General features: G+C 43.9%; 2 protein-coding genes and 2 long non-coding RNA genes across 13 annotated transcripts; 2 read left to right on the top strand and 2 right to left on the bottom strand.

The window, feature by feature from the left end:
- Positions 1-234: 234 nt before the first annotated feature.
- On the bottom strand, positions 235-5,103 carry LOC132658029 (uncharacterized). The gene is made up of 2 exons (XR_009596978.1): positions 4,317-5,103; positions 235-2,347 (listed from the first exon to the last, which is right to left on the bottom strand). It is a non-coding gene; the product is annotated as an uncharacterized LOC132658029 (long non-coding RNA).
- A 185-nt stretch (positions 5,104-5,288) lies between these two features.
- TLR2 (toll like receptor 2) lies at positions 5,289-27,667 on the top strand. 8 transcript variants are annotated; one of them, XM_060400596.1, is made up of 4 exons: positions 16,258-16,327; positions 21,907-22,015; positions 22,300-22,373; positions 23,834-27,667. In XM_060400596.1, the coding sequence occupies exons 3-4, from the start codon at positions 22,366-22,368 to the stop codon at positions 26,202-26,204; spliced, it is 2,379 nt and encodes a 792-aa protein (XP_060256579.1). In that variant the 5' UTR covers positions 16,258-16,327; positions 21,907-22,015; positions 22,300-22,365; the 3' UTR covers positions 26,205-27,667.
- Positions 27,668-29,638: 1,971 nt separating this feature from the next.
- RNF175 (ring finger protein 175) lies at positions 29,639-94,503 on the bottom strand. Of its 2 annotated transcripts, XM_042234249.2 has the most exons (9): positions 94,434-94,503; positions 85,403-85,440; positions 82,120-82,261; positions 59,039-59,193; positions 45,547-45,654; positions 41,992-42,112; positions 37,212-37,345; positions 33,417-33,518; positions 29,639-31,216 (listed from the first exon to the last, which is right to left on the bottom strand). In XM_042234249.2, the coding sequence occupies exons 1-9, from the start codon at positions 94,482-94,484 to the stop codon at positions 31,096-31,098; spliced, it is 972 nt and encodes a 323-aa protein (XP_042090183.1). In that variant the 5' UTR covers positions 94,485-94,503; the 3' UTR covers positions 29,639-31,095. The 2 variants fall into 2 exon arrangements, with proteins under 2 accessions (XP_042090183.1, XP_027812025.2); XM_027956224.3 differs by lacking the exon at positions 33,417-33,518.
- Positions 82,224-93,780, top strand: LOC121816907 (uncharacterized). 2 transcript variants are annotated; one of them, XR_009596977.1, is made up of 4 exons: positions 82,224-84,602; positions 89,883-90,012; positions 91,256-92,399; positions 93,625-93,780. It is a non-coding gene; the product is annotated as an uncharacterized LOC121816907 (long non-coding RNA). The 2 variants fall into 2 exon arrangements; XR_006056618.2 differs by having other exon boundaries at positions 91,256-93,780.
- Positions 94,504-121,896: the final 27,393 nt, after the last annotated feature.

Raw genomic sequence — 121,896 nt, 5'->3', positions numbered from 1 at the left:
TGCTGCCCAAGAGCTGTGACACCACAGATCCTGCTGGACCTGTCTGCCACCTCCTCATCTCCTACCCCGGCTCTCCTCACCACCCAGGGCACTCACTCCCTCGATGGCCCCACGGTACTCCTTCTCTCTGTCGAGGTTTTTGTCCCAATATCACCTGATCGCTCTCGTGGAGATTGTACTTCCTTGCCCATCAATACTGCTTCTGTTAAAATCAAACACAGATAGAGACCAGACTTGAACATTTCCCGAGGGGTCACACAAACAAAGCTTAGTTTAATTTATTTTACGCAGCAAGTGAAGTTACTAATTTCTATTTCAGTGTTGCACTGGTTTTACTTCCATATTTTCTGAACTTTGGAAGCTTCAGACGATGACTTTGAGCACGGACTTTGAGTCACTCCCGGGTTGAAGCACTTCAGAGTCAATGAATAACATTGATGTCTGCCCTCTTCTGGAGTCACAGGGCAGACCACATGTTCCAGATGATTTGACCACAGGGTGGTGCAACCCACATCGGCTAAATTGCTGAGTCACTACCAGGACCAAGGTTTCCCTGGAGACTTGTCTGGACCCAGTGGGGACCCTACACTTGTCACAGCAGCATAGCCTAAGCTTTCCTGATTGATGCCCGTTCTCACAAGCCGTCAGTCGCTCTCCCATACACTGCTCTATTTTTTCCATAGTGTCTATCATCACGCGACACATTGTATGTTTACGCGTTTCCTTGTGTAGGTCACTGTTTTTTGCTATTGTTGCTTACTTGCTCAGCCGTGTCCAGCTCTCTTGTGACCCCAGGGACTGTAGCCCACCAGGCTCCTCTGTCCATGGGATTTCCCAGGCAAAAATACTGGAGTAGGTTGCCATTTCCTTCTCCAGGGGGTCTTCCTGATCCTGGGCTCAAACTCGAGTCTCCTGCACTGCAGGCGGATTCTTTACTGCTGAGCCACTGGGGAAGCGTAGGTCATTAGTGCTGCTCGCCAAATATTTCCATCTTTCCGACTTCTGGGCATGTAGGCGGGTTACATGGGGCCGCATTCCGGAGTCTCCATTGTGCCGACATTCTGGGTCCCAGGATGGCAGACAGAGCCGAGGCTGGTGCCCAGGATCCCTGAATCCTGGTGCTTATGCCCATTATAAGATCCTTCTCTTGAGAATGGACGAGATCAGTGACTGACTTCTCAACAACAGCATGTGCTGAAGGTGATGGGGGGTCAGTCTCTAATCATGCCACATTGTGTAAGACCCCTGTCTCGCTAGTGACTCTGTCTCTACCGCCAGCTTTGAAGAAGCAGTTGTCGTAAAACAGGTGGTCGTACTGGCGACACTCACGTGCACCCTAGGAGACAACAGTGAACCTGAGCAGAAACTGAAGTCCTCAGCCCACAGCTTCAGGAAAGGCATTCAGCCAAAACCCGAGAAGTGCTAGAAGTGACCCGTCCTGGTTTAGGCAGTGATGAGAGCCCCTGTCAGCCTCTGGGTTTCAGTCTAATGAGGCTCAACACAGGACGCAGTGAGGCTGCCATGTTGGCCTCCTCCCTCACCTGAGAAGAATTAAGCTCCATGAGGGCAGACATGCAGAAGGCGCTGGCTCCCACTCCAGCACTCTTGCCTGGGAAATCCCATGGACGGAGGAGCCTGGTAGGCTGCAGTCCATGGGGTCGCTGAGGGTCGGACACGACTGAGCAACTTCACTTTCACTTTTCACTTTCATGCATTGGAGAAGGAAATGGCAACCCACTCCAGTGTTCTTGTCTGGAGAATCCCAGGAACAGAGGAGCCTGGTGGGCTGCCAGGCTATGGGGTCGCACAGAGTCGGACACGACTGAAGCGACTTAGCAGCAGCAGAGGGCAGACATTTGTTTTTTCATTGGTTTCTCCAGCATTGCTTGGCACATAGGGCACTCAATAAATATTTATGGATGAATGAATAAATGGAAAAAAACATGTTTTCTTTAACTTAGGAGAGATACTTGCCCATAATAAATTCGTTTAAATACAATGTTAAATACGTTTTGAAAAGTCTAAAGCAATTAAAGCTCTGTCGTAGATTACTTGCTGTTGTTATTGTTTAGTTGCTGAATCACGTCTGACTCTTTATGATCCCATGAACTGTAGCCCACCAGGCCCCTCTGTCCATGAGACTCTAGGCAAGAATACTGGAGTATGTTGCCAGTTCCTTCTCCAGGGGGTCTTCCTAACCCAGGGATTGAACCTGTGTCTCCGGCATTGGCAGGTAGATTCTTTAAAACTGAGTTGCCTGGGAGGCCCCATAAAATTATTGCTGAGTTCCAGTTTTCATTATGGCTGAAGATGATACGATTTGATCCATGGTAGAACTAAATTTATGCTAAAACAAAAAATTGGATAATATAAATGAGTATTTCTCAACAGATAAATACAACAAAACTTCCATTGGTCTTAACTGTGTCATGAGAAAATGGCTGTATTTTTGCAAACTTTGAGAATATGGCTCGAATAGTCTGGTTTACAACATAGGCTACATAATGAACGTGAAGCCACATAGTCCCACTGGTTGTCAAGTAAGAGCCTCGAAATGGAAGCCACGAGGACGGGCCTCAGTTTACAGTAGAGCCGTTTCTCACACAGGGAACTCCATGACTCCATTATACGGGTTTATTCCATAGTGACGGTTATAATTCTCCTGAGCAATGCAGGAGACTGAGACAGCCTGAGCCAGATGTGTGGGTATTTTGTGGCATTGTTATATTGCAAAGTGGCTTCCCTTTGCCAACTGTCACACTTCTGGATTCCTCTCCTACCATAACTCGTAATAGGCAAGGTACTGGCCTCCCAAAGATGTCCACGTTTTAATCTCCAGGCCCTGTGAATGTATTGTTACATGGCAAGGAGAAATTAAGGCTTCAGGTGAAATTAAGGATGCTGTGTGCTGTGTTTAATCACTCAGTTGGGTCTGACTCTTTGCAACCCCATGGACTGTAGCCCACCAGGCTCCTCTGTCCATAGGGATTCTCTAGGCAAGAATACTAGAGTGGGTAACCTATCCCTACCCCAGGGAAATTTCCCAACCCAGGAATCGAACCTGGGGTCTCCTGCGTTGCAGGCAGATTCTTTACCAGCTGAGCTACCAGGGAAGCCTTTAAAGATGCTAATCAGCTGGTTTTGAAACGGGGAGATTATTCCGGATTTTCTGGGTGGGCCCAGTGTAAGTGTCCCTTTAAGTGAAAGCAGGAGGCCAGGGCATCAGAATCGAGTTCAGAGGAAGGACTTGAAGATGTGGGACGGAGGCAGAGCTTAGGGATGCAGCTGGCCCTTTGGAAGGTCAGAAAAGGAAATGGACACTTCTCTGCAAAGGATTTTAGCTCAGAGCGACCCATTTTGAGTGTCTGACCTCCAAAACTGTAAGATGAAAAAAAAATTGTTGTTTTAAGACACTAAGGGTTCAGTAATTTGTTAAAGCAGCAATAGGAATCTAACACAGCACGGTCCAGAAGTGATCGTGTCCGAAGTTTCTCCCAACGGCAAGCTAACCAGTTGGCTTGTCACAGTCCCACGGATACTGACAGAACATAGGAGACCAACTGCTCTCTCTCAGCCATGGCAGCAGCTAGAGCAGCAGCATTTTGCATGGTTCACTGAGCCCAGCTTTCCACAGGGCAGGGTGAGGAGGCCGCACACACAGTGGGGTGTGTAATGAAGGAGCCTGAACTTGGGGAACACACTGCTTTCCAGTTGGGTAGTCAGCATGCCTGCTCTTTGCTTCCAAGGCAGGTACTATCTCTTGCAAGGCTGAAAAGTAGTAGTAAGAATATTAAGCATGAAAACAGTGGTTTTAACTTACAAACTACTTTTCACCTCTACCATCTAAGTTTATCTTAACAACCCTGCAAAAAGGTAACTTTCTGAAGAAACTGAGGCCCAGAAACGCTGACTGACCTGCATAAAACTGCTGACCCTGAGGGGTCTTATAAGAGAGGGGCCACCATTTCCTGTCACTTTCCATTCCACTGCCCTTGGCAAATCCATCTATTGTGTGTGCAGCTCTTCACCCACGTAAACAGGTATTCAAGTGCTCACCCTGGTGCCGTGCATGTTGTAGAGACCAAATCAGCTAACAGAAAGAATTAGGTGTCTGGGAGTCAGACCCTGACTGTGTTTCTAGATCCTCTGACCTCTATGAGCCTCCATTTGCCCATCGGCAAAATGGGGTTCACAGTTCTCTCACGGGCATGCGGAGAGACTGCCGCCTCCCTTGTAATGTTCATGGTGTTCCTCCTGGAATTCCTTGCAGCCCTGAGACTGAATTTTTGCTCTCGATTGAAGCATATTTGACTTACGGTATTGAATTAGCTTCCGGTGTCGACCACAGTGATGACACTCTTATAGAGCATACTCCATGCAAAGTTGGTAGAGAGCGTTGCTGTGACATCTGTGCTGCACGTCACATCCTCGCATCTTCGTCACGTTGCTCCGAGGGGTGTGTGCCCCTGAGTCCCCCTCGCTCATTTTGACCCCCTCCCCGCTCCCCTTTGGCAACCATGAGACCGGTGTCTGTGTCTGCGAGTCTGTTTTCTTCTGTCCGTTCTTTTTTTTAAACTGTGAGCTTCTCAAGGGCAGGGGCCGTGACTTTGTGCTGTTCACCCTGGCCACAAACTCCCTGCCTGATAAAAGGACACGCTGAACAAATCTGGCTGACAGAAAGCAAAGGCCCAGATGCCTGTAGGGGCCTGACGTCCCGCTCTCTTGCCAGCCTCCCTTTTCAGGTCCCCGCTTTCTGGGCTGGCTTCCTGCACCATGACTTGTGCCAGCCTGGGGCAGTTTCAACACCGTAGGAAGCTCAGGTTCTCCGGAGCAGTCACTTTCGTTTCCTAAAACTGAAATTTCTGGAAACGTGAGGCAAGAGCGGAATTTTGGCGCAGTCACTCCCTGGGTGGCCCGCGGCAGGACAGAGCTTCCTGGCCAAGCTGGGGCGGGCTCCGTTGCCCAACCTTCTGTGATTTCAGGCACAGTCGCTCTTCCTGTGCGTCACGACGCCAGGGGAAGTGTCCCCAGCAGAGCTGGGCACAGCCTTGAGAATGAGAGTCCCTCCCCTCCCAGAGCCCGGGACTTCTCTCCTCGGACAGGAACAACAAGTTATTGTTGGGCCTGCGGGTTTGGCCTGGAGCCCTCCCTTGACAAAGACACACGCACTTCCTCAAATGAGGTTTTCATGGCGTGGGTTCCCCCCCACACCTTTCTCGGCCCCTTCCCTCTTCCTGGACTCTGTTCTCTGCTGCTGCGGGGGTCCCCCTGCTCCCCAGCGCTTGGCCTTCATCATCCCCTCTGAGCTGCCTGAGGCCACACCCTCTGCTCACAAACTGCACCTCCACCGGTGTCCCCAACACCCTCATTTCCTGAGAGAAACCGAGCTCATGACATTGGTAAGAAGGAAACAGGATCCATCCGTAATATCTTTATTCCTTGGTGCATTTACTTTCACCAAGGGCCTTATTCATCCAAGTGAGTACTTTCTATGGCACCACTTTCATGGAGACTTTCTGCCCAGTTAGTCCTTCTCAGGTCCCTCAAGGAATAATTCATTCTCGACAACTTTCTGCCTTTCAGAGTGAAACAAGGGGAGGGTCAGTGATTTGGTATTTGGTCGACTTTGGATAAGGGTTTTCTTTGCCTATTGGGTCTTCTGCCCTCACTGGACCAGAAAGATAGGTTTGGGATCTGATTATTTGAGTGGCAGCTGTTACGTGGTTATTTTCCTGGCAATCAGCTTAAGAACAGAAGCAGAGGGTTTTTTGGAAAGAGTGGGGGGAAAAATCTACCGACAGCCGTCCACATCATCTGAATTTTTATTCTCTGCCAGCACAGCTTTGCACTCTGCGGTTTCACGTGTCTAGCTAAGAGTTCTTTAGTCAATTGATCCACAATCCGATTTCTCTTCTCATTCACCCTATCAGTGCATACTTTTGTAGCTATTATTATTATTCACGTGCTGAATGTGCATGTACATATACAGACAGGTAGCTTCATTTCTCCAGTTGATTTTCCACGAAATAAGTACATTTATTCATTTGGCTTTACTGACAAACAGCTCATAGCACTCTCAAAGGTCAGGCACTGCTTGTGCTTTGCAGAAGGCCCTGTGCCTAATCTTCATAACAATCCTATGAAGTTCCTTTCACAGAGATAACTGGTGAGGATCACACACCCTTTCTACTGCACTTTCACAGCAGACATACTTTTAAATCACTTTTAAATATTGTTTCTCATAACAAGAGTCACGGCATCCTAACTTTCTAAAAGTCAATCTGGATTGTCCAATATTGGGAGGCCAGACCCCACTGGACACAGAGCAGGTCCATGATAGGTGAGTGATGTTCCTGCTGGGCGTGCCCTGCTCTCCCAGATTCGGGGGTGGAGATTACAGGTGGTGGCCCCTCGAATCGGAAATAGAAAAGCGGCTGTGGGCAGAGCAAGTGACTATGTGAGATTCCTTTCCCCCAGGACAGATGTTCTCATTATTTATTTCCGGATCCATCAATAACTTCATTAGACTGACTGACCTCCAGCAAACTAGAGCAGGAAGTAAGTCCCCACAGTTTAAATGCTGCTGGTGATGATGGTTTAGTCTTGCAAGCCCATGCACTGTATCCCTCCAGGCTCCTCTGTTCATGGGATTTCCCAGGCAAGAATCCTGGAGTGCACTGACATTTCGTTCTTCAGGAGATCTACTGGACCCAGAGATAAAATCTGGGTCTCCTACGCTGCAGGCAGACCACCAGTGGAGCCACAGGGAAGCCCCCTCAACACTGGGGCCTTTGTTAAAAGCAGCAGCTAACACTGAGTGCTTACCAGGTTTGGGGCCTTGTAACAGACATAAAAACTGAGTCTCGTGACCTTCTCAGTCGTAAAGCTAGCACGCAGAAGAGGCAAGGTTTGAGCCCACGCCTCTCAGGCAAAGCTGTTGCCCTCCCAAGCCGTGCTGCACTGTCCCCGCGAGGCTGCAGAGGAGGCGTGTGACCGGTTGTGCTGAGTCCTGGAAACCAGTCCATTCGGCTTTGGATCTGTGTTTGTGCTGTGTGTGGGTCATGGTTGATGTCCGCCCTAAGTCCGTCCAGAAGCTGACTTATGGCAGTGATTCATGTAAGTGCTTTAGAGCCAGAATAACATCTTTTTATAAACCTGTATTTTAGTATGTCTGCGGAAAATAAGTGAAACGCTGTTGTAAGCCAGGAATGAATATTGATTCATAAAAATCAGTTAACTTCCTTCTCGAAATAGTAAATGATATCATTTCAGGCACGGTTTGTTTTGCTTAAGAGCCTCATATGAGGCAGTCACACTTGAATTGTGCAGTTCGTATGGACAATATTTGTATGAAGAAATCCTGCAACAAAATAGGGGCGTTTACACACACACATACTATAAAAACTCTAGCCTTTTCTATGACTTGAGTGTTCATTCACCTTCTCACTGAATAATATTATTCTTACTAAGACAAGCGAGATTATGAAGCCTAGGAAGTTGTTTATTCAGATCTCGTGACAGGCGTGGCATAGGGACTTTGAAATCACGCAGACTGAGGCTCCAGTGCTAACTGTGCCACTTGGCAAGTCCCGAACCCTTCTGAGCCGCTTCATATTTAAAGTGCAGGTCACGTTTGCCTCAGACTTGTTAAGGCATTAGACACAAGCACATTAGACTGCAAGCAGAGACATTAACACAAAATGAGGTCTCAACAGAAGGAACGACCTCCCACTCCTCCATTTTTCGTTTGGAACCTACCTGCCAAATCTGATAGTGTTTCCTGACTTCTCCTCCGTTCTTCAGTTCCTCAAGCTTCTTTCTGAGCTCCATTTTGTAGCTTTATCTCCTGAGTATCTTGATTTATTCAAAAGTTTTGATTGAACACGTACCATATACAAGTTACTGGGTAAGCATTAAGATTACAATAGTGAGCTAAACAAACAATTCTTTTTATGGCTTCATGAGAGAGATGGGCATTAATCACACACGTGGGAGCATCTAGTTGCAATCTAAGCTAAATTCTATGAAGGAAGGGAACACATATCTAGGTTGAAGAGTAAGGGAAGTGAAGGTGAGCGGAGACCTGAAGGAGAAGTGAGAGTCTCTATGGCAGGTGGAGATGGTGCCGGGGACGCCATGACGATGGAGACGGTGGGGATGGTGCTGGCAGAGGTGGTGGTCACAGTGCTTCCAGCCCTTCATATGGAAGGGCAGGGAAAATGTTAGTCACTCAGTTGTGTCCAACTCTTTGCGACCCCATGGACCGTAGACTGCCAGGCTCCTCTGTTCATGAGATTCTCCAGGCAGGAATACTGGAGTGGGGTGCCATTCCCTTCTCCAGGGGATCTTCCCGACCCAGGGATCGAACCTGGTGGTGGCGATGGTGCTTCCAATTGTTCACATGGAAGGACAGGGTAGATTCTGGAGATTGGGGGGAAGGAAAACCCTCTCCTTCAACCCTGTGTTTGGTGACATGATTGACAAAAGAGCCTGCCTGTGTGGGAGGTAAGTGTGACTCACAGATTCTGAAGTCAGAAAATCTGCATCATCCCAACTTCCCCCAGGCTTCCTGCTGGCTACCCTGGTGCCCCTGTGCAGCGGGCATGCATATTCAGACCATCTGGAGGCCGCACTCAGGCTACTATTTTCCCTTCAAAAAGGGGGAAGAACCTAGTAAGCCAGAAATTTGGAGTCAAGTATGACTCTCCATAGAATGCTTAGAGAATAGGAACCCCAGGGTCTGCTAGCCCTTCCACTGTGAGTGAGCTCCAGCTTGTGCCAAGTGTGGGCCTGAATCTAAAGAAGGAAGAAAGAGAAGGCAAGAAATGACAAATGAGTTGGAGGAAGAGGCAGGACAAGTGGACCCTGAGAAAGATGCAGGAGGCCAAGTGAGTCTCATTTTGAACTTGGACAACTGTTGGTGATGTCCAGGTTCAGGGAGTGAAGGAGGTAGTGCCGGAGAGGAGGTCTGGAGGAGGAGCTGGCATAGGAACTGAGAGGTGATGAGGAGGTCATCTCCATGAACAGTGAATCTGGGCTCCTGGTAGATCTTAAGAAGTCTAAGAGCAAGTGCCAAAGTCTTTGACAAATGAACGGAAAGGAATAGGAGGTCTGCAGGTGGTGATACGGAAGAGGCTGTGAGGTCAAATGGTGTGTGTGAGCCTGGAACTTCAGAGGAACTGGTTTTCTTACAAGTTGGGGAGATAAGAGTCAGTGGCTCTCACATCTCAGGAAGTGGAGTTCCTGGGTCTGATGATGCCTTTTAGGGGACACTGCGGATTTAACCCTATAGATTTAATCCCATCGTATAAACCAAGATTTAGCACGAATCATCTCCTAGTAATCTAAGAGGCCTGGCACTGTTAATAGTAGGTGGTATGTAATGGATACGCAGTTGAATCTGTCCCAGTGACTGACAGTTCGGGGAAGCCACAGCTGAGGGCCGCCTGGAAGGACACCGGCAGGACACATAGGAGCAGAGCAGAAGACGAGATCTGAGGCCAGAGGAGCTGACTCAGCTCAGAGGAAGCCTGGGGACAGGCAGCAGGAAAGGAAGGAAGACAACAAGCTTTAGTTAGTGACTTGAATTTAATTCTGTCAGCGTTGGCTTTTTAAAAAAAAAAGTCTTCAGAATTTCTTTGTCTGCAGACGCAAGAATTTGGAAATTTGCTTTGGCTGTGTGGTTTAATATCTAAATGACTAACTTTGCCAAGTTGAAAACTTTGTCCTTCCTTAAGTGTTCAGGTTCCACTATTCATAAATCTACCAAATTTAAACATCACTTTAAAAGGGACTTTAGCTTTTATCTGATCCTGTTTACAAATTTTGCTAATGAAGCCTAAATAATTTTAGCAACATTGATAAGTGTAATGTATTTGATATTCTCTTTAAGTGTATTAGTTTGGCTTAGTAAAACTTCCTGAGTTCTTAAACAATGCTTATATAACTAATACACTTATAAGAATGATAAACTGTAAACTCTTAAATGTTTCAATGTATGACAAGTACTTCGATACATGTTTATACAAACAATGAAAAATTTCAGCTTAAAATAACAATAAATGAAGTAAACATTTAAGTTGGAATTACAAGCCTGACCTTGACTCTAATAGGCCAAATTAAAAAAAAAATGTGACAAGTCTTTAAAAAACAAATACTCACAGATTCCTTAACACAAAATATTAATGTAAACACTAATTAAAGTCTTCCAGAGTTTGCATCCAGAAACTTTCTGGGTCAAGCATGACCATCCATACAGTGTCCAAGAAGACAGCAACCTCCAGGCTTTGAAAGATACACATAAGAAATCATTATATCATCATACATAATTTATGAATTGCTTCATAGAGAGGTGGCCAATGATATGGACTATGAAGCTGGCGCTATTCTTGTCTGTGGCCATGGTTGGTACACTCTGAGCCCTGTTTGTCCTTTGTGTTAGGACTGAAGCTAGAGAAGGCAGTGGTCACACAGCAATGTCCCTGGGTTTGAGTCATTATCATGAGCTCATTTTTTCCATCCACACGGAAGGCAGCGACTTCTACGAAGGTTGCCACATCACATGGTTGGATTTAGCAGCTATCTGATTCTTAAAATATTTCAACATATTTCCCCAGGCACTCCAAAGAACTGGGAAATTGATAAAAATTCTGCCTTCTTTCCATATTCTTCCTGATGGATGAGGCCATGCAGAATTAAAATAATACCAGCTGCTCACTGGTGGTTCCGTCTGACTCTGTGGTTGGAAAGAACACACCAACATTTCTTCATTCTTGTTTTTAAACAAGGTCAGCTATCGTGTGGCAAGGATGGGAAGTTGGGGCAAGAAGTCAGGTCACACCTCTGTCCCGTGCAGTCTCACTGTGTCTGTAATGTCCACACGCCATTCCTCCAGACCCAACTAACGCTCCGAAAAGGCTCATCAACCCATTACTCAACAAGTAATAGTTGATTAGTGCCCCTGCATTCTCAGGGCAGGTGAGGCGTCGCTGTAAAGAGGAGCACAAAGGCCATGCCCTCATGAAATATACATCCAGCCACAACCAGCTGCTGGATGTGAGTTTGAAATCTCCTTGTCTAAAGTCTAGTACATGCCTTGCAACAGGTGAAGATTATTGCCTTGTCTGGATTCTTGTATATTTGAATCTAACTCATAACAACTGACCTCATATGTCATCTTCGTGGTTCGGCCCTTTGCATCTGGGATAGTGCATCAGAGAACTTGGAGAAAAATCTCTTTCCCTCTTTTTCCATCTTCCCAAGTTGTAGATTCCTGAAATACTTCCAAATTCTTTAAACTAAAAAAGAAACAAACTTTTGTGGGCTTTATGTTCTGAATTTTAAGACTGATGCTTCTGATCCTTAGAAATAGGTACCAACAAGTGTGAAATCAATGTAGACCAGTCTCTTGGACTAACAGATGAAATAGTCAATTTTACTCTGAGAACTTTTGTCTTTCCTTCTTCCCTCCTTTATTTTTTTTCAAAGAATGAACATTTAGGCCGTTAGGAATGGTCTAGGAATCTGTTAATTTCTGGAATCATTGTAGCCCAATGAGTCTAGTCCTGGAATGGATTTTGTAAAATTTGGGTGATGAATTGCTCCGACTATGCATGGAGTAGTATTGGCAAAACAGAAAGCTGAAAATGAGCATTCCAAAAGGGATAAAGCCATCTGAATATGACATTAGATGATTTATGATTTATACTTCTATGTAGTTTAGACTTCCTGAGCTACTTAAGAAATAATTTTCTTTCCGTCAAGAAATACCTTAGTCAGATCTCTTGCAGGTGAGAAATTAATGTCAACTTATTAAGGTAAAAGTAGATGTTTTATAAGCAAGGCAGAATGACCTGTTGGAGAAATTAGGTGTTTTCTCCTTCCTTCTATAAAAAGCAGACAAATGGTCCTCTATCTTGGAGGCCTGATATACCCATTCTTTGCTCTTGGAGAGAAGAGGATTATTTAAACTCAGTTTTATTGAGATAATTTATATCAAATAAAATTTATCAATCTAAAAAGTACAGTTTGATGAGCTTGACAAGGACATACAGTCATGTAACCACTGTCACAATCATGATACAGAACATTTCCATTACATCCCAAAGTCCCTTTGTGACCCCTATAGTCAGCCCTCTTCCCCATCTGGCTTCCTGATATCTCTGCTCTCTGTCATGATTTTGCTTTGTGTAGAATTTCATATAAATGGATTCTATACTACGTATTTGCCCATGTCTGATTCCTTTCACTTAGTATCATTCTTTCAGATCAGCCAGTTCTTGTATATTTCAGGACCTCTGTCTTTTTATTGTTGAGTGCTGCTGCTGCTGCTAAGTCGCGTCAGTTGTGTCTGACTCTGTGCGACCCCATAGACGGCAGCCCAACAGGCTCCTCTGTCCCTGTGATTCTCTAGGCAAGAACACTGGAGTGGGTTGCCATTTCCTTCTCCAATGCATGAAGATGAAAAGTCAAATTGAAGTTGCTCAGTCGTGTCTGACTCTTAGCGACCCCACGGACTGTAGCCTACCAGGCTCCTCCGTCCATGGGGTTCTCCAGGCAAGAGTACTGGAGTGGGGTGCAATTGCCTTCTCCATTATTGTTGAGTAGTAGAAGGCAATGGGTTGTTACTTGGGTTGTTTCTAGCTCTGAATAAAGTACGTGCTTTTTTGTGGACTTATTTTTCATTTCTGGTGGGTAAATACCCAGGATTGAGATTACTGAATCATTGATAAGGTGTTAATATAATTTTACAAGAAACTGTCAGACTTTCTCGGAGTATCATTTTGCACTGCCAGCAGCAATGTATGAACATGTTTGTTCTATATCCTAACCAACACTTGGTATTGTCAGTATTTTTTTTTTTAGCCATTCTAGTGAGCACGTGGCCTTCCCTTGTGGCTCAGTGGTAAAGAATCTGCCTGTCAATGCAGGAGATGCAGGTTTGATATCTGGGTCGGGAAGATCTCTTGGAGAAGGAGATGGCAACCCTCTCCAGTATTCTTGCCTGGAGAATCCCATGGACAGAGGAGCCTGGGGGCTACAGTCCACGGGGTCGCAAAGTGTCGGGCACGACCGACAACAGCGCAGTGAGCAAATAGTAGCATCTCAATGTGTCCCACCTCCCAGTTTTATTGAGATATGATTGACATGTAACATTGTATTAGTTTAATAATACAACAACAATAATAATTTTGATATTATTATTAATAATTTGATATATGCATGTATTGTGAAGTAATTATTACAACCTTTTTACATAATATCAGGCATGTTAATAACATCCATCACTTCAGTTACCATTTTTTCTTGTGCTGAGAACTTTTAAGACTTATTCTCTCAGCAACTTTCAGTTATAATAACAGTATTACTAATTATAGTCACCTTGCTGAACATTACATTCCCAGAATTTATGTATCTGATAACTGAGAATTTGTACCTTTTGACCACATATGAACAGGTCAATTTTATTCTGAAGGTTTTGGTAAATCTTCCAAGTTTCCAAAATGTTTAAAAGTGAAAAATATTGCTCTTTGTATGAGATCATAGGCAACAGAAGAGAATCTCACATTCAGGCTCATGAAAAAACTAATAGTTAAAGAAGCTGTAGTTATTAAACAAGATGATTTGAAAGTCTGTTTAGAGGATGTAGAAATGGAAGACTGTACTTCAAGAAAATGGAAAATGGATAATCAGATATCTGAAATTCCATGATCAGACCAGGCTGAATAGAAACGATGTTATTGACATTGTTCAAAGTAGAAAAATTTTGAAGAATGATTGTTTGTGTACAAAGATCTGTATATTAATTAGTGCAAGGATTACAGCAGACTTTCATTAAGCAACTTTTGATGGATGCTATTTTTTATTATTTTCTTTAACTAGTACAAAATAGTTTATGTGAGTAAGACACAGACTGTGTTTTTTGATAACTTCGTTTTAGAATTTCAGTCAGATTCTCAAAAAATATGGATACCATGAAAGTTATATTTAAGTGAATACATTTTCATATTGTGTTCATTTTCTTTTTTAAAAAAATAAGTTTTGTGGTTAAATAAATTTTGAGTTAGGGAAGGTCTGATATCCTACCAAAAAGAAGCTGAGGTATTTTGGACTCTAACCTGGGTTTTGCCACTTGGCTGTGAGCCATATGACTTGAGTCAAATTCTTTAATCACTTGAACTGAAAAGTGTTATAATATCAAAACTATTTATTTCACCTGCTATTGGGAGACTCAAGTGAAAAGATTCATATGAAAATGCTTTGAAAACGTGAAGAGCTGAACACGTATAAAGGTGTGCCAGAGTAGAAGGTGCGGAGTTTTGAGGAGACTGTAGGAGAAATCTTGCAAGGAGATGACACTGAAAATACGTTGTGGGTAAATACATGATTTTAACCTAATTTTGTCAGAATATTCTAATCAACTTTGGAATTACAAAGCAATAACATCAATCAATCTAGGCAGCTCTACTAGAAAAGATTCACAGAGAAAGAACAGAGGTTTAATTTCAGGGCAAAAAAATTGGAAAGAAGTTTTCCCAAGGATCCACTTGAGAAATCATGAGGAAGGGGAGGTGGCCAGGGGCACGGTGATTTTGAAGTAATAAGAAAGAAGCCTTTCCAACAACTGGAGAGCCAGGATGGTCAGGAATGCAGAGAAAAGTCCACAGGCAATCAGTAAACTGTACAGAAAACCAGATTCCACCCTCTCATGTTCACATCCCTGCCTGTAGATTAAGTTAGCCTGAGATTGGAGCCTTTAAGGAGGATGAGGCATATAGAATAGGGTAACAGAAAGAAACCTTGGTTTCGGGTAAAATTCTGGTTTCAAATCTCATTTCTGCCACTTAGAATTTGCATGGCATTTCCTCCTGTGTCAAAGAGGAACAAGAATGCTTCTTCAGCCTCTGATCTCAATTTAGGAAGGGCAAATGTAATTATGAAAATAAAATGTAGTTTATGACTATTAAGGTAGTTCGTTTCCCTTATAGACATGCTTTACTAGTTTCTGTGGCAAAGAAGAAAGCCAAACTAGGCTGTTTGTTTTGGGAATTACCCACTTTGAGAAACAAGGATGGAAATGCTTAGGTTCAAAATCGCAAACGCAAGTGGGAGTCCACATCTTTTCACAATCAGAGCAGGGGTGGCAGGTGGCAGGCGGCTGCGGACGGACAGTCAGCGCGCCACAAAGGGACCACCGCAGGATGGAAATGTTTAAACCCCGTGTCGTCCTTATCTGCTCTTCAGGCAACATCTTGTTGCGCTGGTTTGGATAGTGATCGATGAGTTATTCTAATGCAGGAGAGCGTAAACTTGCGAGTGGAGATGTAGATATGCTGACGGGGAAATAGTGTTGAAAAGGGCCTAGGGGCAGGGGTGAGCCTGAATTTGGGTATCCAAGGGTGCAGAAGAATGGAGAGGTCGAGCTTAAAGACCGAGTGTTTCAGGGTGAGAAGAGGCTTTGTGTGCTCGAGGCTTCAGGAAAATACTGGTTGGGTAATAAGCCTTCTCGTTGGTTTCGAAATCTAAGTGTGTGGTGGGGGAATCCCACACGGAGGCTTGAAGCATCTCCCCGCAACCCGGGCCCCAGCGCCCTCCTCCGACCCGGGCAGCACCCGGCAGCTGTGCGGGCAGCACCTGGGTCACGGTCCCCGCCCGAGCCCGCGGGGAAGCGCGGCGGCGCGCTGGGCCGCAGGGCTCCCGCACCCGCGAGGAGGGGGCGCCGGCGGCGCGCCCCGCCCCGCGCGCTCTTCCCGGGCCGCTCCCGGCCGGAGGCCGTGGAAGGCGCTGCAAGGCCGCGCAAGTCCCAGGTACGTCGGGCGGGAATTAGGGTCCGCGGGCATCTCCGCTCCGCAGCCGTCTCCGGACCGGGCGGGTGGCCCGGCAGGCAGGGCCCAGGGTGGCCGAGCGCGGACGCGGGCGCTGGGCATCCCCGCTTCCCGGTCGGCGGCACCCGGGACCCCCGTCGGGCCGCGCGGGGCCCGGGGAGAGTGGGGCACCGCGCCCCGAGGCCGCGACGCTGCCGCCACCCGGCCCGCGCAGTCCCGGGGAGGAGCGGGGGCCGCCCGGAAAGGGACGGGGGCGCGGCCGGGGTTCGCCCAGCCCTCGGCGTCCGGGTGTCCGCGGGCCGCGGCGGAGCGCAGCGCCCTCCAGCCGCCCAGCGGGGCTCCGCGCTGCGGGCGGCCGCGTTCCCGGAGGCGAGGGGCGGGTGGCTGCGGTGCCCCGAAGGGCCGCCCTCTCGCCGGCCGCTGCGCCTGCCCCGGCCGCTCCCGCCTCCTTCACTCGGAGCGGCTGTGGCGGGGCTCAGGTGGAAGCTTTCCAGGGTGCACAGGTACGTCTGCGCTCACGGCTTACCGCAGGGACCCAGCTTCCAGGGCTGGGATTTCCCACCAGGGCTCAGGAGTGGGACAGGGTCAGGACTTGGATCTGCCCAGGACTCTCGCTCCCCGCACCCCGAGCCTGGCCTCTGTCCCCGGGGCGGGCGTCACGCCCTTTCAGCTTCTGTAAATGAGAACTTGTGTTTAGAACTTCGATGCCAGGCAGGAAATTTTTTTCCTGTTTGGCGGGGAAAAATCTGGGAGAAGAGAGAGAAATTGTTCCGGGTGTGAGCAGTTCAGGTGGGTGAGATGCGTGTCGTCTTGTAGAAGGTCTCGTCTGCACTGCCTGCAATGTTGCTAACTCAGATCTTTGGCAAAAAGCGAGTAGGATGACCTGACTTGAAAGTACGCACCAAAAAAAAAAAAAAAGGGCAAATTTCCTTATTCACCAGTATTTTGTTTCTTCCTGTTCTGAGCAGAAAACGTTTGTATCTTTAAACTTTTTTGTAGTGCACGCATTTTACAAACATTGCCTAAAGTTGACAACTTGTTTTGGAAGTTTCTAAGCCGTCAGTTAATTTTTTTTTTCATTGTGTTACTTAAGAATTTGACTTGATTGGTTAAATATCTTGTTTTGATTTTGGTGATTGAGCATAATTAATTATATGCGGCATCTTGGTGTAACCTCTTCATAAATATCTTTAAGTAAATTGCTTGTCAAAAAATTTTTTTATCTCCACAATATCATTTAAAATTTACATCACTGTGTCCTCATACAGCAGAGACATGTCTGAGTTTCTGAGTGCCGTCTTCTTCCTTATCTATCATTATGTTAAAAAAAATCCAGTTGCTTCTTGTTGCCTATTACCAGGTTTATTTTCCATGTTGCTAAAGACCATATGTATTTGGGTACTTCTTTCAACAACGGTCTATGCATAAAATTCTCTTTTAGGTCTTTAATGTCTGGAAATGTCTTAGTTTTACTCGGATGATTATTTAAATGGATATAAATGTCTAGACTAACACGTATGTTTTCTCACCCCTTTGGGGCTATTATTCCATTGTTTTGAGGTTAGATGAGAAATTTCTATTCTTTTTTTTGCTTGGGATTTAATATACATTTTTGATTTGTGAACTTATGTTTTTCTTTAGTTCTGAAAAATTCTTAGTTATTTGAAAAGACCCTGATGCTGGGAAAGATTGAAGGCAGGAGGAAAAGGGGACGACAGAGGATGAGATAGTTGGATGGCATCACCAACGCAATGGACATAAGTTTGAGTAAACTCTGGGAGTTGGCGATGGACAGGGAGGCCTAGTGTGCTGCAGCCCATGGGGTCGCAAAGCGTCAGACACGACTGAGCGACTGAACTGAACTGATATCTTTTAATATTTGGATCCATACCAGCATTTGTGGCAGACCTTATGGGAGATTTCTAGGAGGCTAGCTTCTAGCCAGGTGGAGACCGAGGGTCAGAGGGCAGAGGTTTGTGAGGGCCCTGTTCACAGAAGGTGTAGCCTCTTCTCTGCGCCTGGCTTTATGGAGAGCCCGCTTGCACTTCTCTGGCCACGAGCCTGTCCCTCTCCAGTCTGGCTTCACCTCTGCATCCCAGCCCTTGCCCTGGAGCAGAAGTCGGGTCCTGCTTTCACTCTGAGCCACAGGGCTTCAGCTTCCTCTCAGCTAGGTCGCCTCTAATGCCAGGCTTACTCCTCAGACTCCTATCCTACCCTAAGTCTGGGACCAGTGACTCCTCACCACTCCGGCAACTTTCTGAATTCTTTAAGCACATGATTTTATACTTTGTACTGATCCACAGCCTTCATTAGATGTGACTCCACTCCATCTAACTTGAGCATCCCTTCCCTTTCCTGGTGTCTTACACTGAAGGGTTCTCTGCCCACTGCTATAATGTCCTAAGGAAATGTGAGGAGAGACAAGTAATTCTGACCTTAAGTATTGAGTTGTTAACCATAGTTTTAGCATCATCAATAATTATTATTTGTTGAAAACTGGTCATGCAATTATGAAATAGCCCACGATTTCACCTTTTAAAGAGAAAGAGCGGCTAGGAAAAATTTTAAAATGGGCGTATTTGACTTTAAATCTTAGTATAATAATAAAAAAAATTGGTATAGATTCCTTAAGATTTGTGCACTGTCTTACAAAGCAGACAAAAATCAAGTAAATTTTGGTTGTTCAAATTATACCTAAAATTATACTAAGAGAATTTTTCTTCCAACAACTGATTAAGCAGGAAGACAATGGGATAGACATAGGCGCAAACAGTAATAGTCATCTCATCTTAACTCTGTTAGTTTCAGAGGTGGGCACGAGGCTGGATCCGTGGCCTCTGTGGGTTCGTGTCTGTTGTCTGCTGTTTCTGCTCTTCTTGTGCTTATTACCTTGCTCCCGTTAGTGCCTGGTTGTGTTCTGTTTTATACTGGACATTGTATCTGAAAAACTGTTTCAGATTTTCAGAACGGCATCTGAGGCCTAGGATGAAGCTGTCTTCTTCTGAAGCAAATTTTCCTTCGCTACCTAGTGCTAGGTACCCATGAGCACTAGCACTCCAGAAATGATCTTGGTCCTCATTCAGAGACTGAGGCTGCCTGAGCCATCCGGATGAATCAGAGCTGTGATGGAACCTCTGTGAGGACTTATCTTGCTCTAATTTGGCCTTTCCTATCCAATCCATGACTGCCCCAGACCTTAACACTTAATTCTCTGTCTTCTAAGGCTGTCAAAAGTGCTCTGCAGCTTGTCAGACTGTGATACTGTGTTCAAAGTGATAAAAATCAAGGCTGAAAATTTTGGAAGAGAATTTGAAACTATGACAATGACATAGCAGATGTGAAAAGGAACCAAATAGAACTTATATAGCTTAAAACTGTAATAATAAAAAAAAATTTAAAATAAGTGGATAGATTTAACAGTAAATTAAACATAGTTGAAGAAAGAAAAAATAAACTAGAAAATAGATCAGAAGAAAATGTTTAGACTGAAGCTTGAAGAGACCAAAGTATGGAAAGAACAGAGTGGAGAGAGACATGGCTGATACAGCTACGCTAGTGCCCAGAGGAAAATCTATGTTCTGAAGTGGGTATGTCAGCAGTGAAGAATGGCTGAAAATGAATGAGGAAACATCTGTCCAAGGAAACTCAAATGAGGACATTAAAATAAATCCAGAGAAAGCAGAAAGAGGAAATAGTAATATAAGAATAGAAATTAATGAAGTAGAAAATTGAGACTCTGTCAACTGAAAAGTTGGTTTTTTGAAAATGCTAGTAAAGATGATAAACCTCTGGCAAGACAATCGAGAGAGAAAGCAGGCATGAATAACTCATCTAAGGAATAGAATAGAGGTCCTGTAGACATTAAAATGGAGAAGGCAGTGGCAACCCACTCCAGTACTCTTGCCTGGAAAATCCCATGGATGGAGGAGCCTGGTAGGCTGCAGTCCATGGGGTCACTAAGAGTCGGACACGACTAAGCGACTTCACTTTCTTTTTTCACTTTCATGCACTGGAGAAGGCAATGGCGACCCACTCCAGTACTCTTGCCTGGAGAATCCCAGGGACGGCAGAGCCTGGTGGGCTGCCGTCTATGAGTTCGCACAGAGTCAGACACGACTGAAGTGACTTAGCAGCAGTAGCAGCAGACATTAAAATAATAAGAGGATGTAAGTAACTATGTCAGTAAGCTTGACAAATTAGGAGAAAATTTGATAAATTCCTTGAAAAACATAACTGACAAAAGAATAAAAAGAAAATCTGAATCATTTTGTAACTGGTAAATTAATGTATTTAATGTATTTAACAACACCAACAGCATTAGGAGGAAGGAAATTTAAAGGGCAATTTTATTTCTGAGTATAGACTCAGAAATTCTAAACAAAATATTATAAACAAAATCCAGCAATATATAAAAAGGATAATCAGTTCAGTTCGGTTGCTCAGTCATGTCCGACTCTGTGACCCCATGAACTCCAGCACGCCAGGCCTCCCTGTCCATCACCAACTCCCAGAGTTCACTCAGACTCACATCCATTGAGTCGATGATGACATCCAGCCATCTCATCCTCTGTTGTCCCCTTCTCCTCCTGCCCCCAACCCCTCCCAGCATCAGAGTCTTTTCCAATGAGTCAACTCTTTGCATGAGGTGGCCAAAGTACTGGAGTTTCAGCTTTAGCTTCATTCCTTCCAAAGAACACCCAGGACTGAGCTCCTTTAGAATGGACTGGTTGGATCTCCTTGCAGTCCAAGGGACTCTCAAGAGTCTTCTCCAACACCACAGTTCAAAAGCATCAATTCTTTGGTGCTCAGCTTTCTTCACAGTCCAACTCTCACATCCATACATGACTACTGGAAAAACCATAGCCTGGGCTAGACGGACCTTAGTCGGCAAAGTAATGTCTCTGCTTTTGAATATGCTATCTAGGTTGGTCATAACTTTCCTTCCAAGGAGTAAGCGTCTTTTAATTTCATGGCTGCAGTCACCATCTGCAGTGATTTTGGAGCCCCCAAAATTAAGTCTGATACTGTTTCCACTGTTTCCCCATCTCTTTCCCATGAAGTGATGGGACTGGATGCCATGATCTTCGTTTTCTAATGTTGAGCTTTAAGCCAACTTTTTCACTCTCCTCTTTCACTTTCATCAAGAGGCTTTTTAGTTCCTCTTCACTTCTGCCATAAGGGTGGTGTCATCTGCATGTCTGAGGTTATTGATATTTCTCCTGGCAATCTTGATTCCAGCTTGTGCTTCATCCAGCCCAGCGTTTCTCATGATGTTCTCTGCATACAAGTTAAATAAGCAGGGTGACAATATACAGCCTTGACGTACTCCTTTTCCTATTTGGAACCAGTCTGTTGTTCCATGTCCAGTTCTAACTGTTGCTTCCTGATCTGCATATAGGTTTCTCAAGAGGCAGGTCAAGTGGTCTGATATTCCCATCTCTTTCAGAATTTTCCACAGTTTATTGTGATCCACAGAGTCAAAGGCTTTGGTATAGTCAATAAAGCAGAAGTAGATGTTTTTCTGGAACTCTCTTGCTTTTTCCATGATCCAGCGGATGTTGGCAATTTGATCTCTGGTTCCTCTGTCTTTTCTAAAACTAGCTTGAACATCTGGAAGTTCATGGTTCACGTCCTGCTGAAGCCTGGCTTGGAGAATTTTGGGCATTACTTTACTAGTGTGTGAGATGAGTGCAATTGTGCAGTAGTTTGAGCATTCTTAAGGATAATACATCCATAGAAATGTGGGTTTATTTAAAAAATGCGAGGTTGTCTTACCACTAAAGTTTATCCGTGTAGTCACCAATATTTATTAACAAAGTAAAGAAGGAAATGTTATTATCTCAATAGTTATAGGAAGAAAAAAAGAATTTGATAAAATTCAGCGTTTACTAATAAACAGAATAAAGTATAAGGATTGAAAAAAGGAAATCAAATGATCATTATACCTGGATGATATGACTGTGTATGCAGCAAATAAACAGGAATTTATAAACTGTGTAGATTGCTGAATTAGTTTTGCAAGGTTGCTCAATGCATGGTAAATATGTAAAATTTAATTGAATTTCTCTATATATATCTATAGGCATATGCCACATGTAAGGAACACTATTTTCAAAACTTCAAAAGTATCAAATGCCTAGGAATGAATATCACAAAAATATGCTCACGACCTCCGTATGGAAAATCATAAGGTATTATTGCGATTAAGAAGACCAAAATAAATAGAAATATATCATGCTCATGAACTGAGAACTTCAATATTGTAACGATGTCAGTAATTCCCAAATTATCTATAGATTCATGGCATTGCCAATTAAAAATCAATGGATTTTGTTTTTGAAACTGCTAAGCTAATTCTGTAGTTTATAAGAATATACAGAGGGCCAAGACTAACCAAGGCTCACTTAAAGAAGAACAAGGAGGAAGGCCTTGCTCTTCTGGATGTGAAGATGCGTCATATATTTAATGTTACCAGAACAAAGACAGATGCGTAGACATCGGATCCCAAGAGAGAGCCCTGAGGAGGCACACTCACCCTTAGATGGATGTGTGAGTATTGGCAATGGTAGTATTGTTGTTTCCCCAAAATGATCTTTTGAAAAAGGTACTGAGTCAAACAGCTTCCTCAGTGATTCAGCAGGTAAAGAATCCTCCCGCAGTGCAGGAGACATAGGAGACATGGGTTTGATCCCTGGGTCAGAAAGATCCCCTGGAGGAGGAAATGCCAACTCACTCCAGTATTCTTGCCTGGAGAATTTCGTGGACAGAGGAGCCTGGTGAACTACAGTCCATGGAGTTGCAAAGAGTCAGACATGACTGAACCACTGAGCGTGCGCTTGCACACACACACACACACACACACACACACGTGCAAAACAGATTGACAAGCAAGGAACCTTTCTCTTTTGGTTAAAGAGCACACTCTTCCTGGAGCTGCTTCTAGTGAAAGGTGGTCAGAGAGAGCTGTGGTTTGGCTTTGTGAGACCTCTAACTCTTGGGGGCATTAGGTCAGACAAGAGGTGTGTTCTAGTGGAAGATCTGAAGGGTACAAATAGGAGGTTGTAAATCCACTTGGTTAAGCTTAGCCCTTTTCTTAAACTGCTTGCTTTTTCATCCTCTATAATTCATTTACTCATTTTTCAATTCATGATTGGTCTTGCTCCATATTCCCAGGTGGTACTGTGCTTTTTATGTCATTGTTCATTGGTGGTCTATCTGTGTTAGTGTAGTTGGAGGTGTTAGGAAGTTCATTTTTTGTCCTATTCATACATTCCATTTCCCTCTTGGTTATTTGTTGGTATATGTGTGTGTGTGTGTGTGTGTGTGTGTGAAAAATTGATGCTTTTGAATGGTGGTGTTGGAGAAGACTCTTGAAAGTCCCTTGGACAACAAGGAGATCCAACCAGTCCATCCTGAAGTAAATCAGTCCTGAATATTCCTTGGAGGACTGATGCTGAAGCTGAAACTCCAATACTTTGGCCACCTGATGCGAAGAACTGACTCGCTTGAAAAGACCCTGGTGCTGGGAAAGACTGACGGCAGGAGGAGAAGGGGACGACAGAGGATGAGATGGTTGGAATGCATCACTGACTCAGTGGACATGAGTTTGAGTAAACTCTGGGAGTTGGTGATGGACAGGGAGGCCTGGCATGTTCCAGTCCATGGGGTCACAAAGAGTCGGACACGACTGAGCGACTGAACTGAGCTGATGTGTGTGCTACGTCGCATTCATTTACGGCTGGTTCGGTCTTTGTTGCTGCTTGCAGGCTTCTCATTGAGGTGGCTTCTCTTGTTGTGGAGCAAGATTCTAGGTGCATGGGCTTCAGTACTTGCAGCCCACGGGCTCAGTAGCTGTGTTGCAGCTGAGTCCCCTACGTTGGCAGGTGGCTTCTTAACCCCTGGACCTCAGGGAAGTCCCATGTTTTATATCTTACAGAACGTTTCTCAAGAACTGGAATTAAGCCATGATGTCAAACACAGTCATTCATTTGAACCTCTTTTCTTTGTAGGTCAAATCACTGGACAATGCCACGTGCTTTGTGGACAGCGTGGGTCTGGGCTGTAATCAGCGTGTTCACGGAAGGAGCCTCTGATCAGGCTTCTTCTCTGTCTTGTGACCCAACTGGTGTCTGCGATGGCCATTCCAGATCTTTAAACTCCATCCCCTCTGGTCTCACGGCAAGTGTGAAAAGCCTTGACCTGTCCGACAACGAGATCACCTATGTCGGCAACAGAGACCTGCAGAGGTGTGTGAATCTGAAGACTCTGAGGCTGGGGGCCAATGAAATTCACACGGTGGAGGAAGATTCTTTTTTTCACCTGAGGAATCTTGAATATTTGGACTTATCCTATAATCGCTTATCTAACTTATCATCTTCCTGGTTCAGGTCCCTTTATGTCTTGAAATTCTTAAACTTACTGGGAAATTTATACAAAACACTTGGGGAAACATCTCTTTTTTCTCATCTCCCAAATCTGCGGACCCTGAAAGTAGGAAATAGTAACAGCTTCACTCAGATTCATGAAAAGGATTTCACTGGACTGACTTTTCTTGAGGAGCTTGAGATCAGTGCTCAAAATCTGCAGTTGTATGTGCCAAAGAGTTTAAAGTCGATCCAGAACATTAGCCATCTGATTCTGCATCTGAGGCAGCCTGTTTTACTCCTGGACATTCTTATAGATATTGTAAGTTCCTTAGATTATTTAGAACTGAGAGATACTAATTTGCACACTTTCTATTTTTCAGAAGCATCCATCAGTGAAATTAATACATCAGTTAAAAAGCTTACATTTAGAAATGTGCAATTCACCGATGACAGTTTTGTTGAAGTTGTCAAACTGTTTAACTATGTTTCTGGGATCTTAGAAGTAGAGTTTGATGACTGTACCCATGATGGAGTTGGCGATTTTACAGCACTGACTTTGAACAGAATTAGATACCTAGGTAACGTGGAGACGTTAACAATACGGAAGTTGCATATCCCACAGTTTTTCTTATTTTATGATCTGAGTAGTATATATCCACTCACAGGCAAAGTTAAAAGAGTCACAATAGAGAACAGTAAGGTTTTCCTGGTTCCTTGTTTACTTTCACAACATTTAAAATCGCTAGAATATTTGGATCTCAGTGAAAACTTAATGTCTGAAGAAACCTTGAAAAACTCAGCCTGTGAGCATGCCTGGCCCGTCCTTCAAACCCTGGTTTTAAGGCAGAATCGTTTGAAATCACTAGAAAAAACTGGAGAACTTTTGCTTACTCTGAAAAATCTGAATAACCTTGATATCAGTAAGAATAATTTTCTTTCAATGCCTGAAACTTGTCAGTGGCCAGGAAAAATGAAACAGTTGAACTTATCCAGCACGAGGATACACAGTTTAACCCAGTGCCTTCCCCAGACCCTGGAAATTTTAGATGTTAGCAATAATAATCTCGATTCATTTTCTTTGATTTTGCCGCAACTCAAAGAACTGTATATTTCCAGAAATAAGTTGAAGACTCTACCAGATGCCTCCTTCTTACCCGTGTTATCAGTTATGAGAATTAGCGGAAATATAATAAATACTTTCTCGAAGGAACAACTTGATTCTTTTCCACAACTGAAGGCTTTGGAGGCCGGTGGCAACAACTTCATTTGCTCCTGTGACTTCCTGTCCTTCGCACAGGGACAGCAGGCACTGGCCCGTGTCCTGGTCGACTGGCCAGATGGCTACCGCTGTGACGCTCCCTCGCACGTGCGGGGCCAGCGGGTGCAGGATGCCCGCCTCTCCCTTTCTGAATGCCACCGGGCGGCCGTGGTGTCCGCCGTGTGCTGTGCCCTCTTCCTGTTGCTCCTGCTCACGGGGGTGCTGTGTCACCGTTTCCACGGGCTGTGGTACATGAAGATGATGTGGGCCTGGCTCCAGGCCAAGAGGAAGCCCAGGAAGGCTCCCCGCAGGGACCTCTGCTACGACGCCTTTGTGTCCTACAGCGAGCGGGATTCCTACTGGGTGGAGAACCTCATGGTCCAGGAGCTGGAGCACTTCAACCCTCCCTTTAAGCTGTGTCTTCATAAGCGAGACTTTGTCCCTGGCAAATGGATTATCGACAACATCATCGACTCCATTGAAAAGAGCCGCAAAACCATCTTTGTGCTTTCGGAGAGCTTTGTGAGGAGCGAGTGGTGCAAGTATGAGCTGGACTTCTCCCACTTCCGTCTCTTTGATGAGAACAACGATGCTGCCATTCTGATTCTGCTGGAGCCCATTGACAAGAAGGCTGTCCCTCAGCGCTTCTGTAAGCTGCGGAAGATCATGAACACCAGGACCTACCTGGAGTGGCCCACGGATGAGACTCAGCAGGAAGCATTCTGGTTGAATTTGAGAGCTGCAATAAGGTCCTAGGATCCTTCATTAAGGGTCAGTCTTGGTCTGGTGGTGGTCCTTCTAGCACTAGTTGTAACTGAGTCCATTCTGACTCAGTTCCATCCAGTGAATATTCATCGGAAGAACTGATGCTGAAGCTGAAGCTCCAATACTTTGGCCACCTGGTGCGAAGAACTGACTCACTGGAAAAGACCCTGATGCTGGGAAAGATTGAGGGCAGGAGGAGGAGAAGGGGATGACAGAGGATGAGATGGTTGGATGGCATCACTGACTCAGTGGACATGAATTTGAGCAAACTCCAGGAAACAGTGAAGGACAGGGAAGCCTAGTGTGCTGCAGTCCATGAGGTTGCAAAGAGTTAGACGGAATTTAGTGACAGAACAGCAACGACATATAAACTATATGAATGAGGACCTGCTTACTAAAATGACTAAAACTGTTCAAATTTTGTCTAGAGTGCTGTTTTATAAAAACTGCTACCAAATTGGAAAAGCATGGTTCTAGGCTTTTATTTATCCTCTGAGACAGTCATGATCATAAGATAGATAAATGTGAATTATCTGTAGCAATTGGCTTAGGAAGCAGCAGAAATGAATAGATTTTAAGTGACTTTCCATCAGCTTTCTGCCAGGGGACTCATCCATGTCTGGAGAGGGTGTTCTTTGTCCCCCAGCTGTCCCTTCTGTGTGTGACTGCCCTCAGGAGCAACAAGACAAATGTTAAAGTCCTTCAGCCAAATATATTGTTCTCAGGAAAAAAAAAAAAGTGCTGTTTTGTGTCCCCATTAAGCTTTACAGGATACTAAAATACCTAGAGGGTGTATTTTAAAATGAACTGTGTGTGTCTTTCTCAGTATTTGGTAAGTTTCTCCAGCCATAGTTACTCGAGAGAGGGTATATAACCCAAGATGCAGTAAGTTATATATTTCTATGGAAATGAAACTAACGAAATAAATACTCAGTTTTGAAGAATTTTAAAGAAGTCTCCTATATCCCTGATGCTGATATTCAGCCTTTAGTTATGTGTGAAGTTCTCGTTGCTTCTGCTGCTAAGTCGCTTCAGTTGTGTCCGACTCTATGCGACCCCATAGATGGCAGCCCACCAGGCTCCCCCGTCCCTGGGATTTTCCAGGCAAGAACACTGGAGTGGGTTGCTATTTCTTTCTCCAATGCATGAAAGTGAAAAGTGAACGTGAAGTCGCTCAGTCGTGTCCGACTCTTAGCGACCCCATAGACTGCAGCCCACCAGGCTCCTCCATCCATGGGATTTTCCAGGCAAGAGTACTGGAGTGGGGTGCCATTGCCTTCTCTGAAGTTCTCGTTAGTTCTCATTAGTGTCTGGTTACGCTGCTCCCTGAGTCATATTGCTTTTTCCTTCTTTTTAAGAGTCTTGTTTCTAATTGTAAAAAGGGCTCTCTTTTTCTCTTTCTGAAATGTTATAGAAGTATGTGTGAGCTAAATAAAATTTTAAGCAAGCATCAACCTAGAGGTTCCTCACAATGACTCAAAAATATCTGATACACAATGATTTAAAAGAAAGATACTACTTTCATATGATAATTTTTAGAATCTAGATAATAAGGCATTAAATGAATGCATTAAATTTAAAAGCAAGGAGCTGTTTATGGATTCTGTGCAACTCTCTTGGTAAGCTGGGAACCATGTGTGAAGGAAGTGACCTTGCTTCATCTTCAGCCAGAACTGGGTCGCTGTGGTTTACTGGGGTCTGAAGTCAGAAAGCCCTGGGTTAGGACAAGTGCATCTTTGGGTAAGTCAGTCTGACTGCAGCTATTTCCCTGTCACAAAGACAGGGTAGTAATGAATCCATCAGAGGGTCCTGTGTCGAGACGGATGTGCAGCAGAGTCAGCGAAGCAGTGGGTGTGTACCCCGGGGTGCTGTTCAGGCTGAGAAGGCAAGAGGACCACGCCCGCAAGAGTGGAGACCCGGATGCCCACACAGGCCGACAGGTGCCTGTGGCAGATGTTAGCGATTATTATTTTCCAAGGAGTGATTCATCTTGTTATATACTATGGTTTGTAAATGAACATTTTGGTGTTATGGGTCCTAGCAGGGATCTCGGGTATATTTTCTGTTGTTTGCAGAAAGTCATACCGAAGAAATAAGTTCATAAACTGCATAATAGGTTTTAGTCCTTGGGAAACCCACAGGGTGGGTTCTTCTCTCTTACAAACTCCTGGGAGCATGAAACGGAGGAGACAGTAGCCAGCCTAATAAAAAACAGACAAGTTCAGGAAGAGGAAACTAGAGATGCCACAGAAACCAAACACAAAATGGACTTTTTGCTTTACTTCTCTATTTCCTACCTAAGTATAACGTTGTCATGAGAACCAGACAAATTTAACATGGACATGATCTGTAGATTTAATTTCAATAATTTAAACAGCAACAGAAACAGCTTCATAGTTAATTGATAGATTTAAAATAATTTTTTGAAAAGAATCTTTACTTTTCTCATTACAAATGTTAAACTGTAGAAATTTAGGAAAAGAAACTACAGCATAAAAAAGAAAGAGTCAAAAAAAAAAAAAAAGAAAAAGAAAGAGTCAGCTCTTATCCCTTCACCTTGAGCTAACCGCTGGTAACTGGATAGGTTAGTGCTCTCCATAATTTTTTCAATGTGTATATACATATTACTTCATAAAACTGAGATTAGATTTTAATGCTTAAACTGTATAAAGAAAATAGCACCTTTTTTTTTTCTTCATATTGTTTGGTAATTATCTAACATTTCTAAGCTCTGAAGTTCAGTCACAATTCCATGCAGACATCTATTGGTTTGCTTGCTCAGAGTTCTAAAGGGTCATCATGCAGCGCTCCATAAAAAATAAGTGGCCAATACCCCAGAGGTCGAATACATCAGAGGTCAAATACAACAGAGGTCATTTAAGGACTCTTGTACAGAAGAGAAACTAAGTTTTCATTGGTGTTTATCCAACTGCAAGGTGGTTTGTCAATACCCAGTTCAAGAATCTTGTTTTATCTCTTTAACCTTGCACATGGCTGGTATGTAATATATATGGAATTGTTGAAATGTCTGCTGAGTAGGGAGATAAACTAGAGTTAAATCTTCTAATGATCTGGAAGATGAGCCGGTTGTGATACTGAAGCATTGAGTAGTTTCAAGAAGGAAAATTACCAACAGGTAGAAATCTTAATCTGCTAATCCCAGACTCCCAATCCAGCAGTTACCTGGTCCCCCTCCCCACTGGGAGGGGGGCTCCTGTGGTGTAGAATCCACCTTCCAACGCAAGGGATGTAGGTTTGATTCCTGGTGGGGGAATTAAGATCCCATATGCCTTGGAGCAACTAAGCTTCTGCCCTGCAACTAGAGAAAGCCTATGCATTGCAATGAAGACCTGGCACAGCCAAAAAACCATCTTAATGTGAGATCTCATCATTATAACTATGAAGGAATTTTGTATAAAGCACACTGCCAAAATTGTTTAAAATTTTATTAAGTATAATTGATTTATAGTGTTAATTTCTGCTGCACAGCAAAGTAATTCAGTTATACATATATGTATCTTTTTCATATTCTTTTCCATTATGGTTTATCACAGAATATTGAATATAGTTCCCTGTGCTATACAGTAGGACCTTGCTGTTTATCCTTTCTATATATAATAGTCTGCATCTGCTAATCCCAAACTCCCAATCCGACAGGTACCTGGCCCCCCTCCCCACTGGCAACTCCAAGTCTGTTCTCTGTGTCTGCAAGTCTGTTTCACAGATCAGTTCACTTGTGTCGTATTTTAGATTCCACATATGAGTGACATCATAGGATATTTGTCTTTCTGATTTCCTTCACTCAGTAGGATAACTCGGTCACCTATGTTGCAGCAATGTGTTGCCAGTGTTTTGGCAATAGCTGTGTTTCCTTTTTACTTCATTCAAGTGTAATATCTTCAACTGTTGCAGATGTCTGGTGTGACGTATAGTGGTGACTCTTTAGTAAATGACCAGTAATTTAAAATGAATTAATTTGACGGAGTTCAACATGGTAGTGCCGTTCTTAGGTTAGTTTGTTCTGACTTGTCTTCTCAGTTCTGTTAATTTTTTCTTTCTTGTTGGATTGGTTCATTTGTTCAGCAGGTATTTATTGGTGCCTCTTACGTGTCCGGTGCTGCCCAAGCACTCCAAAGATAGTAGGGAGCAAACATACAGTCCTCTGTCTTCATGGAGAGGAAGACAGACAGAAGACAAATGAGTCTAGGATGTGACTTCAGGTGTTGAAAAGGGCTGGGACGGAAACGGAAACAGCATGGCCGTGGAAAGAGTGTGTGTGTGTGTAAGTGTGAACAGAGCGGCCCAGAAGGAGAGAGGGATGCGCTCCCCAGTCACCCGTGGGTGGGCTGAGTGCGCGGCAGCCCCAGGGGCCCCCGTGTGGCTCTGGCCCATCGTGTGGACGGCAGCAGCCGGTGCTAGAGGTTTTGAGAGTGATCGCTGATGGAAGGGCTCTGTGGTACCAAAGCTGCTGTGGGATAACGAGCACAGAGAACAGAAAAGACCGTGTTCTTAAACCATAGATTTAATGAGTCTACTTCTTTGAAGATGTTGAACTGATAAGACGGCATTTGTTATAACTCAGTAAAATTGTATGTGAGAAGCACTCTGCAGACCTCTGAAACCCATCCCAGGTGAGACCACTGTAAGCCAGACTCGGGATGGGATGTCCACGGTGAGTGGTACCAAATGTGCCACAAGCACGGATGAGAAAATGGTTGTAATCAGAAAGAGGCATTGCTCAGCTTCTGTTTAAATTCTTTCCACACAGACCCAGGGCCAGTTTTTATTCAGTTCTCTAAATTCTTGGGATCTCTAAAAATTAAAAGAGTATTAGAAAATATTTCAACATGCAGTACATTGCTTCTGGGGTAGGCGTGCCATGCTATTCCAGCCCTAGTGAATAGTTAATGCCTTGGACGATTCCGATTACCACAGGTTGCCAGGCCACCAGATAACGAAGCCAGTCCAGGATCTGTCCGTATAAAAAGTGTGTGCGCTCCCAGCTGAATCTCAGTTAAGGAGGTTGCTTTATATCTAGCCACGTAGCAGAAATAGTCATTGTTATTTATACCACATCTAATTTCTAAAAGTAAAATGGTCTGCAATAAAATCCCCAAATATAATCCCAAACAAGAATAAAAGGTAAGGGTCACATCCTGAAAGAAAGGAAGCGGAATGACGAACTTGGAAAACCAAGGACAATGAAAACTACCGCTAAGTTAAGCAAGCAAAAACAGCTCTGGGCTATTCTGCCGTGGTTCATCAGAGGGAACTCATTGCATGTTAAAAAGGAAGACATTAGTTCACTGATAATACATATCCTATCCTGGTCCCTCGGCTAGACTGTGCTGAGGGAACTTCATACGTAGTATCTCTATCAGCCGTGTTATACACGGAAAGGCAGGCCTTCATACGTATCGTTTATCTTACACTGAATCTCAGTGAGGAGCGCCTGTGTTTCTTTAGCTGCCTTAGAAGAATGATGCTTGTTGCTAGGATGTTCCATTCAGAAACACAGTGCTGTATTTCACAGAAAAAAAAAGTACATGTAATATTCAAAAGTTTACTCTCTCAAGACCATTTCGTTCTCTCAAAGAAACCAATTGTCTTTTATTATTTAAATGATCGTTAAGGTGACATTTACGATCACATTATCACCCATTTTATAACAAAGACGCATATACTGAGGTTTCACAAGAGAGCTATTAACCAAAAGCTGTTCCGGCCTCAGCCTAGTGAGGAGAGAAGGTGCATGACAGCCTTCTGCCGTCGCTATTCTTGGCTGGCTCCGGAAAGAAAGGCCAGCTGGGAGGGGAGCTGGCGGCCTGAGCGGGTTCTCTGTGCTGGGGTGTGGCTCTGAGACCCAGGGCCCACCTGCGCTGCCGCCCCTGCGGCTCTACTGGCAAGTCTTCCCTTGACTTGCAGTTCTCAGCCACGGGGGCGTTTCTGCAGATAGCCATTGGTGAACCTGCACAGTTAGGGTTGGTGAAGAGTCAAGGGGGCAGGGATGGGAGGATCTCCTTTAGCACTGTGAAATTCAGGTGACTGGAACTCAGAAGGAATACAGTAAGTCCCCTACGTATGAGTGAGTTCTGTTCAGAGAGGGCTTTCATAAGTCCAACAAAGTTATCTAGGTACCCAACTAACATCATTGTCTATATACTGTACTTTTCACGCAAATAACATAAAAATCAGGCAAACAAAACAATGACATGTTTTTAATCTTATAGTACAGTACCATGAAAAGTCTGTAGCACAGCACGGTAGCTGAACAGACACACGAGCTAACTTACATGACCGGACATGCGGATGCGTGTTCCCATCTCTGGAAGGTCACGACCTGGAGGTTCTTACGTAGGGGACTGACTGTAGGACGGCGGCTGCTGAGGAGCTAAGAGGGAGTTCCGGCAGGCTGTGGCCATCCCCTCAGGGTCCTTCCACTTAAGGGGGATGTGTTTTAGATCTGTTTACCCCCCTGGGTGGGTTGGGTAGAGGGCCAAGGCTTGCAGTCAGCGCTGGAGGGGGACACTCCCTTCCTGTGACCTTAATGAGATGTGAGTTTATTTGGTCGGGGGTCCCTGCTGTCTATAAAAATCCTGTTGTTGCCATTCACTGACCAAATCTGTAATAGGTCTTCACTCCTTTCAATATTATTATTACTTCAGTTAGCCTAAGAAAAGATGAGATATAGCAAGGAATTAAAGAAGCCCAAATTCAGGGAGAAAAACCCTACTCATTTCTGGAAATAATAGTTTGGTACACCTTAAAAATACTTTTCTATATTCTAGTTCACAGTTGGGGCTTTTAAGTTTTCTATTCTATTTTCCTCCCCATCCACTCATCTTATCCACCCGTTATTTATCATCTGTCTGTCTGCCTATCTATCATCCATCTATCTGCCTACCTACTTATCTTATCCTTCCATATATTCACATTATCCATATTTGCAATGTCCCATCACATTTTCACTAAAGCCCTTATAGTGGAATAAGTAGAATACAAAGAGTAGAATGTATCTTTTTTGGCATTTAACTTAGCTAGAATAGTAACATAGACATGGGCAAGGAAAGCGACAAGTCACTTTGAAATAGGTAGTTAGGGAAAACAGTGTTTTCTGCAGTACCTGTAGTGAGGATAAAGAAAGTTTAGATTAAAGAATGTATCGTCAGAAAATAATATTTCACAACTTCATAAAAAGGATACGGGTTATTGATCATCCTCTTCAAATCGACCTTCTCTTTGCAGTAAGGGCATGTCTGCTTTTTACCAACAATACACCAACCTCGGATGCAGAATTCATGAAAGCTTCGGGATCTTGTTAGGGAAGCTTCTGGATATTGAAGGGCAAGGTCTACTTCATGACGATGTGATGGAAGTGACCCCACCTGTTGGGTGGAGTGGTGGAGGCAGAAATGGCTCTCGGTCATGACTTGGGTGTGCCCATTGCTTTCCTAGAGCCTCTGCAGGACAATGGAGCCTCCAAGGACCGTGAGCTTGAAGTCAAAGCTTATGACCCTGAGGAGTTTACTGATCTTCTTAGCCTTACATGTTCTGACCTCAGATTCTGTGATTAAATTAGACAAAGAATGTGGATGTGCTTTTTTTACAGGATGTCTTATGTAAAATATCCTCACTTTTTGTGCATTTCTCATAGCAACTCCCCATTTGGCTTTTTGGGCACCTACCCATTACCATCTATGTAATGAGATTCCTCCTCCTAAGTCACTTCAGTCGTGTCCGATTCTGTGCAACCCTATAGACAGCAGCCCACCAGGCTCCCCCGTCCCTGGGATTCTCAAGGCAATCACACTGGAGTGGGTTGCCATTTCCTTCTCCAATGCATGAAAATGAAAAGTAAAAGTGAAATCGCTCAGTTGTGTCCAACCCTCAGCAACCCCATGGACTGCAGCCCACCAGGCTCCTCCATCCATGGGATTCTCCAGGCAAGAGTGCTGGAGTGGGGTTCCATTGCCTTCTCCAATGTAATGAGATTAGACAAGTTCAAATTATTTGTGGTCAAATATTTGTGCAGATATTTCTATTAGCTTCATAAGTTTTTTCTCAAGTTTTTATTACTGATAAGGAGCCAGTTATTTTGAAATAGAATATATAGAATCTAGGCACTTACAGATTCATTTGTATACAATCCCTTGTACAGAAAGATCGATGCTTTGTCCCCAAAGTTGACAATGAACCATATGTTTTCTCTCAGCACCAGGGACTGAATCCTACAGAGCCTGAGTCAAGTCAGTCTGTGGCACGACTTTCTGGGTACTTACATATCTCTCCTGGGCAGTGTGCTACCTGTGGGAGAGTGACTCATTCGCCTCTGTGCTCAGCACCTTAAGCAGTGCCTAAGTGCCTGTCTGGGGGCTTCCCAGGGGGCACTAATGGCGAAGAATCCCCCTGCCAGTGCAGGAGACGCAAGACTCAAGCTGGATCCCTGGGACAGGAGGACCTCCTGGAGAAGGAAATGTCAGCCCCCTCCAGTATTCTTGCCTGGAGAACTGCATGGACAGAGGAGCCACACTCCATGGGGCCTCAGACAGTTGGGCATGACTGAGCAACTAAGCACACACTCACACACACACACACACGCCTCTTTATTGAATGAATATTTGAATGTATCATTCAAAACCAATTACTATTGCAAACTTACTTTCCTCAGGTTCCACAGCTTATAGATTTGAGTAGCGTCATTAACTGGGGCTTTCCTGGTGGCTCTGTGGTGAAGAATCTGCCTGCCAATGTAGGAGAGGCAGGTACAAACCCTGGGCTGGGAAGATCCCCTGGAGAAGGAAATGGCAACCCACTCCAGTATTCTTGCCGGGGAAATCCCATGGATGGAGGAGCCTGGCGGGCTACAGTCCTTGGGGTCACAAAAAGAGCTGGATGTGACTTAATGACTAAACAACAGACACCGTGATTAACTGTGAGATTCATCGTGTTGATTCATTTCTACAGTCATCGGTCCCAGCGTGGCTTTCCCTGATCTGCTTCAGCACCTTGTAGATGTTCCCTCACTAACGGAGGGCGTGGAGGTGGAGACAGTCAAGGCCACGCAGATGATTCCTCGGTGTTAGATAGGTGTGCGACCAAGAGTTCCCGTTCTTTTATGTTCTTGGAACTGGGGTCACTTTTGCATGTTTGGGTTAACATAAAGTGTATTATAACAAAGATATTGAGTCAAAACCTGTACAGTCCTCCATTCAAAAGAGCTGGAGTATAGCCCCATATCCCCCAGGTATGGCATTCAGGGCTCATTGAGCAAGCATTGAGATGTTCATCTCCTCTTTTATCTTCAAAATCTCATATGAAAAGCCTTCACCCCAGCAGAATTTCTGCAGAGCAGGACTCAGATTCCCACCCCTTGTTAATATGATTCATGTTTGCCCACTCCTTGCTCATATGACTCATGCTAAAATGGGCCATTAATAATACTCCCTGCAAAGCAAATTTGCAGGTGACTACATTTTCGATTACGTATGCACACATGTACAACAATCCCTAAGGGCTTTTAAAGGTGGAGAGAGAAAAGATTTCCACTTGCAAATGGCAGAAGGGGCTCTGTTCCAACATTTGAAAACTAAATCACATTTAAAACTAGGACCAGACTTGGAAAATTTCTACTAAGAATGATAGGTTTTTGGGAAATGTATCACACTGAAAAACCACATAGAATCCCACATGGGATATCTTTGTGTTTCTTACCTTAAAATGTTAAGACTTAAATGTTGGAGTAAAGGCTCCTATTACATTTCAGATGCATTTGGTCCAGTTTTTTACTCTCAGGATTGAATAAATGGAATCTGTCCAGATTAAACAGAATCAAATCATGAGTGCTGCATGTCTGCGGTATTACTGACTGGGTTCGGTGGGCTTCAGAGGCAAGAGGCAGATGGTTTGATCACCTTATAATGCCAGAGCTTTGAACTGAGTGTACAGCAATATTATAAAATTGATATTGTACTATAAAATAAAGATAAATGATGCCTTCTTTTCCCTGTATTAAGAGAAGAATTAAAATACTGATTGTTGGGCAATGCAAACACAACTGTGGTATCCAGAGTTACATGCTCAGGCAGTGCAGCCTGCTTGGCCCAGGGCTCTTGATGCCAGCATCTTTCAGCGCATGGAGCCCTTCCTCACTGTTGCTGGAGTCCCAGAGGGTGCTGGTTTCCAGGGCCAGGCTGGCCTGGCCCCTAAAGATCCCTCCGCTGGTGGATAGTGCTTTGGGGCACAACCCATAGGCCAGGGAATGAAATGGTCCAAGAACCATGTGCTCCTATTTTGGTCTCTTCCTGTGTAATTTAAGGTGTCCTCTTTTCAAGGCCAAAGCTGATGCTTGGCTTTCCCCGTCACCACTGTTGACACAAGCAGGTTCCTGAGAATTATTTCCAGGCAAAACACACCACCATTAATACCGCAGATGTGCAGCACTCATGATTGGATTCTGTTTAATCTGGACAGATTCCATCTATTCAATCCTAAGAGTGAAAAACTGGACATTGTCGTTCTTGTTCTTGTGAGATTCAGACGAGGGGTCCGCCAGGCAAGTCCTGAGCTCTGCCCGGCAGCTGAAACTACACTCTGTTCCTCACTCCCCACCCTCTCTTCCCCGGTCCTCACTGGCTACCTGTGTGCTTAAGGCTTCACCGGCTCTCCCAGCCAGCCTCTGCTCCGGTGCTGCAGCCCTCCTGTCTGTGTGGCCTGAAGATTCCTTTTAAAAAAGAAATTACTGGGGGGAGGAGGCGGGAAAGAGGTTTACCGCCTACTAAGAGCAGTTCATTATTCATCAGGGATCGGAGAGAGTCTCAATAAGAAAATGGACAGGAGCATAAAGGCTTGGGTTTTGGGGAAGGGAGCTAAGCAAGGCAGAAGGAAGTGGGGAGAAGGAGGAGACAAAGGAGGAGGGGGGTGATGGGACAGTCTTCCCTGATTTTCCATCTCCCAGCACTGGCTTGAGGAAGGCCAAATGGCCTTCCATGAAAAGGATACACATGCTTGCATGAAAGCTGGTAGGTGTTTTCAATGAGCCCTTCTTCATCAAGTTCCACAATGATCTTCTGCCCACACACGGCGCAGATGTCGTCCGACAGACTCCTGGTGGGCATCCCACTGACGCTGTAGAACTATTGGGGGACAGGCCCAGAGCACACAACATTCTGTGAACACAGGGAAGCCACTGCCAGCTTGAAGACAGAGAGGCTTTACTGTTTCTCTGGTGGTTTAGAACTTGAAACGTTTTTTTCCCATAAGAACAATGCTACCGTGGGGTAGAGGTTTCCCAGGAAAAACCCCACTGAACCCCAAAGCACATTGCTAATTATAACCATCTAACTTCTCCACTAAGGAATCCTTTAAGAGGAACAATTTTATCAAGGGCTATAGTTCAGAATGACATGGCAAGCTTTTTAAATTCACCCAGAACCTGACCTTCCCCTTATTCTCCCGAGACTCTGATTCCCAGATCTCAAGTAACCCCAGACATCTATGTATCTTTTAATTAACTTTAATATAATTAAAATTTTAATCAATTTAAAAAAATCCCATCTGACTATAGGGAGTACAAAGACTGATCCCACTAGAAAGCAGTGCATTTAGAATTCTAACTTGGGACATTGCATCTCCCCAGGGGTGTGGATGAGGAGCAATTCTCAACATTGGCAGCACATTATAATGTCTAAGAAGCTTTTTAAAAGATAAAATATTTATTTTATTTTTTAAATGTAAAATAAAAAACGGTAGCATTGTATTTTAGATGTAAAAGATACAAATATAGAATAGAGTTCCCATACCAAGTTTCCCCTGTGATTAACACTTTACATTTAGGGTGGTACATTTGTTACAATTAATGAACCAACACTGATGCATTATTATGAAATAAAGTCTATACTTTGTTCAGATTGCTTGGTTTTTCTCAAATGTCCTTATTTTGTTCTAGAATCCCATCCAGGATACCATTAATTGTCTTATCTGTTTAGGCTTCTCTTTTTTAAAAAAATTTTTTAGGCTTCTCTTGGCTTTGGCAGTTTCTCAGACTTTGTTTTTCTTCCCTATGACTGACAGTTTGGGGGTGGGGGCGGTGCTTGAAGAATGTCCTTCACTTGGATTTTAGCTAATGATTTTTTCTCTTGATGATGCTGGGCTTATGAGTTTAGGGAAGAAGAGAACAGAGGTGAAATGCCACCCTTACCACATTGTGGCAAGGGTGCGTGCTGTCAACATGACTCATCATTGATGATGTTGACCTTGATCACTTAGTTTGAGATAGTGTTTGTCAAGTTTCTCCACTCTAAAACTACCTTTTACTTCTTTCTACACTGTACTCTTTGGAAGGAAATCACCATCACCACGAGCAGTTCACACTTAGGGAGTGGGGAGTTAGGAGTTATGGTCCACATCTGTATCAGTCAGGGTTCTCCAGGGAAATGGAACAGAGGATATGTATGCGTGTGGGTCGGGGGAGAGTGGGTGGAGAGGGAGAAAGGGGGAAGGGAGAGAGAGACTCATTTTCAAGACCTGAGGCTGGCAAGTCTGGAACCTGGAGGGCAGGCTAGCAGGCCAAACTCTGGAAAGAGTTTTCAGACTTGAGGCAGAACTTCTTCTCTGAAAAACTTCAGTTTTTGCCCTTAACGTCTTTGACTGATTAGCTAAGACCCATCTATATTTTCAAGGGTATTGGCTTTCCCTTAAAGTTAATGCTAAAGCTGAAACTCCAGTACTTTGGCCACCTCATGCGAAGAGTTGACTCATTGGAAAAGACTCTGATGCTGGGAGGGATTGGGGGCAGGAGGGGAAGGGGACGACAGAGGATGAGATGGCTGGATGGCATCACGGACTCAATGGACATGAGTCTAAGTGTACTCCGGGAGTTGGTGATGGACACGGAGGCCTGGCGTGCTACAATTCATGGGGTCACAAAGAGTCAGACACGACTGAGCGACTGAACTGAACTGAAAGTTAATTACAGCTACAAAGTACATTCAAAGCAACATGTAGACTCATCTTTGGTCAAACAGCTGGATACGAGAGCCTAATCAAGTTGACATATAAAAGCCAACCATGCAACCTTCTTAAAGGTGGAATATCTCCATAAATTATGTGGAATTTGTCTGAATAGGAGATCTGTCTATTCTCATTTATTTATATATCTATCTATTCAATCATTCACTTATTTCACTGTGGACTCAGGGATATTTATTCTATACTTCGAGTTATAACCCAGTACTATTTACTATGAATACTACTGCTACTACTGTGTTGCTCAAATTGTTTCAGCCTTGGCTACTGTGTCTCTTTGACATACCCTCATCACTGTGGGTTTTTTCTTGTGTGGGCTCTTTCTGAGAACTTCCTTACTTTCTGGCCCTACAAAATACTCTAGGGTCATATTATATGTTCCCTGCCAAGACCCAGAATCAGCCGTTTTCCCAAGGAACACTGTTTCCTTTTATTATAGACTGGTATTAGAAAACAAGTTCAGAGCACTTTGTGTGCTCACTGCTACTAAGCTGTCATTGCTTCTAGGCCTTCTTAGTTGACAAAGCAAGGAGATATGTCTGTATACTCTAACCCATGTGTATACACAAGGGTTATAAATATATAAAATATATAAAATATAAAATATTTCTATATATATCATCTACCTTAAGATACATATAATCTATGTTAAGCTAAACACGAGTTCGGACTGATGTCTTTGATCCGCTCACAGATCATTCTAGCCTTCTCTCCTTGCTTATATGTAGCCTTCTGAGAGTAAGAAACATAGCTTCCATGACCAGTCTTCCATTCACTTGGAGTCCAGTTCCAGAATACATGCACAGTGGTATCAGGGTATCCCCATAGCCCTGAGGGAAACTTACTTAATGGAGTACAGTGCTTACATACAGTTCCTTTTGCTTTTAATCTTGGATCTCCACTCATTTCAAAGAGACTTAGGTCAGCACTTCCCCCCCCCCCCCCCCCCCACTTCAGAGAGGTTATTTCACACATTTGTAGTACAGCTGAATTCTCTGGTCACAGTCCACGTTCTATCCTGGCATTCCCTGACATCCTACATGACTTGTTTTACATTTGCACACTTAAGGTTTAACCTTTCTGCTATAAAGTACTGTTGATTTTGACAGATAACTAATGTCATGCATTCACCATTAGAGTATCACACAGAATAATTTCACCACTCTAACAAATTCCCTGTGCTTCACACATTCAGCCCTGCTCCCTCCCTAACCCTCTTGGCAACCACTGCTTTCTCTAGCATCTCCATAGCTGTACCTTTTCCAAATTGTCATATAAATGGAATCATATAGTACAGACTGGCTTCTTTCACTTAGCACTATATATTTACGATTCATCCAACTTTTTGCATGGCTTAATAGCTTATTCCTTTTCCTAGGGAGCTTTTAAAGCAGAGCAGATGCATTGGCTCCACTCCCAGAGTCTGACTTAATTAGTGTGGGGCGCAGGCACTGGTGTGGTGCTTCCTCTTTACCTCTGTCACAAGCACGTGAATAAGTGCATACACACATGTACACACACACACCATCAGCTGAAGTCACTGGTGGTTGTGCCAATGGCTTGAGACAGTACTTGGTGGCTGGAATGAGGATGGTAGGAGATGACAAGATGTCATAGACTGGTGGGATGGAATCAGGTGAGGAATTTCCATAAAGCTGGGGCTTAAAGACTTGGTTCTTTTGCCAGGTTAAATCTTTTCTTCCTGGTCCACTGGAGAACAGAGGACATTCAACTCTTCCTCTCCTGTCCACAAGCAGGCACAAGAGGCTTTGGGAATTTGTAGAAGGGGGATGGCTCTGGTTTCTGTTGGAGGAACTGGGAGTGAAAATGCTCCCTTCTGTGCTTGCCTTAGAGTTCACTAGAAAGGCAGCTGTCTTAGAGATGACACAAGGCTGGCCATTCCAGCATTCCACCACAGAAGCTGGACTCCAGGCTCTAGAGAAAGAGTAAGATGGAGTCTACAGAGATGGGGAAGGGGAGGTGGGGGATGAAACAAAGGCCTTGTCGACTCAGTCCTGAGCCGTAACCGGAGGGGAGAACAGCAGTCCAGAAGGCCAGTCTTTCCTCGCTGCTCACAGCGGTTTCTCCATTTCATATCTGGCTGTGTGCCAAGAGGCTGGTAGAGGACAGAGAAGTGGAATTTCTGAAACCACTGGGTCACACCTGGGACCTTTGGGATTAAGCTTTTAAGAGATGTGCGTATGTTAGACACAGATGGTTACTCCTAATATCTGCATCTGGAATCCATCTAGCCAGAAAGTGTGTCCATTCTGAGTTTTAATTTTAAGAGCGTTAAAAAGCTATTAGCGATTTTTTTAATTCCAGGGAACAACATACAGTCAGAATACATTTAGCACACTTTTAATCTCTTCTATTTCTTCAATTGCAATATAATGATAGCTGATCTTTATGATGATTATTACCCTGAGGTGTTGATTGATTCTAAAGTGCTTTATGTGCATCAAATATGACTTTTATTTGCATCAACAGATAAAGGGTTTTTGTTATTGCTGAATTTTTACTAATCCTTTATTTTTATTTTTTAGATTAATTTTTACTAAACCTTTAAATGTTGGCAATTCGAGTATGCTAGATATGGTTACTTCCAGATAATTTGACACCCGGAGAATCCAAGGAGCAGTTGGGGCTGACAGAACCAAAAAACCCCTATTTCTGAAAATGGGCACAAATGTGTAAGATGAGACCATTTTTCTACATACCAAAAATGATTTCAAAGAATGAAAGCAACGCTTACCCCTAGAGTAGAAGCCATGTAGTCCGAACAGATCTCTGCGAAGTCTCTCCCCATTACCCCATAGTAGAGGCCGTAAAACAAGGACACGATGCCCAAATCCATGGAATCTCTAGCTTTGATTCTATTGAAAACAACAGCCAAGGGAAGTAAGAGTGGGCATCTTGCGGGGTGGGAGGTGGGGGCGGGGATGGTCTTGGGAAGGACTGCAGCTTGGAAAGTATTTCTTGCCATGGTATCTAACAGAACCTTGAGTGTATTTTCCCTCATTTATTTGTTTAGTGTTTCTTTTTTTTTAAAAGTGAATTTAAAATTCTCTCCATTCCTTTAAATTTTACCACTCAAGGCTAAGTGGACAAAATAATTCTTGAAAGAGTGTTTAACGTCTTCTTTGGACTGCAGTGCTGAGACAAGCCAAATCTAACCAGAGGTTCTCAAGCTTGGCTGTCGGTGGGAAAACCTGGGCATCTTGTAAAAAACCTCCATCTGCAGGCTACACCCTGGGCCAATTACATCAGCTCTCTGGAGGTGGGGCCCATGCAGCAATATTTTTGGAGGCTCTCCAGACAAGGATGATTGCAGTGGGGAGCTAACATTAGGAACCTCTTTAATAGTTCAATGGTTCTCAGCCCTAACTGTATGTTAGGATTACCTGGGGGGAGATTTAAAGTATATACTAATACACAAGCCTATCTTCTAGGGCTCTAATTTAAGTGGCTTGGGGTGGGGTCTGAACAGTAGCTAGGGCTGAGAAGTTTAATCCCTGTGATCAAACTTAGATTTTATAGAATACTTTCAAATACTTAATCTTACCTAAAAATATTGGAGATAGGTATCATTAGCCCTACTTTGGTTTGAAAAATGGAGACTTAGGAAAAATGATTGCTTAACCTGACAGTTGGTACCAGGAATCAAGCTCACATTTTGAGGTCATTTGTTACTATGCCATAGTTGCTATGTGTTAATAAAAAAATTTTTATTTTGCAAGTTGGATATTTCAAATACACTAGGATTCTCTACAACAACTGCTATTTCTTTATTTTTAAATTTATTTTTAATTGGAGGATAATTGCTTTACAATGTTGCGTTGGTTTCTGCCATATAACAAATGTGAATCAGCCCCTTCCCCACCCCCGCCCACCACCTTCTTTTCTTAAAGGTAAGTGACCAAGTGAAGTTGCTCAGTTGTGTCCGACTCTTTGTGACCCCATGGACTTTAGCCTTCCACACTCCTCCATCCATGGGATTTTCCAGGCAAGAGTACTGGAGTGGGTTGCCATTGCCTTCTCCAGAGGATCTTCCCAACCCAGGGATTGAACTCAGGTCTCCTGCATTGTAGGCAGACGCTTTGCCGTCTGAGCCACAAGGGAAATCCATAAGGTTTCTTTAAAAAGTGAATGATTAGCTCCTGATGTAGTAGCTGGATCTTAATGATCACACTTTCGATTTGCTCCCTCTGCAAGAGTCTCTAATACTAGCAATGAGAGTCGGTGGGTCTGCCAGAGGCAGGAAGGACATGGAAAGAGGAGGGGAGGTGGGAGTCCCTCTCTCCGGAACCCTCTACTGGCTGTTTCTGTGCTCTGTTCACTTGAGGAGGAAACGGTACAAGCTGTGCAGACCTGGAGGGCAGAGGTCTTTTGGTCTTGTGAACTGGGCGTTCCAACACAGTGGGCAGCTTCATCCTTCCAAGATCTGAAAACTGGGGCAGTGGCGAAGAATGAAGATGACCTTCCCTCTCTGCCCAGGGGAGCATGGATTTATAATCTAATCGATAAAAAGTGTAGCGACGAACTTGTAGTTCCACAGAAAAGAATCTCAATACAATTGTGCTCAACGACAATTAGTAGTGAAAAAAAATAGCTCCTTCCCATCTGAGGGCTTCCCTGGTGGTTCAGCTGGTAAAGAATTTGCCTGCAATGTGGGAGACCTGGGTTCCCTAATCCCTGGATTGGGAAGGTCCCCTGGAGAGGCTACCCACTCCAGTATTCTGGCCTGGAGAATTCCATGGATAGAGGAGTCTGGCAGGCTACATATAGTCCACGGGTTTGTAAAGTTAGACACGACTGAACGATTCTCACTTCATTTCCCATCTGAAGGGTTAGGTTCTTCATATACCTCATTATAAGAGAATTCCTGGATAAGGATCTTAAAATCATACAGATAATAATTTGGGGGTAACTACAGTCCCAAGTGACTTCATAAAAGTAAAAAAATATTTTACATACATTAAAGTAATATAGACAGTATGCTGAAAGAATAATTCAGTGTCTTTCTATGTGTAAACAAATAATAATAGATCGGGACAGTTGTATTCTATCCCTTTCCTCCTAGGGAATGGTGGGAGTTCCCTCTCTGAAAATTGCATGAAATATTTATGAAATCAGATTGCTGTGTTGCCATAGGAAGAGCCCTTCCCCCCAGGGATGGGTCTCCATCCAGTTTTCTTCCTTATTTTATGACTTATGGGTAGCTAACTTCTGCCTTTCAAATTTCTAAGGTTCCAGAGATTTAGATTAAGTGTTTTTGGTCACGTGGCCTGTGGGATCTTGGGTCACTGACCAGAGATCGAACCTGCACCCCCAGTTGGAGTTCCAAGCACAGGACCACCGAGGAAGTTCCAGAGTTAGAGGAATTTTGACGTGAGAGATGTTCCAGGGATTTTGAGTGGTTTTCCACAGCTAGTATGTCCACCATCCACAGTGGTATGTCTCACACTTCCTTTCCAACACACAGCTCTGCCCCTGAGAACCTCACTCACAGCGCGGTCTCAGCAGCCATCTTCCCAGTGGAAACAGGATTCTGAGTCATGGATATTATTATCCCAATTTCCTTTATTTCTCCCTAGACTTTGCTGCCCTGCTACCTCTTCACTTCTCTTTCGATGTCTAAGAACTCAGTTTCTTCTTTGACTAAATGCCTCCAGCAGAAGAGATTTAGAGCAGAAACAAAATTCTAGAGCAGGGCTGTCCAACGGAAATACAGATTGGACATAATTAAAAAAAATTCTTATAGCCACAAATAAAAGGTAAAAAGAAACAGATCAAATAATTTCACTAAAACATCCAGAGTACTGTCATCTCATGTAATCATAAAATGATTTTCTTATACGGTCTTTGAAACTCAATGTGTATTTTAGACTTACAGCACCTCTTACTTGATATTTTAAGTGCTCAGCAGTTACATGGGTTGGCAGCTACTGTATTGGATAGCATAGTTCTAGGGGCTTAAAGAAGAAAGGTCTATAGAGGGATATGACAGTTAAGAATTTTGTGGAAGGGAACTTCTTAGCTCAATAAGAATTGCTCCAACAAATATAGGCCAGCTTTGAATGATGATGTCTTTAAAGCTTATAATTTTTAAAACCTTTGAAATCTGAGTGTTCTCTTCCTTTTACTAGTTTCCCCCAGTGGCATCTATGATACCAGTGATAGTACTATAAACAGTGTGTCCCTGGAAAATTGCAGGGCCAAATGTGGCTTCCAGACACTGAGAACTTGACCAGGTTAATGCTACAAGTAAGTGCTTAGAGACATCAGTATCTTAATTGGAGATACTTACCTGAAAAATAAATGGAATCCACACATTGTAAATATGATAGCCAAATAACCCACAACACCAAATGCATAGCTGAGTTTGTAGATTAGAAGAAACCATTTGTAAACCAATCTGTGGAGTGAAAAATGGGGAGATGCACCAAACATGATATATTAGAAAATATTTTCTCTTTTTCAAACATTGTTATAAGTCAGTTTTTAGTTTCTAAAATTCTGTTCAATTTACAATACACAGAACATGAATATATCATATCAGCTAAACTCCATGATAATCTAGAGTTTTAATATACTATCAGCAAGCAATATATAGACAGCACTATCAAGCACGTGTGTTTCTATGTATATACGCCTGGAGAATCCCAGGGATGGGGGAGCCTGGGTGGGCTGCCATCTATGGGGTCGCACAGAGTCGGACACGACTGAAGTGACTTAGCGTAGCATAGCATGCGTATATAAATTCATTGCGACTTATGTCCTCATGGAAAGGTGACCTTCGGGACCAGTTATTCTACACGAGGCCCTGTCGACCTCCCTCTCTGATTGGCTTACAGTGGCTTTGGCAGGAGTCCTTGGAGGCGAGCGAGCGATGGGAGCTGTCCTCCCCGGAGCCTCTCGCTTCCCGCCCGCGCTGCCCCGGCCCTCGCGCGGCCTCACTCACGCGGCCCCGCAGCCCTGGAGCAGGAGCCGGCGCACTTGTTTCCTGCGCTGCGTGGCCGGGCCCTGTGTCTGTCCCACGCTCACCACGTGGCTTTCAGGGCTTCCGCCTTCCCGCAGGGTCCACATGGGGAAGTGAGAGGGTGGGGATGCAGGGCAAGGACGGAGCCCATGTGCAAGGAGCCGTGGGTCCTTTCTGCTCCCCCTGCTCCAGGCAGGAAAAGCTCTTAGGAAAACCGCCTGCTGCTTCCTGCCTGAGAGAGCCTGGGCTGGGGCTGCGGCGCGGCTCCATTCCTGGTTCCGAACACGCAGGGGCTGGAAGGAGGGGGTGCTGGGGGCCCGGAGGAGCGAAGGGGGTGCTGGCACACTGCACACGAGGGGAGGGCTCCCCGTTTGCCCTCAGCCCCTTCCCGCCTCCTTCTCTGGAACCCCTCTCCTGCATTTCTCCCCAAACTTCATTCAGAATCTCCCTCTGGAGACAGGGCCTCACGCTTTCGCCTCTGACCCCTGGAGCCCTGTCCCCAAATCTCACCTTCCCTGGCTTCCTCCCTGTTGGAGCCATCGCACCAAATGCTTATGTTCTATATTATTACTGATCCAATGTTTCAGCGTTATTTTATTTATGTATTAAAATTTTTATTAAAGTATAGCTGACTTATGGCTTTATATTACTTTCAGGCGTACAGCATAGTGATTTGATGTTTCTATGTATTACAAAACCACCACCACTAGGAATCTAGTTACCGTCTATTGCCATAGTTATCATGATTTTACCAACTATACAGGCAGACCTAGCTTTATTACACTTTGCAAACACTGCATTATTATCATTAAACAGAAGGTCTGTGTTAACCCTTTGTTGAGGAGGTCTGTAGGGACCACTTTTCCAACAGCACTTCCTCACTTTGTGTCTCTGTGCCCCATTTTGCTAATTCTTACAAGATTCCAAACTTTTACATGATTATCATATTTGTTTTGGTGATCTGTGATCAGTGAGCTTTGGTGTCACTGTTATAATTGTTTTGGGGCACCACAAACCACGCACATGTAACATGGCAACCTCAACTGATAAAAGTAGTGTGTTTTGACTTTACCACTGCTTGGCTTTTCCCTTTCTCCTTCTTCTCAGGCCTCCCTATTCCCTGGGACACAACAACATCGAAATCAGGCCAATTAACAATCCCACAGTGGCCCCATTGTTCAAGTGAAAGGAAGAGCTGCATACCTCTCACTTAAAATCAAAAGCTAGAAACGATTAAGCTTAGTGAGGAAGGCATGTCAAAAGTAGAAACTGGCCGAAAACTTAGGCCTCTTGCATCAGTGAGCCAAGTTATGTATGCAGAGGAAAATGCTTGAAGGAAATGAAAAGTGCTGCTCCAGTGAATATACAAACGAAAGTGACACAGCTTTACTGCTGATATGGAGAAAGCGGCAGTGGTCTGGAAAGAAGGTCAAACCAGCCGCAACATTGATTCTCTCTCTTAAGCCAAGGCCTAATCCAGAGCAAGGCCCTCACTCTCTTCAGTTTCCTGAAGGCCGAGAGGTGAGGAAGCTGCAGAGGAAAAGTCTGAAGCCAGCAGAGGTTGGGTCATGAGACGTGTCAGGAAAGAGCCTGTCTCCACAGCAGAGGCGCGAGGTGAGGCAGCCAGGGCTGGTGCAGCAGCAGAGAGCTTCCCAGAAGATGTAGCTAAGATAATTAGCGATGGTGGCAACAGTAAATAGGGGCTTCTCTAGTGGCTCCGTGGCAAAGAGTCCACCTGCCAAGCAGGGGACATGGGTTCCCTCCCTGGGTTGGGAACATCCCCTGGAGAAGGAAATGGGATCCACTCCAGTATTCTTGTCTGGGAAATCCCATGGACAGAGGAGCCTGGTGGGCTATAGTCCATGGGGTCGCAAAAAGTCAGAAATGACTTAGTGACTTAACAACAGATTTTCATCACAGACAAAACAGCCTTCTATGGGAAGATGCCATCTAGGACTTTCGTACTTAGAGAGGAGAAGACAATGCCTGGCTTCAAAGCTTCGAATGACAGGCTGACTCTCTTGTTAGGGTCTTATGTAGCTGGTGACTCTCAGTAGAAGCCTAAGATTTGAAAATCTTAGGGTCCTGAAGAATTATGCTTGGTCTACTCTGCTTTGGGCTTCCCTTGTAGCTCAGTCGGTAAAGAATCTGCCTGCAGTGCAGGAGACCTGGGTTCGATCCCTGGGTTGGGAAGATGCCCTGGAGAAGGAAATGGCAACTCACTCCGGTATCCTTGCCTGGAAAATCTCATGGACAGAGGAGCCTGGTGGACTGCAGTCCATGGGGTCACAAAGAGTCGGGCACGACTGAGCGACTAACACACTACTCTGCTTTTGCTATATAAATGGAACAGCAAAGCCTCGATGGCAGCACATCTGTTTGCAACATGGTTTGCTGACTACTTACTAACCCCCAGGGAAAAAGATTCATAATATTCCTGCTCATTGACAATGCACCCGGTCATTCAAGAGCTCTGATTGAGATGTACAATGAGATTAATGCTTTTATGCCTGTAACACATCCATTCTTTGGCCCATGAATCAAGGACCGATTTTGAATTTCAATTCTTATTAGTTAAGAAGTACATTTCATAAGGCTACAGCTGTCATAAATGGTGATTCCTCTGATGGATCTGGGCAAAGTAAATAAAAAGCCTTCCGGGAAGGATTCACCATTCTAGATGCCATTAAGAACACTTGTGGTTCACGGGAAGAGGTCAGAATATCAACACTGACAGGAGTTTGGAAGAAGTTGATTCTATCCCTCACGAGTGACTTGGAGGAATTTAAGCCTTTAGTGGAGGAAGGAGCTGCAGATGTGGTGGAAATAGCAAGGCAGCTAGAATGCAAAGTGGAGCCTGAAGAGCTGCTGCAGCCTCATGATGAAACAAATGAGGAGTTGCTTCTTATGGAGAAGTGAAGGAAGTCGTTTCTTGGGATGGAATCTACTCCTGGTGAAGATGCTGTGAAGACTGCTGAAATAACAAAGGGTTTAGAATGTGACATAAACTTAGTTGCTAAAGAAGCAGCAGGGTGTGAGAAGACTGACTCCAGTTTTGAAAGGAGTTCTATGTGGGTAAAATGCTATCAAACAGCACCACGTGCTACAGAGAAATCGTTCAGGAAAGAGTCAATCAATGCAGCAGACATCACTGTCTTACTAGAAGAAATTGCCGCAGCTAACCCGACCTTCAGCGACCACCAATCCGGTCAGCAGCCGCCAACTTGGAGGCGAGACCTTCCACTAGGAACAAGATTACAACTCCTTGAAGGCTCAGGTGATGGTTAGCATTTTTTAACAATAGAGATTTTAAAATAAAGAAATGTACATCATTTTTTTGGATATAATTCTGTCACACACTTAATAGGCTACAGTGTAGTATCAACATACATAGCATAAACTTTTATATGTACAGGGAAACCAAAAAACTTGTGACTTGCTCGGGTGTGATAGCCACTTTATTGCAGTGCTCTGGAACCTGACCCAAAAGGTATGCCTATATATTACGTCCCTGAAACTTCCTTTTTTGGTAACTTGATGTTTGTGCTTCTTAATCCCTTTCACCCATTTCATTCCCCCACTCCCTCCCCCTGTGGCAACATCTATTTTGTTCTCTGTATCTATGACTGTTTCTGTTTTATGTTTGTTCATTTTTTTTTATATTCCACATGTAAGTGGTATATGATATTTGTCTTTGTCTGACTTCTAAACTTAGCATAGCTTTCTAGGTCCATCCATGTTCTCAAAATATGCAAACTTTGGTCTTTCTAATGGCTGAGTACTATTCCATTTTACGTGTACACTTCCTCTTCCTTATCTATTAATCTATCAAGGAACACCTAGGCTGCTTCCATATTTTGGCTATTGTAAATAATATTGCAATGAACAGGGGGGCTGAGCACATGTTTTTAAGTTGGTGCTTTTACCCAAGCCATACTCCAGAGAAAAACTGCCAGATGGTAAGGTAATTGTTTTAAACATTGGTTTTGTTGTTGTTGTTGTTGTTGCTGTTTTTTAGGAATCTCCATACTGTTTTCCAACAAACAGTGGAAAGCCACAAATAGTGGCTCCAACAATTTACAGTCCCGTCCAAAGGGCACAAGGGGCTCCCTTTTCTTCACAATCTTGCCAGCACTAATTATTTCTTGTCTTTTTGATAATCACGATTCTGACAGATGTGAGATAATATTTCATTGTGGTTTTGATTTCCACGTGATTTGATTTCCCCAGATGACTGATGAGCATCTTTTCATGTGCCTGTTGGCCACTTGTATGCCTTCTTTGGGAAGATGTCTATTCAGGCCCTTGGCCCATTTTTAAAATGAATTGTTTGGTTTTTTAATATAGAGTTGTATGAGTTCTTCATATATTTGGAGATAAACCCCTTATTGAACATATCATTTTCAAGTATCTTCTCCCATTCAGTCGGTTACCTTTTCATTTTTGTTGATGGCTTCTACTGCCACGTAAAAACTTCTTAGCTTGATGTGGTCCCATTTGTTTACTTTTGCTTTCGTTGCCCTTGCCTGAGAAGACAGATCAAAAAACATGGCAAAGACTGATGCCAAAGTGTGTCCTGACTATGTTTTCTTCTAGGATTTTTATGGTTTCAGATCTTACACTTAAGCCTTCAATCCATTTTATTTTTGTATATAGTATAAGAAAATGGTGTCGTTTCTTTCTTTAACATGTAGCTGTCTGGTTTTCCCAACACCATTTACTAAAGAGACTGTCTTTTCTTCATTGTATTTTCTTGCCTCCTTTATTGTAGATTAATTGATCACATTAGTGTGGGTTTATTTCTGCACTCTCTACTCTATTTCATTGATCTAAATGTCTGTTTCTGCCAGTACCATACTGTTTTGATTACTATAGCTTTGTAGTTTGGTTTGAAATCAGCGAGTGTGATACCTCCAGCCCTGTTCTTCTTTCTCAAGATTGTTTTAGCTATCTGGAGTCTTTTGTGGTTCCATACAAATTTTAGGACTATTTGTGAAAAATGCCATTGGTATTTTAATAAGGATTGCATTGAATCTGTGGATTGCCTTGGGTAGTGTGGATTTTTAACAATATAAATTCTCCCAGTTCATAAGATGGGTATATCTTTCTATTTACTTGTGTCATCTTCAATTTATTTTATCATTGTCTTAGAATTTTCCAAGTACAGGTCTTTTACTTCCTTAGGTAGGTTATTCCTAGATATTTTATTCTTTTTGATGCTGTGATAAATGGGACTGTTTCCTTACTTTCTATGTTTCATAGTTCATTGCTAGTATATAGAAATGCAACACGTTTCTTTGTATTCATTTTATATCCTGAAACTTCACCAAATTCATTAATGCGTTCTAGCAGTTTTCCAGCGGCATCTTTAGGATTTTCTGTGTGTAGTACTATGTCATCTGCCAACAGCGGCAGTTTCACTTCTTCCTTTCCCATTTAGATTTCTTTTATTTCTTTTTCTTCTCTGATTGCTACGGCTAGGACTGCCAAAACTGAATTGAATAAAAGTGATGACAGTGTGTACCCTTGCTTTGTTCCTGATCTTAGAAGATCAGGTTTTCACTGTTTGAATATGAGGTTAACTGTGGGTTTGTCATAGTATTTATTATGTTGAGGCATGTTCCCCCTATACCCACTTTGTTGAGAATTTTTATAAATGGATGTTAAATTTTGTCAAGTGCTTTTTCTGAACCCATTGAGGTGACCATGTGATTTTTTATCATTTGTTTATTTAATGCTCTTTATCGTGTTGATTGATTTGTGGATGTTGAACTGTCCCTGCATCCTTGGAGTAAATCCCACTTGATCATGTTGTATGATTCTTTTCAATGTACTGTTGAATTTGAATTCCTAACATTTTTTGAGGATATTTGCATCTATGATCATCAGGGATACTGACCTGTAATTTTCTTTTTTGGTAGTGTTTTTGTTTGGTTTTGGTATCAGGGTAATACTGGCCTTATAGATTGAGTTTGAGAGTGTTCCCTTCTGTCTCTCTCTCTTTTTTTTTTTTGAATAATTTGAGAAGTTTAGCTCTTCTTTAAATGTTTGGTAGAATTCCCTGTGAAACCATCTTGTCCTGGATTTTTGTTTGTTGGAAGCTTTTTGATTACTGATTCAATTTTATTACCAGTAATTGGTCTATTCAGATTCTCTATTTTATGTTGATTCAGTCTTGGAAGACTATATGTTTCTAGCTATTTATCCATTTCTTCTAGGTTGTCTAATTTGCTGGCATATGGTTGTTTGTAGTAGTCTCTTATGATTGTATGTTTATGGTTGTAATTTCTCCTGTTTCATTTCTGATTTTATTTGGGCCCTCTCTTTTTCTTGATGAGACTGGCTAAAGATTCATCAATTTCGTCTCTTTTCAAAGAAACATCTCTTGGTTTTGTTGATCTCTTTTATCTTTAAAAGTCCCTATTGCATTCATTTTCACTTTGCTTTTTATTATTTTCACTCTTTTACTAACTGTGGGCTTTGCCTGTTCTTCTTTTTTCTGGTTCCTTTAGACTTCAAGTTGTTTATTTGAGATTCTTCTTGTTTCTTGAGGTACACCTGTATTCTTATAAACTTTCCTCTTAAACCTGATTTGCTGCATCCCATAAGTTTTGGACCTTTGTGATTCCATTTTCATCCATTGGTTGTTTAGTAGCACATTGTTGAGTATCTATATGTTTGCATTTTTTTCCAGATTTCTTCCTGGAGTTGATTTCTATTTTTATATTATTATGATTAGAAAAGATACTTGATATGATGTTGATCTTCTTAGTTTATTGACACTTGTTTGACATATGGCCTAGCACGTTATCTATCCTGGAGAATGTTCCATGTGCCCTTGAAAAGAATTTGTATTCTGCAGTTTTTGGATGCAATGTTGTATACACATCTATTAAGTTCATCTGATCTAATCATTTAAGGCCCATATTTCCTGACTGATTTTCTATCTGGGTGATCTATTGATATAAATGAAATATTAAAGTCCTGCTAATACAGTATTGCTGTCAATCTCTCCCTTTATGTCTGTTAATATGTGCTATATGTATTTAGGTGCTCCTATCTTAGGTGCATGATGCTAAGTCACCTCAGTCGTGTCTGACTCTGTGCGACCCCATAGACAGCAGCCCACCAGGCTCCCCCATCCCTGGGACTCTCCAGGCAAGAACACTGGAGTGGGTTGCCATTTCCTTCTCCAATGCACGAAAGTGAAAAGTAAAAGGGAAGTCACTCAGTCATGTCCGACTCTTCTCGACCCCATGGACCATAGCCCACCAGGCTCCTCTGTCCATGGGATTTTCCAGGCAAGAGTACTGGAGTGGGGTGCCATCGCCTTCTCCGAACTTAGGTGCATAAATATTCCCAAATGTTAGATTCTTTTCTTGGACTGACCCCTTTATCATTTTGTAGTCTTTGTCTTTTGTTTTGGTCTTTGTTTTAGAGTCTATCATTTCTGATGTAAATATTGGTATCCTAGCTTTCTTTCACTTTCCATTTAGAAGGAATGTATTTTCCATCTTTTCACTTTCAGTCCCTGTGTGTTTTTAGATCTGATGTGTATCTCTTGAAGCTAGCATATAGATGGGTCTGAGTTTTTAATCCATTCAATCACCCTATGTCCTGTAATTGAGTATTTAGTCTATTTACATTTAAAGTTCTCATATATATATTTACTGCCATTTTGTGAATTGTTTTTTGGTCATTTTTATAGTTCCTTTCTCCTTCTTTTATTCTCTTCCCTTACAGTTTAGTGATTTTCTTTAGTGTTTGCTTAGAGTTCTTTTCACTTCATTTCTTTGGTATATCTACTGTGGGTTTTTGGTTTGTGGTTCATGAGCTTCATATATTATGGGCCTGTGTATAAATATATATATAGGGATTTGTTTTGAACTGATGGTCACTTATTTGAATGCATTCTAAAAGTGTTACATTTCTACTCCTCTCCAGCCCATGTTTTATGGGTTTGACATCATATTTTATACCTTTTTGCTTTGTGTATCCCTTAACTACTCATTGTAGTTGTAATTTATTTTACAGATTTTGTCCTTTCATCTTCATATTGGTGCCTTCACCAGTGGATTTACCTTTATCAGTGAGTTTTTTCCTTCAAATATTTTCTTACTTCTAGTTACGGCTAGTTGTTCTCCACTTAAAGAAAACCCTTCAACATTTCTTGTGAGGCTAGTTTAGTGGTGATGAACTCTTAGTTTTAGCTTATCTGGGAACCTCTTTATTTCTCCTTTGATTCTGAAGGAGAAATTACCTTGTTGGGAAGAGTATTCTTGTTTGCAACTAAAAAAAAAATCCTTTTAGCCCTTTAAATATATCCTGACACTCTCTTTTGGCTTGTAAAGTTTCTGCTGAAAAATCAATTTATAGCTTTAGGAGGGTTCCAGGGATTGGGGGCAGGAGGAGAAGGGGACGACAGAGGATGAGATGGCTGGATGGCATCATGGACTCGATGGGCGTGAGTCTGAGTGAACTCCGGGAGTTGGTGATGGACAGGGAGGCCTGGCGTGCTGCGATTCATGGGGTCACAAAGAGTCGGACACGACTGAGCGACTGAACTGAACTGCACCGGTATGTCACTCATTTTCTTTGTCTTCCAAATTTTCTCATTATCTTTAACTTTTGCCATTTCAACTGTGGTTTGTGTTGATGTGGATCGCTTTGGGTTCAGCACGCTTTGGATTCTCTGTGCTTCCTGGACCTGTATATGTTCCCTTTCCCCGGCTTAGGGAGTTTTTCTTCAAAGACGTTTTCTGTCATTTTCTTTCTTCTCCTTCTCAGACTCCCATAGTGTGAATGTTAGTATACTTGAGGTTGTCTCAGAGGCCCCTTAATGTATCCTCACTGTAAAAAATTCTTTTTGTTGTTGTTGTTCTGACTCAAGGACTTCTACTGTCTTCCAGTCACGGATCCATTCCGCTGCACCATCTAGTCTGCTATTGATGCCCTCTAGGGTACTTTTTGTTTCAGTTATTATATCCTTCAGCTCTGATTGGTGCTTTTATATTTTCTAACTATTTGTTGAAGTTCTCCCTGTGTTACTCCATTCTTCTGAGATTTGTGAGCATTTTTATGACCATCACTGAACTCTTTATCAGACAAATTGCTTATCTCTGTTTCATTATTTTTTTTTTCCTGGAGTTTTATCTTGTTTTGTTCTTTTGGAAAAAAAAAAAAATCCTTTGTCTCTATTTGACTTTTTGTGTTTGTTTCTATGAATTAGGAGGCATGGCTTTGGCACCAGCATTGCTGTGGACTATGCTTCCAGGCAGCTTGGTAAGCTGGTTTGGACTAGAGTGGGCGTGGGTTGGGAATTTCCCAGGGTGTGCCTGGAGCCAGTGTTATTTTAAAAAATGCTGTGCTTCACTGTGAGTCCCAGTTAAAAGGGATCTTATGAAACATTATGATTTAAATGAGGATTTGTGACCTTATCTGAGAAATGACTTGTCATTTACGTTATTTCTATGGTGAAATGCTTTCTCTGCTTCAAGCGATTGACATACCACCATTATCTAGACAGCATTTGCCTATAGGTGTAGTCCTGTCCCATCGAGGGGGTCAGCAATCGGAGTTACCTGGAGCAGGAAACTCCCAGGGGCTGCAGAAGGTGTCTCAAGCGACTGTGAGGTTGTGTCACCTATAAAAGGGGCCAGAGAGGACTTTGGGGGTCTTTCTGCCACAGTGGCTCCTTGGGCTACTGGCCCTTATTACTTGGTGCTGAGCACTGTGGAGCACTGCTCAGTGCATGAGATAAAGGCAGAAGTTAATGCTGCCAAAAATGGCGATGTGGGAAAAGTGGCTGCTCTAAGAGGATCTTCCCTCCACCCTCACAACACCTGTTAGCACCAGAGTGGGCTTCCTTCAACTCCACACATATTCTCTGCCGTGAGGGTCCCTGCTCAAGGCTGTGCCAGCATTAGAGGTGTGTCTGCTTACTAATGGTTTGAACTACAGGCTTTCTCTATGCAAAGCAGCTGGTTTCCATAACTAAGCCGCAACATGCTCCTGGGGCAGGGGCTTTGCACTCCAGTAGTCTGTGGCTTCGGAGAAGGCAATGGCACCCCACTCCAGTACTCTTGCCTGGAAAATCCCATGGATGGAGGAGCCTGGTGGGCTGCAGTCCATGGGGTCACTAAGAGTCGGGCATGACTGAGTGACTTCCCTTTGGCTTTTCATGCATTGGAGAAGGAAATGGCAACCCACTCCAGTATTCTTGCCTGGAGAATCCCAGGGACAGGGGAGCCTGGTGGGCTGCTGTCTATGGGGTCGCACAGAGTCGGACACAACTGAAGCGACGGAGCAGCAGCAGCAGCAGCAGTCTGTGGCTTGATTCTGGGCTCCCTGACTTACTGCCTGTGGGACTGTGGCCCCCTGCTTAGCTTTTCTTCCTACAATTTCTTCATTTATGAAGTGGGGGAGGGGGGCAGGTAACACCAGCTCCTAAAGCTGTCCTAAAGATTATGTGAAAAAAATGTAGTCATATTTAAAAGAACTGACGTGTTAAATGTTCAGTATGTCATATTGTAATAGATGTGTTATGTTTTCCAAACCTACGCTTCCCTTCACCCACTCAAACCTTCCTGTTTATTGGCAGTATGCGTTTGTAGAGCCCAGAACTCCCTTGCTATGCAAATTACACTGGAAATAGATATGCCAGATTAGAAACTGCATTCGTGTCAGAGCAGCCTCCACAAAGGGAAGCTTGGCTGTGAGCTGGAATTGATGTGATCGGTCCCAGCTCTTTGTGGCTGGCCTGTGGCCTGTGTTTGAGCCTGAATATTGCTTGACCGAAATCTGACTGTAGTAGAGAGGAAACCCACTTCCCTTCCTCTGTCCTCTCTCCCACAGCAGGGCCTTGGTATACTCTGGGAGAGGAATAACCAGTTTTTAAACTGCATTGGTACTAGAGATGCCTCCTGGGTTTGCCCTCTGCACCATGCGAATCTGCTCTGACCAGCTTTCCTCACTTGTCATGAAGTCCTCCACTTCCAAATGGAACACAGTGAGACTCACCTATCATGTGATGAGGAAGCAAGCATCCATAAAGACCCTTAGGGCATACTATTTCTCATCACCCGGAGCTTCTTTATCCAGACTGCTTTTCTGGAAGGAATGGAGCCCTAATATGATACTCCCATTGTTAGTGGGAGCATCTTGGCTCTCAGACTGTGCCAAAGCTAGGAGCTGAGGGGCAGGAAGGAGCTGGAGGAGGAGCAGCGGAGGGCATGGGGCTCTGGCCATCTGAGATACAGGAGCAATGAAGCGTCAGGAGGTGTTTTAGGTATTGGAGTTCCTCTTCACGGGCAGAGAAATAGCTCAGTGTTTAGCCCAGGCAAGTCATTAAACAGTAGAAAAATGAAGCATTCTCACTGAAACAGAATGTTAATTGCATTCAGGAGATGAAAACAAGTACATTTCAATTCATTCAAAATGTAGATCTCTTTCACAAGTCTTAAACAATTTATAAAGTGTATAGCATTTTGTAAGAAGGAGAAAGGGTACTGTATGCTCATTTGCTGATGGGTAAGCCAGGCCCGACAAAGGCTGTGTAAAGCCCTAAACTGGCCAGCTTAGAAGATTTTTTAATATCACCCTAAAGCTGTTCCCTAGGTGGGATTAAACTAAAACACTCATAAACCTGAAATTCATTTACTTGAACGTCAGCTTTCATCATTACATTTATTTATCTGGTTTCTCTCACTGAATATATTCTCCTTCTCTAGAGCAGAAGTAAAAGTTGATATCTGCCTCTCCCACTTCTCTAGAGGATTACAAACAAGCATGCAAATGGCTAAATAATCACAAAAATATTTCATGGACACTTCTGATTTATTCTCCAACACAGATCAAAACCTGACATTGTCTTATTACCACTGAACACTACACATTTTCTCTTTATCGCATCAGTTTTATCTGAATTGGATTCAGATCTTGTCTATAGAACACAGAGAGCAAGAACAAATTTGTGGACACATTATGAGATTATAAACCCTTTGTAAGATTAGTGAATGATCTGATGGAATTATATACATTTCAAGAGGTTGGCTGCTGCTGCTGCTGCTGCTAAGTCACTTCAGTCGTGTTCAACTCTGTGCGACCCCATAGATGGCAGCCCACCAGGCTCCCCCGTCCCTGGGATTCTCCAGGCAAGAACACTGGAGTGGGTTGCCATTTCCTTCTCCAAAGCATGAAAGTGAAAAGTGAAAGTGAAGTCACTCAGTCGTGTCCAACTCTTAGCGACCTCATGGACTGTAGCCCACCAGGCTCCTCAATCCATGGGATTTTCCAGGCAAGAGTACTGGAGTGGGCGCCACTGCCTTCTCCAAGAGGTTGGCAGTGGTAACTAAAGTGAGCGTTGGAATAGTAAAGCCTCATTTGTTATGTGAGTAATAGCTTGTCTGTTGCTTATGATTTATCGATGTGAAATATGTATGTAGTTGTTAGAAGTACAAACTTCTAACTCTTACGTTATGATAAAATGTCTGTGACCTGACTTAGCATAGAACCCTATAAAATGCTGAGCTAAAGATCAACATGCAAATAGTGCTCTAGAAAATTTAAACAATGGTTTCACTTCTCTTCCTCCTGGCCTTTACTAGCTATTGTCTAAAACTATAAAATTTACAGGCATGTCTGAATCCCCATTAAATATGAACGTGAATGCACAGCAGTAGAGCAAGTCTCCAAACAGTTTTGCAACAAAGGGTCAAAGAGGTGTAATACCCTACCCCCCATCAGGAAAAAGGAAATTAAATATACTTTCTAATGGTTGAAATGAAGGGTGTGCTGAGGAAGGAATGAATGAAATACATACCGTGGTGTTCTCCCTGAAAGGGGTTTTCGGGTAGCTCTGAAGAGGATGTAGCTGGTAATAACTGAGAACATCCCCCACATAGAGAGAAATCGCCACCAGTAAAGTTTTATCGTGAAATACAGAGGGACAACCCACATCTGCAACAGGGTCACCAGCTGTCAGAAAGATGAACAGAAAGTCTCCTTCAATAACTGAGGGCCAGGCGGCATGTCTACTATTGATGATTTGGAAGCTACTCTGGGTTAGGGGGTCGGGGAGCCACCTTCACCACCCTGTCTGGGACATGGCGTCTGGTTCACCAGCCCACTGCAAGCTGTTCTGTGCATGCAAGGCTCTGAAGTGCCGGGAACAGCACTGGAGATCCCACCCATGACAAAGGTCATGAGGAAGAGGCCTGACAGGCAAAGGTGAGTCAGGTCTCAAGGGGTCCTCTGCCCGAGCATCTACCCTGAAACCAAAATCTGTCTGTTTACTGTCTGCTATACTACACTCTTCTGACATTAACAGGGGGCTATCCCTGACCACCTTTCTCTGGAAAAAGTTAACTTAGAGCTCCAGTTAGTCTCCTGCATATAAAAGGAGTGTCTCAGCTCAAACCCCTCTGATGGCTCTCTAACTTGCCTGACAGGTTTACCCAGACTTTTACAACTACGCATGTGATTGTTTACAGCCTCCCAACTGGGAGAGGCATGGGAAGCTTAAAACATCTTAAAGATAGAGAGTCTTTTAAAGAGCTAAGAATTATATTGGTGAAGAGTTTCATTGTTGAGTTAATGATTGCCACCAGACCTCCATATCCTTTATCTTTTAGGCACCTGGGAGGATATTAATCAATGTAATTGGGATGCAGAAATAGGAATATAGTAGTTTTGATGTTAGCAATACTAGACTTTTGAGTTAATGAATTTTCTCTTTGTTATAAATCACTGTACTCTTCTTTCTTTGTTATAAATTGTTGTGTCCTTGTTATGTAAGAATGTAACTTTATTTAGTGCTTTCTGAGAGTGGCACCAGACTTTGGAAAGAACAACACTTTTAGGGCAAATAAGTTTTCTGGTTGACGGACCCTTATCAGAAAAGGGTCATAAAATGCTAATAGGCCTCCTGGCCAGAAGATGATGTAAATCACCTAAGACCTGTGTATACAGATAGGTATGCAGAGAGAAAGCCTGGTCTTGATAAGGGTCAGGGCTGCTGACCCTGCATGACTTTGTATTTTCCATTATTCTCTATGTAGAGCTTAAGGTATATAAGCTCCCTGGAAAAATAAAGTTTTGGGCCTCGCCTCATCATTGCTTGGCTCCCCCGTGTCAATTCTCTTTCTTTCTCTCTCTTTTTCAGGCTGATCCCCTAGAGCACAGGGGATCGCTGTGTTCACTTCTCTGCCTGGGCTTCTAAGACCCACGTGAGAGGGAGCCCAAGGCGGGGCACCCTCTGCTATTCAAGTGGGCACCTGTGGCCTACATGAATGGTGTAAGTCCCTTGTCTTGGGACTTTATTGGCTTTCTGTGTAAACCAAGGAATATCAGCCTCTTTCTCTCCTCTGTTTTCTTAACTGCAACATTCTTTCCTTATCTCTCTATATATTTCTAAATAAATAAATAAATCTCAGTTGCCAACACTGTCTATGCTTCGGATACCCTGGATCCAACTGGGGCTGGACCCCAGTATTGAAGGGCACAGTTATTTGAACATTCAGATGGGAAATAATCCAAAATATCCATCTTCCATTACCTCCTGCAGATATTTCAGATGGAATGAACTTTAGGCCGCAACAGCTCTGTGCTGTTTGACAAAAGATTGCACTTTGGTTGTAAAGTTGGGGACCACAATGCCTGCTTCCCTGCTGATTCAAAGTCAAAGTGTTAGTCGCTTTGTCGTATCTGACTCTTCGTGACTCCATGGACTGTAGTCCAGCAGGCTCCTCTGTCCATGGGGTTTTCCAAGCAAAAATACTGGAGTGGGTTGCCATTCCCTACTCCAGCGGATCTTCCCAACCCAGGGATCGAACCTGGGGCTCCTGCATTGCAGGAAGATTCTCTACTTTCTGAGCCACCAGGGTGGGAAACAAATGACATCACAGCTGTAAGGGATCTGGAAGCATCCTGGGCTGCAGGGAGCAGGGCCTATAGTTACTCTCATAGCACATATACACACGCACAGCGATGGCCAAGGAGGAGGTGGTATCAGGGCATGTCAAGTCAGGGACCCTCCTGCCTTCTGTCCCAGCACACTGTGTGGGGCTAACCCTTGCATCCTGACTGTGGGGTGACATTGCCCCTGATGACTGGATCTGTAAATCACCATTTGCTTCTTGTCTTTTCTCTTCAGTTACTGGTGCCCTTTCCAGTGGTTCCAGATGGGAATCAAACTCTTTCCTGTCCCTTCTATGTGTCAGTGGCCTATGCCACTGACCTGAGTCCCAGCAGCCTTCAGAAGGTCCCTTAAGTTGGCTGGCTTCAGTTCTGCATGGCAGGAAACAGGACAGACTGAACTGATGGGCTGTGGGTCAATGACATGGTACAGTTACCACAGTGATACTTTTACTCTACAGATCAGGCCTAATGCCAGCTACTCACCTCCTGGTAAAAAGCAGATTGGTTGGAGAAGGGAAAGGCTACCCACTTCAGTATTCTGGCCTGGAGAATTCCATGGACGAAGTCCCTGGGGTTGCAAACAGTCAGACACGACTGAGCGACTTTCACTTTCACTTTTTTCACTGGAAGAGTAGCAAGAACCCTTGGTCTTTTATGTTGTAGAACATTCAACTAACTGCCTATATTTGCTCAGCATTAATATATAAGGTGGACGGCAAAGACGGTTGTCTCATGTGTGGAGTTAAATTGGTAATACTCTGTTCAGGAAGATTCTGAGCCTGGGTCCTGTCTGAGCAGTGAAGAGTATCATGATCAATTAATTATGTCTGCCAGTGATGTGGAAAGAGTTGTCAGAGCATGCATGTCACACGCCTACCATCTGAGTATAAAAAAGACTAATGTTGTTTGCTTAGTTTCTTCATCTTTGTGATTAAAAATAGGCGGCTTAGAAAAAAAGTTTATGGGTATACTTTTGGGTCCTTTAATAAGAATTTTGTTACAGTAGTCTCAAGGTCAATAATCAGAATTATTTGATAGAACTTCAAGATGTAAATGAAATGCAGCCTTTGTCAAATAAGAAGACATTTTCCAGGCTTTTTATTCTTTTTAATTCTTGAGTGGGCTGGATCTGAAGTCTTCTTAGAGTTGCTCTAAGTTTTCTTTCAAATTACATGCAAGATGGTGGAGGAGAAGGAAGTGTGCCCGTCTTCTCCCGTGAGAACTCGAAAATCGCAACTCGCTGCTAAACAGCCATTGACAGGAAAATTTTGGATCCTTTTTTTTGGATCCTACCAAAAAAAGATATACCACATCCAATGATAAAGAAGAAATCCCAGCAAGATGGTTAGGATTGGCAAAATCGTGTTTAGAATCAAAACCCCATACCTGCCAGAGATGCTCAGAGGGCCCAGACAAAACCTGCTGCACACCAGGACCCAGAGACCCCACAGAGACTGATCTGCTCAGCCTCTGGCTGAGGAGGCCTTACCAATAGCTGAGAAAAGAAGAGAAGCAAAAGGCAAAGGAGAAAAGGAAAGATATATCCATCTGAATGCAGAGTTCCAAAGAATAGCAAGGAGAGATAAGAAACCTTTCCTAAGTAATCAATGCAAAGAAATAGAGGAAAACAATAGGATGGGAAAGACTAGAGATCTCTTCAAGAAAATTAGAGATACCAAGGGAACATTTCATGCAAAGATGGGCTCAATAAAGGACAGAAATGGTATGGACCTAACAGAAGCAGAAGATATTAATTAAGAAGAGGTGGCAAGAATACACAGAAGATCTTCATGACCAGATACCCATGATGGTGCGATCACCCACCTAGAGCCAGACATCCTGGAGTGCAAAGTCAAGTGGGCCTTGGAAAGTATCACTACAAACAAAGCTAATGGAGGTGATGGAATTTCAGCAGAACTATTTCAAATCCTAAAAGATGATGCTGTTAAAGTGCTGCACTCAATATGCCAGCAAATTTGGAAAACTCAGTAGTGGCCACAGGACTGGAAAATGTCAGTTTTCATTCCAATCTCAAAGAAAAGCAATACCAAAGAATGTTCAAACTACTGCACAATCGCACTCATTTCACATGCTAGTAAACTAATGCTCAAAATTCTTCAAGCTAGGCTTCAACAGTACAGGAACCAAGAACTTCCAGATGTTCAAGCTGGATTTAGAAAAAGCAGAGGAACCAGAGATCAAATTGCCAACATTTGTTGGCAATAGAAAAACCAAGAGAATTTCAGAAAAACATCTACTTCTGCTTTATTGACTATGCCAAAGCCTTTGACTGTGTGGATCACAGTAAACTGTGGAAAATTCTTCATGAGATGGGAATACCAGACTGCCTTACCTGCCTCCTGAGAAATGTGTATGCAGGTCAAGAAGCAACAGTTAGAACCAGAGATGGAACAACAGACCGGTTCCAAATTGGGAAGGGAGTACAACAGGAATGTATATTGTCACCCTGCTTATTTAACTTATATACAGAGTACATCATGCGAAACGCTGGGCTGGATGAAGCACAAGCTGGAGTCAAGATTCCTAGGAGAAATATCGATGACCTCAGATATGCAGATGACACCACCCCTGTGGCAGAAAGTGAAGAGGAACTCAAGAGCCTCTTGGTGACAGTGTAAGAGGAGAGTGAAAAAGCTGGCTTAAAATTCAACATTCAAAAAACTAAGATCATGGCATCCAGTCCCATCACTTCATAGCAAATAGATGGGGAAACAATGGAAACAGCGACAAACTTTATTTTCTTGGGCTCCAAAGTCACTGCAGATGGTGACTGCAGCCGTAAAATTAAAAGACGCTTGCTCCTTGGAAGACAAGCACGGCATATTAAAAAGCAGAGACATTACTTTGCCAACAAAGGTCTGTCTAGTTAAAGCTATGTTTTTTCCAGTAGTCATGTATGGATGTGAGAGTTGGACCATAAAGAAAGATTCAGTTCAGTTCAGTCGCTCAGTCATGTCCGACTCTTTGCGACCCCATGAACTGCAGCACGCCAGGCCTCCCTGTCCATCACCAACTCCCGTCCATTGAGTCGGTGATGCCATCCAACCATCTCATCCTCTGTCGTCCCCTTCACCTCCTGCCCTCAATCTTTCCCAGCATCAGGGTCTTTTCAAATGAGTCAGCTGTTTGCATCAGGTGGCCAAAGTATTGGAGTTTCAGCTTCAACATCAGTGTTTTCAATGAACACCCAGGACTGATCTCCTTTAGGATGGACAGGTTAGTGCTGAAGAATTGATGCTTTTGAACTGTGGTGTTGGAGAAAACTCTTGAGAGTCCCTTGGACTGCAAGGAGATCCATCCAGTCAATCCTAAAGGAAATCAGTCCTGAATATTCATTGGAAGGATTGATGCTGAAGCTGAAACTCCAATACTTTGGCCACCTGATGCGAAGACCTGATTCCTTAGAAAAGACCCTGATGCTAGGAAGGATTGAAGGTAGAAGGAGAAGGGAACAACAGAGGATGAGATGGTTGGATGGCATCACCAACTGGATGAGTTTGAGCAAGCTCTGGGAGTTAGGGATGGACAGGGTAGCCTGGTGGGCTGCAGTCCGTGGAGTTGCAAAGAATCAGACATGACTGAGCGACTGAACTGAACTGAAATCTTCTCTCAGAGAACAATACAATTGTTATCATATATATAAATTTGAGGGGAAGGAATGGCAACCCACTCCAGCATTCTTGCATGGAGAATCCCCATGGACAGCGGGAGCTCAGTGGGCTACAATCCATGGGATTGCAGGGTCAGACACAACTTCGTGAGTAAGCACAGCACAACATAGCATATGCATTTGAACAAAAATATACATGGTGAAGGGCTCTCCTGGTGGCTCAGATGGTAAAGCGTCTGCCTGTAACGCAGAAGACCTGGGTTTGATCCCTGGGTTGGGAAGATCCCCTGGAGAAGGAAGTGGCAACCCACTCTAGTACTCTTGTCTGGAAAATCCTATGGATGTAGGAGCCTGGTAGGCTACAGTCCATGGGGTCGCACAGAGTTGGACACGACTAGGCGACTTCACTTTACGTTGCTTTTTTTATATATGGAGAAAATCTGAAGTAACTGTTTGGAGAGTTCAGGAAAAGATACCTTACAACATCCTTTTTTTGTTTATAAATTTCAGGCAGTACTTTCAGGGAAGAGTAAATATTCAGTGCTTCCGCCTGCATTAATCAGATCATTGCTTTCATTTTCCATCCTATTTTGTAGGTATGGCCAAAGCTAATGAATGAGTTTGCACCTTTATTTCTGAAACTGAAATAAATATGTATATGTGTATCCAAACAGGTAAACCAAGTTTTACTGAAGGAAGCAGAATAGTTTTCATGAGGGCCCCAAACCACATGCTAGGGAACCAGGACTGAAGAGATGTTTCCTTTGGCACTCAGCAGCAACCACTTTTAAGATTTTTATGTGGACCATTTTAAAAGTCTTTCTTGTATTTGCTACAATATTGCTTCTGTTTTATATTTTGGGTTTTTTTTAGTGAGGCCTGTGGGATCTTAGCTTCCAACCAAGGATTGAACCCACACCTACTGCAAAGGGAACTCAGCCACTGGATTGCCAGGGAAGTCTGACTCTACTATTGATAATGACAGTGTGCAGTCCCTCAAAAAAGTCTCCTCAGTATTTAGGTCATTCATTTCTCAGAAGTGATCACCAAGATTGTTATCTATGATGAATTATAGATTTTGGCTTTTTAAAGTTTATTATTCTGGCATTAAAGAAGGAAATGGACATGAACCCCATCTTTCAAAATCTGATCATCGGTCATTTGCATTTTTCATCTTTTTTGCTTTAAGTTATGATTCACCTTTACATTTACCCTGTAAAATGCTGAATTTTTTAAAAAAGGAATAACTAAGATTCAGTTCATTTTAATTTAGAGAAACTATCATGTTCTATATTTTATACTTTAGATTATAAGTCAAAATTTATAAAACTAATCCATTTCCTCCAATCAGTGGTGCTATGCTCTAACTATAGTTTGAAGCAATGAGTGGATTATATTTTTATAAAGCTAATTCTTTCCCTGTAGAGCTGTAAGTCTGACCCATTTCTAGAAGATGCCAAACTTCTTTTACTTGATGCCTGGATTTAATTAACAATAAATAACAATGTTGAATTTATAGACATGCTACTTTTTAAAAATAGGCCTTGGAGATGAGAAATAAAAGGAAAGTAAAAAATCATTATGATGTATTATGTATGCAAATATTAATTTCTTGACTATCTTTAAAGTGGAATACGCAGAGCCCTGTTTTCTCAACATGCAAGGGGAAAGGTCAGAAGTTTGCATTATGAATTCAATAACTGCATGTGAAGTCATTTTGAAATGATGGCCACATTTCAAAGCAATTTAAAAGATTCTTTATCAATTTCCAGAAGAATTAGAACTGCTCGTTTTTAATAGTAACTGCCACATGTGAAATGTAGGAATGTCGTGCCTCATAAGTAAGCACGTGACATACGTGAAACCGAGGCGCGTACATGCAGAGGAGGAAGCCTGGCAGCTGGGACGCATTAGTGACGCCAGAGGGGTCAGCATCTGGGCATGTGTGGATGAAGCACATCTGCATTCCTGGCGAAGGGCAGCCCGTGCCTCTGGCTCACATCACCCTGCCCTCCCCACCCACACGTCACGGCAGGAGGCACTTCCCGACTAAGACGCTGCTGAAAGGTACCATGTTCGTTACTGTAGCCAGGCACACAATGCAAATGAAAAGCGCTGCTAATTATGTCAAAACAAAGGAATCTCTTCATTTGTCTAGTTGTACAGAATGTTGAATGAGTCACACAGTATGAAAGGAGAGAAAAAAAGGAAAGAAAGTTGTGTGATGCTCTTTGCACTGCAAATCCCAAACTATCTGCAACCTTTCGTGGGTGTGTCTGTGTGTGTGTATGGGCGGGGCTGGATGCGGAGCAGAGGTGTGCTCAGAGGGAAGCTGAAAATTATCATGAGAATACCTGGTGCCGGGAAATACTGCTGCTACCAGTTCAAACAAGTATGGAATCCTGGCATATGAAGGGCTCTCAGAAATTTACGCGCTCCATATTTCTATCTTCAAGTCAATTGACTTGATTTTGCTACTTAAATTCTTAAAGGGGATTCTGCAGATGCATATGTATATATATATGTATATATAGTGCATGCGTGCGCGCGCGCGCACGCACACACACACACACACACACACACACACATATATATAGCACTAGTGGTAAAGAACTCGCCTGCCAGTGCAGGAAACAGAGGAGACACAGGTTCAATCCCTGGGTCGGGAAGATCCCCTGGAGGAGGGCACAGCACCCCACTTCAGTATTCTTGCCTGGAGAATCCCATGGACAGAGGAGCCTGGCTGGCTACAGTCCATGGGGTCTCAGAGAGTCGGACACGACTGAGTGAGTTAGCACACCTGCAAACGCAGCTATGGATATATTAGTGTCTTGTCTCATTTTCAAAAGATTGGAACAGATAATCCTTTATTGGTACAATAATATGTTCTAGTGTTTCACAGCTGTTATTAATAGGAGTAAGTCTGATTTAAATAGAGCAAATTTTCAGAGTGTGGCAAAGTATTTGCCTGTGTATTGTGTATTGCCTGTAAGTTAACAGCGGGATGAGATGGCTGGATGGCATCACCGACTCGATGGACATGAGTTTGGGTAAACTTTGGGAGTTGGTGATGGACAGGGAGGCCTGGCGTGGTGCGATTCACGAGGTCGCAAAGAGTTGGACACGACTGAACGACTGAAGTGAACTGAACTGAACAGTATGTTTGAAGACAAAATTCTGTGTATTTCATCATCAGGCTTTCTACTGATTTGAAGAGCGTAGAAAAATTCTTTTTTGGTGCCCCACCCCCATTTCTTACAAATATGAAAAATAGGATACATAAAAGAAAGTAGAGAGGGTGCTATTGAATGAAAGTTTGTTTTTAATTAAATGCTGCTAAAAGCATTTGGAAGTAATTTAATGTTGAGGCTTTGCCTATGTTCTACCATATCAACACTAGCAGCTGCAAAGAGAAAAATTCAAATATCCAGATGCTCAGTCGACACTGTGCTAAAATGTGTCTGAAACTTTCAGATATTAAGCAGTATCTCAAACAAAACATCAAACCTTTCCTACCTCCTACTCACATATTTTGGCATCACCTAGGAGCAGCTAATGGCATATTTTCTTTTTTAAAAATTTATTTGTTTTAGTTGGAGGACAACAACTTTACAGTATTGTGGTGGTTTCTGCCACACCTCAGTATGGATTGGCCGTAGGCATACCTGTCCCCCTATCCTGAGCACCCCCGCCTCCCTCCCCGCCGCAACCCTCCAGGTCGTCACAGAGCACCAGCTCTGGGTGCCCTGAGTCACACACCAAACCCACACTGCTTCCTGCTTTATACATGGGAATGTGTATGTTTCAATGCTATTCTTTCAAATCTACCCACTCTCTCCCTCTCCCACTGAGTCCAAAAGAATGTTCTGTACATCTGTGTCTCCTTTGGCTGCCTTGCAGGTAGGATCGTTGGTACCATCTTTCTAGATTCTGTATATATGCATTAATATATGGTATTTGTCCTTCTCTTTCTGTGGATAGACATTACCTATTCACTCTGTGTAACAGGCTCAAGGTTCATTCACCTTATTAGAACTGACCCAGACGTGTTCCCTTTTATGGCTGAGCAATATTCCACTGTGTATATGTACCACAATTTCCGCGTCCATTCCATCTGTCAAGGTTGCTGCCATGTCCTGGCTGTTGTAAATAGTATTGCAATGAATATTGGGGTACATGTGTCTTTTTCAATTCTGGATTCCTCAGGGCATATGCCCAGTAGTGGGATTGCTGGGTCATATGGTAGTTTTATTTCTAATTTTTAAAGGACTCTCCACACTGTTCTCTATAGTGGCTGTATCAATTTGTGTTCCTACTAACAGTGTAAGAGGGTTCCCTTTTCTCCACACTCTCTCCAGCATTTATTGTTTGTAGACTTTTTGATGATGGTCAGCTAAAGAATGAAAGTAGAACACTTTCTAACACCATACACAAAAATAAACTCAAATGGATTAAAGACTTAGATCTCAGACCAAAAACTGTAAAACTCTTAGAGGAAAACATCAGCAGGACACTCTCTGACATAAATCACAGCAAGATCCTCTGTGACCTACCTCCTAGAGTAATGGAAATAAAAACAAAAATAAACAAATGGGACCTAATTAAACTTAAAAGCTTTTGCACAATAAAGGAAACTATAAGCAAGGTGAAAATACAACCCCCAGAATGGGAGAAAATAATAGCAAACAATCAACTGATGAAGAATGAATCTCTAAAAGATACAAGCAGCTCATACAACTCAATACCAGAAAAATGAACAATCCAATCAAAAAGTGGGCCGAAGACCTAAACAGACATTTCTGCAAAGAAGACATACAGATGGGTAATCAACTTTATTTTCTTAATAACCTATTTCCTTTGCTTTAGGTATTTATGATAAGCTGCTCTGATGTACACAGCTCCTACAGAAATACAACTGAACCAGTCTAGAGAAATTAAAGGAGCATTTCAGAAGACAGACAAATTTGTTAAAAACTGTATCTGAAAAAGTTCTGAGCTTTTGGATTTATCTCTTGCTGCTGAAGAACACGGTTCAAATTATGCAGGAAATATGTGAAAGTAATAATACTTTATGCATAACAAATAATACTGTCAGGGCATACGTTTATGTAAAATAATAATACCTTCTGGGTACAAAGGTGTTTACACATATTGTGTGTACTTCCTACTTTTTTCCTAGCTTCCTCTGCTTTAAAAAAAAATCTGTAAACTCCCACCCCTGCCATTTTTCATTTACAGAGTTGTCCATCCCAGTACCATCAGAATAGGACCATCAGAATTTTTTAGCCCATAGTCCGTGGGAAACAACCTTGTCAACAAGTGATCCTGTGCAGTTCCTATTGCCTTCATCTTACGGACTCCTCTAGTTTCCAAAGGTAGGGTGATCTCAGTTTGTTTCCAAGACAAACCATTCAATATCACAGTGGTCCAAGTCTATGCCCCAGCCACTGATGCCGAAGAAGCTGAAGAGAATGATTCTGTGAAGACCTACAAGACCTTCTAGAACTAACACACACACACACACACACACACACACAAAGATGCCCTTTCATCACAGGTTATTGGAATACAAAAGTGGGAAGTCAGGAGATACTTGGAGTAACAGGCAAGTTTGGCCTTGGAATACAGAATGAAGCAGGGCAAAGGCTAACAGAGTTTTGCCAAGAGAACATGCTGGTCATAACAAACACCCTCTTCCAACAACACAAGAGAAGCCTCTACACATGGACATCACCAGATGGTCAATACTGAATTCAGATTGATTATATTCTTTGCAGCCAAAGATAGAGAAGCTCCACAGTCAGCAAAACAAGACCTGGAGCTGACTGTGGCTCACATCATCAGCTCCTTACTGCAAAATTTAAGCATAAATTGAAGAAAGTAGGGAAAAACACTAGACAATTCAGGTATGACCAAAATAAAATCACTTACGATCACACGTTGCAAGTAACAAGTCAATTCAAAGCATTAAATCTGGTGGACAGAATGCCTGAAGAACTATGGATGGAGGTTTGTCGCACTGTACAGGAGGTGGTGACCAAACCCATTCCCAAGAAAACGAAATGCAAGAAGGCAAAGTGATTGTCCAAGGAGGCCTAACAAATAACTGAGAAAAGAAGAGGAGCAAGAGTCAAAGGAGAATGGAGAGTTCAAGAGAACAGCAAGAAGATATTAGAAAGCCTTCTTAAGTGAACAATGCAAAGAAATAGAGGAAAACAATAGAATGGGAAAGACTAGAGATCTCTTCAAGAAAATTAGAGATACAAGGGAACATTTCGTACAAAGATTGGACAATAAAGGACAGAAATGGTATGGACCTAACAGAAGCAGAAGATATTAAGAAGAGGTAGTAAGAATACACAGAAGAACTGTACAAGAAAGATCTCCATGACCCAGATAAGCATGATGGTATGGTCAGCTCACCTAGGGACAGACATCCTGGAGTGTGAAGTCAAGTGGGCCTTAGGAGGCATTATTAAGAACAAAACTAGTGGAGGTGACGGAATTTCGGCTGAGCTATTTCAAATCCTAAAAGATGATGCTGTTGAATTGCAGCACTTAATATGCCAGCAAATTTGGAAAACTCAGCAGTGGCTACAGGACTGGAAAGGGTCAGTTTTCATTCCAATCTCAGAAAGGCAATACCAAAGAATATTCAAATTACTGCACAATCGCACTCATTTCACATGCTAGCAAACTAATGCTCAAAATTCTCCAAGCCCGGCTTCAACAGTATGTGAACTGAGACCTTCCAGATGTGTACAAGATGGTATCTTGTAAGCTGACTTTAGAAAAGGCAGATAAACCAGAGATCAAATTGCCAGCATCCGATGGATCATAGAAAAGGCAAGGGGATTCCAGAAAAATATCTACTTCAGCTTCATTGACTATGCTAAAGCCTTTGATTTTGTGGATCACTACAAACTATGGAAAATTCTTCATGAGATGGGAATACCAGACCACCTTACTTGCCTACTGAGAAACCTGTATGCAGGTCAAGAAGCAACAGTTAAGAACTGGAACAATGGACTGGTTCAAAAGTGGGAAATGAGTACATCAAGGCTGTCACCCTGCTCATTTAACTTATATGCAGAGTACATCATGAGAAACGCTGGGCTGGGATGCATCACAAGCTGGAATCAAGATTGCTGGGAGAAATATCATCAAACTCTGATATGCAGATGATACCACTTTAATGGCAGAAAGTGAAGAGGAACTAAAAGCCTCTTGATGAGGGTGTAGGAGGACAGTGAAAAAGCTGGCTTAAAATTTAACATTCAAAAAACTAAGATCATGGCATCCACTCCCATCACTTCATGGCTAATACTTGGGTAAAAAGTAGAAAGAGTGGCAGATTTTGTCTTTGGTGGTCCAAAATCACTGTGGACAGTGATTGCAGGAATGAAATTAAGATGCTTGTTCCTTGGAAGGAAAGCTATAACAAAACTAGACAGTATATTAAAAAGCAGAGACATTACTTTACTAACAAAGTTCAGTATAGTCAAAGCTATGGTTTTTTCAGTAGTCATGTATGGATGTGAGAGATGGACCAAATGTGAGAGCTGGATCATAAGAAGGCTGAGCACCAAAGAATTGATGCTTTTGAAATTTGGTGCTGGAGAAGGCTCTTGAGAGTCCCTTGCACAACAAGGAGATCAAACCTGTCAATCCTAAAGGAAATCAACCCTGAATATTCACTGGAAGGACTGATGCTAAAGCTGAAGCTCTAATACTTTGGCCACCTGATGGGAAGAGCCGACTCATTGGAAAAGACTCTGATCCAGGAGAAGGGGGTGACAGAGGATGGGATGGTTGGATGGCATCACCAACTCAATGGACATGAGTTTGAGCTAATTCTGGGAGATAGTGAAGGACAGGGAAGCCTGGCATGCTACAGTCCATGGGGTCACAAAGAATCTGACATGACTTAGCGACTGAACAAACAAGCAAATGTTTCCAAAGGTACCTAGATCAGCACATTTTCCCCTAATTTCCTCCAATGAGGTTGTTTCATAAACTTGTGATGCACTTTCTCTTTACCATCTGCATTTCTCCCTGGGATTCCCCAACCTCCAAAATGATTTTTTAAAATTTGCATACTTTTAGGTCTGCTTTTTGTGTTACACAGTTGAATGCTGCTGCTGCTGCTGCTAAGTCACTTCAGTCGTGTCCGACTCTGTGTGACCCCATAGATGACAGCCCACCAGGCTCCCCCATCCCTGGGATTCTCCAGGCAGGAATACTGGAGTGGGTTGCCATTGCCTTCTCCAAAGCATGAAAGTGAAAAGTCAAAGCGAAGTTGTTCAGTCGTGTCAGAGTCTTAGCGACCCCATGGACTGCAGCCCACCAGGCTCTTCCGTCCATGGGATTTTCCAGGCAAGAGTACTGGAGTGGGGTGCCATTGCCTTCTCTGGACACAGCTGAATAGGATTTGACAAAAGCATAATGTCTTGAATCCAAAATTACAGTACCACACAGATCAATTCTATGGCCTTAAAATTCCCATTTCATTTGCTTAGACTTATTCTTTTCCTTCCCTGAGCAGCTTATTTTCTTTGCTTTTGCATTTGGATGTCATGTAACTGGAATCAGTATGTAGCCTTTTCATGTTGGCTTGTTCCTCAGTGTCTTTCTGGGACTTGATAGCTTAAATCTTTTTCTGCTGACCAACATTCCCTCGTACGGAGGTGCCACAGTTGGCTCATTTAGCCATATTTTAAAGCAGCAGTACCCAGGATTTTTGGTACCAGGGACTGGTTTTGTGTAAGACAGTTTTTCCATGGACAGAAGGTGGGATGGGGTGGGGATGATCTCAGGATGATTCAAGCGCATTCCATTTATTGTGCACTTTCTTCCACCTCAGATCTTCAGACACTAGATTGTGGGAGTTGAGGATCCCTGTTTTAAAGGACATCTGGATTGTTTCCAGTTTGGGGTGATTATGAATAAAGGTGCTGTAAATATTTTCATGCAGCTTTTTGTGTGAGGGTAGGTTTTCAGTTCAATCGGGTAAATACCTAGTAGTTCGATCACTGAGTAATACTACATTTAGCTTTGTGGAAGACTGCCCAACTGCTTTCCACAGTGGTTTTATCATTTTGCATTCCCATTCAGCAGGAGTTCCTGCTGCTTCACATCCTTGTCAGCATTTGGTATTGTTAGATTTGAGCCATTATAATACCCTTATATTGGTAACTAATTGCAAGTTATTATTTTAACTTGTAATTCCCTAATGACAAATGATGAGCTTCTTTTCATATGCTTATTTGCCAACTGTATATCTTTCCTTGATGAGCTTTTTAGATATTTTGCCATTTAGCTGAGTTGCTTTCTTATGATTGAGCTCTAAGTAGATTTTGGATAGCAGTCCTTTATTAAGCATGTATTTTATAATTACTTTCTCCCAGTTTGTAGCTTGTCTTTTCATTCTCTTAACAGTATCTTTCGCAGAGCACTTTTTACTTTAAATAAAATCCAACTTATCAATATTTTCTTTCCTGGATCTTGCTTTTGGTGTTATATCTAAACTCATCAATTTTTCCATTTTATCTTCTGAAAGTTTCACATTTAGGTCCATAATCCACTTTGGGTTTATTTTTGTGAAATATGTAAGTTCTGTGTCTAGATTATTATTATTTTTTGCACATGAATGATCAAGTTTTTCAGTACCATTTAAAGTAAAACTATCCTTGTACCAAGTAAAAATATCCTTGCTCCACTGAATTGCCTTCGCTCCTTTATCATGGATCAGTTGACTATCTCTATGGGGATCTATTTATGGGCTCTCTCCTTTTTCCCATTGATCTACGTGTTCTTCCTTTCACCAAAACCACACTGTATTCATTACTACAGTTTTATAGTAAGTCTTGAAGTAGGGTAGTGTCAGTCCTCCAACACTGTTCTTCACTGATGTGCTGTCTATCCTAGGTCATTTGCCTTTCCACATAAAGTGTAGAATCAGTTGGTCAATGTTCACAAAACAGTTTGCTGGGATTTTGAATGGGATTATAGAACCTATAGATCAAGTTGGAAGGAATCAACACCTTGAAAGTGTTAAACTTTCTAATCCAGGAATACTGATTATATTTGCATTTACTTGAGACCTTCTCAGTTTTTGCATATAGCTCTTGTAAATATTTTGCTGGATTTATACATAGTATTTCCTTCTTTGGGTGCTATTGCAAATGATATTGTGTTTTAATTTCAAATTCCAATTATTCATTGCTAGCATATAAGAAAGTAATTGACTGTTGTATATTGACCTTGTATCCTGCAACCTTGCTATAATCACTTATTAGTTCCAGGAAATTTGTTGATTTTTTGGGAGTTTTCCGTATAGACAGTCATGTCATCCACAGACAGAGATGGTTTTATTTCTTCCTTTCCAATCTATATACCTTTTATTTCCTCTTTTTTTTTTTTTTTTTTGTCTTATTGCACTAAAGCTAGGACTTCCAGTACAATGTCGAACTGGGGTGGTGAGAGGAGACATTCTCGCCTTCTTCCATATCTTAAGAGGAAATTACCCAGTTTCTCACCATTACGTATAATGTTAGGACAGGTTTTTGTAGATATTCTTATCAAGTTGAGAAAGCTCCCCTCTATTCTTAGTCTGCTGAGAGTCTTTATATGAACGAGTGTTTACGTTGCCAGATGCTTCTTCTGCATCTATTGGTATAATCGTGTAAATTTTTTTCCTTACCCTCTTGATGTGGTTGCTTACATAAATCAATTTTTGATTGTTGAACCAGCCTTACCTACCTGGGACAAATTCTACTTGGTCGTGGTGTATAATTCTTTTCATGCATGGTTTAATTCAAGTTGCTAATATTTTGTTTAGGATTTTTATATTTGTGTTCATGAGAGATGCTGGTCTAGAGTTTCTTTTTCTCATATTATCTTTCTCTGGTTGAAGTATTAGGTTGAAGTGCTGGCCTCCAAGAATGAATTCTGATGTATTCCCTCTGCTTCTGATCTCTGGAGAGATTGTAGAGAATTGGTATCATTTCTTCCTTACATAGTTGGTAGAATTCATAGTTGGTGAAACCATCTGGACTTGGTGCTTTTTGTTTTAGAAGGTTATTAATTGCTGATTCACTTTTTAAAAACAGACATTATTCAGAAGATTTATTTCTCCTTGTGTGAGTTCTGGTATAGTTTGAGTCTTTCAAGGAATTAGTCTATATGTGGGCATAGGGTTTTTCATAATATTATTTTCTTTTTACATCCATGAGATCAGTAATAATGATCCTTTCTTCTGTTCTGATATTAGTAATATACATTCTCTCTCTTACTTTTCTTGGTTAACTGGATAGAGGTTTATTAAATTTATTGATCTCCTCAAAGAACTAGCTTTTGAACCAGTCTTGAACTCTTCTCCTCTCAGCATGACTTGTAAGTTTTCATTGAGAAGTTCTTATTCAGGCTCTTATTTGGGTATTAAGAACCTTTAGTGTGGGGTTCTGTGTTAATCTGGCTGGACTAGCCCATAGGAGTTGGACTATGTTTGATATTTGCTCTGTGTCAGAGTCTTCAATTTCCATTAGTACACTTGCTTGTGTCTCTCTTTTTGTCTTTGGTTTCTTAAAAACTCATTGTAATTTGTGTAGCTTGCAGCCCTTTTAGCCATAATCCACTGTTATACTGGACACCAGATGATGGGGTGGTCTGACAGGAGGCAGTGGAAGCGTTCTATCATTCTGTGTTATCTTTCAGTGAGCTCTATCCCTGGAATATGACCTTCACAGGTGTTTCTGAACTTTTTGTTTTCCCATTAGGTGAGACAGGAAGGCAGGAAGGGCCTGGGGTTGGTCATTTCCCTTTTTCTCCATCAGCTAAGGCTCTGATAAATTCTTTTCCTTTGTCATGTAGGTCTTTGTGGTGGCGAACACTTATTCAAAATGATTAATTTTCCCCTGCAAGCCTGTTGGAAGCACAAAAATTTTCCTCGGCTTTTTACCATGAGAAGAGCTGTTGGGGTTCCAGGAGGTAAAATCTACAAAAATACGAGGGGTCCTTAAGGCTGTGGCCCTTGGAGGTTCTTGCTTTCACATTGGCCAAAACTCTGCTCCCGGCAATTCTTCCAAGTTACCCATTGAGCATTTCCTCCAGTCTGTGGCTCTGGCAGCTTCTGTTCCCAATAAGCAGATCTTGGTTATGATTCCCTACATGCATCTGTTTTTCCAGATTTAGGAGTGATGACTTTTCCTGGGAAACAATTCAAACAGGGACAGATTTTGTTTTGGGGGGCTCCATAATCACTGCGGATGGTGACTGCATCCATGAAATTAAAAGATGCTTGCCCCTTGGAAGAAAAGTTATGACAGACCTAGATAGCATATTAAAAAGAAGAGACATTACTTTGCCAACAAAGGTCTATATAATCATAGTCAAAGCTATGATTTTTTCAGTAGTCATGTACAGATATGAGTTGCACATCAGACTGTGCACAGAAGAACTGATGCTTTTGAACTGTGGTGCTGGAGAAGATCTTGAGAGTTCCTTGGACTGCAAGGAGATCCAACCAGTCAATCCTAAAGGAAATCAACCCTGAATATTCATTGGAAGGACTGATGCTGAAGCTGAAGCTTCAATCATTTGGCCACCTGATGTGAAGAACTGACTCACTGGAAAAGACCCTGATGCTGGGAAAGATTGAGGGCAGGAGGAGAAGGGGACGACAGAAGAAGAAATAGTTGGATGGCATCACCGACTCCATGGACATGAGTTTGAGCAAGTTTCGAGAGATGGTGAAGGACAGGGAAGCCTGGCATGCTGCAGTCCATGGGGTCACAAAGAGTCAGACACGCGCGAGCAACTGAACAACAACAATTTTTCCTATGACCTCAGTTCCCTGATAAGTCCAGGAAAAGTCACTGACACTCAGCTTGTTCAGCTTTTTCCCTTGGAGCAAGTGATGACTTTCAAGCTTTTTATGTATCAGAGCTGAAACCAGAAGGCCTTCCTATTTTTAAAAATGCCATCTTTTTAAAGATCAGAAAACTGAGGCTCACTGTGGTAAGCTGAGCAACTAGAGTTGTCTGACTTCTAAGCCGGGGCTCTTCTCTTCACAGCCTGCCCCTCATTCCCGGAAACACACCTCATAGAACCAGCCCAGGGAACAGTCCCAGACAAAGCAGATGGCAGAGTAGGGGGGTGTGGCAAGGCAGGATACTCAGATGTGATATCTGAAGAAAACAATACATTCAAGTCTCCTGATGGAGAATGTAGATTAACGGGGGAGGGGTGGTATTCACTTTAGCTTTACAAAAGCATTCAGAAAAGCATTCTTTTATTAGTAAACTGCTTTTACAGTGTATGGTTAAATTTATACAAATGTTATTTACAAGTCGTATCCCTTGAATGCATTCAGAGCCAACTGATGGTGCTGAACATTCACTGTGTGTCTAGAAATTCTCACAGGGAAGTGTTTTGAGTCTCAGGTCTGGAAGTTGGGCTCTTATCTGCATGCATGGGTGCTAAGTTGCTTCAGTCGTGTCTGGCTCTTTGAAACCCCAGGGACCGTAGCCTGCCAGGCTTCTCTGTCCATGGGATTTTCGAAACAAGAATACTGGAGTGAGTTGCTGTGCCCTCCTCCAGGGAATCTTCCTGACCCAGGGATCCAATTTGTGTCTCTTTTGTCTCCTGCATTGGCAGATGTGGCTTTATCCCTAGTGTCACCTGGGAAGCTCCTCTTATTTGCAGTGTTTATATTTTGCAGATAAGGAAAGCGTGATTCAGAGATATTGAAGGAATATCAATAGCCTTGATGTAAGAGAAAACAACTAATGAGGTTGGATTTCTGTTTCCTCTCTGCAGCTAATGAGTTATGTGACCTTGACCAAGTTATTTAATTTCTCTGAACTATATTTCACAAAGGGAGTAAAAAAATTACTACCTCCCAGGGTAAGTTAGATAATGTACAAAAAGCACTTAATCACAACTGTAATAATATATAATAGTTACATATAAATTTATATATGGTATTTCATATATATTTTATAGTAATATAATAATTATTATGGAGTAACTATTATAGTATATTATTATACTATATCATAGTAATTATAGTTAATATGTTATATATAGTGATATATTATTAATGTATTGGTGAAGGTTACAGCATTAATTCATGAAGTTTCATCAAAAACTTCACTATATGGTCCCTTGTAAAAAGAGCCAGGAGCTTCCTGAACCTTATAAACATGCTAAAAGCTCTAGTTCTGGTAGGTCCTACATAATCTTAAATGCCAAAAGAAACAAGTTAAAAGTGCTGTGCTGCGCTTAGTCACTCAGCTATGTCTGACTCATCATGACCCCATGGACTGCAGACCGCCAGGCTCCTGTCCATGGGGATTCTCCAGGCAAGAATACTGGAGCGGGTTGCCATGCCCTCCTCCAGGGAATCTTCCCAACTCAGGGATCGAACCCAGGTCTCCCGCATTGCAGGTAGATTCTTTACCATTTGAGCCACCGCAAATGGTAAAGGGAGGGAAGCCCAAGTTAAAAGTTAGGTTATATGTTAAAAACAAGTTGGGTTATTTTTGGATGACAAGGCTGTTTAGGTCAGCTTTTATGGAAACATGTCCATCAAATTTCATGCCAAAGATGTTAACCTGATGGTTTTTGGATACAGTTCATGCAAACCACAGTGAAAGAGCTGGCAACCAGTGCTGGAGTCAGCTACAGGTGCTCTGGGAACTATTTCCAGCCCCAATGTTTGCGGATGTCACCCAGGGCTCCTGAGATGGCCAAGTTCTGATGATGCTCTGGCAGTGAACCTCCAAGAAGGTACACAGAGCAAGGGTAAAGCCAAAGCATCGGCATGGGAACGGTCAGCCTCACCCGCCGGATCTTACCTGAGCCAAAGACTGTCATCAGAGACACACAGGGTCTCTCCACCTGCTCCTTTGGGGCCATGCAATAACAGTAGATGGACTATGATGGGCAAAGAAGTAGAGAATATTCTAGAGGCCAGGTGCATCTTTGTGCTAACCCAGAAGAGTTCCTTTGGGAACCCAAATCTGTGCTTGACCACTGAAGGCATCCTTAGGCTCCCGGCTTTGTCACAATGGGCCACCCTAAGGGATGCAACACTCACAGTCACCTGGTTACCTCCAAGGTATCCTCAGGACCACAGAGCGCATCTGAGTAGACATTAAGCAGTGCAGCTGCGTGGCAGGACACAGTACCAGCGCCTCAGGGAGAAGGGGAGTGACTGCGGGAGCCCAGTTCTGGGGTGGGGGGAGAGCACAGTCAAAAGCAAGGTCCCTGGAGAGGTGTCCTGGGCAGTACAGCTTGTGCAGTGAGCATCAGGGAACACCTGGGAAGGCCACTCCCCCCGGCCAACAGCTGTAGCCAGCCGTCAGGCTCAGAACCGCCAGCGGCAGCAAGCCCTCCAAGGGGGCCCTGAGTGCTCATGGCTGGTGCAGCCAGTGCCTGAAGCTCCACAGTGATGGAGGCAGCGGCAGCTTCAGCTTCCATATGAGCAACTTCGTCAGACACGAGGACAGGCCCTTTCTAGCATGAGGGACCTCAAAAATCACCAAATAAAAATGGCAGAGGAGTGGTGGGATACCATTCAAGTCAGTTGGCTGATGTGGTGTTTCCTTTCAAAGGGGATTTCTTTCTAAGTAAATCCACATCTGTGTCTTTGTGGAAACTGAACTCATACAACCTCAGAGGTAATTATCAGTTATAAAGGAAGGATGGAACAGGGCTACAAACCCTTTCCTTAAGAATCCACGTTTCTCATGTGCAATATCATATATGAAACGAGACGCCAGTCCAGGTCTGATGCATGATACTGGATGCTTGGGGCTGGTGCATCCCAGAGGGATGGTACGGGGAGGGAGGAGGGAGGGGAGTTCAGGATGGGGAACACGTGTATACCTGTGGCGGATACATGTTGGTGTATGGCAAAACCAATACAATATTGTAAAGTAATTAACCTCCTATTAAAAACAAATGAATTTATATTTAAAAAAATCCAGGTTTCTTTTTAAGGACTCTAGAAATTCTATGCTAGCTATTTCCATTTTGAAGATAAGGAAACCATATATTTAAGGGGCTTTTTCTTTGATATGAGAGAGAATAACTAATGAGGTTTGATCCTACTCTCCTTCATTGAAGAAAATTCGTCCAAGTGGAATACAGAGGGTGTTCATTTTAATTTACAAGATAGCGGTGACATGACAGCCCATGGATGCATTTGCTTAAAAAACAAACGAAAATCTCCCAAGATTCCCCTTTCTAAATAAAATGGTCAAAATTAACTTAGATTTACATATTAGAGGAAACTTAGAAGAGTTCATTTCAGTCCCATGCTATGTAGGAAAGAATTTTTACGATGGGTGGAAAGAAAATAAAATACTTGTCTAAGCCGGCACTTCATTTGTCACAGGCAAGTTTTCTGATACAATGACCAGTCTGAGACCCCGGGCCGTGGAGAGCGTGAACTGTGGGCCCTTTTCCTCTCCAGCATCTCCCCACCCAGCCCATTCTCAGGCCTGCATCGCTGGTTCTCAGAGTGCCATCCCTGGACCAGTAACGTCTGTACCACTTGGGAACTCGTTCCATGCGCAAGTTATTTGGCCTACATGGAGTGAAAAAACTCTGGGGGTGGGACCTGGGCGTCTCGCTTAGCTCTGGGGGTGGGACCTGGGCGTCTCACTTAACGACTCCCCCAGCTGATTCTGCGGCGCCCGGGCTGTGAGCAGCTCTGCTCTCAGCACGGCAGCGCCTGTCTCAGGTCCAACAAGCCCAGGCCGTGACTGAGGCCATGAGATGGGGGGCTTCCAGTGGGCGTGCTAGGTGGGAGGGGTCTGTGACAACAGGATCCTGCTCCGTGCGGAAAAGGTCAGCTCAGGGTCTGCTTTACCACGCCCCCCCCCGCCCCCCCTGGGGACAGAAACCATCCATGCCAAGAGAGTTTAATGCTGATGAAGCCAAGTCAGACAGCCTCAGCCTTTCGTTTCTGCCGTTCCTAATCCTCCTGTCCTGGGCCATTGGCAGAAAATAGTTCATGCCCCAAAGGAAAGTAGGCTCACTTAAGCCTGGGTTTCTCAGCCTTGGCACCACTGGTGTTTCTGTCATGAGGAGCTATTCTTGCGTGTGGAGTGGCATCCCTGGCCTCTACCGTTACATGCCAGTAGCCGCTTCCCTCCCCGCTTCCCTCCTGCTAAGGCATGACAATCACAAATGTTTCCAGATGTTGCTCAGAGTCTCCCGGGGGCAAAACTGCACGGGGCTGAGAGCCACTGACTTAAACCAAACCATTTCCTTCAAAGTGGTAACAGAAGAGGGATGTGTGGGGAAGAGGAGCAGGCTTCCAGCGGCCCCCAGGGGCGACTCACGTTGTAGGAGCGGCCGTGCCTCTGTCTCCACTGCACCAGCACTATCTGGGCAACGACCAGGGCGCAGAGGAAGATCAAGATCATCTCCACGTGCATGGCCTCGTGTCCCCGGTGCATCTCGTATGTCCTCTCCTGCTGCAGGCTGCAACCGGCAAAGGAAGTCAGCTGCATAAGCCCTCAGCTCTTGGACAGTTAGCAAAACAAGAAAAGTAGGCAGGACTCATGAGAAGCAATTGGGAATTTCAAACTGGGGGTTTTCTAAGCTTTGATTACAAAGCTTTCCTTAGTTCTCAGTTCTCCCCTTTCCCCCGGGCTTGGGGGAAGGGACAGCAGGGAAGAGGAGTCTGAGTCTGTCAGTGAAACCAGTTCCTCTCTGCCCTTAGCTTGCCCACGTGCTTTTGGCCTCAGCCTTGTCCTTTCAAGGTGATCAGTGGGGACGAAAGCTCACTGGTGGGCTCTGAAGACCTGGGTTCCAACGTCCCCTCTGCCGCATCATCCCCTTGGGAAAGTCAGTTATTCTCTCTACACCTCAGTTTCCTCATTTTCAAATCTAAAATAGTGATCTCTCTGTACCTCACAAGACAGGTGCTCTGTAACTGTATGATAATTTATTTGTATCTGTATCAACAATAGTCTTCCCTGGTGGCTCAGATGGTAAAGAATCTGCCTGCAATGTGAGAGACCCAGGTTTGATACCTGGGTTGCGAAGATCCTCTGGAGAAAGAAATGGTAACCCACTCCAGTATTCTTGTCTGGAAAATCCCATGGACAGAGGAGTCTGGCGGGCTACAGTCCATGGGGTTGCAAAGAGTCAGACACAACTGAGCAACTAACACTTTCACTTTCATATGAAGAATAATACTCACTATTAGGTTGTATCATATGAACTTGCCATTTTTGAAAGTAAAAAAAGCCTCCAATCAAATATTGGCAATTTCAAGTAATTTCTAACATTCTTAAGTAAAAGGATATCCGGCAGATGGTACCTAGAGAATACTATTTGTGGGGCTACGGAAAACCTTGGAGTTGTAGAAATTATTTTCATCATAAGGAGAAAGAAGAGGCCTAAGTATTATCTTAGGCACAAACATTCAGAGGGTGACTAAACGCTTCCGTGTTTAGTTGGACTTTTAATTTTATACCGTGGTAGACAAAACCACTGAAGTAGTATGTCACCTGGTTTAACCTCCTGTAGAAGAAGTGGCCTCCAAGAGAATCTAGAGCAGAGCTGCTTGACCTGGACTGTGACCTGGAAATCACTGAGGAGCTTTTGAAAATCACAGTGTCCAGGCTGGACCCCAGATCAGTGAAGTGACCGTTGCTTGGTGTTCTAGGCTGAACTGGGTTCCCTCAAAATTCATAATTCATAAGCTAAAGTGCTAACCCCCAGGACCTCAGAATGTGACTGTGTTTGCAGAAAGGGTCTTTAAAGAGGTAATTAAGGTAAATGGGGTCATTAGGACGGGTCCTAACCAACATGACTGGTGTCCTTATGAGAAGAGGAGGTGAGGACACGGGAAGACCATCTGGATACACAGGCAGAAGCCAAGGAGAGAGGCTTCAGGAAAAACCGAAGCCTGCGGCCCCTGGATCTTGGACTTGCAGCCTCTAGATCTGTGAGAAAATAGATTTTTGTTGTTTTGGCACCCCATCTGGGTGATCTGCTATGGCAGCCTCAGCAAATGCATAGAGACTTCCAGGATGCGATCGAGGCATCAGTAATTTTTACAGTCCCTCTTATGATTCTAAAGTGCAGCCTAAATTGGGATCTGCTGGACCAGAGGAAGAGAGAATGGTTCAGGAATTAGGCAAAAGTGGAATAGTATTTAATATGAACCTTGACAATTACTTTATAAATATTGGTTAGCATTAGCTTCTACCCTGAGTGAGGCACTATCAGTCACAAAATCTCTTAGTTTGCGTTTAGTTAGGGCACTGATCGGAAAGCACTCCAAGGGCACCATCCTGTGACCTTTTAAAGCCACTTAAGGGTACCTGGTTTGGGTCTCTCTCTACCAACATTTCTACAGAGCTACCTCAGCAAGGGCTCCATCCAAATCCCAGGGGTGCCCCCTGCTGGAAAATGCGCAGAAATGAGCCCACAGAGCCTCCTAAATATTTCTGCTGCTGCTACTGCTGCTGCTGCTGCTAAGTCGCTGCACTCGTGTCTGACTCTGTGTGACCCCATAGACGGCAGCCCACCAGGCTCCTCTGTCCCTGGGATTTCCCAGGCAAGAGTACTGGAGTGGGTTGCCATTTCCCTTCTCCGTTAACTTACTAACATACGTTGTTAAAGCACTGCACTGGTTGAATCTCCTGTGCTCCTAGCATTTCCATGAATAATTAATAATTTCTCAACTATTCTCGAACTTCTCAGAAATCTATCTTCTCAGATCAGATCTGAGACTGTTAGTGCTGGAAGGTACCATAGATGTGCTGAGACCCCTTCATTGATCAAATGGAGAAGCTGAAGTCCATATCAGGTAAACAATTGAATAAAATTATGTGGCTATTGGTCTCTGTATTGGAAGCTGAGCTTAGGAGCAGAGAATGATTTCTAGACGCTCTTTAAAAAATACATTCATTCTTCTGAAGAAATGGGAAGGGAAAAAAATAGAAGGATACAAGCACTTAGTTATAGTTTTCACATTCCAGGTCCAAAATAACTATTTAACACCCTGTGTAATACATAGATAGAAGAGTGGGTTTGTCATCAGTCTAAAATAGGACTTGCATAGATATCAAAAAAATATACTTTATAACATTAGCGATTTTGTGACTATATGGTGAAAATGCATCTCAGATGGTTAACCTACGTGGAAGTACTTTGGAAAGTATAAACTGTTGTAGAATGTAACAGACGTCATCTGTTTTGATGAGGAATACATTCATAATTGGTGTCCATAATGCAAAAAAAGGAGAAACCGTTTTATTTCATTCGGTGCCCATAGGAGTCCAATGGCCCCAGAGTAGGTACCATAACACAGAAGAAATAGCCTGAAAGGAAAACCAGACGTATCTTGTGCCTAAAAGAACAAGGACATATAAGGACACATACTGAGGGACATATGCATTCGTGGAGCAGCACGGAGCCCATTGCAGAAGGCAGATGAACCCCTGCAGTGTGGGTCTATACAATCATTGTGCATACATGGCTTTGCTAACCCACCTTCTCTCCTGGGGAATTTATAAGTAAAATGATGGCTGCATTTATTTCTCAAACTATTACAATGGAAATCTAATTTTTAGTATATCAGCGATTAAAAAAATACAAATCACTTACTTCCACTCATCATCCTCAGAAAGCTTTGTGTGGGAGATCTGAAAAACATAAAAAGATCCATTCTCAAAATTTTCTTGTTTCCTTAGCTTCCATTTTACAGTATTACATGAGAAATTCAAACCATGAAAAATATTGATGTTTCCTAGGACTGTAATAGTTTAGAATGAAAACTCTAACAAAATACTTAATTATGGAACTAAATACACACACACACACATACACCCAAACAAAACAGTAATCAGGTCACTATTAATAAATACTTGATTCTGCTCTCTAAGGTCAGGAAACCACATGAGGCTCCTCTCCTGTGGTTTTGTTTGGCAATTCAGTCCAAGTTGTAGAAGTGGCCTCCCAACAGGCAGTGCCCCCTGGCTCCTGATGTGATCTATGAACTGGAGAACCTGTGAAAACATTTGTCTTGCTGGAGTCTTAAGTGCTGCCAGTGAGGACTTGGAGATGACAGTCTCCAGGTTCAAGGATTTAGAGTCAGAGCTGCCCAGCTTCTGGTTTGGAGCATTGTTGTGCCCTCCTGCTTGTTTAACTTAAACCCTGATCACGGAGAAGGGGGTAATCTGGCCCAGCCCGTGGGCTGGATGGGAGAGCATTCCCAGCAAAGTGCTTGAGACTGACCGTTCCAGCAAAGTGCTTGAGGCTGACCTACAGGGTACCCATGTGCTGCTGATCCACTACATCGGGTCATTCGAAACTTCTAAGGCTAATTTTTGGAAAGACATCATTGTATAACCTTCATGGAGAATACAGACAGCTTAACCTCTAGTCCAGTAGCATCAAAAGCCAAAAGCTAAAGTCCCCAATGATGGCAAAGAAGAAAAGGCCAATAAAGCTTTTATTACACAAATCAGACATTAAACAAGGTTTTTTTTTCCCCTTTGTTTTCTTGAAATCAGTTCAGTTCAGTTCAGTTGCTCAGTCCTGTCCGACTCTTCGCAACCCCATGAACTGCAGCACGCCAGGCCTCCCTGTCCATCACCAACTCCCGGAGTCCACCCAAAGTCATGCCCATTGAGTTGGTGATGCCATCCAACCGTCTCATCCTCTGTTGTCCCCTTCTCCTCCTGCCCTCAATCTTTCCCAGCATCAGGGTCTTTTCTAATGAGTCAGCTCTTCCCATCAGGTGGCCAAAGTACTGGAGTTTCATCTTCAGCATCAGTCCCTCCAGTGAACACCCAGGACTGATCTCCTTTAGGATGGACTGGTTGGATCCCCTTGTAGTCCAAGGGAATCTCAAGAGTCTTCTCCAACACCACAATTCAAAAGCATCAATTTTTCTGCGCTCAGCTTTCTTTATAGTCCAGCTCTCACATCCATACATGTCGCTCCATTGTGTCCGACTCCTTGCGACCCCATGGACTGCAGCACATCAGGCTTCCCCTGTCCATCGCCAGCTCCCGGAGCCTACTCAAACTCATGCCCATAGTGTCTTGAGACGGCAGAATCAATTCCCCTGTGTGTGTGTGTGTGTGTGTGTGTGTGTGTGTGTGTGAAGCAATTCTGACAAATGGAAAGAAACAACACTATCCATAGTTCAGGCTAGGAGTCCTCTGACTCAGTTTCCATAAGACATGTGTAGCTTGGTCAGAGACTGGAGCGGTTCCTTACAAGGGGGATGAAAGCTAAGGGAGACACAGCTTAGCTGAGGTTTAGGCAGGTTCAGGACTTGCTGGGTGATGGTGGAGAGGAGGTGGGTGGGGCAGCAACTGCTGCCTGCAGCTTCCCTGGGGCTGTCTGCCGCTGGCTGATCCTACCAGGCGGTCCCTGATATCCAAATGAAGGTAAGGCTGCCTTCTAGTGGCAGCCCTCAGGGAAGAGCAGGGCCAAGTCCCCTCCTTAGTGGGATATGGCCGACTTGACTGGCTTCTGCTTTGGGAATGAGCCTTGTAGCCACACAGACACATCCAGTACCAAACACTGAGCTGACTGGAGCTCCGGGTAACCCAGGCGCATCACCGACCTGCACTTGTCTCCATTTCCTTCTCAGAGGCTGGAGACTGACATAAAAACTGCCCTTATCTACTTCACTGCAATACTGTGAATATAAATAAGACACTAGAGGAGAGTTTTCTAAGAAGGTGCTTCATCCAAGGGCCAGTCATCTCAGTAACAGTTGCAACCAAGACTTCATGGGTCCCCTTTTTGCTGTTCAAGATCTTTGGCTTCACAGTGCTTTTTGTTCAAATTAGCTTAAAACAGGGCACTGGGTTTTTAGTTGAGAAGATACCCTTCCTTTGACTTTTACAGGTAATGTAGCTTTGGGTATAAATGTGTAACTACCCACCAGATTCCAAGTCTTGTTTCTTTTTTTTTTTTTTATTGAAGTATAGTTGATTTAGCATATTATATTAGTTTCAGGTATACAGCATAGTGATTCAGTATTTTACAGATGATCCTCCATAAAAGTTATTACAAGATAATAGCTGTAATTCCCTGTGCTATACAACATGTCCTTGTTGCTTATCTATTTCATACATAGCAGTTTCTCTCTCTTAATCCACACCCCACATCCCTTCAGCCACCAGTATGTTTCCTGTATCTGTGAGTCTGGTTCTGAAGTCATTTTAAATGACGAGGAAAGTTTAGGGAGTGGAAATTGCAGCTGAAACGATTTCTGCTAAATACAATAAAGAACTTCCTTAGCTCAAGTGATATTGAAACAATATTCTTATTCTTAGGGAAAAAGCAAACTACGATGGTGGTACAATTAGAGACATCTCTTTCCTAGTAATGGTTTCCTATAGTACAATTTTTTTTTTCCCTAGCATGGAATCTATTTTTTGAAAGTTTTTTTTTGTGGTATGTTATTATGTAAGCCCATCCAGAGGCTTAAGAGGACTTATTTTGGAAACTGAAATGACACTAAAATTCATCTGAAGGATAAGCATAAGGATATCCAGGAAAATCAGAAGCTGAGTGAAGACTAGGGGTGTGGTCTGTCAGCCACTGAAACCCACAGTACAGCCACAGAAATTACCTGACGGCCTGAGGGCCCAGGAACAGGAAGACAGTGAGTGGGCAGAAGAAGAGCCCAGGAACAGACCTAGCCGCAGATGACGAGCGAGCTACTTCAGAGCAGTGAGAAAGAAACGGATTGTTCAGTAAATGGTGCTGAGACATGGAACTCTACTCAGGGTTATGTGCCAGCCTGGATGGGAGGGGGCTGGGGGGAGAGTGACATACATATGTATGGCTGAACTCCTTCACTGTTCACCTGAAATTACCACACCATTGTTAATTGGCTCTACCCCAATACAAAATAATGAAAAAAAAAAAATGGTGCTGAGACCATTAGCTAGTCCTTTGAGAAAATTGTAAAGCTGGATCCATACCCAGCTTCAAAATAGATTCCAAAAGGATCAAATATTTAAATGAGAAAGGAAAACCTGAAAAATGCTAGAAGAAATACAGGTAAGCACTTTAATAAAACCTCAGTGAAGAAGGCATTTCTAAGTATGACATGGAACTCAGAAACTGTAAAAAATCGATGAATTTTGAGGACAAAAAACAGATTAAAATCACCTGTATTTGAAAGATAAACTGCAGAAAATATAACATATGTGAAGGCAAGAAGTGGCTAAACTGAATAGAAAAAGAGCTTTTACAATTTAATCCAAAAGAGATAAAGCATTTGTAAAGGGCAAGGCACATGAACAAGACATTCATAAAAGAGGAAATACAAATGGCTCATTTATGCAAAGATGGTTCAACCCACTAGTGATAACTCTAGAAAAGCCTTCCCGAAAGCAAACGTTCTATGCTGAAGACCCTCGGGAGGGCTGAGGGGTGGAGGGAGCCTAGCCCTTCTAGAAGTGTGGCTGCAGCTGCGTTGAAAATAGAAGGTTCAGTCAGCGTGAGACTTAGTGTCATTCTCCACCCCACCCCAGCCTGGGGGTATTCGATGGGGCTCAGAGACCCAAGCTCTGACAGGGAGGGCAGAAGCATTTAAAGTCCTCGTCCGGAGGGGAGATTCCAGCCTGGTCTTCCATCAGGCCCCATGGGCACTGCCCTGCTCTAGAAGCCTCCCCTCTACCCCCATGCATCTCAAATTTGGAAACACAGAGGATTTTTTCCCTCTTTTCTAACTCAAGAATATCTTTTGAGGGAATTCCCTGGTGGCCCAGTGGTTAGGACTCTGTGCTTTCAGTTTAGAGGGTGACGGTTCAATCCCTGGTTGGGGAACTAAGGTCCTGAAAAAGAAAGAGGGCCAAAAAAAGAGGAAGTATTTTGAAAGCTTGAGTAAAAATTGACTGAAGATGGCTGGTATAGGGCTGATGTTCTCAGGTGGACTGGAGAAGAAGGGGAGAAATAAAGAATAGTCCAAGCCCCGGAAAATCCAAGATAGAGGTTTATTTTTTTCTTTTTAAATTTAAATTTATTCATTTTAATTGGAGGCTAATTACTTTACAATATTGTATTGGTTTTGCCGAGATAGAGTTTTTAATTTGCACCCTCCTCTCCACCCCAGGCCATCCAAAGCTGGTGTCTCAGTGGACCAGGCCCCCATCATAACCACACTGCCTCTCTCCCTCCATCCAGTGGGCAGTTTGGAAGCAGATATGAACTGCCTGGAAATCCTGAGTCTGAGAAGTGAGGAGGTGAGCTGTGCAGTGGGTTGCTTCCTATCAAGAGTCCTTGAGGCATCTGATGGGACCAGTCCTAGCATTGGTTTCTGTTCTGCAGGGGGATGAACCTGTCCCTCCCTACCCAACCCCCAAAGATATGGCCTATTTCTGACCTCTGGTCCCTACGACTGTGATCTCATCTGGAAAAAGAAAGAATCTTTATAGGTGTGATTAAGTTAAGGATTTGGGGATGGGATCATCCAGGATTCAGGGTGGGCCCTGAACCCTGGAGTCGATATAAGAGAAAGTCGAAGGGCCATCTGACACCTGGAGACACACAGGCATGGAGAAGGAAGCCATGCTGAGACGGAGGCAGTGACTGGAGAGAAGCGGCTACAAGCCCAAGACACCTGGAGTCCCCTGAAGTTGCAAGAGGCAAGGAAGGTTCACCCTAGAGTCTCTGAAGGAACCATAGCCCTGCCTACACACAGGTTTTAGACTCCCGGCTCCCAGAACTGTGAAAGAGTAAGGTTCTATTTTTCTTTTTTTTTGGTAAAGATTGATTGCTTTAATTTTGGCCGTGCTTAGTGCTCACTGCTGAGCGTGAGCCTCCTGTGCTCGTGGTGAGCAGGGGCTGCTCTTCCTGCTGCGCACGGGTGTCTCATCACACTGGCTTCTCGGAGCACGGGCTCTAGGCATCCTGGTTTCAGCGGTTGTGGCTAGAAGGCTGAGTTGCTCCTTGGCACGCAGAATCTTCCCAGATCGGGGATGGAACCCGTGTCCCCTGCATTGGCAGGCGGATTCTCAGCCACTAGACTGCCAGGGAAGCCCTATTTTTTTCTATTTCCATTTTTTCCCTTTCTATCAATATTTTTAAAGTTTTCTCTATTTAAAAATATTACTTTTTATTGGACTATAGTTGATTTACAATGTGTTAGTTTCAGGTGTAAGCAAAGCGAATCAGTTATACATCTTCTTTTGTAGATTATTTTTTTAAGATTCATTCTTTTTTAGATTCTTTTATCATATAGGTTATCCCAGAATGTGGGCTTTCCTGGTGGCCCAGATGGTAAAGAATCTGCCTGCAATGCAGGAGACCTGGGTTCGATCTCTGGGCTGGGAAGATCTCTTGGAGAAGAAAACAGCAACCCACTCCAGTATTCTTGCCTGGAGAGTCCCATGGAAAGAGGAGCCTAGAGGGCTACAATCCATGGGGTTGCAGAGTCAGACACCACTGAGTGACTAACATTTCATTTTCATTTTTTTTTTTTCTCAGAATGTGGACTTCCCTATGCTATACAGTAGGTCCTTATTAGTTATTGACTTTGCATATAGCGCTGTGTATATGTCAATCCCAATCTGCCAATTTATCCCTTCAGTAAACTCTTGTTACGGCAGCTCCAGGAAATGGATACCTGCACATCCAGCCCCAGCAGGTAGCCACTACACTCGGGTGAGCAAACCGCCTGTGGGCGGGGAGGGCGTGCCTCCTGTAAGCCAGGGAGGCAGCAGAGGTCCTGGTGGACCTGCAGGCAGGCCTGTGAGAGCAGCTTGGCTTATAATCTTTAGACACAAGGCATGTGGGCCTTTACCTGTACTCTTGCTCTAGGCCTGCCACCTAGCTGGGGATGCTGGCTGCCAGGCAGCATGTGGAAGAGGATTTCTCTGCGATACTGTCCAGGCCAAGAGAAAAGACTTACAGATACGGACCGGCATCATCCTTCCTATGAAAAGGCCCAGCTAGGTCCTCCTCCAGTGCAGCCTACCCTTCCACAAGCTCTCCCTGCTTAAAGAGCTTCCAAACAGTGTTTTACTCTCTCCCCTTTAACACAGGCAGACAGCCAAAGATGACCAAGTGCTGGAGACAGGAGAGGGCTCTGCACCCATGAGGACAAGGACCCTAGGCTTTAGAAATGGAAACAGACAAAAATCTTAGAAAAGAAAAATTTGAGAGCTGAAAATAAAAAATCTAATGGAAATGTTGAAGATAAATAATGAAACTCCCTCAGAAAGAATTAAAAAAAAAAACAAAAAACAAAAGAAGTGGAAAAGAAGAAAGAAAATATAAGAAAATTAGAGAATCTGTCAGGAAATCTCATATCCAAAAAGAGGATTTCCAGAATAAGAGAGCAGAGATGGCTAAAGTCAAGAAATTAACAGAAATTATACAGGAAAATTCCCACGGCTTGAAAGACACCTGTTTCGAAGGAAAGGACTCATCAGGTGCCCAGCAGAGCTGATGAAAAAAGAGCCACATCAAATTACATCAGTAGGAAGTCTGAACATTGTGGTTCAAAAGGAAGAGCCTATACACAGAGAAGACACAGGTCAAACGCAAAGGCTCCAAACCCAGGAGTTATAAGAGAGATCCGCTGACATGCTCCAGCATGTTGAGAAGAGCCTGGCAAGTGAGTTTGGGGGTTAGTCCAAGTCTGGCAGTGAGCTTGGTGAGGGATGGGTGAATGGTGCACAGAAAATGAAGGAACCAGAACTGAAGGGAGTGCAGAGTAGTTCAGAGTGTACATGGAGTGACCCGCTGGGAGTGACGAGGATTTGCTTAGAGCCCCTGACATAGACAGTGAGTGAAGACTTATACAACATGTGACACAACGAACGTGAGAGGCTGGAAGAAAGCAAGTCATGGGCATGGGGTGGGGTGAGAGTGGACAGGTTGGTGGGAGAGAGTGTAGTTCTTATCCTCCATAGCAGGGACTCGACCCAACAGCACTAGTGACTGAAAATCAAGAAGTGTTGTATGACCGCACTGTTGAAAATATGGAGCATAGACCAGAAAAAATGACTGAAAAAGTTGAAAATCATTGCCTCTGGGGAGTGGAGATCAGAAGTGGGGAAGGGTGAGTGGAGTGGAGCTGCTGGTTTTGTGTTTTAAGTCTACAGAATTCTACAGAATTATTTGACTCTTTAAATTCTGGATGTACAAAACATTGATAATAATGATAAAGCCTACTGACCATTTAGAAATGGTCACCCCCTGGCCACCACTGTTAATGTCCCTCCTGAGGTCCCATGTCCCTTTTCAGCCTCACTCCCTCCATTGCCTCAGCACACTCTCTGTGCCATCCAAGCAGAACTTTCTGTCCCCCAGTGCTTTTCCTGCACCCCCAGCCTCCCTTCTGGGCTGCCCGGGGCCCACCTCCTGCAGGGCGCCCTGCAGGACAGGCCCCTCCACTGGAGGAAGTTGAGACACTGGACATCTTGAGGGACATGCAGTTTCCTTAGAGCCTCTTCATTTTGGAAACTCCCAAATGCATACCTAGCTCTTTCCCTTAACTTTCCCCCTTCTTTAAGACAAGCCTTCTGAATTTCTACCAGGGTCACAGAAAAGGGCTCCCTCTGCCCTTTTCCCATGCTCACCACTCCCCAACAATTTTCTTCACCTCCAAAAAGGTGGTACTGCTGCTCCCTCCATCCAGAATTCCTAGCCTCCCTAGTCATCACAAGGTCAGCTCGTACCCACTCTCCAAGGCCAAGCTCAATGCCATGCCCCTCACTAGCCTTGCCCATCTCCACTGCCAATTGCAATCCCTTGCTTCTTAGAAATCTTACAAAGCTTCACTTGCACCTGTTTTGGGGACAGTAATTTCTTCCTACTCTCAGTGAGTTCTTTTTGTCCTCCTTTTACAGCTCTTCCAGAAGGTGAACTCCCAGAGGAAAGGCCCACCTCTAATTGCACGGTTACTCCCTCCCCTATCCCAGTCCCCAGTACCTGGTCACGGCCTAAGAACTGTCAGATGAATGAAAAATAAATAAGTGGACAGGGTTTGAAACCACCACCAGGAGAAGGAAGATCGTGACAGCCCAGTGATTCTCAGAGCTCAAGCAGCAGCACCCCCTGGGAACTGGTTAGATTGCAAATGATCAGGGTCTACCCCAGAAGTGAGGCTTGGAGACCCTGGAGGTAGAAATCTACATCTGTGGGCACAGCCCTCCAGGTGGCTGTGCCCCAGCCTCCTGAGTGAGAACCACAGAGTCAGCCTGATGTACCCCCAGCATCTCTCAGCCGTCTGCCTCAAGGCCCCGGCCTTCACCCGGGCCCTGGGGGCTTCTGCCAGGGAGCGGGGAGCAGGTGGGCAGCCAGTGCGCAGGGCGGGGGGCGGACAGGGCCGAGCAGGGTAAGGTTCACCCCGGAAAAGACAGAGTGGGTTGGGGGGAGGGAAAGGAAGGAGCAGGGGAGGACGAGAGGGGGAAAGGAAGGGAAAGAGAAGGGGAAGGGGAGAGGAAGAGGAGAGATAGAGGGAGACGGAGAGGAGCTCTGCCTCCCGGAGTGGGGAGGAGTGAGGACAAGCCACAGCATCTTCCAGAAGGGCATTCGCCCCTCCATCCCGGCGGCCCGGTGCGCGCGCGGGAGGGGGCCTTGGAAACCGACCTGTGCAGCGGGCAGTGCCTGCGCGGGCCTCGGGACGGCGACCCGGCGACCCCGCCCGCGCCCGTACCTGCTCGTGCCGCGGGGGCCCCTGGAGGCCCGGGGCCGCGCTCGCGGCCATGCCGCCGGCGCTCAGGGCCCGCTGCCCGGGGCTCCGCGTGCGCGGGTCCCCGCCGCCCCGCCCCGGGCCGTGCGGGCCAGATCGCCGCGCGGGACCCTCCTGCGGGGCAGGGGCGCCCATGCGGGTCAGCGTCGCCGCCGAGGGGGCCCTCCGGGGCTCGGGGCCCTCTGCAGGGAAGCCATTCCGCCGGCCACTGCGGCCGGGAAGCCCGTGCGCTTCCCCGCACCCCGCGCCCCATCAGCCATGCGCGGGGCTGGACCCAGCGGCTGGTACCGGGAGACCGGGCGGGAGGAGATGGGAGTCTGAGAGTGAGGAACGGGCGTGAGAGAGGGGCGAGGAGGAGAGGGGCCCTTGCGTTCTCTTCCGTTCTCTCCCTCAGCGGAAGACAAGAGGTCAGGCGCCGGTCCCCATGTGGGGAGGCCGACCCTGCGCGGCCGCCCAGTGCTGAGCCTTTCCCCGGCCGGGCCGCTTCTTGCTCGGTTCTCTGCAGCCTCAGTCATGGGGACAGCTCCTGGGCGGAGCCCCATCGGCCCCTCCAGTCTCTCCGAAGGAAAAGACTTCCCTGTGGGAGAAGTACACCCGCTTAGCCCCATGCTGCTGCAGGCCCCGGGCCTTCCCCTGAGGGAGCACCCTCCTTGTCTTTGTCCCCTTCACCTTCTAAGAGACCCTCCTTTCCCCTCAGCGTGAGACCTCGCAGCCTGGACTTACACAGAGACAGCTGGAGTACTTCCACAAGCCTTTAGGAACACGTGGGTGTCCATTCAGGGCACTCGACAAAGAGAGGACACCGAGGGGATACTGTGGCTTACAAAATGTGACTTAATTCCAGCTGGTGCTGGCTCCCGTTTTTTGTGATGGCATGTACAAGGAGCTACCAGGGACCCTGACCACAAGATATGGGCCCGTCCTGGCCACTGGGGACCTACAGCCGGCAGGGGGGAGAGACAAAGATGCAGTACAATTTACCAGGAGAAGTGCGTCGGCGTTCCAGCCTTGGTGCCTCAGAACTCTGGAGGGGTTGTTAAAACTCTGTGGCAGGGCTGGACCCTTTTCTGGTGGGTCTGGGCTGGGGCCTAAGAATCTTCCTTCTTCACAAGTTTCTTGTGGTGGCTGCCCAACACCTGCAGGCTGCTTTGTAGTGTGATCAGGGTGACGCAAAGGCCTGGAGGCTGGAGAAAACTTTGTGAACTGGAGAATCTGAAATCAAAGTAACAGCTGACACGGGCGTAAGGCTTACTAGGTACCAGGCCCTCTTCCGAGGACTTTACTGTGTTCAATCCTCACAACCACCACCTGAGGGAGGCAATACTATCTGCAAATGGATAAAACAACCTCTAAAATGATAGGTGAGAACACTCACACACAGAGAGGGGCAGGTGCTTGCTCAGCTTTCAAAGCTGGCAGGCAGTGCGGAGGGGAGTTGAACCCAGAGAAGCCATGACTCCATGGCTTGGGCCCATAACCACTCAGGGAAGGTCCTGGGGGAGCAGACCAAAGTCTCTGTAATTCCTGTTAAACGGTTTGAACTGTAGCCTAAGGAGCATGGGAAACCATTTCAGAGGAGTAAGAACATGACATTTCTAGATCAGCCTTTTGGCTTCGAGCCTGCGGAAGGGAGCTTAGCTAGGACCCATTGCAGGACAAGCCGGGAGCCTGTTGCTGAAGTTCTAGCTAGAGGTGGCATATGGGAGTCTGTGCAGGGCCTGGGTGAGGGGAGATAGAGGCCTGTGGATAGAGCTGAATGACTTAGGCGATCAGTTCTCTAGGGCTTAAGTGATCTTCAAGGACGGTGCCCAGGCGAGCGGTTTGAGCAGCAGGGCACTTGGGGAGACAGGGCTGCCATCTCTGACAGTGGAAACGTGGAGAGTGCAGCAGGTTTGGGGGAGCAAAGATAATGAGCTCATTTGCACGTGTTCTCTCCCTACCTGGCTCCTGGCCTCTCTTCAAGTGGCAAAGGCCACTTTTTCTCTCTAGCCCAGCAGGTCCTCAAATTCTAGATTCTTCTAAGTCTGCTCCCCTCTCACCTCCAAAAAAGACCAGAATTTCCTGTCCCTATAGAATTCTGGCCCATTATCATAAGTCCTGTCTCTCTGCTGTGAGACTCTCTTCCCTGGTTGATTGACACCAGAAATACCCACCTATTTCACTGGTGACACAGGTAAACACAAAGGCAGTCATCTTCTTTCTGGCTTCAGCTCCACCATCACAAAGTCTTGTTGCTCGCCCTCTGGTAGGTAGTGGTCGGTTGGCCACAGAAGAATAGGTTCTTCTGTCATTGGGGCCTCCTGGTGGCTCAGAGAGTAAAGAATCTGCCTGCAATGCAGGAGGCCTGGGTTTGATCCCTGGGTGGGGAAGATGCCTTGGAGAAGGAACGGCTACCCACTCCAGTATTCTTGCCTGGAGAATCCCATCGACAGAGGAGCCTGGCAGGCTACAGTCCACGGGGTCGCAAAGAGCTGGACACGACTGAGCAACTAACCGGAGAAGATAATGGCACCCCACTCCAGTACTCTTGCCTGGAAAATCCCATGGACGGAGGAGCCTGGCAGGCTACAGTCCACGGGGTCGCAAAGAGTTGGACACGACTGAGCGACTAACACCTTGGCTCTTCTTCATTCTCCCGTCGTACTGGGTTCCCTCTGTGGCCAAATTCCTGGTGGCCAGAACCAATCTCTTATTTCTCAATCAGTTAACCACTCTGGAGGAGTTCACCTGATCGAATTATGTAATTTGCAACTTTGTTTCCCAGATCAAATGGTTGGCAGCTGACTCTGTCATCACTGAGGAAAAGAGGATGATCTGTTGTTCAGCTGTAATCTCTCCAGCATGTTAGCCCTAGTCGGCCATTGCCTGTCATCTTCTGGTCTAGGATGCGGCTGCTGCTGCTGCTGAGTCGCTTCAGTCATGTCCGACTCTGTGCAACCCCATAGACGGCAGCCCACCGGGCTCCCCCATCCTTGGGATTCTCCAGGCAAGCATACTGGAGTGGGTTGCCATTTCCTTCTCCAATGCATGAAAGTGAAAAGTCAAAGTGAAGTTGCTCAGTCGTGTGTGACTCATAGCGACCCCATGGACTGCAGCCCACCAGGCTCCTCCATCCGTGGGATTTTCCAGGCAAGAGTACTGGAGTGGGGTGCCTTTGTGTAATGATGTAGAAGAAGTGAGCTAATATCATAAAGGTGATTGAAAAACAAAGTGGAGTCAAGACTAGCTAAACAAATATGGTATATGGTATAGAAAGAGACAAACAGACCCATGGAACAGAGTAGAAAAACTCCAAGTCGACGCACGCACTGGAATGATGAATCAGCAGGGAAAGGATAGACTAGTTAGTAATTAGCTTATCCATCTGAGAAGAAGTGACCACATATCAAGACAAAGCAGATAGTTTAAAAAGCAAAACTTTAAGATGATTTCAGAAATTATCTTTGTCACCTCAGTGTAGTAACGATATATTAAAACTAGACTCAAAGGAACAAACCATAAAGGAAAAAATTCACAAATTAGCCTATGCTAAAATGTAAGATTTCCACATGTGTATTTATCTAGCTGCTAAAGATTAGTGCACAGAACAACACTGTTAGAAATAAATTTTTAAAAATATCTTAATCAATGGAAAATGGTCACAGGATGAAAACCAATTGGAAGAGATAAAGTTATGAGATGTTTCTGTAATTTAAAGAAAATTATCGCATTTATGTATATGAGCTAAACTAGAGTATGGTTCACAGGAATGCCTTGTATAGGTTAAATTACCAAATGCAATGTGTGTCCCTCCAGCTTTTTACCGGCTCGGTGTGTGTGTGGTCAGTCCTGTCTGACTCTTTGTGAACCCATAGACTGTGTTTCCTCAGGCCGTTCTTCCGTGGAATTTTCCAGGCACGATTACTGGAGTGGGTTGTCATTTCCTCCTCCCGGGGGTCTTCCCCACCCAGGGGTGGAAACTGCATCTCCTGGGTCTCCTGCATTGGCAGGCGGATTCTTTACCACTGAGCCACGGAAGTCCTCCACCCACTCTGTGTGCGGGCAGTCGTGTCTAACTCTTTTCGACCCCATAGGCTGTAGCCCACCAGGCTCCTCCGTCCATAGTATTTTTCACTGACCAACTGTTCATTTTCCCCCTTTCTCAACTGAGACCAACCAAACTGCCTTAGGCTGATGGTGCCACCTAGTGGTATGATCTTAAAAAAAGACCTCTAGTTGCTTTATAAATGACCTTTTTCAAGTAAGTTTCTTTTCCCCCTGCGCTCCTTTCCTCTTTCTCACATTGTTGTAGCCACACATTCTGGGAAACAAACTCACTCAGAAGGACAGTGCAGATAGCAGAGTGCAGTTTATTACACCGGCGGGCCCAAGACAGAGTCTCCTCTTAGCCAAGGACCCTGACCAGTTTTTCTGAAAACCTTAAATACCCTAAGTGTATGTGCCAAACCCACCTTCCCAAATTCCCTGAAACTAATCTGAACAAAGGAAAAGAAAGACACAATCAAAGTTAACCTGTGACTCATATGCCTTAAGCCTAGGCAGTTAACACTGGACAATTATCAATAGGCCTGTGGTCATACCCCAATAAGCCTAATAGAATGTATGATTCTATTGGGTTACACAGATAATAAGGGTATTCTTTTAGGCAACAGAAAGTCTCAGTACGAGCCCTGGGGCTCTTCCATCCAGGGGGCCTGCTTTTCCAGTTGGTATGTCGTTTCCATAGATACTGGGCATCTAGCTCAAAGTCCACAATCTGGCCCAAGATGGAGTCCTGCTTTCAACATGGAGACTGTTCTGTCTGTTTCCTCCTTCATTCCCCCCTCTTGATGCTCTTCACTCATAGTATGAGCATCATTCATAGGGATATATTACACCCTGCTCTCCGACCTCTCATTTGGGAGAATGACATCAACCTTTGGGTTACAAAGTTCATAATACATTGTAAAATAAAGGGTTCACAAAGCAGAACTATCAAGGCAACTATAACAATGGTAAATATAGTTTGCCACCAATCACCCTTCACCCAAGATAGGACCGAAGTCCGAAAAGGAAGATTATCATCAGACGTAACTTTTACCTGACCTTTCATGTCATCCTGGGTGGCTGATATATAGCGAGATAAATCAGGAATATATACACAACTTTCAACTTTGATTATAGCGCAGGTCCCTCTTTGTACTGAAACTGTGGTTAGTCTCAAGATGACACCAGCAAGTCCTTGTAGCAGCAGTTGATTGTAGAGCTTCATCTCTGTTTCTTCTTTAAGATGACCTTGGTTTCATGGGGATCAGTGGGGTCCTGTTTCGTAGTCCACCTGGCGTCCTCCGGGTCTGCGGGGTATGCCCTCTTCACCCTCATGTGCTGGATCCAGGGAGTGACACCCGCAACTTTAACTGCAGCAGGGCTGGTTAGAACAACAGTATATGGACCCTTCCAATGTGGGGCCAAGGAGTCATGTTTCCAGTCCTTGACCACACCTGATCCCTGGGCACAAATTCGTGAATCTGTTCCCCAAGGGGGGATGGCACCCTTTCTTGTACAAACTTAGTTACCTGATTTATTACCTTACCCAGTTGTTCCACCTGCTGTGAAATCTCATCTCCCCTTACCTGAGGCAAATTTGTTGACACCTGTTTTATTATGGGAGGGGGCCTCCCATGCACAGTTTTGTATGGAGAGGAGCCGTGGGACTGTGGGGTCATCCTGAGTCTGAGCAGAGCCGTCAGAAACAAGTCCATCCAGGAACAGTCAGTCTCTAAGATCCACTTGGAGAGTGTCTCCTTAAGTGTCTGGTTAATTCCTTCCACCATCTCAGAACTCTGGGGCCTGTATGTTGTATGTAATTTCCACTTGATGTTTAAAGTTTTGCTTACTTGTTATACTAAATCAGCTATGAAAGCAGGGTCTGATCCAGTGCTGGTAGGAAATCCAAATCTTGGAACTGTCTCCCTAAGCAGGCACAGGCTATTTCTGATGCTCTCTCAGTCTGGGTAGGAAAAGCTTCCACCCATCCTGAGAATGTGCATATGATGACCAGCAGGTAATGGTAGCATCGTTGAGGTTTCATTTCAGTGAAGTCCACTTCCAGGTGTTCAAAGGGCAGCATGCCTTTTACCTGAATCCCTGGAGGTTTCTGTCTGTGCCGAGAGGCAGCATTGACCCGTGAGCAGGCAGTGCAGTTCTGAGATTTTGTCCTGCATAGGGAAGAGAGGCGGGGAACCAAGAAATATTTTCAAATTAGCTCTTCCAGTTTATCATGGCCTAGATGGGTCGCTTGGTGTGTTTGGCTTGCCAGAGTGGGTGCCAGCTCCTCTGGTACCAATAATTTGCCACTTGGCAATTCCCACCATCCCTTTTCAGTCTTGATGGCCCCTTCTGCTTTGGCTAGTTGGTTTTGGGCTTCAGTGTATTTTGGAGAGTCTAGCGTTAGCTCAGGTAGCTCCGCCAATATGAGAGCTTTAATAGGGGCTTCACTTGTCACCCCCCAAGCCCTCGGCTGCTTGTTTGCCAGTCTTATCTGTCAGTCTGTTCCCTGAGCCTGGGGGGGTATCCTCTTTTTGACGTCCTCAGCAGTGTATGACTGCAACCCTTTCTGGTTCCTAGGCAGCATCTAATAGGGTCTTAATTTCTTTCTTATTTTTAATATCCTTTTTACTAGCTGTCAAAGGCCTCCTCCTTATACAGAGCCCTGTAGTGTAGCAAAAGCATACCTGGAGTCTGTGGAAATGTTTGTCTTCTTAGCCTTTGAAAGCTGGAGGGCCTGGATTAGCGCATATAGTTCGGCCCATTGAGCGGACCAGTGTGATGGCAGAGAGCCAGCCTCGACGATGGCTTCTTCCGTGATTACTGCATAGCCCAACAGTCATTGTCCTTGTTTCACCAGGCTGGTGCCATTGGTGTACAGGACCAAATCTGGGTCCGGGATTGGCTGGTCTCTTGAGTCAGGTCTGCTGGAGTATTTCCTTGCAATCATGTGAGGGCCCACCTTCTCCCATAGGAAAGAGAGTGGCCAGATTCAGGGCCTGACAAGGCTCAGTAGTAACATGGGGTTCTCACATAACAGTCCCTGGTATTGAGTAATCTGGGATGGGGGATTTTATGGGGGTCCACTCGCAGAAGAGTGTTGACTTTATGCGGGACTTGTACGAACAAATCTTGGCCCAAAGTCAGCTTGGTTGCCTCCCGGACCAGTAAGGCAACTGCAGCAACTGCTTGCAAGCATCCCAGCCACCCAGTGGCAACACTGTCCAGCTGATTAGAGATAAGTCGCTGGTCTGTCCCATGTCCCCATAGTCTGGGACAACACTCCCGTAGCCACCTTGTCCTTTTCAGCCATGTGAAGAGTGAATGGCTTAGCAAGGTCTGCCAGGCCCAAGGCGGGTGCTGACGTCATTGTACCGGGTTGGAGTTCTATTACCAGTGGGACTTGTTTTGCAAGCCTCGGGTGGGTTCTGGTCCGCCCAGACCTCAGGGAATTATTGAGTTAACTTTCTCTCTCAACTGTTTAGCCCATCTGGTTTCCCTTCTGGGAGATCTTGCAACCTCCATTCATCTTGAGGGGTTACTGAGAGGAAGAGTAAATAGGTGATTGAGCCCATTCGAACAGTGGGTCTTTCGTGGGGGGAAAGGTCACTTGTGTTCCTAGTTTAGATAGCAAGTCTCTTCCTAACAAAGGTACTGGGCATTCAGGGATGTATAAAAATTCATGAGTCATTTGGTGTCCCCTCATCTGACATTTTCAGGGTAGGCTAGAGGCACAAAAGCTGCATTTATCACCATCTGAGACCCAGCGGCCTCTGGCTGGGTCTATTGGCGTATAAAGTCTATAGGTCTCGCACAGTCTGTTGCAGAACTCAGAGGGTGATTTGCTTTCCCTGCGAATCACTTCGGAGGGTTTTGTGATACTCATAGCTTTTCGGGCCCCCCTCTTGAGACCTTGTAAAATAGTCACCCGCTATCTCTCCAGGTGGCCCCTCCCTTCCTCTGTGTTACAGTCCCAGTTGGGCCTCTCATCGGGGGTGGCTGGGTCTCCCCACCGCTGCGGGTTTGCAGTATCCCCAGGTGCCATTACTCTTAACCATTTTTTGGCCTCAGTTAGGATCCTGTGTCTGTCCTCAGTGCTGAAGAGGGAGACTAGTAGTTGGATTATGTCATCCTATGCAGGGCGGTGGGTTCAAAAAATAGTCTCCATTAGCCTAATCATGGCTTGTGGCTCCCCGGAGTATGGTGGAGCGTGTCTTTGCCAGTTTAATATATCCGTAGAGGAAAATGGCTGGTAATAGCAGGCTACAGGGGGCTGATGGTAGTGCCCCATGCGTCCTGAACTGGAGGCTGTCATAGCTTTCTGAGGGGCATCTATAGTGGGATTCTTTCCCCCTGTTCCTTGGCGGAGCGCAGCCTCTGTCTAATTACTGCGTTTTCTTCCCCCTTCCCATCAGTACTCACCGGGGGAGGTGGATACAATCTAGGAGGTCCGGCTGAGGCGGAATTCTGGGGGCATTGACCAGAGGTCTCCACTGCTGGGATTGGAGTCTGCCGAGACGGCGGCTCTATGAACTCTGGGAGAGCTGGTGGAAGAGCAGAGGCTGCTGCAGGAGCTTCACCTGGCCCTGAGTTAGGCCGTAAGGCGGCCTCCAGTCCTGGTGGAGCACTGGGAGGCAGGTGCATCATTATCCAGGATGGGGGAGGGGTGAGGTCATCCCCGTCCAAATCCTGTAGAATTTCCTTTTTCATCATCAGTCAATTTTTGTGCCATTAATCATTCTCCCTTTCCCTTCTGGATACAGAACCTTGTCCAAGAAGGAGGGTCTTGAGCTAGCCCTAGCCGTGAGTCAATATATGGATACTGACCAGCTGTCCTGGCTCTCTCTGACTGTTGTATAGACTGCTGCCACTATTTTTGAGTTCATGGTGTTCTCTGGTGGCCACCCTACTCCCATAGGGGGCCATTCGACCTCACAGAGTATGTGGAGGCGGTTAGGCTTCATCTCCCCGTGTGTGTTAGTCGCTCAGTCATGCCCGACTCTTTGCGACCCCATGGACTGCAATCCACCAGGTTCCTCTGTCCATGGGATTTTCCAGGCAAGGATACTGGAGTGGGTTGCCATTTCCTTCTCCAGGGGATCTTCCCAACCCAGGGATCGAACCCAGGTCTCCTGCACTGCAGGCAGATGCTTTACCGACTGAGCTACATAGTCTCCTCCAAATCCCTTCTTTAAGTTTGTAATCATGCACTCTAATACAGTTGCCTTAGATTCACCTCCCCCCGTCTTGTTTACCTTCTCAGACCTTCTTCTACTTTTCCGTTTTGTTCTGTCTACGAAGTTCTCAGTACCCTATGGACTTCTGATATTTCTACTCAACGACACTTAAACTGCCATTCTGCCTCCTTCTTAAGTGGGGTGAGAAGAGACTTACCTGCCAGATCCCAGAGGGAGAAGGGGGGTCAGCATGTCTTCACCTGCCGGTCAGCACAGCCGAACCAGAACACCACGTGATCCAAGCCTGTTTCTCCCTTAACTTTTGAAGTCCATTCTGTCTTGGTGGGCTTGATCAGGAGCGGATGAAAATACAGATGGGTTAAATATCCCGTGTCCCAGGCTGTCTCTGGAAAAGCCATTTCATACTCACTTATGTATCCCCCTCCTTCTAGCCTGACAATTCTGAGGGGGTCAAGAATTTCACAGCAGATGGGACACCTCCTTTGGGAGGGCAGAATACGAGCACACAGAAACCAAGTTTCTTCTCCTGAAAATCCCCTGGCAATTGCTTGGCAATAATTTTCCCCAAGATGGCGTGGACACCACCTCCTAAATGACCTTCACAAACTTCCTTCCTAAGCCCTAACATGCTCGTCAACCTGTGTACAAAGCAATCGTTGCCACTTGCCTATTCCAGGCTCCTGTGGGTCTGCGCCCCTTCTAATCCCTCCCAGGGGGGTGATCAGGCCCCCTTTTCCACCCTGCCAGGTGGGTTCCTCCTCACCTGAGCGCTTAGTTCCCCTGCTGCCATCCACTACCTGCTAACATGAAAGGTCCGGGCATTGAGAAGCAGAATCCTTCCAGAAGGGTAGGCGCCGTCCCCCCCTAGAAGATTTGAGCCGCAAGGCCTCGGAGTAGTCCCAAATGGGACTTGTCTCCTCAACGTGAGGAGTTTCTCGGCCAATGCACCAAATGTTGTAGCCACTCGTTCTGGGAAACAAACTCACCCAGAAGGACAATGCAGATAACGGAGTGCAGTTTATTACACTGGCGGGCCCAAGGCAGAGTCTCCTCTTAGCCAAGGACCCTGACCAGTTTTTCTGAAAACCTTATATACCCTAAGTGTACATGCCAAACCCACCTCCCCAAATTCCCTGAAACTAGTCTGAACAAAGGAAAAGAAAGATACAATCAAAGTTAACCTGTGATTCATATGCCTTAAGCCTAGGCAGTTAACAGTGGACAATTATCAATAGGCCTGTGGTGATACCCCAATAAGCATAATAGAATTTATGATTCTATTGGGTTACACAGATAATAAGGGTATTCTTTTAGGCAACAGAAAGTCTAGGTACAAGCCCTGGGGCTCTTCCATACGGGGGGCTGCTTTTCCAGTTGGTATGTCGTTTCCATAGATACTGGGCATCTAGCTCAAAGTCCACAGTCTGGCCCAAGATGGAGTCCTGCTTTCAACATGGAGCCTGTTCTGTCTGTTTCCTCCTTCAATATCCTTTTCATATTGATAGATAAAATCCATATCTCACCCTTAGTATTACAGTTAAAATGGATCATTCAGGATGTCTTTAACTTGATGCAGTGTGGCCATGTGGAGGAGGGAAATGGAGGGACGGAGCCTAGGCATTTGGTTTGGGCTGTCCTCTGTGCCAGGTTGGTAATAGCGGATTACGTCTAAATGGGGGCAATGGGGGCAGGTTCAAAACTATCTGGGCATTGTGAGTAATCAGCAGCTTACCTGGTCTCAAAAATCAGTATTAAAAGGGGCACCAAAAGTTCTGCCTTTCAGCGATTCTTGGGGTCAGAGGTAGCCTGAGGCATTGATGGGGGCGATCATTCCTTAAAGGGCAGGGACCCCAACACGAGGTTCTACCTTGGAAGACAGAGCGGCTCAGTTCAGTTCAGTTTAGTTCAGTCGCTCAGTCGTGTCTGACTTTTTGCGACCCCATGAATTGCAGCACGCCAGGCCTCTCTGTCCGTCACAAACTCCCAGAGTTCACCCAAACTCATGTCCACTGAGTCGGTGATGCTATCCGGCCATCTCATCCTTGGTTGTCCCCTTCTCCTCCTGCCTCCAATCCCTCCCAGCATCAGAGTCTTTTCCAATGAGTCAACATGAGGTGGCCAAAGGATTGGAGTTTCAGCTTTAGAATCAGTCCTTCCAAGGAACACCCAGGACTGATCTCCTTTAGAATGGACTGGTTGGATCTCCTTGCAGTCCAAGGGACTCTCAAGAGTCTTCTCCAACACACAGTTCAAACGCATCAATTCTTCAGCGCTCAGCTTTCTTCACAGTCCAACTCTCACATCCATACATGACCACTGGAAAAACCATAGCCTTGGCTAGACAGACTTTGTTGTTGGAGTGGCTACCTAGAGATAATTAAGCTGACTCTCCAACCCAGCACTTCAACCTGCGTTCCCCCAGCTCCCTCTGGATGATAGGTTAGTCTTCAGGTGTTGACACTGGCCCCTTAGAATTGGCAGAAATCATGCAATTTCATCTGATTGCCGGCTGCCTGTATTCCTAACTCTAGTCAGTGTTTCCTAGTCCCTCACAGGGTAACCTTTACATTCTCCTGGAATTAAATCTGCTTTTCTTTAATCATTGTCCTCAAGGCAAATAAAAGATACTCAACTTTATTCTTTAACTCATTCTTTAATTATTAGTATTGTAACATTACTGACTTCTACTTTTTTTTTTTTTTTTGGCTAAAATGTGGAGTATTTAGCTATATTATGGTTAAATGGAGTTTTGTGAGCTGGCCTATGGCCCCAATCACCATTTATAACATCTTTTCTTTGGGAAAGTGTATTCTGCCTTTCAAACCACAGCCTTCCAAATGCACTTTTGGAACACAATCCATTTGTGAGTTGGGAACTTTGTATTGATGTCTCTTGGCCCAGGGCAGCCCCACCACCAAACGACATGTGGTTTAAAGTTCATGTAACAGCTGGTTCATTTAAATAATGTTAGCTGGAGCTCAGTTTTCAGGTTCTCAGGTTTCTGGTTAATTTAAAATCGAGGAGGCAGCAGAGTGGCAGTGCTCAGAGACAGCATGTATGGGCCTCCTGCTCCCCGTAGAGAGATGTCACATCCCCCCTTTTCATGGTTTTCCCTGCAGGCTTTAGGACTCAGCCTCTTCTGAGGGTAAGCTTTTCAGTTCTGCTGAACAATTGATCCTGAAATAGAAGAACTCCTTTTAAAAACCAACTATACTTCCAAGCTTGGGAGTTCAGCTAGGGTCATTCTGGTTTATTGAGTGCAGGGGCCCTCTCAGCAGGAGGAAAAACCACATTTAAATCCTTGATGGTGATCCTCCCCCACCCCTCCTTGTTTTCATTTCCCGGTGCCTCTGCTAAGAAGTCTCATCTTTACTAATTTAGAAGCCAGATAGCCTGTCCCAGGCAAGCCAGCCACTTCACTGTTCTACGAAAAGAGTTAATATTTATCACACACGTCCAGGCACAGGGCTAAGCAGGCCACTTGCCTAATATCATTTAATCCCCAAAGTGACCTCCAAAGGAGGCCATCACGTCTCTTTTGCCAATGAACCCGTTTATAGTAGAAAAGGGTAATTGTTTTATCTAAGAATGCAGAGCTGTTGACATTGCGCCACCAGTGCTCTCATCCTTGGGTGGGGTGGGAGGCCCCCACTTCATGGGGGTACCTCCAGGAAACCCCATCCTGGGGTAGAAATTGTCATTTTTAGTTAAAATCCACGTATTGCCATCATAATTCCTCTGTGTATGTGTGTTAGTCGCTCAGTCATGTCCAACTCATTGCAACCCCATGGACCGTAGCCAGGCTCCTCTGTCCATGGAACTCTCCAGGTAAGAATACTGGAGTGGGTAGCCATTCCCTTCTCTAGGGGATCTTTCCGACCCAGGGATCGAACCTGGGTCCTTTGGATTGCAGGCAGATTCTTTACCATCTGAGCCACCAGGGAAGCCTCATAATTCCTCTACTTCAGGTTAATTGCCAAGATCGTGTTGCACCTTTGTTCCACAGAAGTCACATTCCCGTGAGAGAAAAGCAGTAACATTCCTGCTTCCTCTTGACTTCAGATATTTGTCCTGTTTGGAAGTTTGGAGCAAGATCAGTTATAGAAGCAATGCCAAGTGAACACAGTTATTATATTCTGGAAAACAAAACTTCCAGTGTGCCTTTCTGGCCTTATGCCCTTTGCTCTCTACCTGCCATAATAGCTAAGACTTATTCTAGTGCTTACTAGTGCAAGGAACTTTACATATATTTAATCCTCAAAACCACCCTGTGAGATAGGTGTCCTATTCTTTACTGTCACTTGCAATGAAGGACAAATAAGGGCTTTGGGGAAGATCCCCTGGAGAAGGAAAGCCTCACTCCAGTACTCTGGCCTGGAGAATTCCATGGACTACAGTCCATGGGGTTGCAAAGAGTTGGACACACCTGAGCGACTTTCACTTTTCAAGGGCTTCTGGGTCATCCCTTCTGTTTACAATGCCTGTACCTTTCTTCATTTGGGTCTGCCCAAGTCCCACCCCTCATCCAAGGGCCTGGACAACGTTATTCTCTCATCAGGCTTGCCTAGACCCTGAGGCGGGGGGTGGGGGGAGCACAGCTTTCTCAACCCAGTGCTCTCAGGGCGATTTTGCATCTGCCTCTGTTCCAGACAGCTTTGTTTTCAAGGTGCTGTCTTGAATGTCTCAGTCAGCTACTGACTGCAAACGCTGGAAGAGTAGAGACCCATTCTCATCATCTTTATTCCACCTTTGCATCTAGCACCGTGCCTGCCCTGGAGCCTCGTGGAATTAGTGGCTTGGTCAAGTTCCCGGGACAGATGTTTTCCCTTAGCCTGCTGCCTACAGGGGTTCCTTCAGGAAGGGGAGGGAGATGTTCACATTGTGGCCACAGGCTTTGGCTATCTCCCCATTATAGGACATTGACATGGATATAAAATAAAAGGCCTAGATTGTGCCCTTTTCATAGCTCCGTGCAGTTCAGAATGTGTCTGCTATCTCTTGTTTAATAATGAGGCATTTCTCTCCAGATGGGGACACACTTCTGCCATCACTTAGATATGCTACATGAGACTGGGAGAAGGAAAGTTGTGTCAAGGTTAGGGCTTGAGTCTTTTCCATCCTGCCTGTTATTGTATTTTATGCTTGTCTTGAAGGAATGTGAGTTTTGGTGTTTAGCCATGTAACTGCTGAAAATATGTGGTATGCGAGTGTTGGTGATATAGTTGCTTTTCTAATTTATTCCATAAATGCAGTAATCCTAGCACATCACATAATAGCTGGAATAGGGCATAGATGAAAATAAAACACATATTTACAATATTTTAGAGTATCAGAGAAATGGAATATCAGTAGTTTTGGTTGGTTGTTGTTGATTTCACCTTTCTTTTGGTTGGAGGAGGAAGGATTTCAATTACACCAAGTAACTAGATGGTTATAAACAAACATTAGGGGCTGGGCATGTTGTCCAGTTATGGCTATTTTAAAATTTTAATATCTTGGCATGAAATTACTTATGTATGTTTAATTTTTATGGCAAACACATTTTGCTGGGTTCTCAAAAAAAAAAAGGAAAATTTTAGAAGCTGCCCTAGGTACAATATTTAGTGGGTTACTTTGAGTATAGTTAAACTTTCCCAGTTTAGGATTTTCCTGAAGATATTGACCAGAATGGCTGTTGTCGTGGGTCATAGTCTTCAAAGGCAGCTTCGCGTGGAGAAGGCATGTGTGAGCTCACTGCACACCAAGACTTGAGTCCAGGTCCGGCTGCCACTACTACTCGAGAAATGTTTGGAGACAGGGTCTTTCTCATTGCCCCTTAGCTGCTGTTGTGTCCTTATCCTGAGTAAATATTCAAGGCATTATTAGTGTGAAATGGGGATGAAAAATCTCTTGGGAAGATGTTATCTAAGGGAAGAGTCAGCAAAGAGAATGGTCAGAACTGGTAACCTGAGCCTGAAAAACTTAATCATTTACTGGGTTTGGGGGAGTTTAATGATCCCTGTTTTCCAAATAGCCTGAGGAATGGAAAGGACAGCAGCCAACGGGGAACAACTCCCAGGGAGAACTGTTCATAAAAGGAAGATCACGTTGTGGAAGGTGAACTTCAATTGGATTAACACATGCTGATTCTTTTTTTTTTTTTTTTCAAAGATCTTTTTTTTTTTTTATTTTTTTTTTATTTTTTTTTATTTTTTAAATTTTAAAATCTTTAATTCTTACATGCATTCCCAAACATGAACCCCCTCCCACCTCCCTCCCCATAACATCTTTCTGGGTCATCCCCATGCACCAGTCCCAAGCATGCTACATGCTGATTCTGAGGCCTTGCTAAACCGTGCAGGCAGGATTGTCCACAGCGAGAGACAGGCTGACTCAGGAGGAGAGTTAGGGTTAGAGACAGAGAGCTGGTGTTTGGCCAAGGTCACTCTGTAGAGTAAATGGCATTGTCTAGAAAGTCTGTAATGTGAACAAAGAAGGTGGCCTGGGAGTTTAGTGGATAGTTAAGACAATGAGATTTAGAGTAAAAAATGCTTCAAGTGTTGTTTATAACATACTTGCTGTTATCACCTTAAGTCTTGAGATATCTGACTTTTTTAAAAATAATAGATTTGAGGTATAATTCACATACTATACAATTTACCCTTTTGTTGTCTTTGGTTTTGGTATCAGGGTGATGGTGGCCTTGTAGAATGAATTTGGGAGTGTTCCTTCCTCTGCAAGTTTTTGAAAGAGTTTTAGAAGGATAGGCATTAGCTCTTCTCTAAATGTTTGATAGAATTCTCCTGTGAAGCCATCTGGTCCTGGGCTTTTGTTTTTTGGGAGATTTTGGACCACAACTTCAATTTCAGTGCTTGTAATTGGGTTGTTCATAATTTCTATTTCTTCCTTGCTCAGTCATGGAAGATTGAACTATTCTAAGAATCAGTCCATTTATCCACTTTATTGCCATATACTTGTTCATAAGAGTCTCTTATCATCCTTAGTATTTCAGCATTGTCTGTTGTAACCTCTCCTTTTTCATTTCTAATTTTGTTAATTTGATTCGTCTCTCTTTTTTGTCTTGATGAGCCTGGCTAAAGGTTTGTCAGTTTTGTTCATATTCTCAAAGAACCAGCCTTTAGTTTTATTAATCTTTCCTATTCTTTCTTTCATTTCTTTTTCATTTATTTCTGCTCTGATCTTTATGATTTTTTTTTCCCTTCTACTAATTTTTTTTTTTGTTCTTCTTTTTCCAGTTGTTTTGGGTGTAAAATGAGGTTGTCTATTTGATGTTTTTCTTGTTTCTTGAGGTAGGGTTGTATTGCTATAAACGTCCCTCTTAGAACTGCTTTTGCTGCATCCCAAAGGTTTTGAGCTGTTGTGTTTTCATTGTCATTTGTTTCTAGAAATTTTTTTATTTCCCTTTTGACTTCTTCAGTAACCTATTGGTTATTTAGAAATGTATTGTTTAATCTCCATGTGTTTGTGTTTTTTACAGTTTTTTTTCTTGTAATTGACATCTGTCTTATAGTGTTGTAGTTGGAGAAGATGCTTGATATGATTTCAATTTTCTTAAATTTACTGATGTTTGATTTGTGACCCAAGATGTGGTCTATCCCGGAGAATGTTCCATGTGCACTTGAGAAGAAGGTGTATTCTTCTGCATTTGGATACAATGTCTTGAAGATATCAATGAGATCCATCTCATCTAATGTATCATTTAAGACTTGTGTTTCCTTATTGATTTTCTGTTTTAATGATCTTTCCATTGGTGTGAGTGGGGCGTTAAAGTCTCCTACTATTATTGTGTTACTGTCAATTTCTCCTTTTATATATGTTAATGTTTGTCTTATGTATTGAGGTGCTTCTGTGTTGGGTGCATAGATATTTATGTATGTCTTCCTCTTGGATTGATCCCTTGATCAATTATGTAGTATCCTTCCTTATCTCTTGTAATGTTCTTTATTTAAGGTCTATTTTGTCTATATGAGGATTGCTACTCCAGCTTTCTTTTCTTCTCATTTGCATGGAATATATTTTTCCATCCTTTCACTTTCAGTCTTTATTTATCTTGAGGTCTGAAGTGGGTTTCTTGTAGACAGCATATATATGGGTCTTGTTTTTGTATCCATTCAGCCAGTCTGTGTCTTTTGGTTGGAACATTTAATCCATTTACATTTAAAATAATTGTTGGTATATATGTTCCTATTGCCATTTTCTTAATTGTTTGGGGTTGATTTTGTAGACATTCTTCTTCTCTTGTATTTCTTGACTATATAAGTCCCTCCAACACTTATTGTAAAACTTATAGTACCTGATTGGTACTACTGAATTCTCTTGATTTTTGCTTGTCTGAAAAGCTCTTTATTTCTCCATCAATTTTGAACGAGATTCTTGTTGGGTACAGTAATCTTGGTTGTAGATTTTCCCCTTTCAGTGCTTTAAACATATCCTGCCATTCCCTCTGGCCTGCAGAGTTTCTGCTGAAAGATCAGCCGTTAAACGTATGGGGTTTCCCTTGTATGTTATGTGTTGCTTTTCCCTTGCTTCTTTTAATAGTCTTTCTTTGTGTTTAGTCTTTGTTAGTTTGATTAGCATGTGTCTTGGCATGTTTCTCCTTAGGTTTATCCTGTATGGGACTCTTTGAGCCTCTTGGACTTGATTGACTATTTCCTTTTCCATGCTGGGGAAATTTTCAGCTATAATCTCTTCAAAAAATTTCTCATACCCTTTCTTTTTCTCTTCTTCTTCTGGGACCCCTATAGTTTGACTGTTGGTGTGTTTGATATGTTCCGAGAGGTCTCTGACGCTATCCTCAGTTCTTCTCATTCTTTTTATTTTAGCCTGCTCTTCAGAAGTTATTTCCACCATTTAATCTTCCAGCTAACGGATTCATTCTTCTGCTTCAGATATTCTGCTATTGATTCCTTCTAGAGTATTTTTATTTTCAGTAATTGTGTTGTTTGTCTCTGTATGTTTATTCTTTAATTCTCCTAGGTCTTTGTTAATTGATTCTTGCATTTTCTCCATTCTGTTTTCAAGGTTTTTGATCATCTTTACTATTCTTTTTCAGGTAGTTTGCCTATTTCTTCTTCCTTTATTTGGACTTCTGTGTTTCTAGTTTGTTCCTTCATTTGTGCAGTATTTCTCTGCCTTTTCTTTTTTCTTTTTTTTTTTTTAAAGTTATTGCGTTTGAGGTGTCCATTTCTCAGGCTTCAAGGAAAGTTGGGTTCTTTCCTTGAAGAAGGTTGAATTCTTTCTTCCTTCTGCCCTCCTAAGGTTGGTCCAGTGGTTTGTGTGAGCTTTGTATAGGGTGAGATTTGTGCTGAGGTTTTGTTTGTATGTTTTTCCTCTGATGGGCAAGGCTGAGTGAGGTGGTAAGCATGTCTGCTGATGATTGGGTTTGTATTTTTGCTTTGTTTGTTGTTTAGATAAGGCGTCCTGCACAGGGTGCTGCTGGTGGTCGGGTGATGCTGGGTCTTGTATTCCAGCGGTTCCCTTTGTGTGAGTCCTCACTATCTGACGCTCCCTGGGGTCAGTTCTCTGGTAGCCTAGGCTCTTGGAGTCAGTGCTCCCACTCGAAAGGCTCAGGGCTTGATCTCTGGTCAGGAACAAAGATTCCACAAGTGGTTTGTGATGGCATTTAGTGAGATTAAAACAAATACCCAAAAACAAAAAACCGAAGATGAACCCCAGACAGATGGCAGTCACAAAATCAGGCACATAATAATTAAAATAATGGAATATACACATATACATATACACACGTAAGCAAAATCAAAACAGTCCAACAAAAATAAAGTACAACAGATTGACCTGGCAAACAAAGGAAACCAAAAATTATACCTACCAGTTAAGGACAAAACTAAAGCACAAACTGGAAAACAAAACTAAAGCAAGGTGCCAAGTGGGGAATAAAGCAATGAAAATAAAACTAACAAATATGTTGAGAGGAAAGGAAAGAAAGAATAGATGTGCAAAGTTAAATGGAGGTAGATGAAGAAGATTTATATACATTAAAGATTAACTGCAAGGGGGAAAGAGCAGTAGGAAAAGTAAACAAAGGAATAAGTGTAGAAAAAAAATAATATGTTTTAAAAAATTAAAAATTAAAAGAAAAAAAAATAAAGCAAGAAGAAAGAAAGAAAGAAAAAAAGGAAAACTCCACAGAACTGCAAAAGCCCTGTGTAGAGGCAGAGGTTTATAACAACAATAAAAAATGTGACTGAGGGGAAAAAAAAAAAAAAAACAAGCTCAAAAGTTTAATTTCATAGTGCCAATAAAATTGACTACTACAACAGGTAATAAGGGGGGAAAAAAGAAAAGAATCCAAAAGAATCTACAGAACAAGTCAAAACGTAAGAATAATACATGTATGTTTTGAGTCTCTGCTGTCAGTGTCCTTTCCCTCGCTGGGAGTCACAGTCCACCTTACCTCCCTAGGATGCCCTCCAACATTGTACTGCTCTCTGGACGTGCTGTGGGGGCAGCTTAGATTCTAATCTGGTCCTACTCCTGGGCGTTCTTGCCTCCAATGTCCGCAGCTATCAGAACAAGTGCATTTTCTTTTGTGGGAACTCTCAATGTCCTTTTATATATTCCATAGACACAGGCTGCCTAGTTGATTGTGTGGATTTAAGTTGCAGCTTGTACAGCTGGTGGGAAGGTTTTGGGTCTTCTTCCTTAGCCACACTCCCCCTGGGTTTCAATTGTGGTTTTATTTCCACCTATACATGTGGGTCCTCCACTGGGGTTTGCTCCCGAGGCTGCCCTGGAGGACTTGGGTCTGCCCCAGTGAGAGCCAGGTTTGGAGGTGGTGCACCTACTTGGGTCACAGAGGTTCTGGTAGCACCAGGTACTCAGGGGGGTTGGCGGCTAGGGCAGCAAGAAATACAGTGCTCTAGAAGGGTATGGCAACCAGTATTGGCCAATACGCTCCAGTGTTCTTGCCTGGAGAACACCCCTGACAGAGAAGCCTGGCAGGTTGCAGTCCACAGCATCGCAAAAAGTTGGACATGGCCGAAGCGATCCTGTGTGCGTAGATGCAAACTTTTTTTTGCCTGTGGCAGCTCTGCCCCAGTGAGGGTTGAGCGTGAAGGAGGCACAGCTGCTTGGCTCCAAGTATGCAGGGACACGGAGTGACACCACTGTAGGAGTTATGGTCCTATCAGAGTCTTTTTCTTGAGCCTCTTGTAGCTGGTGATCAGACGACGTAGTTGCCCAGTCTTTCTCCATAGCTCCACATGTTTAGGCATTTAGAGGGGGCTCCCTTGCTTGGTGTCTTTCTCTGTTGTTCTGCGTGTCAGGCACATAGAGGGACCCCCCCTGGCTGGGGTCCTACTCTGTAGACTGGCATGTCAGGCACTTAAAGGGGCACCCTGGGTGGGGTCCTACTCTGTAGTTCACTGCATCAGGCGTTTGATGGGCCAGGCTCTCTACTGTTCAGCTGCCCATGCTGGGGTGTGGGGAGAGAAAGGCTATGGTGATGGCTCCACCCCCTATGCATGACTCAGCAGTATTGCCTTGCTTCCATGGCTGCCTGGCTTTCCTCCACAGGCATTTCCCACCGCAATCTCCTCCCTCACGTCCCCTCCATCTGTCTCTCCACCATCAACAGGAGCCCTCACCCTGGAATTGCTCCACAGTCCCTAAACTCCAGCTGTGCTGCTGAGCATTCTAGGGGACCTGCATCCCTGTCCAGGGTATGTATGGCTGCGGCAAGGACTGTCTGACTCTCATTCCATTTAGGCTGTCACAGATCAGCTGTTTCACTCTCAGCCTTAAATGTTTCTCCTCTGACTCAGACAATTCCCCTGATGTGGGGATCGGACCCCTGCTTCAGTTCCCCCAACTGCCGAGAGCAGTCCCAGTCCTGCTAACACTCCTGTTTTCCCCCTTAGTTCCTTCATCCTACTGAGTTTTGCATGGGTCTATATATTCTTTTCCACTGGTCAGGTACTCCTGTCTGCTTTCAGCTGGTGTTCTGCATGCACTTCTGTGTCTGAAGGTGTGTTCCTGATGTATCCGTGGAGAGAGATGTACTCCATGTCCACCTACTCCTCTGCCATCTTGTTCCTCTCTCTGTATTAAGTTTTGAGATTGAGTCCTCCAAATTTGTACTTCTTTTCCAAGATTCTGTCAGCTATTCTTGGTCCCTTGCATTTTCATAAGAATTTTAGAATCAGCTTGTCATTTTCCACAAAATAGTGGCTGGAATATTGATAGAGGTTTTACTGAATAGCAAGAAGAGATAAGAAAGCCTTCTTCAGCGATCAATGCAAAGAAATAGAGAAAACAACAGAATGGGAAAGACTAGAGATCTCTTCAAGAAAATTAGAGATACCAAGGGAACATTTCATGCAAAGATGGGCTCGATAAAGGACAGAAATGGTATGGACCTAACAGAAGCAGAAGATATTAGGAAGAGGTGGCAAGAATACACAGAAGAACTGTACAAAAAAGATCTTCATGATCCAGATAATCACGATGGTGTGATCACTCATCTAGAGCCAGACCTCCTGGAATGTGAAGTCAAGTGGGCCTTAGAAAGCATCATGATGAACAAAGCTAGTGGAGGTGATGGAATTCAGGGTTGACCTCTTTCAAATCCTGAAAGATGATGCTGTGAAAGTGCTGCATTGAATATGCCAGCAAGTTTGGAAAACTCAGCAGTGGCCACAGGACTGGGAAAGGTCAGTTTTCATTCCAATCCCAAAGAAAGGCAATGCCAAAGAATGCTCAAACTACCGCACAATTGCACTCATCTCACACGCTAGTAAAGTAATGCTCAAAATTCTCCAAGCCAGGCTTCAGCAATACGTGAACCATGAAATTCCTGACGTTCAAGCTGGTTTTAGAAAAGGCAGAGGAACCAGAGATCACATTACCAACTACCGCTGGATCATGGAAAAAGCAAGAGAGTTCCAGAAAAACATCTATTTCTGCTTTATTGACTATGCCAAAGCCTTTGACTCTGTGGATCACAATAAACTGTGGAAAATTCTGAAAGAGATGGGAATATCAGACCACTTGACCTGCCTCTTGAGAAATCTGTGTGCAGGTCAGGAAGCAACAGTTAGAACTGGACATGGAACAACAGACTGGTTCCAAATAGGAAAAGGAGTACGTCAAGGCTGTATATTGTCACCCTGCTTATTTAACTTATATGCAGAGTACATCATGAAAAACGCTGTACTGGAAGAAGCACAAGCTGGAATCAAGATTGCCAGGAGAAATACCAATAACCTCAGATATGCAGATGACACCACCCTTATGTCAGAAAGTAAAGAGGAACTAAAAAGCCTGTTGATGAAAGTGAAAGTAGAGAGTGAAAAAGTTGGCTTAAAGCTCAACATTCAGAAAACGAAGATCATGGCATCTGGTCCCATCACTTCATGGGAAATAGATGGGGAAACAGTGGAAGCAGTGTCAGACTTTATTTTTGGGGGCTCCAAAATCACTGCAGATGGTGATTGTAGCCATGAAATTAAAAGACGCTTACTCCTTGGAAGGAAAGTTATGACCAACCTAGATAGCATATTCAAAAGCAGAGACAGTACTTTGCCGACTAAGTTCCATCTAGTCAAGGCTATGGTTTTTCCAGTAGTCATGTATGGATGTGAGAGTTGGACTGTGAAGAAGGCTGAGTGCCAAAGAATTGATGCGTTTGAACTGTGGTGTTGGAGAAGACTCTTGAGACTCGCTTGGACTACAAGGAGATCCAACTAATCCATTCTAAAGGAGATCAGCCCTGGAATTTCTTTGGAAGGAATGATGCTGAAGCTGAAACTCCAGTACTTTGGCCACCTCATGCGAAGAGTTGACTCATTGGAAAAGACTCTGATGCTGGGAGGGATTGGGGGCAAGAGGAGACGGGGTTGACAGAGGATGAGATGGCTGGATGGCATCACTGACTCGATGGACATGAGTCTGAGTGAACTCTGGGAGTTGGTGATGGACAGGGAGGCCTGGCGTGCTGTGATTCATGGGGTCACAAAGAGTTGGACATGACTGAGAGACTGAACTGGACTGAGTAGACCAGTTTGGGGAAGTATTGCCATCCAAGCAATATTATGTCTCCCTATTCATGAACATGGATGTCTTTTCATGTATTTAGTCCTTTCATTTCTTTCAATGATTTTGAAAATCATTTTCAGTGTAGAAATCTTGCCCTTCATTTATTAAATTTATCCTAAATATTTTATTTTAAAAATTCTTTGGTAAATGGAATTGTTTTCTTAATGTCATTTTTGGATTGTTTAATGCTAGAGTATAGAATTACAGCAATGAAATTAAAAGATGCTTGCTCCTTGGGAGAAAAGCTATGACCAACCTAGAAAGCATATTAAAAAGCACAGACATTACTTTGCCAACAAAGGTCTGTCTAGTCAAGGCTATGCTTTTTCCAGTAGTCATGTATAGATGTGAGAGTTGGACTATAAAGAAAGCTAAGTGTCAAAGAATTGATGCTTTTGAACTGTGGTGTTGAAGAAGACTGTTGGGAGTCCCTTGGACTGCAAGGAGATCCAACCAGTCCATCCTAAAGAAGATCAGTCCTGAGTGTTTATTGGAAGGACTGATGTTGAAGCTGAAACTCCAATAGTCTGGCTACCTGATGCGAAGAGCTGTCTCATTGGAAAAGACCCTGATGTTGGAAAAGATTGAGGGCAGGAGGAGAAGGGGACGACAGAGGATGAGATGGTTGGATGGCATCACCGACTCAGTGGAGATGAGTTTGGGTGAACTGTAGGAGTTGGCTATGGACAGGGAGGCCTGGCATGCTGTAGTTCATGGGATAGCAAAGAGTTGGACACGACTGAGCAACTGAACTGAACTATAGAATTACAATAGATTTTTGAATGTTGATCTTATATTTTGCAGTCTTATTGCACTCACTTGCTAGTTCCAATAGTTTTTAGTGGATTTCTTAGGATTTTCTGTATACAGGGTCATGTAATCTGCTAATAGAGGTAGTTGTTTTACTTCTTCCCTTCTGACCTGGATTGTTATGCTCTTGCAGTCTCTTCTTTTCCCCTCCCTCCACTCCACCTTTTTTCCTTCCTGCCCCACTTCTCCCCGCTCCCCCCGCCCCTTTTTACCTTGTTATGCTACCTAGAATTTTCAGTAATATGTTGAATAAGAGTGCTTAGGGTGTATATTATTTTTTTTCCTGATCCTAAAGAGAAAGCATTCATTTTCCCCCCTATTAAGTATGAGGTTAACTGTGGTGTATGTAGCTGATTTTACAAGGTTGAGGAAGTTCCCTTCTGCACCTAGTTTATTGAGTGCTTTTATCCAAAAAGGTGTTGAATTTTGTCAAGTGCCTGCCTGCATTTATTGATAATATCATGTGGGGTTTTTTCCTTCAGCCTGTTAATAGAGTGTATTACGTTAATTGATCTTTGTTAAACTAAGCTAGCATTCCTGGGATGAGTCCCGCTTGATCACAGTGTATAATCTGTTCAGTATACTGCTAGATTGTTGAGATTTTTTGCATCTATATTCATACAGAACATTGTTTGGTAACATTTTTTACTGAGATTTCTTTGGTTGTGGTATCAGGGTAATACTGGCATCATAGTATGAGTTGAGAAGTATCCCCTTACTCTTCTATTCTTTTGGATGAATTTGTAAATGACAGACATTAGTTTTTCTTTAACAGTGTTAGCATTATCTAATTTATTGGCATAAAATTGTTCATAATATTCCCACATAATCACTTTTACTTTTGAAAGGTTGGTGATAATGGCTATTTCATTCCTGGTTTTAGTAATGTGGGTCTCTCTCTTTTTGTTGGCTTTCCTGGTGGCTCAGATGGTAAAGAATCTGTCTGCAATGCAGGAGGTCTGGGTTCGATCCCTGAGCTGGGAATATACCCTGGAGAAGGGAATGGTTACCTACTCCAGTATTCTTGTCTGAGAATTCCATGGACAGAGGAGCCTGGCAGGCTACAGTCCATGGGTTTGCAAAGAGTTGGATGTGACTGAGCGACTAACACACAGACACACACACACACACAGAGCTAAAGTTTTGTCAATTTTGCTGATTTCTTTAAACAATAACTTTATTTTCATTCATTTTCTGTTCTCTATATTATTGATTTCTCCTCTTATCTATTTCCTGCTGAATATTTCTTTAACTGCATCTTATTGGCTCAGACGGTAAAGCGTCTGCCTGCAATGCGGGAGACCCGGGTTCGATTCCTGGGTCAGGAGGATCCCCTGGAGAAGGAAATGGCAATACACTGCAGCACACTTGCCTGGAAAATCCCATGGACAGAGAAGCCTGATAGGCTACAGTCCATGGGGTCGCAAAGAGTCAGACACGACTGAGCGGCTTCACTTTCACTTTCACTATACATTTTGGTATGCTGAGCGTTCACTTTCATTCACCTAAATTTCAAACACACTTAGAAATGTGGTGTTTAGTTTTCAACATATTTGTGGATTTCCCAAATTTCTTTCTGCCATTTATTTCTAACTTCATTCCTTTGTGGCAGGAGAACATACTTGGCATGATTTTGGCCCTTTCAAATGTACTGAGGCTTATTATATGGCCTAACATATGGTCTGTCCTGGAGAACGTCCCATGTGCATTTGTATTTTGAGTTTGAGGATTTGGGGGCTGGTCAAGGAAGGATGAATCATGGTGGTGAGATGGCCATGGTGTAGAGCGAGCATTTTGGGCAGTATTTGGACATGGTTCCATGAGAGGGGAAGAGCCTCGGAGCAGAAGGCCTTCCAGAGACAAGGGCCGCCATCCAAAAGGGGAAGAGAGGAAGTGAATTCCCAGGGAAGAGGGAAATGGAGAGAGGGCTTATGTGTCAAGATGATGTCCCTCAGCAGCAATGGCGGATGCAGATTCAGAGAGCTCTGAGGGGCAGCAGTAGTTTGAAATCTTTTATACTCAGTGTCTGTCTTCTCTATGGCTTGCAGATACTGGGCGCAATTTTGTAGGGTATGCAAAGCAGACAGGCCCTAAATAGCTAAATATACACTTACTTTAGATATATTTTCAGTAATTGGATATGTAAGAATTTGAGTTTGCCATTGAGTTGATGGTGCCAACCTCTTGTGAAAAAGTAAATAATGTAAGGGCCAATACACAGCAGCCATCTTTGGGCCACTTACAGAATAATTTGAGAAAAATGTGTGTTCTGCTATTGTTTGATGGAAAGTCCTATAGATGTTTGTTTGTCCAGTTGGCTTATAGTGTATTGGAATCTTCTATTTGCTTTCAATCTTCTAGCTCTTTGTTCACCCCCTTGCTGAAAGTGGGTTTTGCAGCTTTTAATATTTTTGAGTTGTCCATCCACTTATCCCCTCCCCCTTTCCCCATTGCCTAGATAACTCCTTCCTATACCATAAACAATTGTTCAGGATTCATATCGATGGTCTGATCTGCTAAGCAGGGGTCACTTTACTGGTTTCAGTTGGTAATTTTAGTTCAAATTTTACTTTCTAGTCTCTCATCATAGACCAGTGCACATATTCTAATCCTCTGAAAGACAATAATTTAAAGGAATGAGGCCAGGAAATATGAAGGGAACATGCTCTACTCAGAACCTGTCTACTTTCTATATCAGCAGTGGGTGTTCAGATTGTTAGAAGTCCAAGACACTAAAAATATTGTTAATGGTTTCCCCACATCACCCCCCAGTTCTTATTCTGAAAACAAGCAGTTACTAACTATTTATTTTGTTGGAGTATAGTTGCTTTACAATGTTATGTTAGTTTATGCTGTATAACAAAGCGAATCAGCTATATGTATAGGTATGTGCCTTCTTTTTTGGATTTCCTTCCCATTTAGGTCACCACAGAGCACTGATTAGAGTTCCCTGTACTGTATGGTAGGTTCTCATTTGTTATCTGTTTTATACACAGTAAGACACTAACATATTTTAAAAGGCGTAAGTAAGCACACAGTGGTTTGGTTTTCTTCTCTGGTGACTATTTTAATGCCTTATTAAAAAATAAAAAGCAAAATCAAAAGCTTTCCGTCGCATTGTCCCACTTTTGCAACCCTTGCTTGTTTAGTACCCTAAACACAACGTGTTGCCTATCATAGAATTAAGCACTAACAGTGCCCTTTGCCCCTAGGACCTGAGTGGCAACAAGCATCTTAGGCATGGCTACTGCTCTGTCCTCCCACACCCAGAGCAGATACTGTCAAGACCACGTGTGTATCCTCTTCTGCCAAATGGCTGTTAATGTCTTTCACCCATT

This window comes from Ovis aries, chromosome 17 (genome assembly GCF_016772045.2).
Source record: "Ovis aries strain OAR_USU_Benz2616 breed Rambouillet chromosome 17, ARS-UI_Ramb_v3.0, whole genome shotgun sequence".
NCBI classification, from domain to species: Eukaryota; Metazoa; Chordata; class Mammalia; order Artiodactyla; family Bovidae; genus Ovis; species Ovis aries.
Note: the sequence above shows the minus strand (reverse complement) of the source record. Positions and strands in the feature narration are given on the sequence as shown.

Bases quoted from the DNA above. Each gene is read 5' to 3' on its own strand.
- TLR2 (XM_042234030.2), top strand. From the start codon at position 8,833: ATGAGTTGGAGGAAGAGGCAGGACAAGTGGACCCTGAGAAAGATGCAG. The intron at 8,889-23,833 runs GTGAGTCTCATT...TTTTCTTTGTAG, and splicing joins AGAAAGATGCAGGAGGCCAA to GTCAAATCACTGGACAATGC.
- RNF175 (XM_042234249.2), bottom strand. From the start codon at position 94,484: ATGGCCGCGAGCGCGGCCCCGGGCCTCCAGGGGCCCCCGCGGCACGAG. The intron at 82,262-85,402 runs GTAAGTGATTTG...TGCCGGTTGCAG, and splicing joins TCTGAGGATGATGAGTGGAA to CCTGCAGCAGGAGAGGACAT. The intron at 31,217-33,416 runs GTATCCTTTTTA...ACTGAGATTCAG, and splicing joins AAGAGGATGATCAATAACCC to CTGGGAGCGCACACACTTTT.